This window comes from Misgurnus anguillicaudatus, chromosome 16 (genome assembly GCF_027580225.2).
Source record: "Misgurnus anguillicaudatus chromosome 16, ASM2758022v2, whole genome shotgun sequence".
NCBI lineage: Eukaryota > Metazoa > Chordata > Actinopteri > Cypriniformes > Cobitidae > Misgurnus > Misgurnus anguillicaudatus.
In genome coordinates this window covers 3,321,163-3,443,058 of record NC_073352.2, presented here as the reverse complement: position 1 = coordinate 3,443,058, position 121,896 = coordinate 3,321,163, and the positions used below count along the sequence as shown (strand labels likewise).

At 39.3% G+C, this 121,896-nt stretch overlaps 5 protein-coding genes across 7 annotated transcripts; 1 reads left to right on the top strand and 4 right to left on the bottom strand.

Annotated features, from left to right (window-relative positions):
• Positions 1-1,327: 1,327 nt before the first annotated feature.
• On the bottom strand, positions 1,328-23,441 carry LOC129422465 (SLAIN motif-containing protein-like). 2 transcript variants are annotated; one of them, XM_073854016.1, is made up of 9 exons: positions 23,270-23,441; positions 21,885-22,474; positions 17,031-17,167; positions 15,302-15,424; positions 8,273-8,413; positions 6,817-7,105; positions 6,039-6,181; positions 2,216-2,510; positions 1,328-2,119 (listed from the first exon to the last, which is right to left on the bottom strand). In XM_073854016.1, the coding sequence occupies exons 2-9, from the start codon at positions 22,463-22,465 to the stop codon at positions 2,056-2,058; spliced, it is 1,773 nt and encodes a 590-aa protein (XP_073710117.1). In that variant the 5' UTR covers positions 22,466-22,474; positions 23,270-23,441; the 3' UTR covers positions 1,328-2,055. The 2 variants fall into 2 exon arrangements, with proteins under 2 accessions (XP_073710117.1, XP_073710116.1); XM_073854015.1 differs by having other exon boundaries at positions 1,328-2,122; positions 23,270-23,439.
• Positions 23,442-29,453: 6,012 nt separating this feature from the next.
• tmsb1 (thymosin beta 1) lies at positions 29,454-32,208 on the bottom strand. The gene is made up of 3 exons (XM_055177513.2): positions 32,067-32,208; positions 30,723-30,835; positions 29,454-29,831 (listed from the first exon to the last, which is right to left on the bottom strand). Exons 2-3 carry the CDS (start codon positions 30,823-30,825, stop codon positions 29,791-29,793), a joined length of 144 nt encoding a protein of 47 aa, XP_055033488.1. The 5' UTR covers positions 30,826-30,835; positions 32,067-32,208; the 3' UTR covers positions 29,454-29,790.
• A 1,670-nt stretch (positions 32,209-33,878) lies between these two features.
• Positions 33,879-39,269, bottom strand: LOC129421916 (solute carrier family 25 member 53). Its single transcript, XM_055177509.2, has 2 exons — positions 37,609-39,269; positions 33,879-35,049 (listed from the first exon to the last, which is right to left on the bottom strand). Exon 2 carries the CDS (start codon positions 35,036-35,038, stop codon positions 34,160-34,162), a length of 879 nt encoding a protein of 292 aa, XP_055033484.2. The 5' UTR covers positions 35,039-35,049; positions 37,609-39,269; the 3' UTR covers positions 33,879-34,159.
• A 137-nt stretch (positions 39,270-39,406) lies between these two features.
• Positions 39,407-43,028, bottom strand: prps1b (phosphoribosyl pyrophosphate synthetase 1B). The gene is made up of 7 exons (XM_073854014.1): positions 42,706-43,028; positions 41,380-41,564; positions 41,104-41,202; positions 40,851-40,975; positions 40,577-40,750; positions 40,324-40,483; positions 39,407-40,024 (listed from the first exon to the last, which is right to left on the bottom strand). Exons 1-7 carry the CDS (start codon positions 42,824-42,826, stop codon positions 39,932-39,934), a joined length of 957 nt encoding a protein of 318 aa, XP_073710115.1. The 5' UTR covers positions 42,827-43,028; the 3' UTR covers positions 39,407-39,931.
• Positions 43,029-44,517: 1,489 nt separating this feature from the next.
• On the top strand, positions 44,518-47,171 carry kctd12b (potassium channel tetramerisation domain containing 12b). 2 transcript variants are annotated; one of them, XM_055177511.2, is made up of 2 exons: positions 44,518-44,835; positions 44,941-47,171. In XM_055177511.2, exon 2 carries the CDS (start codon positions 45,016-45,018, stop codon positions 45,871-45,873), a length of 858 nt encoding a protein of 285 aa, XP_055033486.1. In that variant the 5' UTR covers positions 44,518-44,835; positions 44,941-45,015; the 3' UTR covers positions 45,874-47,171. The 2 variants fall into 2 exon arrangements, with proteins under 2 accessions (XP_055033486.1, XP_055033485.1); XM_055177510.2 differs by having other exon boundaries at positions 44,936-47,171.
• Positions 47,172-121,896: the final 74,725 nt, after the last annotated feature.

Genomic DNA, 121,896 nt, shown 5'->3' with positions numbered 1-121,896 from the left:
AACTATAATAAGCCCTTTACTTCTCAGCCAAGGGAGACTCATCATTTTGGCTAAGAACTGAGCCATGAATTAAGAATGGTACAAAAACATCCTTCAAGAGCAACTTTTCCCAACCAATGGTGACGAACAATGCCTTTTCCAGCATGATGGAGCACCTTGCCATAAATCAGGAGTGGGGAACCCTGGGTCCTGGAGGGCCACTGTCCTGCACAGTTTAGTTCCAACCCTAATCAAACACACTTGAATTTAATTTCCAAGTAATCCTGAAGACTTGAATTTGATTTTTCAGGTGTGCTTAATTAGGATTGGAAATAACTCTGCAGGACAGTGGCCCTCCAGGACTGGGTTCCCCACCCCTGCCATAAAACAAAAGTCATAACTGGTGGCTTGGGGAACAAAACATACAAATTTTGGGTCCATGGCCTGGAAACTCGCCAGACCTTAATCCCATTGAGAACTTGTGGTCAAGTCTCAGGGTGCGTGTGGACAAACAAAAACCACAAATTCAGAAAAACTCCAAGCATTGATTGTGCAAGAATGGACTGCCAACAGTGTGATTAAAAGTTGATTGACTGCATGCCAGGGTGAATTGCAGAGGTCTTGAAATAGAAATAGGGTCACCATTGCAAATATTGACTCATAATGTAATTGTCAATTAAAGCCGTTGATACTTACAGGGTTCCCACACCTTAGTTAACTTCAAATTCAAGGACCTTTTAAGGACTTTCCAGTTCCAATACTCTCAAATTCATGGATTAAATGGACACATTTCAAGTGAGAGCAAGGTTACATTGTTTTACCTTTTAAGATATATTGTTACAGTTCCCTTTCGAGGGAACTCGCGCTGCGTCACTGTGGTGACACTTTGGGGACGCCTCCAGGGGTAAGTGCATCTGAATGTTTATATTAAATTCAACCAATGGTGAGGCTTAATGACAAAGACAGGGTGACACGGGAGCCAGGAAGTATATCGCTATCTGAAATATTGCCAAAGACAGTGTTACAAGGAAATGCAGATAAAATGTGATTGGATGGGCTGTTATAAATATCTGCTCGAGTAAAAATAAAAACATCTCTCCACTGCACTGTTTAATAATTACTCTTCATTTTGCATCATATATGCTAATGCATGTTTATCTCACTTTAGAGCAAATGACCCAGGCAACAGTAAATACACGTTACAGGTTTGCATTGTCACCACTTGATGTTCAGTGCAAAATCTGGATCATGAAGTTGGAAAGGTGGAGTTCATTATGTACAAAAATACAGCATCTGGCCTTTAATGTTGCTGCAAAGCAAAGTAGTCTAGCTGAAATGAACAACAATGGCACTTCAATTTAGTTTATTGCTGAAATGGATTTATTACAGTTTGTGATTTTCTGAGGCACTCTGCTCATCATTGCATACTCAGATATTTTTAGGTTTTACTGGCTTAGTGCATCTTTTTACATCTGGACAATACAGGCATCCATATTAAAATTCAGAGTTCTCTATGGAGTGAAAGTGTAGCAACTTAAACCTGAGAGACAGTGTTGCAGTAGTTATGCACCTTGGCACACCATGACCTCAATTTCAGTTGTTTTTTTCTTCTTTCACGTTTGAGGTCGGAGAAAACATTACTCAAGATATTGCTCTGTTATGTCTAGAAAATTTCCTTCTTGCCAGAATATAGCTACACCATCGAATTAAGAGTTTTAAAAACTTCCACATATAAATCATATTTCCTTCATTTCTAAAATTAGGCAAACATGCAAAATCAATATCAGATTGCTCCACAGTCTAGGAATTAAATTCCACACATCGTTTCACACAGATTAACATATTACAGGACACATTTCGTATTCAAGTAGCTTCCCCAGGTTTCATGAAAATAAAGCATATTGACATTTTATAAACAAGCAACATATTACAACATCAGTGTTTGTTGCCAGATCTCATCATCACTCTCGAGGCTTAGAGATGATTCACACAAGCATAACAACTCTTTGTTTTAAAGCCTCTGTGTAGATTTTCTGCACCATATCTGTGAAGACGACACAAGTGTCTCTCGGGGCTTCAGTAACAACCATCTTTCCACGATTCATCAGTGAGAGCACCTGGTTTGGTCATTCCCAATGATCTGCTGTGGGTAGAAAGTAACATAAGCTCAATTCCTAGCAGATGATCGCTACAGCAGTGTATTTTGGTGATGAATGTAAGTAAGTATTTGTGGTACCTTCTGGATGTCTGAGGAATTCTTCCTCTGGAGGAAGGTGATGCTGGTGCTGTGCCTCTCCCTGGTGTTTGCCTGGCCACCCCAGCACTCCTGCTGCCCGAGTACGCTGCTCCGTTCGAGGGACCGGGTGACTGTACTCTTCTCATACCTGATAAGGATCCTCCCTGGGCACTCGCTGGCCCTCTGGCTGGTTGTCGTGATGCTGCCATAGAGCCCACAGGACCGAGAGCTTTCATGGGTGTCCGCAGTGAGAGTGGAGACTGGCCATCGCCTCTCGGTCGTGAGGAGGATACACCTAGAAGACCCATTAATCACGTTACATAAATTACGACACATAAGATGTGTCATGAATACAAAAGGTATGTCATTTATAGTGCTTTTACCAAGAGTGCCACACTTGTCCTGAAAAGTGAAGGCAAAACATTTTGATTGCCCCCTGGTGGCTGCCTGCAGTATAGGTCATAAACCCCACCCTCTCCATGTGAACCACACTTGTTTCTGTTATGAGAGTTATTTCTTATGCTGATGCACTGTGTTTAAGTGTTTGGTTTTTTGTAACAAGTTTGGTTTAAGTTAGTTATTGGATGCTATTAAAGGGGTGTGACGACTTGATTTGTGATTGAGTCACATGGGAAAATGGGCCCTTGATATTGCGGCTCCACCTCATGATCACTACTGCACAGACTCTGGCTTCAAATGACGTCATTGGCGCTTAGCCAACATTTTTGAGCTATTTTGGCTTCTTCTTTGTAATGAATGTCTATGGAGTCTATGGCTTTCACCAAGTCAAGATTTTACAGAAATCTGCAGTAATCTGGTCATCAAGCAATAAGCTGGCATACAAACAAAGAAATCACGGACAGGGTCGCCATAACCAAGAAAGTTGGATAGTGTCTGATGACCTCACCTCCTGGTTACTTTCCCTGGCAATGTTTATTCTTGTGAAAACCCTGGACAACCAGTTACTATCAAAAACAACAGAGACTGAGAGATATGATCTCAAGTGAGCAAGAATGTCCTCAGTAAAGACCAACATAGATGAAAAATACTAGCAACCTTATTTAAACATGACAACGTTAAATGCTCTGAATGAGATTCTCTGCTTGCTTTCATTAGCCGTGCTTCAACTACCGGGCCACAAGCGACCATGGTGGTGCGCGCCAGGGCCAAACACGTTTCCATAGACAGATCCGGGGAATGTAGTAAACCTTATACTTGCTATACTGTAGGTGCATTTACAAAATATATAGACGGTTTCAGCAGTAACAACATAAACAAGCGGCTGCCGTGGTCCACGCGTAACTTCCGGTAAACTCCGCTAAGAATAAATAACAACAAAGTCCTTTAAACGTAGTTTATTTATATAACAAGCAAAAAAACAACACATAGATTACCTAGGAAACCAAAACATTTTTATTTTCGACGAGGTATTTGTTCAAGAGATCAGTTTAGCAACTAGTCAGACCATTAAAAAAACGAAACCGGAAGTAAAGTTCGGATCCCGACGCGTATCGCATCAGCGACCGTGCGTCGGATGAAACCGTCTATTGACAACTTCACAGATGTGTTGCTTTATCAGTTTTACAGAAACACGACGCTTTCAGTTTGTCATCCAGGGAGTTCATGCATTGTATGTGAGAGATGCCATAGAAGCTGATGTTAGAGGAGAAGATGAGATGAATAAAACAAAGATGATGACGAAAGAAGCTGGAAGCTGATCCACGGATGTTGAAATCAGAAGTCTTAAAGGGATAGTTCACCCAAAAATGTATATAATTGGCTTTTTTTAGTCGAACATAATTGGAGTTGAACACGCTCGTGCCATTAAAGCCCCAGCTCGCACTATCGAAGCGCAAATTATGCTCTTTCTGCTTATTTTTACGAGTTTACATCGCTCCAGTACTGCTTTTTACTAAGACATTCATCTGCATTTTCCCCATTCACAATTAAAACATAATTTTCATTAAACCCTATTTTCGAAAAAATGCTAAATAATTTTAGCAGTGGACTACACTTACCTCTAATAAAAAAACAACAACGTTTTTCAATATTTTACCATGTTCTTACCTTAACTTTGACAAATTAATACATACCTATCTTTATTCAATGCGTATCTTTGTACAGCGCGTTATGAATGTGTTAGCATTTAGCCTAGCCCCATTCATTCCTTAGGATCCAAACAGGGATGAATTTAGAAGCCACCAAACACTTTCATGTTTTCCCAATTTAAAGACTGTCACACGAGTAGTTACACGGGTAAGTATGGTGGCACAAAATAAAACGTTGCGATTTTCTAAGCCAGTGTTCTTCACTCCCAGCCCTGGAGAGCCGGTGTCCTGCAGAGTTTAACTCCAACCTTAATCAAACACACCTGAGCAAGCTAATCAATGTCTTCATGATCACTAGAAGATCACAGGTAGGTGTGTTTGATTAAGGTTGGAGCTAAACTCTGCAGGACACCGGCTCTCCAGGATTGGGAGTGAAGAACACTGTTCTAAGCGGATAAAAATGAGAATTATATTGTATGGCGGAAGAGCACTTAGTTTGCAGCACTTCCACCTCGGCGTGCAGTAACATCATCAATCTGATTACTCCCCCTCTCACTCAAACTTGCGTCAATATTACTACGCCCGTGCACGCAATGAAAAAAGATAGGTATGTTTTATAGGGCTGAAACGATTCATCGAGTTACTCGATTTACTCCATTACAAAAATTCCTTGAGGCAAAAATTCTGCCTCGAAGCCTCGTTAAATTCCTATGACGCGCACTACACGCGCCGAGATCTGATTCACACAGACCGTTGTTCAATGTTCAGGAAGCACACCATAGCGCGTGATACATTTTGAATTTAGTTGGCGCGATGGTGGAGAGTAAAGCTGTCCATAAACAGCATAGAATGTCTAAAGTTTGGGATCATTACATTACATTCAGCATCTGAACAGAAAACATCCACTGCTGGTTTCACCAAGCGTCGCTGAAACAAGGTAACGTAGCCTATTGATGTTCCCTGATATTAATTCCATACTGTATTTGTAGCGATGTCGTTATGCGGTTTGACTAGATATGATGTTTAGCTTTGATGTTTTTAAGTAGTAAACTTATTCACGTTCAATTGCAAGACAGTATAGCCTAAAAAAGAACCCCTTCACTCACACACGCATGCACGCACGCACGCACCCACCCACCCTCGTCTCTCTCACGTGGCAATGCATCACATATGCTTAAACTTTTATGTTGACACTCAACAATAATTTCAGCATGCATTCACTGTATACACTGGGACGTGAAGTTTTGACGCAATTTTTCAAACAGATGCTTCACCTAAAATGTCAGGACTAGATTACAGCATGAAACCTCGTGTGCATATTAATAAATTAAATTGCTTTTTTTTTTTAAATAAAACCCAAATGCTTGAGCATTTTACAGCCACATCATTTTCGTTAAGCATTATTTATTTTGTTTGTTTAAAAACGCACACAAAAATGATCCGATTAATCGATCGATTAAAAGCTAGATTAATCGATTACAAAAAGAATCAATAGCTGCAGCCCTAGTAAAATATTGAAAAACTGTGGCGTTTTCCTTTAAATCCGAGTTGAAATCAACAAACTGCACGTTACTGCAGTCTTGTTAAATCTGTTTAGGTGTCACGTGTCAACAGATGACAATTATGGTATGTAATCTGATTGTGCTATGTTTGTGTTTTTACCTAAACTAATTGCATGGGAATATGGGATTTTTGGCAATGATGCTTTTGATAGAGTGGGTTTGACATGTACTAGGATCCAGGGTGAAGGTGAGGCAGTGGGGTGGGGTACAAACCTGTGGGGGAGAGGGGCAGACGGGATGTGCGGTTGACTGAGCTCTGTAAGTTAGCCTCCATGCTGCGGCTGTTTCTTACGGCCTCCAGAGAGCGCAGGCTGGTGCGCGGGGTCAGGTTAGGCATGCTGTGTCTTAGTTCTTCTGAAAACCACACACACACGTCCTCTCCATTTACAAAATGCTAGGTCGCTGAATTCTTTTTACAAACTTTTCTCACAACCAGTAAACACCAATAAACTGTTCAATCAACATGCAACAAAATACGGCATGCACCTGCTGTCATCAATAAAGAGATTCTAGATTAGGGCTGTGCAAAAACATTGATACAGCTAACTATCGTGATAGTTAGATGTATCGATAGTGTATCGATATTTAGTCAATCGATACTATCGATACTATCAAATTCCTCTGTGTGCATCAAAAGACCTCCTCCGCCACTGCTGTAGTTTGTCACTGTCCAGTTGTCTGCCATTTACGGCCATTCGGCCAACGTCTTAGAAGTTAGAGGGAGTGAGAAAATGGCAGAAAATTTAAAAACAGAGTATAGCAATGTATCGCAACATATTGTATTGTATCGTGACACATCGCATCATGGCACATATATCGTGATATGTATCGTATCGGGAGGACCTTGCCAATACCCAGCCCTATTCTAGATCAGCTGCTACTCCACCCTATGATGGATAAGTGATCAGTTTTAATGTGCTTGTACCAATATCCTAAAAGAACCAGCTCTGGGCCAGCTCCAAGGCTGAGTGAATGTGTTATCATGTCTTCTTCACTCTTGGCACCTTGGCCCTGCAGGGACCTTCGGGACATGCGTGGACGTGGGGCGGCCAGGCGACTGTACTCAGCCAGCGTGTTGGGAGACAGGCAACGTGGAGAGCTGTGGGGAGAGGGGGAATAACGCTGGAGGTGCTGCGGCAGGGAACAGCATTCATCCTCCTCATCCTCCTGACTGTAGGTGTCAAACTCCTGATCGCTGTAAGTGCCTCGTCGCAGAGACTGCAGAGAGGCCGAGGAGCTGCGGCGGGAGGCTGAGGTAGAGGCGTAGTCCTGCCGTAGACCTTCACACAAACACGGATGAGTTACTCTAGTCATGTGCAAAATAGGTGTCATTTAACATTTGTCATTAAACAAATAAAGCCCGATTATAGTCGTGCGTAGGCTATACGTAGCCTGTGCGTAGCTCTGCGTAGCCTGACGTGCACCTTGCAAAAATTTTAACAGCGCGTCAGCTCTACGCGGACCGCAAGCGCTGTGATTGGTCCACCAGAACCCCTCCTGTCAGGTAAAAAAAAATTTCCGTTTGTGACGGTGAAAACAAAGATGAGCCAAGTTGAGGAGTGATTTAACTCAAACTGCATCAAAAGTCGTTGTTTATTTACTTCCATCATTGCTGGTCTTCTCAAGTTATACACAACAAGTTGCTATTTCTACTTCATTTGTGGGTTAACTTGCTAAGCTGCTGCTTTGACGTTCGCGCTGCTACTGTGGTTACACGCGTGGTTACTGCCTACCAGCGGTCTGCACGTGTGTTTGCACGTCGATGTGGACGACGACGCAGAAGTATAAATAAAAAACCCGACACGGATCCTACGCCGTCGCGGATACGCCGTAGGACCTACGCACAACTATAACAAGCCCTTAACATGTTTAATGCAATTAACCATGTGACCTGACGGTACATGAATTCAAAAAAAGGATACACCTGACATTCTTGATCTTTCAGATCTTTCAATCTGTATGCATGTGCGTATATTTAATATAATATATCTTCCTTCAGCCGAACAGAATCACAGACATAAACATTAATCCTAGCATACAGCCTGGATGTCAGCTAAGGAAAATTGTTTTTAGAATTAAGGCAAATTATGAAATTAAAAAATTAAGGTTATGATGCCATTAAGATTATACACATGTAAAAAGTATGCCTACAGAAAATCCATATTGTATGTCAGGTCAAACAATGAAATTATTATGCGCTCTCACCCCAAATACTCCATTACATTCAATGGCTAAGTAATTATTACAAATGAACAGTTAATCTCCAAAGGCATTTTGTACATTACTGAGCAGGATTATAACCACTGACACAACAATGAATCACTGTTTGCTTCTGCTGCAGTAGACGTGTTCATATACAAATACAAGCACCTTCACACACACGCAACATTCATTTGCTTCTGTGTTGTAGTATAAACAGAGTCAGGGTTGGATTTGTGTTCACTTACTTTCTTCTTGAAGACGGGCCATGATCTGAACATCAGTCAGGTCCTGAAGCTTGTAGCCCATGGAGATGGAGTCATCAGATGTGCTTAATTCACTGTCTATAGAAGATTGTGAGCTGAGAGCTGATTGGGCACCCATGTAACCTTTGAACAATAAAAAAAAAGAAAATCGATTTTAGTTGTATTCAAATACACCAAACACCAGTTAACCTGCCCTCTGCATGTATCATACATTTTAATATCGTAATAAAAATGATTCTGGGTCAGTGACGTGATGGCTACATTTTCTGTTCCGATTGTATTTTTTAGTGTAAAATGTGTTTAAATACATAAAAAAAGATACCATATATGTAGTACTTCCACCAGGTATGTACTATTATTTCTTAATTACATATTACTTAAAGGAATAGTCAATTTTCTTAAAAGAAAAATCCAGATAATTTACTCACCACCATGTCATCCAAAATGTTGATGTCTTTCTTTGTTCAGTCCAGAAGAAATTATGTTTTTGAGGAAAACATTCCAGGATTTTTCTCATTTTAGTGGACTTTAATGGACACCAACGCTTAACACTTGACTCAACACGTGGCAGTTTTTTTTTCAACGGAGTATCAAAGGACTCTAAACGATCCCAAACGAGGCATAAGGGTCTTATCTAGAAAACGATTGTTATTTTTGACAAGAAAAATAACAAATATACACTTTTAAAGCACAACTTCTCGTCATGTAGATCCGGTCATGATGCGCCAGCTGACCCCACGCAATACGTCATGACGTCAAGAGGTCACAGAGGACGAAGACGAAACTCCGCCACAGTGTTTACAAGTGTGTTGAGAAAGAGGACCGTTCCGGCGTTGTTGTATGTTGAATGATACTAATTAATGTCTTTGTGTCAGTTTATTGTTTAAAATGGTCCGCAAATGTGCGTTTTATATATGTAACACGTGACCTCCCTACGCCACTACACATTTACGTTAGGTCGCGCTGGACCGGACCTAGACGAAAAGTTGTGGTTTAAAAGAGCATATTTTTTATTTTTCTTGCCAAAATAACAATCGTTTCGCTAGATAAGACCCTTATGCCTCGTTTGGGATCATTTATAGTCCTTTGAAACTCTGTTGAAAAAAACTGTTACGTGTTAAGTGTTAAGTGTTGGTGTCCATTAAAATGAGAAAAATCCTGCAATGTTTTACTCAAAAAACATAATTTCTTCTCGACTGAACAAAGAAAGACATCGACGTTTTCTTTTAAGGAAATGGAATATTCCTTCAACTCTTTCCATGCCAACGTTTTTTTTTTTTTAATTGCCGGCCCCAGCATTTTTGATTTTCACAAAATTAACGCCTCCAAGAAAATGTTCTTCTTTAAATATATAAATGTATTACATGAAAGACGTGATTACGCATTATGTAAGGTCACGCTGGCACGTCACACGGCTTGTTTGAGACGAGAAGTTGTGGTTTAAAAGTGCATATTTGTATTTTTCTTCGCCAAAATGACGATTATTTCACTAGATAAGACCCTTATGCCTTGTTAGGGATCGTTTATTCCTTGTTCACACTGTCAGTCCATATGCGATTTTGGTGCTGCTATCCGATTGACAAAAACAGACTGTTCCAAAATTTGCGCTGGGGTTGCGTTTACGTGACAGCTAGGGCTAGGCGATATACATCGGGGGATTCCATGGCCGCGGGAAGTGGGGGTGCTGCGGGTGCTGCAGCACCCCCTGTTGGCGAGAGGGAGAATTTTTTTTTTAAGTAAAAATCTTTTGCACAATTTATATATTACTTATGAATATTTTAGGAAATTCTTTTTGACACACGTAGGTAATTACGTGTATTTTGGATTTTAATTTCATTAGGCCTACTGTCTGTGCCTACCCATCTCCGTGGCCTCATCCGAGCGCACTTTCTCCGCCTTGCATCTTTTGAGGACATGGGTACGCAGCACCATGACCCAGAAAAGACTCACACTCCTTTCGCTGATGTATTCCCACACATAAATTCTGAACTCTCTGGGGATTCGTCCCCTAGCTCACGAGAGACTTTGGACTGTATTATACAACCGGCGCAATGCGCGACGCGAGTGTCTTTTGCTTGAGTAAAGAGCGCGTTGATAAAATGCGCATACAGTATTAACGGGATGACAACCTGGGTTTGCTAATTATGCTACCCGAGACGCAGCAGCACAAAAACGCCTTTTAATATGAAAAATTAAAGGATTAAAATGTAAAAGATTATTATTGGGTCATTAGACATAAATGATGACCGATTAGAGGGCGTAAAGAGCTGCTTAATCTGTAGCTAAGTAAATAAATGTTTTGCTTTAAACAAATGCATCTATTTTTAAATGTTTTTAAAATGCTACCCCACGGATTTATTGTAATGACTCTGTACCTGTGGATATGGTGAGATGAGAACGTTTGGAAATTCTTTATATCTTGTTTGTAACAAATTTTTAGAGTACAAACCTTATATAAAGCCTAATATATTCTAAAAATGTAATTATACACCATATATTTCTTAATAAAAGTATAGGCTACAATATCAGAACTCAACCCATTATTATTTTTGTTCAATTTATTAATTATTTATAAGTTTAAAAAAGAATAGTACTATTTAGTAAAAAAAAAGAACCTTATAAAAATATACTGTATGTTACTGTGAGAATATTTTACCACTGTTAATCGACGTGTGATCCTAACTTAAAAACGAAAGTAAAATATTCGTCGGCATGGCAGGCGCGGACTATTTAAAAAACTATTATAAAGCAGTTGAATGTTGCGTTACAGTATGTTCTAGTGAGAAAAATATTCCCGAGCAGCTTTCAGCCATGATCACTTTGAGAACTTTTCTTGCAAGCAAGTGGAAAACGTATTTTGAAAAACAACACGTTATAAATATGTGCTGCGCGCTTTCCTCTCAATAACATAAACACACAACAAATATGACAGCGGGGTAAAAAAATAGAAAGAAAGCATCTCTGATCACAGTGATGTTGTTAGCTCTGTAATTCAGTACTATAAGTCACACCACGTTTATTGCTACACTTTATACAATATAGCCTATTGCTTTTAAGCAACAAATAGCCTATCATAACTTTCTATAAGCCTACTGTTTAATTGAGACATTAATTTAAGAAATGCATTAAAAGCAGAAAGACGTGTAGGCTGCGGAAATAGTGGGTTCACTTCAATCCACCCCACACCCGACGTTCTTGCTTCTTATTTATTAAATCGAGGCAATTGTTTGATTAAACATTGATTAATATTAAGATACAATTTATACAAAACGAAATTCACTTTTAAAAAAGTCTTTCTACAAAACAAACCTATGCAGGGATAGCAAAATCGCTAGCCCGACGTCCCGTGGCTATGGCGAATTCCTGTCGGGCTACAAAAATGTATCTGCGCCCTGCCCGTCGGGCGGAGGAAAAATATTGTAATGTGTTTGCATTCTCTCAGATTTAGTTAAGTAAATATATTGTATGTAATTCGGCGTCATCTTGTCAGTCATTACTATCTTCACTAACAAGTGAAACTGCCAGGAAATGAAGTGAAAGCATAATTAAACCTATTATTCCTTTCGTGTTCACATCTCATATGCGCACTCCTCGGATCCGCTCTTCACAAGTAGGCTACCCGCTTGCTCTTGTGCTCATCAAAAAGTATATTAAATGTTTCTTTATTTGTCATTTCGTTTAACCCCAGAGTCTAACATCATTAATTCCCCTTTTCTTTCTTTCTTTCTTTAGTAAGTTAACTTAAATGTGAGAACGAAAATATATTTTTAGTTATTTGCATGAAGAGAATATGATGTTAGATAGAAGCTTAATTTTAAGCATTTAGTGGCCTAATTTATTTGTAATAAACACTTTAATAGGCTATTTAAAAAAGTATTAAGTTTATTGAGTTCATTTATATTTCTAGTCACTGTGTGCAGGTTCTTTTTTTGTAGGCTATGACCTATGACAGCCCAATAACTTTTTTTACCAAAAAGGCTTAATTAATGGCACGTTGCATGACAATTTAAAGTATCAATAATGTCAAAAATGTGACGTGCAGTTTGTGTGTGTGTATGCTGTTTAAATTAGGGTTCTCACCAATACGCTTGTGATTCGTGAAGTTTTGACGAATTTTATAGACTTGTTATAGTTTCTTATTCAAAACTGACACACCCCGACTTAATCCATGCCCACCCATATGTCACGTTCTGCATCCGCCACTGCCGCATGGACATTGAAAATTAGTTAATACTATATGTTGTTATAATATAATATGTTGTAAGTTAATATATGTATGTATATCTGAAGTTGTAACGAAAGTAATTCCCCCTGGGATTATTAAAAGTATTTCTGCTTCTGATTAATAGCGCATATATTCATCTGAGAACTGATGATGTCTGTGTGTTTCAGACCCTGGCTGTGTGCACTGAAGTGTATATGACAATAAAGTAATGAAACTCAATGTATTTATTTTTAAAATGTATTTTAAATAGGCCTATAGGCTCATGGGTTTTTTGTTAAAAAAAATTCAAGCATCCCCTGTTTAAAATGACTTCCAGCGGCCCTGGGGGATTCTCATGCATGTTTCATCAGTCAAGCCGGTTCTTTGATTAGAAGTAAACCGCCATCAGCTGCGTTCAAATGGAGCGGCATGCACTACATAAAGCCGCAGTTCGCTGACAATCGGGGCAAATTCGCATTACGTATCCGAGGACGTATCGCCTGCGATAATCAATGCGAAATGGCCCAGCTTGTCAGTGAACTACGGATCTTTGTAGTAAATGCAGCTCCATCTGAAAGCAGCTGATGGCGATTTACTACTAATCAAAGAACCGGCTTTACTGATGAAACATGCATGAGAATCCCCTGATATATATCGCCTAGCCCTAGTGACAGCATGACGTAACCAAAAAGTTACACAAATGCGATCAGACAGAGCGGTTTGAAATGGATTTCCGGAAATGCGGTTTAAACTGGATTTCAAACCACCTCTGGATGTAGCCTGAAACGAATTAGAAAAAATGGATTTCATGCGGTTTTTGGCCATTCACATGTTTTAAATTAGCCTGGGTGCCAGCCCATCTTAGCCCCGCCCACAAGATTTTGTAAACGGGAAGATGGGTCTGGGGTTTCTCCGTTGAGGAGCTACTATTTTAGGACAAATGCTGGTCGAACCAATCAAATTGTCAGGGCGGGCTTTATATGATGATGGACAGATAATCAACAGTAACGTAATGAACCACGTCACCAAAGAGCGCGTGTGTTGAATGGCTGCCGCTGTAGAGTTCAGATGTGTGGATTCTGACATTGAGTCTGTTCTAAAATATATCGACAGAGCATTGATTTTAAAAGAGGAACAGAGAAACGCGAGCAGGGCATTTGTTGATGTCCTATTCGGCAAAAGTTGGTCGCAACTGAAAAGGCTAACGTTATCACGGCGATGCAACTCAGCGTGCACGACGAGATGGATATAATAGCGGTCGTTGCCAGCTTCTTTTCGGAAGCCCGGAATCGTGGTTGCTGAATAAGGTGGAGGGACATGCTATCGTCGTGGATGAAGTTCACCTAACGTACAAATGGTAAGAGATAGTCTTACTCTATGACTTAGTAAATACTTCATGTTGTGATATAAACGAAATGTTGTAAACCTAATAGGTGTTGATGTACATTCGCTAACTCAGTATAATCACAATGTTAGTGTCATAGCGAAATAACTAGCAGTTCGGTCAGGCTGCAAAGACGTAATTTCAACATACGTTACACACTCGGTTGCTCTGATTGGTCGTAGGTCTATCCAATTGAGTGCAGAGGCATTTTTCGGTTGAGACACGCCTCATAATTATAGCTCAATGGAGCGGTATCAGACTCAAATTCTGACTAAAATTGAGTATGGCAACGTCAGGCTAGTTTTAAATGTGATTCGATTTCAATCAGTTATGCCCCAAAATCAGATACGGACTGACAGTGTGAACAAGGTATTTGCGCCCTTTGAAGCTCTGTTGAAAGTGCAATTATAAACTGCATTTAAACTGTAAACTGTTGAGGTCCAATAAAGTCAATTAAAATAAGTAAATTATTGATATTTTTTATGAAAGTGGAATACACAGGTTATATATAAAAACTTACTTTCAGCAATGGTGAGATCTTGCCAGATCCTTACGCTATACATGACGATCTGTGGATTGTCAAAAAATGGCCAGCAATTGAATGGCCTGATGTATATAACTAAGTCAGATGTATACTAGAGAAAGGATTAGAGCGTACAAATCCCTTGATGCATACAACTACGTGCTATGTGGTCATGTGCCCTTCTTATGTCTTGAAGCCATAACCTCTGCCGTTTTTTTTTTTGCCAAAAGCATGCTTTTCCCCTAGGTATGTTAAACATCAGCACCGGCTCCACGCAACAACTCCTTGGCATTTTGACTTACAGACACGGCTACTAGCCTACAACACAAGACACGTGTCTTTATTCTGCCTCTCGGTTGCGTGAAAAATTAGGATGTGTATCATTATGGATTTGTGCATTCTGTCTTAACTGGCCTGGGAGGGTTACGCCCCCTGCAGCCACAGCTGGAAAAAATCCTTGAGGAAACATTGATGAACTATAGCTAAGGTGCAGCTCAAGGATTAATGCGGTCACTTTTGCCCCACAGAAATTATGATCATTGATGAGTCCAACCCCAAATTATTCTGTAAAGGAAATCTTGTAAGTAAGAGTTCAAGACCCAGTATGAGATTTAATAAAATGTACTGTGATCAGGAGGTTTATTAAACAGCAGAACTCATGCAAAACATTTATTAATGACCCATCTGATTTGTTAAAAACACAAACACACTTCTGAAACAGTGAGCGCTGAGTTAGACAGAAATATTTGCAGAGACACCTCATGCATGACACCTGATCTTATTCAGCAGCACTGTTAAGCACACACAGCTGTGGCCACACCTGAGCATGTTTGGGTGTGTGTGCGTGCTGTGGGAAGGTTGAAGGCTTGTAAACAGACATGTATAGGGTTAATGTCATACCTGAGCTGCCAGAGGTTAGTAGTGTTTTGTTAGTTGATTTGAGGTACCCAGCAGAAGTAGCAGCTGAGACGCCAGCATCAGGAGTTTGAGATGGGCTGCTGTACACGTTCTTCCATCGCGAGGCTATGGGTGCACAAAGAAAAATCATTTAGAAACCATAAACCAATTATGTCATGTCTCAATACGAATATATCAATGCATACATATTAATATATCAAAATATGGTTTAAATAAGTTTATTAATGCTGTATCGAGTATTTCAGATAAACCCACTGCTCTCTAATGAACTGTGACTGGTCACTTTCATGTCAACCTGATTTGTATTCTGTCAATAAGTTGATGATTCTTGGTGGTTCTTGGCCTGTATACACTGTAAACTCCACCAGATACTGAACTCTAGTTATATTTAATTATTAGTTGGTTCTAATGTCACCTGATTAAATACTGTGATAATGACATGACTTAAGGACCATTCACACTTCAATGATAACCATAACATTACCTAACAAGAACTACCTTAGCATCCACACCACCAGACGATAACAATAACTTCGTTAATTCGTTTGGACGCCGCAGTACTCATGCAGCTCATTTACTTTTAATGGCATAAACTAATGTAGATTTCTTTGAACCTCCTAAGACCCGAGTTTTGTTTTATCTTTATTTCAGATTTCTTCCAACTATTTTGGGGTTATGAATATAATAACCAAATAATGTGTAATTGTCCATGTTTGTGTAAAACAGGTTCAGGTTACACACAATTAAGTATTATGGTGCAAACAACAAAAACATCTGATCTCCACGTATGTAGACATCCAGGTCTAAGGAGGTTAATAAAAACTTTTGCAATTGTCAATGAACATTCTTTTCTTGTTGCATTTACAGCGGCTATAACAAGCCGATGTCCTCAGCACACTGCGTTTCACGTATCTCTAAACAGTGGGTCTCATTCAGTAATACTTGCATATGTTTTTTGTTTTTATATGTACATTTGAACTTCTCAAAAAATTTTCCACCGATTTTACAACACTTACATACGCACATGAATTTGTTCCTAGACTCGTTTTTTGAATTTGCATAATATACGCTGAAAACCAGCTCCATATAAGGGCTTTCCGTAGCACAGAAAATATCATCGAAACAAAAGAAACAAAATTTTCAACAAAATTGCCTCGATTACCCTTAGAAGACCTTTAGTACACGATGTAACTACAGTAGAATCAAGTTTTAAATAGGAAAAATATTAAAACTCTTTGGTTATTTTTTAGCACGATGCTAATGGATTGTGCTAAGCTATGCTACAAGTGCTAGCGCCAGACCTGGAGATCAGCTGAATGGATTCCAAAACGGTAAAAATCAAATGTTTAACTCTAGGGGACCTGGAAAATGAGCATATTTACAAAAAAATTGGAGTGTCCCTTTAAAGCTATTTGAAAGAGTAACATCTTTTAAAATATGTAACTATTGGAGGATTGTAACTTAATCAGCGCTGTAGAAAAACAATGACATGAAATGACTAAAAAACAACTTGCATGACTGCATTCAACTTGAACAGATAAAAAAGTGCAACTGCTCTGTTATCATTCTGATAATAGCTTTAAAAAAGGACCCGAAATTCTGTGCAGGGACTCAAGAAAGTTGGCAGCTAGTATTTTACTTCTAAAATACATGAATAGTTTAAGTCACTGTTAACATGAACCATAATACAATTTTTTAAAAGTCGTCATACTTTGGTCTAGTCGGTTGATTAGAGTCCGACAGGCGACTTCAGTCTCTGGACTGGGGTGATCGAGAACCTTCCTGCACCATTTCAGCGGGGACTCAGGTCCCTGTTCTGCTACCTGCTTCTTCGGTGACACATACAACCTACAGAGAGACAAGACACATTTAACACCTGTATTTACACAACATATCAGTAATGCAATATCTTAAAGGAATATTCCAATTTCTTAAAAGAAAAATCCAGATAATTTACTCACCACCATGTCATCCAAAATGTTGATGTCTTTCTTTGTTCAGTTGAGAAGAAATGTTGTTTTTTGAGGAAAACATTGCAGGATTTTTCTCATTTTAATGGACACCAACACTTACCACTTAACTCAACACATAACAGTTTTTTTAAACTGAGTTTGGAAGGTCTATAAACGGTCCCAAACGGGGCATGATGGTCTTGTCTGGCGAAACGATTGTCATTTTTGACAGGAAAAATAACAAATATACACTTTTGAAGCACAACTTCTCGTCTAGATCCGGTCCAGCGCGACCTAACGTAAATGCGTAGTGACGTAGGGAGGTCACGTGTTACATATATAAAACGCACATTTGCGGACCATTTTAAACAATAAACTGCCACAAAGACATTAATTAGTATCAGTTGACATACAACAATGTAGGAACGGTCCTCTTTCAACACACTTGTAAACACTGGGGCGGAGTTTCGCGTTCGTCTTCTGTGACCTCTTGATGTGATGACGTATTGGGTGGGGTCACGCTGGTGCATCACGACCGGATCTAGACGAGAAATTGTGCTTTAAAAGTGTATATTTGTTATTTTTATTGTCAAAAATGACAATCGTTTTGCTAGATAAGACCCTTATGCCTCGTTTGGGATCGTTTATAGTCATTTAAAACTCCGTTGAAAAAAAACGTTAAGTGTTGAGTTAAGTATTAAATGTTGGGCTCTATTAAAGTCCATTAAAATGAGAAAAATCCTGGAATGTTTTCCTCCAAAAACATAATTTCTTCTCGACTGAACAAAAAAAAGACATCAACATTTTGGATGACATGATGGTGAGTAAATTATCTGGATTTTTCTTTTAAGAAAATGGACTATTCCTTTAAGTGTATGGTTCCTCAACTCTATACATAAAAATAATGATGGACTCAGTCTTTAAATTTAAGTCTTATGTGTTAACCTTTCATGTGAGAAATGGTCATCATCTTCTCCATCAGGATGCTACACTAGCACTTTTTTTGTTTTTCTGCATGATTGTTACTCTAAAGTCAACACACAGAAAAATCAAACAGTATTTTATGTGGGACAGACAGCAATCACTGAAACAGATCCCTGAAGTACAGCATTTGTTTAGCATCCTTTTAAAGACTTCAAAAGCATCCTTGTCAATAAACGCTGCTCTGCACAGAGAATATAACATTATAAAAGTGATACTTGTCAAAACTTATGTTTATTTACAGTAAAGCTGCTTTGCAACAATGCAAAATAATGAAAAGCACTATAGAAAAATTAATATGGCTGTGATCCTGTTTAAAATCCTGTCTTCAAAGTCTGTGCTGTTGACTCATTTGAATGGTTTGTCAACAGTCCAACCTTCTGTCAACATAAATTCTCCTTTACATCTAAGAGTGTGCCAAATTGCAAAAATAATAACCGTTTCCAAACTAGGGATGTGCGCTGCCACTCATTTAGCAGCTGTTTACTAGTAAGCCAACTAGTCTAAAAAGATAACAGTCCATAAAACCTGCATGTTTAACATGTTTCATGTATAAATACAATTCATTAATTTAATAATAAACAGCCATCCCATCATTACTCCTGTTAAATAAATGTTATAATTGCACTTGTGTTATGACTGTTTAACATGTTCTGATGTGCCAGCACCAAACTTAATGTGATAATTTTCCGCCTTGGTATTATCTATGCAGACTCAATGAAGCCTTCCCTCTCCACATAACTGACAACAGCAAGAAAACATGCTACCAATAAGATAATAAAAAAATATAAATGTTCATCAATGCAACACTGTCATGAGATGGCTTGTTTGATTTCCGCAATGTGGAAAATGAGGACGCAATCGCGGAATCCAGGCAGTAAAACAAATAGTTATAGTTATGTATTAGGGTTGTGCCGATAGACAGTACTATCAACCATAGTCAGACATATGGCCGATAACAGGCCTTAATGATGATAGTTGGCATGTTTGCCCATTGTAGTTTTAAATTATTATTATTATTATTATTCCATCATAGTTTCACATTAACATGCGCATTGTGTACTTTTCCTCACATGGGACGGCTTGTGGGCTTCGCTTTGTGCAACAGAGCTTGTAACGTGCATGGCTCTGACATTTCCTTGCACTAGAGAGGTTGTTAGGCGCACAGAGGTTTAAAACTAGCCAATTTGTTGTTCCCGCTCCCTGGTACGCAGGAAATTTCAGAGCACCTGGGCTTTAATTACACGCTTGGATTAATGCCATCAGTTTTAAGAAGATGGTCATGATGGTGTTTTTGTTCACCAAACAAGTAAAAAATTAACTCTCTCACTATAGCCCTTTTCACACAGCCTCTACAGAAAATACAAGGACAATACATCCGGGATTTGTCTGGGATCGTTTGATTTTTGGTTCATTCACACTGCCAATGATTTTCCGGAATCTGTGTGTGCGTTAACAGTAGTGATAAACCAATATATCGGCCGGCCGATATATCGGTCCGATTTTTGCGAGCTTTATGTGTATCGGCTGATATGTGGCTGCTGCCGATAGTTTTTTCCGGGATTATTTACAGACAGAGTGCTGGAAGCTGCAAGCAATTGCAGGTCATGTGATGAAAAACAACCAACCTTTCCATGACAACATCGAAAGCTCGGCCTAACAGCTGATCATAGCTGGACAAAGCGGGTTTTTATTTATCATCTCTATATATTTGTAGTAGTAAAGTGCTAGAAATCATTATCCTTTGCTGATAGTTCCTCGTCATTGTGGAGAGCGCAGTTCGTGGTTCCATAGGACCTTCACCTGTTTTTACTATTTGTTAAATATTTTTTTTTTTTTTAAGTTCAATAAATGTTACTTTTTTAAATTGAGACTTGTAACATTTGGCATCATCATTGTGTAATTTTTATGATGTAAATTGAGTGAGCAAAAGCAGTATCGGCTCAAGAAAATCGGCAGCCTGTATCGGTCGCCGGCTAAGGCTGATGAAACAAAAATCGGTATCGGCAAAAAAAAAAATCTATATCGGTCGATCCATAGATCACAGTTAAGTTGACTAGTTTTGCACATCCCTATTCCATACACCTCTCCCTAACCTTTCAAACACAACCCCAAATTTATACCATTGGTTGATGTGTTGTGTCAGGCTGCTCCAGTTACAAGGTGCTAAATGTAAAAAAACAACAACAACAACAACGTATTAATTGCTTATTATTGCCAACAATTGATTTTGAACTGAGAAATTATAGTATCGGAACAACACTAGTATAAATCATAGCTGTATGTTCAAAATCAACAGAGTATTTCGAGGTTTTTTGCACTGATAAGAAAAAATTGTGGCGTACCGCCCGCCCATGATGATGTTGACCCCTGGGTGTAATTTTATCTCTCAATGTGATGTCAGTGAATCACATTCAGTTTCGGTATTGGCCGATGTTCGCTCATGTCACTATAGAGCGTGATAGTTACAGGTTGCAGTTCACTTACTGTCCACCGGTGTCACTGAAACCAAGGGTTTCTGAATTCTACATAGTGAGGAACCGTGTGTTGACTACTATAAAAAATTAAGTAATTATTATTTATAAAAATAATGAAAATAAAAATAATATCAACTAGCATGCAGACTCAACCTACAAATGGCTTAGTGTATATATATATATATCACCTTTAAATAATGGATTTTATTAAAATCTCAAATTCTGATTTAGTCACAAATCAGATCGCAACAATCCTCTTTTCTGCCATCCTAACTAGAATGTGCTGTATCACATGAAGCACAAATCCACCGAAAGCTGCTTAGCACCCCACAGAAGACACGACCCCAACACTTCTGGTAAACTTTACTACCCTCATCATACACCACACATGATCAGTGTAATAACAGCCCAACATCAACCCAATGCTAGATTTATTGGTGTATTATGCTGAAAATTAAAACTGCAGCCCTCTGTTTTGTAAATTTTGTATTTTTCAATTGAATCCGAGTAAGAAAATGTCCACTGTAAAGAAGTAAATGTTAAGCAAAAATCCTCTGAAGTCATTGAAATCCTCACATTTGTTTGATGCTCTGTGTGTAAATACGAAAGAGTCCTGTAGCCTCCTGTCTCTTTCAATCAGTGTTACATTCACTGATGCACACACAAACCACTATTACACATTCAGAGCAACAAAACATCTCAATAACTTCACTTTAATGCCTTTCTGAACGTCATCACTTAGTTTTCAAAGAAGCTTTATAAGCAGGGCATTAAGTTCATCTTACAATATGCCAGTAGTAACACTTCTTTCAGATCTAATGTTATTATTATTGCAGTAAGTTACCTCCACTACAGTAGCCTAAAATAAACTTATTTGGTTATAGGTCATTATATTAAACAACAAAGCCTTTGCAAATGAAATGGCAAAGTTGTTTCAGAGGAAGATCAAGCTATTCTGTTTTGACATGGACATCCACAGAACAATTAAATAATACAACAGATCGAAAGTCAAAAACACATTATATAATGGACAACGTGTGCTATAAAAGTCAACAGACTCCATTTTTAGTTTCTGTATTTTGGCAGTACTTTATAGCCTAATATACATGGGTAAAGCTGTAACATGTATGTATGTATGAAGATGTTTAAACCCACCAACAATCTTCATCCTCCACCTCAGCACACATCTCTAAATCCAGGACATCCAATTCATCCAGGGCAGTCTGGTCCATAGCCGCATTACTTTCTCCTGGCGTCTCTGAATCACAGCTATCCGGAAACGGACTCGCAGCAAACTGTCCCGGTGTTTGGTTGGACCCAGAAGCACAGGGGAGACTCAAGAACCCATCTCGCTCATCATTATCCTCTGATCTGGTGGTTTCAGGCAATGGAGACATCTCCCCACTGCCATCACTGCCTGCCGGAGGCGACAGCTCAAAGTTCCCAGAGTCCTCGGCTCGGGGAAAAGAGTCCGTGACCTCCGTCTGGAGGTGGTTGATGTTATTTCCCGCCGTGAGATTGCTGTTGCCGGTGCTGCTAAGCACCAGTTTGTTGCCTCTGTTTCGCAGGGCTTGATTCTGAACCTCCAGGCGTCGCACCAGCTCCTGTAGTTTACGGACCTCCTCTAACTCCACCCCGGTCAGGTTCTGATCAAATCCAGGCTCAGAGCTTGACATCACCTCATCTGTACCATTATCTGCTGGATGAATCACACTTCCACCATCGGGAACAACCATTCTCCGACACTGTGGATGTTCAAACAGAGGGATTAATATTAATTGCAAAATACACATTGGGAAAAATCACTGGAAAATAGATCAGGCCTACAACAACATAGCTTACTGCATTTCTCAAAACCAGTTTGATAGGTTTATAATTTATTTCAATCCTCTTCTGTCTTGACAATATGTTGTTTCACCGTGTGTGCTCCTTTTTTAATTTATTCATCATTTTGTTTCATACACTTAATTCACGTGTTTGCAGTCTGAAACAATAACATAAATACCATAAAAAAAACTTTGGTTTGGTTTAATTTCTGTTTCATGCTAATACCTTTCATACAACTTTAACTATTTGTTTTATTATCTGCTGTCGTCTTCTTGTCAATTAATGTTATTGTAGTGATGCTCAGGAAGTTCAAGCTTAGTTAGTTTTGATCGGGTTGTTTAAAGTTGTTTGAAGGTCAAACGTGCTGTTAAGAGTACAAGTCTGATATAAATGAAATGGATAAATAAAATGTCCCTAACAATAACAACGGCACACGAGTTAGCCAAACAAATCCGCAAACAAGTGATCTTTATCTAACTAACAGTTAGCTATAACGCGCCAAATGAATAAACTTTCAAAACGACCTATTTTCCCTGTACATATTATTAGCAATGAACGTGAGATTGCTGTATTTGATACAACAATAATGATCCAGTATCGATTACATTAACATTAGGCTAACACCTGTATGTTTCTTTGTAGTAGTAGCATGCATGTAAACCCGACCTGCTGCTTTCGTTGAGCTTGTAACTGTGATGTTTTAATCAACATACCTCTCTTTCCGCCACAGATCATCCAAACAACAGATTTCAAATAAAAATAGATTAAATAAAATAAATAGTTTAGTAAATGGAGGCTGCTCTACTCCATTCACTCTGCCGTAGAGCTAGTTAGCTCGTCGTTTGCCTTGCCTTCGACCTGTTGATTGACAGCGATTGAACCAATCAGATAAGAAGTCCCGCCCATTGCAGTAAGGAAGAACCACAATTGAAGATTAAGCGCCGCCTGCTGGCTGTTGGTTGTACGTCAGCATTCAGTTCAATGACTCTGACCAGAAGATGGCAGCACACACACACACAACTTGACCAGCTTATAGTTGCATTACTAGATGTAAACCAGAACAACATACGACTTTACTGAACACTGCGTTAAATAAGGTAAGGTAAACTTTATAACTACTACTTAAAAAAAAGTAGTTGACTGTATGCAATAGTATGTGAAATAGTAAACATATCAATAAACATTTTAAAGTGTAGTAAAGCACATTCTTGTCGGCTGTGATTATGGGCATAACAATGGCTGTTTTCCATTGTTATTCTTATTCTATGTTAAAACGTTATAAAATGTCAAGCACACTGCCATATTACCCCACACAGTGTGCTCTCATTGCATAGCCTACTAGAAATGTTGTAGGCGTGGCTGTTGCACAATTCATAAGGCCTGGGACAAATTCCCCTTTAATCCATGCCAAAGGCTGTACGCCACACAATACAGTTTAACAAAATAGTAAGAAAATATTATATTATGCCATTCTGCACACTATTAGTTTTAGTTTATCAATATTACATATTGAAATTTATTTTAACTGAAATACTTTTTAACTTTTACTGAAGACGTTTGAAGTGTGTTACCACTTAAATCAAAAAGCAAGGCCTGCTGCAGGATATCCACTATAAAATTAGAAATAATGTCCAAGCCGCACCCTTAACAGCTTCCTAATTACACTTCTGGCTATTCATTACACACACAGAGAGAGAAAGAGCCAGAAAGAGAGAGAGAGAGAGAGAGAGAGAGAGAGAGAGAGAGAGAGAGAGAGAGAGAGAGAGAGATTTTAATGCATCATTTACAACCATACAAGCATTTGTGCTGCATGTTATCACTGTGCATAAAGAACATGACACATTATATGTTTAATTCTAAATTGTTAAAAAAATAAAGCTAATGTTTAAATAAAAGAGTAATGCTTTGTTTTTGTTAACTAATCGTAGAACACAGTTCTTATTTAGTTCTGATAAATGTTCCAGCAAACATTAGCAGATGTCATGTGGTATGATTTTGCAATCATTTTCACTCTTCTGTGCCATTATAGCAGTTTTTTATATTTTGAATTTTTATTATGTCTACTTTGTATTAATGTATAATAATGTAATTATAATAAAACAATATGATAAAATACTAATGTCATAATATAGGCCTACAGTGTTTGTGGAAAATCACAGATGTCGATGAGCAGTAAATGGGCGGCCACTAACATGTGGTGGCAAGCTTGTAAAATCTGGAGGTTTCCAAACTAAAAAAAAGAAAAACATTAAATAAACAACGATATAACATATAAAAATGAGAAAAATTAAAATGGTGAATGAAGCGTGACGGTTATCAAAGTTAAAAATAAATAAAACTAAAAAGATTTTAAAAAGTTTAGCAATAGTGTAGTATTACATGAGCAAGTATGCCATCAAACAAGTTTCTCTTAGAAGTTGTACACAAAATGTGAGTGATTAGAGGTGTGTGTTTGTTTGTGTGTCTGTCTGTATGCATGCATGTGTGTGTGTGTGTGTGTGTGTGTGTGTGTGTGTGTGTGTGTGTGTGTGTGTGTGTGTGTGTGTGTGTGTGTGTGTGTGTGTGTGTGGTGACATCATACGTAGCCGATAAAAAGTGAACTTTGTGTGCATGGGTGTGTCGGAGTGCCTACTATACTAACAGTCTAAAACAACTTGATAGTGTCAGGATTAAAATCTGGTTCATGTCTTAAAGTCATGGAAGAGTTCTTGCGCTGCAGTTTTTCAAAATTCATATATCTTATTTTTGTAATGCATGTTATTAGTTGTGGTTGGTAATGCAAGTATCAGTATTGTTCAGTATTGATTAAAGTGATAACACAAACCCACAGTAACTCGTCTCTCACAATGTAGACCTTAAATGAATCAAATGTACTTTAACTTTCGTAGTGACCAAACCTTTGCCTTGCGCAACATAATAAAGGTGAAAACGTCCCATAGACTTAGATTGAAGGACCATAACAAATGTATACCATCTTACATTGCATGCTATATATTTGTGATGTTCTGTATGTGTATTTGACTTTGTCTTAAATGTTAATGTGAAGTAAAGTATGAAACCGATTTGATTACAGTAACAAAATATTGTATCTCATATATACAGTATGTTGTCGTATAAAGAGCCTTACGCAAATACACACATAAACATCTGCCCACAGGTTGTATTTTCTTCTTAATACCTGATAGCTATATCTGATCAGTCTACACCAGCACACAAGTATGCACCCTTGACATGACCATGCATGTCCAAATGCAATAAAACACATTCTTGTTTAGAACCTAAATTCTTGTGGTAAATAGTCGTATAGTTATTTTTCACTTTCAGTGCGCTCCTTATCTCTGTGAATTAATAATATGCATTCATACAGCACATGTCTGTGGAATCAATATGTTGTTCATACTGCTGACGTATGGAATGTGCATCAATGCGGTTTGTTATCTTTCTTCTGCGTGCATAAACATGTTGCTATCTATACAGATAAAACAAAACACTACAGGTATTCAGCCTTTTTTGTTACATATACATTTTGCATATATTTATTTTTCAAACTTCAAATATACTAGTTAAAATAATACAGTTATCATGTGTCAGTGTACTCCACCACACCTTTTGGCACGTCTTTACACAACTGTAAGTGAGGATGAAATGTAAGTTTGGGAGTAAAGGTGTGGTACAGACTCAGATAAGGGTAGTTAATCGACATACTTTTGTGAAGTTAACATGTTCTGTGTTGTGACTGGATATATAATATTTAAAACTATTTTAAACAGCATTGAGCTAATTGTTTATAATCCCTTAAAGGACCTAACATGAACACCCTTATATATAATCATAGAAATGTATACAATTTTTGATTAATTGATTAAAAAGAATACATTTATATAGAAACGCTGTAAACATTAAACAACAGCTATTTAAAACCACATGATTTATGTCATTCCATTCATGTAAACTCTTGCTGGAGCATCACAGAGACATTTTTCTGTTTTCGTTGTGGTTCATCTGGCAGGTAAACTTTTCTTCTGAAAGCTCAGAGTTTGTGCATATAAAGAAATAGTTTCATTAACATTGCTATAGCACTGACCTATATCATGCTTTTATATTTTGAAGAGAATTTGGTTTTTTAAAGTACAAACAAATAATAGTAAAAGAAATTACAATGAAAAAATACTTTACTTCAGTTCACCTAACATGACCTCTTAAGCTACATGCTTAAGATATACTTATATTACTTTACATTTAAGCATTTAGTAGCCACTTTTGTAGTGCATTCAATATTTTATAAATTTGCACGTGTCTTGGGAAATGATCCTATGGCCAGATACTCTAGCTGAAGATGAATTCATTGTGTGTTTGTTTATGTGTTCATTCTTAACACCATTCCAGCATCTACGGCTATATTCATGGCAGGAACAGGTTAAACCATGCAAAAGTTGATCCACACACAGGTTTGAGCAATTTGGCATCTCCAATTTAACTAATCTGCATGTTTTTGGCCTCTGGGAGGAAACCAGAGTAACCGCAGTAAACCCACACTGACACAAGGAGAACATGCAAAATCCACCTAGCCGGGGCTCAAATCAGGGACCTTTTTACTGCAAGACAACCGTGCTACTCACTGAACCACATATATATTTAGTATAGATGTTGTTTGTGATTTTAAAATACATACACATAATTTGCATAAGTACGCTACATGTGCAAGAAAATACTACACAATAACTTATATCACTGTAAAAAAAATTGCTGTAATTTTGCAGCTGGTTGCCAGTAACTTACTGTAGAAGATAAAGTCTAAAAATGTTTCATATTCATTTAACTTTGAACAAAATGTTGCCAGTAAATAACATAAATGTAAAATCTTCGGTAAGTTACTGGCAGCTAGTTGCCAGTAACACCCAGTAATACTGTAATTTCTACAGAATTTTTTTACAGTGATATATATATATGGTGATGTCAGTGAGTGTGGTACCTGTAACGCTACAGTAACGCCCTTTTTTCTGTTAATGTATACAGTGCTCTGGGTGGTTGCCAGAACAATGCAATGTGGTTGCATAAGTCCAATCGCCAAAAAAATTATAGCACACCCTTAAACAGCCGAGGAATCATTTTTGTCCATGGCAGAAAACACTGTGCGGGTTACATGCCAACGTTTAACAGGGTTTGGTTTGTTCAAGTCACTAACCATAATCAATAGGAATGAGGTTTGCCTTTGCAAACAAGCAACTCTCTATGGAAAGGTTTAATGAAGTAGAAAAGGTCAGCATTATAAAGACTGCACTCCATGAAAAATATAAAACAAAGACTTTATATATCTGATCATTACAGAATTGAGACATGGTGCAATCTGCCTGAAATGTATAAACATTACAGTAAGGAATTCTTTGGGAATGCTTCTCTTTGGCAGAGACTAAAACAGTCCAAAAACCACAGCAAGAGGAATAATGTGCTGCAATTCACACACATTACACATTGTACAACACTGAAATGTGATTGGAAGTTACTGTGCAACATAAGCCCATGAATATATGCTTTTATCCTCATTTGCAAGCTGCTTTGAATAAAGTGTCTGCTAAACAAATAAATGCTTATGTTAGACTGTTGGTTGTTTTTAGATATGAACACACGAATGTTTGGTGTCAAATGTAAAAGATGAAACCCATTCCTTCTAGTGTACGTCCAGTTTTGGGTGTAACTAGTTATTAAATAATTAGTTACTGTATTTTAATTACTTTTCCTTGAAAAGGTAAAATACGGGATTACTCTTATTTTTCCTGTAATTCAATTACAGTTACTTTAAATACTGGACTGAAGAATACAATAGTGGATTTAATATCAACATTTAGGGGTGGTTTCCCAGACAGGGATTAGCTGACTAGGCCTTTAATTAGGAAATATAACACGCCTTACTAAAAACATTTTGAGGCAAAACAAAGGGCACTGATGTATTTTAAGTTGTTTTCAGTTTGGACAGCTCGTACATTTATTTTAGTCTAGGACTAGTCTAATCCCTGTCAGGAAAACTGCCCTTTAAAGTCTAAGGTTAAAATGCATGTTTTTTATGTATCCTTCTCGCTTTGAATACTTTGGAAAGTTAATAAAAATAATGGTAACACTATAGTGTAGTTTACAATTCTCACTAGTTGGTTATTGGCATTATTATTACAGATATATTGGCTGTTTATTAGTACTTTAAAAGCACATATTAATGCTTGATTCTGCAAAACCTTACTTTACATTCTTAATCCACCCAGTTCTAGCAATAGGCCTACTTAAACTTAACAACTACTTTACTAAGTATAAACAAGCAGTAATTAGGAGTATATTAAAAAGTAGTTAATAGTTAGTGAGAATTGGACCTTAAATTGTGTGACCAGAATAATTTATTTACTTCCTTATAAATCATATTTACTTTTCGAGCCATTTCAAGCATATCTTTGTATCATTTAACAAGTAATTAGTAATACGTAATTAAACACATTTTGGAGATAGTAATGCATACAGTAATCTAATTACACAATTAAAGTATTAGTAACTAATTACTTTTTTTAGTAACTTACCCAACACTGTATATGTAATCTAATCATTTTTACAAAACCAAAACATATTTATGTATTTCCTTTTTCTATGAAATGTTCCCATTGTTAAAGGCAGGGTACATGATTTCTGAAAGCCAATGTTAACATTTGAAACAAACACACCCCTACCCCAATAGAATCTGGACCTTCTTTTGATAGACCCGCCCCACACATACGCACCCCAGGCAATGATGTCCGTTAGTAGACACGCCCCTTACTGCTAATTGGCTACAAGTGTGTTTTGATGGTCCAAAGTGTTTTTCAAAAATCGTACACTCTGCTTTTAATGTGTACAACAGCAGTACTAAATTCACTGGAATACATTTTAAAACTTTATTATTATTTATAAAACAAAACTATCATCTTACATGTTATTTATAAGATTAACCGGTCACGAATAATAGCAGATTCAGATGACACGAGTTGCATTGACAGTCATGATATGTTGATGACAGAAGGCTGCAAAAACATCAGTCACCTCTCAAAATAACATGATAAAAGACTGAAAATATCCACAGCTGCAATTAAAACACGATTATACAGTTTTCATCTTGTACAGTAAAAAATAACAATGATTTTAGTATGATTTCATATGCAGAAGTAGAGGGTCCAAGGGGGGCGGGACAGGAAGTGAGAGGAGTGGTGACAGGTTAGATTCATTTTCCCGCCTGTACAGCTTTTTTCTCTTGCTCAATATCTGTGAAAAGAGGAATCGTGAATTACAACAATGAACAATGTGAATCAATTTGACTAAAGGTTAAGAAATACATATTTCTGTATAATGTTGTGTCATGTTTCACTGCTCATACTAAGCAACAAGACATATAACTCTCATCTGTCAAAAACGTTGCATAACTGTATCTTAAACATGACATGTTGTAACTGGCTGTCATGTCGCATGGAAGTTTCACATTTAGTAGGCAAATAGTTTGGTTAAGACACAGTACAGCAGAGACACAATGAACATAGCTTGAACTTACTATCATCATAATCTATGTGCATTCATAAAAAAAAAAGTACATTCCCTGGAAAGGAAACTGTACATGCAAATTGATGGTGAATTATTTGCACTGACCATGAAAGCAACATGCTTTAGGCATTAAATAAAAACATTGTGGAAATATGTCCAAGATGGTTTACTGTGTTGTCTGATTACTGTAGCACACAGAGATGTTAAAGAGAAACCAAATGCATAAATCTACAGCTTTAATAGTGAGGAGATATGTGATCATATTATTCATTATTAAAAACTTAACTTAAAAACTTAACTAAACTAGCAGCAAAATGAAAAGTCTCAAATCAATCTATCATAAGCTGTTTGGAAATCTTGTGTAACAATGTTGCAGTAGGGTTTGAATCTGTCAGGAGCCACACCTTTATGGGTTTAACTGTGGTTTTTTTTTTTGTTGATAGGCCACAGGTGAAACAAAGGCAGAGGCGGTCTGTTTTTTTTTTCTTCGTGTTATCTTGAGAATTGTGCAGTGTGTGTGTCTCTCTGTGTGTGTGTGTGTCAGATCAGCACAAGACTGTGCAAATCCAAACTACATGTACTGAAACAATGAAACATGAAGCTGCCAAACTCGCTTACCCTCTTTGGTTGGCAGAGTGTTTTTCTCTGCTGTATTCGTCTTTTTCAGGCATTTCTTGTCAAAATGCTTCACTTCCTCTTTAACAGGGTTTTTGTCACTCATTTTGGCGAGTCTGTGTGAATTAGAGTAATTCAATACCAAAATATTCATGAGTATTTTGTGAGCAGATATAACTGACAAGGTATATAACTGTGTCTCATTGTCAAACCACATTTTTAACAAAAGCAGAAGTTTTCAACTACCCATTTCCTCCAAGTTTTAAGTTTCCCTCACTTTGTATGAACATGCAGGTGGACCCCACCCTCCTCTAAGGTGCACATTAAAAACCAGGTTACACAGGTCCTTATTCCAACAAACAACATTAAATATCACCAACCTACCATTAAATGCTTTTACTTCACAAAGCTGCGTATTTTGCAGTTGTGGTTTTTAAGGAGATTTTTATTTGAACTTTTTTTAACGAACTGAGGCCTAACTTTTGTGCATAAGATAACAACACAATACTGGCAGTATTACAGAAAGATCTGCACAACAAGAGGAAGTAACATTACAAAATGAATCTATGCAATGATCTGCCAAGATATTTGGACACCCTCTGTTCTTTTTTATGGTGCGAAATGAATCCTCTATAAAAAGTGTTTTGTCAAGAACCTCAATGTTCAAATCTTTTGATAGTGCATTAATATTTAACCTTTTCCTTCTGTGTCAAATGATAATAAATGATTATTACATGTAATAAACAGAAAGACAATACAAATCTTAAGAAGTGACCAGGCCTTGAACTGTTAAAGACTTAAAGCCTGATAAGGTGTATAGCTCACACATTTTTTTACACACACATACAATTTACTAAAACATAAAACTGCATTAGAAACTACACCGTTAAACTAAGCATGCATATATTCACGTGTTCACCACACCCAGTATGAATATCTCAGACGACTGTGTGAAATTCCTGATATGTTTTAATAACGGAAAGGTTCAGTTTGATATTATTGTGTAGTGCTGTTTATAATGAACAGGCACCCTGCCCGAAGCAAAGATAAACATCTATGTTCCTCTCAAGCGCGCGGCGCACGCGCACACTCAGGTAATGCGCATTATTAACATATGCTGCAAAGCCTTGACATTTGCAGGTGTTCATTTTTTAACATTAAAATATACATCAAATAGAGTTTACATGAATGTTACAATCGCATTGGTTTACAATCGTGCGTTTTACCTGCACACTTTAAAGAGACATCTATACTGCATAACAATCTCTGGAGAAATACATAAAAGATATGCTACAGCATTTCTCTGATGAAACAAATATTTAATTCTTTGTACTTTTAGTGACTTACCTAGAGCTGTCCTCAAAAATATTTACCACAGTAAATGTCGTTGACAGAACCTATGTGCGTGCTGAAGGTGGGCAGTTGGTTTAAATAGCAATCACGCCTCCGTTTCACAACAGCGCTGTGGTAATCCGCGCGATCTGATTGGCCCAATTTCTCACTTCTGAATTATGATTGGATTGACCTGTAGCGGTTCTGCATTCTGGTTGGTTGGATAGACAGTCAGCAATTCTGATTGGTAATCCCGATGTGAAGTTTGTGCGAATGACTAATACCAGTAGCAATGTGAAATAAATTAAGGGCGAACAACGAACGAACTCGTAACGAGGAGAAGAGCAAGGCTTTGCGACTGAGGGACTTCGTGCTGAAGTGCAGAGGGTGAGTGGACTCTGGCTAGAGGGGATATATAACTACTGACTAACCTCGCGGGATGTTGTGTTTAGGTTTAGGATGAAAAACAGCGGTTCGGGGGAGATAAATGTGTCAGCAGCGCCATCTTCCGGCGATCAACCTTCAGTTGCTGTATTTTAAGGAAGGCGATCAGACATGAATACCTTTGCGGTCATGATCCCACTGGATAAATTGACATTGTGCAAATAAACAAAAAGTGTATCAAATAGTATTTTCTCTGATGTATGAAGGATTGTTGTTTAGTCCCATTTGGGATTAGCTACAAACTATTATTTAAAATATCATTACAATTACTTAAGAATAGTTTGGGCAAAGCAATATAGCTTCAATTAAATCTAATTGTTGACCATTACGTAAAATGTATTTTATATTTAATTTATAAAAAGTTTCAGGTGTGAAAAAAAGATTGACAGGTTCTAGTTGTTTAAAGAACACCTATTTTCCGAGTTACAATTTTACACATCCTTTGGGGTGTGTGTGTGTGTGTGTGTGTGTTATTACATGTTAACGATATGCAAAGGTACAAACCCCAAAGTAAATGATGACGCAAGTTGGTCTCCAACTTAAATCTTTTTTTCTTGGACTACAACAAACACACGGATTGTAGGCAACAGTTTACTTCCTGGGCCGGACGGTCATTATCATAACTCCACCCGCTTCTGAGTCACAGCCTGTAATCTATGTTTTCATATTTAAAGTACTGAGTAAACCATGATTCAAACACAAGTTGTGTGCAGTGCAGAGTAGCGCTTGTTGTTTCTGCAAACACAAACGCAGACATGGTTTTAATGTTTTAATATCCTTAGCTTACCAATCTGTTACGTTCTGCTCCAGCCGCGCTGGTAAAGTTGATCGATCAGCTTGGTCATCTGCATTTTGTGTATCAGCTTCGGCTCGTATTGATACAGTAGTAAAGATGATATTATCTCCTGTCAGTATTGCATTGGGAGCTGATCTTATAAACATGTTAAGGAGCGTCACATTTCCGGCTGACATCAGAGGTTTTCAGCCCAATCACCACATACTGGTTAACTGGCCAATCGGGGACACATCGCTTTTCGGACAGTGGCGTGGCCAGGACTGGCAGGGGCCAGCAGTTACTCTGGGGTGGCACATAAAATCTGTAACATTCCACCTTAAAATACCTTTTTTAAGTATTATAGGTGCGTTAATCACAATGACGATTAACAAGAATTTGCTACAATACTTTAATTTGAATTAAAATGAATTGAAATTCACATACAATTTATAGTCATAATTCAACCTCATGTTTTTTACTTTGATCAATTTTAAACTTTTTGATATTGACTTTATATCCAGAATTTATATCTCCCATTGCTGTAAAAACTGAGACTGTAGTGTTTCTTTTCCATTTTAAAGGCTTTGACACAAAGACAGTCGGATAGATTTCCTGTAATACTTAAATGGTTTATTTCGCATTTCAGTTCAACACTATGCAAGGTCAGAATTCTTTCATTCTTAAATAAAAAACGTATATACATCATGTTTACTACATTGTGTGCGTAACATTAATAAATATTTTAGCAGATTGTGACAATAGGCCTACATCATTGCACAACTTCAATGTTTGGTCTCTTAGGTTTGTGCAAAACAATGTTAATATAAACCTGAGATTTTGGTTATTAAGGAAATCACTGATTTCTCGCTGACTGCATCACTACGGTTTATCATCTTGAGTGTCTTTTCAACTGGTCATATATGGCAGTAGTGATGCCCCAGGTAATGCAGGAGCGAAAGATGACCAAGCCACCTCCACGATAGAGAAGAACCAGGCTACGGTTACGGGCTGCCCAAAGCCGCCGCCAACTGCGTTTTACTCCTCTGTCTGCTTCTACTTGAGCTTGCATGTTGGCCACCAGCACAGAAAGAGGATACAGTGGTAGACTAATCATCATTGAATTTAACCCTCCTGATATAAAGGATGACGCTACAGGAGAAAAGCCATAATCCCTGAGTGCTTTAGACATTGGGTCCTTTAGGCCAAAATAGAGACTGTTTCCTAAGGCATTACGGACAAGTATAGGTAGGAATGCCGTGTAGTACCCTGATGCTAATGGTCTCGAACTTAACTTGAGCAATACACTTCTTATAGTAGGAAGGCTGCTGTCATTCCTGCTATTCTGCAGGAGGTTTTGCACACGTTCACAAGGAGTAAAGACAACGGCTTCCACCACACCCGCACCTAAACCAGCAATAGACGGCAGGAGATTTCGAAGAAGAGGAGGCTCGGCCCAAAAGGAGAGCTTCTGTAGGAAAGTGTCCTGGAGGCCAAACAGGAGCGTGCCATTGAGAGATCTCATCAGGAGGGGTGGAGCTACACCACGGTACAGTTTCAGCGGACCCTCTTTAAATAACTGGACCACGGCTTCACGTACTAAAGTGCTGTGCAGCTGTTGACGAAACACAGTCTTGTACAAAGGGAACGTGATGATGGTGGTCAAGGTGGAAATGAGGCTGGAGGTTCCTCCATGCAAGTAGCTGCGAAACCAGGCTGTAGAGTCGGTGGACTCTAAAACTGCCTGGTCGTCATTGGAATTGCCTCCCATAGCTTGTGTTGCTGGGGAAAGACAGGACCAAAGATGATACGTTATTTTGTTGTCATACATCAACCCTGTATTACAAAATTATAGTGTCATAATTTTGTGAGTCTTTTCCGTGACACTCACTGACATGTTTTTCCGCCTTTTTGTGTAAACATGTCACGTATTTCTGTCACTGTCAGGTATTTGTTACTTAACTGTTTTGTCCTATTTTCAAACCATTGATGCTTCGGTTTAGGGTTAGATTTGGTGTTTGCGTTCGGATGTCACTTTAAGTACTGTTTTCAACCTTTTTTTCATGATTTATTTTTAATATTTTATGATTTTTAAACCATTGTCACCTTGCATTAGGGTAAGGGTTGGGTTTGGGTAAGGATGTCATTTAATGTAAATCTAACCCTAATCCGAAGCGATAATTGTAAGAATGTTGTGATACTGGGTTGCATACATACAACTACTGCATACAAGTACAATACAATAGACGTTTACTGCTATGTACACCAAATTGCATATGTATATTCATAAATACATACAGTAAAATACATATCTTACTAAATGTTTTAAGAATGATTAAAAACAGCACTGGCCAAAAAGACAATAGCGCGACCATCAAAACAATATGGTGAATAAGTCACATTAATTTAGTGCTGCACAATTAATCGCATCGCAATCGCGATGTCAGCCTGTGCGATTATATGACAGCAAAAAGTTGCAATTATATTAAATAAATAAATGTGTGGACTTGTTAACACAAACTTTCTGATAACAGTTTGATGATTTTCCTTGCTGTTTAAAAAAAGAAAGAAAAATGAACAAAAAAGGCAGTGCACGTGTGGCATGCATGTGTGTGGTGTGCGTCGTCAATTATACCAGAGCGAAGATGGATGCAGAGGAGATTGACAGTGATCTGGTAGCTAAAAAAAACTCTATGTCTGTTGTATGGCAGTATTTTGGATTTAGGATTACTGACACTGAGCAGTTGCTACATCACGTGGCAATACGAAAACATTTCTAGTTTTACAAATACAAATTTTAGCTAAACTGTGTGTGGATTTTCCTTAAAACCCATCAAGTTGACTCGTGATACCATTTAGTATAATCGCAATTAACACTTCAACATTTATATGTACACAAAAACAGATTCACGATTGCACATCGCAATTTTAGCATCAATAACCGCAATGGGAAAAATTACCCAAATCGTGCAGCCCTACATTAATTTACTACTGTCCGTATAAAGTGTCTAGTATTAATACTGTTATAACATATTAATGTCATGGCATTGAATCCTGAAATTTATGCTCTCAAATATTCTTCTACATAAAACATTTTGAAGTATATAAAACAGAAAATATGTATATATTATAAGAAATTATCTAATTTATCTGATGATTTTATATGACGCTTTTGGTTGAACTCGCTGCTATGGCCCACTTTATTGTTAGGGAACTGTAAAAAAAAACTAGAATACAAATGGATTAAACTACTTAATTTAGTGAGTATACCATGATTGACAACATGTATTACTGTATCAACCATCACTCACATTTATAGATAAACTTTATTCAAAGCTATTCATTTACTTATTTTGCATAAAACAGCACTATAAGATTTCATGATTCTTCTAACTTTTCTTTATAATTATTAACCCTCCAGTGACTTTACAGACAGGGTAGGGATCTGGATTTTTTTAAGTAAAAATATGTTTTTTAAAATGTTTTAACTGCTTTCATGAAGTGTCACCAATAGTATGCCAAATGTAACAATTGAGTCTCATCTACTTCATTATATTTAAAGAATAAGGATGTTTGGTCTTACATAGGTGATTCATTATGTCACTGGTTTTACTGTGCTTTTATCTGACACATAAAATGTGACATGATAATTTTACATTCATTAAATTCGGCTACACTCAAGAGTTAAGATTTAAAGGATTGCATCATCACGTGTTTAAAACAGTTTTTTATGTTTTCATACCAAATACATTGTTGCGCAAATGAATAAACATAATTCAATCCCACTTTAAACAAACCTAATTAAAATAACTAAAACATTATCTCAATGTTTGTTGTTGACTGTGCTGTAAAAAAAAGAAATATTATTTTATAAAACCTTTAATATTGCCAAAATGTAACCACATATAGCAAGGTAACATTGATTAAATGTTGATAATCCAATAGAAACACAATTTTAGTTGAGGTTTTACTGCTGGTCTGCTATCTGGGACACCAGTGGCAAAAAAAAGGTACATGCGGTATTTAAATAAACGAAACAAAATAGATTTTAAAAAGCATTACGCTATGTATGATATTCATAAAGTCAAATGCTAATCTAATATTAACATTGTGGTCCAAGTTAATTTAATAAGTACATTTTAAGACATTGCACATTTAAGGCTACATGAATTTCTTATGTAAATGTAAAATTAAACATTATTTATATTTAACTGCAGCCCCTAAATGTGCATCAATATTACGCTATGAAATGACGCGTTTACTCATAAATAAACTACATTTAAGCAAACTTAAGCACGCACACGTGTTATAATTACACAGAAACAACAAAGACAATTCTACCTTTAATCGGAGATTTTCACAGATGTGCAGCGATTTCAATCAAATACACCGGCGATGATTTATAGAGAATAAACAATCTTTATATTGAAGCTCTCTTCAGCAGATCAATCGTGATTGAGAAATGAATTAAACGATTGGATGTAAATGAACAGTGTCCGTTATTCGCTGTGAGCGCCACTCCTCAATAGTGTCTATGCCGTGACGTCACATTCTTGCGTGATTTTATTTCCTGATTGAATTAACACGTAATATAACAACACAACTGTCAGAATTTAAATGTTGTTCCCCCACACACCCCACATTTACCTATTTGATATATATTTCTTTATTGTTATATTCGGATGATTAATGAAGCAATGATACAGTTCATTTATCTTGCATTTACTAAGTTGAGATTGAGTTGTGACATTTTCCCTTGACTATGCACAAAAGCTACGACCAGACTTCCCTGTTCTAATCTCCCATTCCTCTTTTTACACAATACAACTGTCTAAGCATTATTATTTATGTATCCGTATCCAGATGCTCTTGCGATGGGACCAATCATGTGATTGTTCTCCAGACATGTTTGCTCAATAGCTGCCCACATGATTCTTCTAGACATTATCAAATGTTTATCAGGTGACCAGTGCTTCCTTTCTGTACACTATATAAGCTGAAGCCTGTCTAATAAACTTCGGTCTATGTTTGAACTGCATCTCGGTGTCAGTGTCTTTCATGGCCCCTGATATATATCAGAACTCTCTGCTGCTCACCTCAGACCTCGTCTCTTTACTACAGATTCAACGAAAACTTCATACCTCTAGACCTGCGTAGAATTAGATTCTAACAACAACAAAAAGAAAAATGACACCAAAACACACTACAGTTTATAGTTTGTTAGTACATCTAGAATTTAACATTACCGTTTAATAAATGTAGCTTATAATTCACTGCTAAGTTTATGACAGTTAGTAACCATTATATGAACGCGTAATCCTGGAATTGTTTTATTATGCGAGTTGAGCTCAAAAACACAACAGGTTTTAGTAATATATTAACATCACAGAAGCAATGTCCAAAGCATGCCTTTAAATAAAATGTTTAATTGTAGGAATGTGTATTTAAAGTAATTTTAATGAAAACAAACTTTCCTAAGAGATTAAAACAGACATTAAAGGTGGGGTGCATGATCTCTGAAAGCCAATGTTGATATTTGAAATCACCTAAACAATCACGCCCCTACCCCAATAAAATCTGGACCTTCATTTGATAGAGCCGCCCCACACATACACAACCCAGGGGCACATTCAAGTTCAAAACGGTATGCAATGTTTTGCTACGGTTTCCAGGTTGAACGACATGTTTCCTGGAAACGGTGTGCGCTGATGTGCAACCGGATTTGAGATACGTTTTTTTCCTTGTTTGGTCAGGTGGGTGTGTCAGAATCAGCAGCAACATGTAAATAAATGATTGGGTACTAAAGAGACAGCTCGCACAATGGGTCCAAGTTGGAATGTTCGCTTTTATTCTGGACGGCAAGTGCAGCGTATTTTTAACACATATTCATAATAATTTCATCAGCCTCCAGAAACATTTAAAAAGAACACAAAGAATGACCTTCTCAGCTATCGTAGTTGCAACTCTTGCGTCATCAGAACAGGGTATTCAACACATGTTGGTTAGTAGACACGCCCCTTACTGCTGATTGGCTACAAGTGTTTTGGTAGTCCGCCCGACTCCCTTTTCCAAAGTGTTTTCAAAAATCACGCACCCCACCTGCTGTAATTAACATAAGCACTATCAAGATGTAACAATGTAAGAAAGAAAGTACTTTTTATTTATAGAAACGTTCATATAAAGAGTTCTTAAAAACATCCTTGGAAAATGAACATGGATCCTTTAATGGTTTTGGTAAGCAAGCACAAGCTGCAGAGATCAAGCTATAATCTAATCCTAGCAAACAAACCTCTAAACTGATTTACACAATCTGTAATAAGGCTGTCAAAATGACCTGTTCACCGCTTATTTTCAAAATGTGATTTTGCCTGATTCAGCACAGAAGTTTATATCAGTGAATACAAACAAATAAATTACAATGTGACACGTTTTTAAACTAGCTAACCTAAAATCTAGCTTATAGTCACAGATTGTAACAGCAGTTTATACAAAATATAGACTGAAAAACAAAAACTCAATATTGCATGTCTTGCTCTCAGTGGAAAAATCTCAGTCTTTCTAAAATCCTAAACTACGGAAATGTATCTGTAAAGGCTGATATCTTCGGTCAGGCCTCTTTGGGTAAGATGAATGAAGTTAGGCATTGGCCAGAAGTGGTGAAATGTTACAAAGGAACATGGCTGAAAAGATAGGACACAGATTCGCCGTTATGGGTCCTGCGAATGGCCTCGGCGAGGATCATGGAAATGTCAATAACCTGTAGATCAGTGAATAACATACTTATTATACATGTCCTTAAAAGTAATTATTAGTCAGCACACCGAAAACTTGATCTATGAGAAATAATAATTTTGAGAAACGTTGACCATTACATGGCACTTTTGCAATAGACAGACTGATGGACAGACAGATTGGTTAAATATCACATACCAAGTGTATTCTGCAAATAATATTAAATAAGAACAACCAATATTTTACCCATTTAAAACAAATAAAAAAATTACTTTATTGGCCTTTAAGTGTTGACGTGAATCAGATGGTTTTGACTGGACAAACCTGTATTTTTGGACAGTGTTTTATCTTCTCCTCTTGAGGAATTGTATTGGTCACAACTACAGCCTCAAAAGAAGCATTGTTGATGCGTGAACTGGCTGGACCAGAGAAGATACCATGGGTAAGGATGGCATAAACTTTGGTGGCACCTGCCGATACAAGCCTTAATAAAAAATAAAAAGAAACTAGTGTAAGAAACTCTCAAAACGCCAAGATCACTGAAGATGATTTGATGTAAACGAATGCAAAATCTCACTTTTCAGCTGCATGGCAGACGGTACCGCATGTATCTGCCATGTCATCAACCAATATGGCCACCCGATCCTTCACATCTCCAACCAAAACCATACGATCCACCTCATTGGCTTTTTTCCTTTCTTTGTGAATGAGGGCAAAGTCAACATTTAGCCTGTCTGCAATAGAGGTCACCCTGCCAATGGAAAAATACACGAATCAAGTGAAAGTTACAGCACGTGTAGGTCAGCAGGTACAAATACACAGAGCATAACTAATCACATAAACAAACAGACCTCTTGGCTCCTCCAGCGTCTGGTGAAACTATAGTGCAATTCTTCCATTCTGGAATATTTTCTTTAATCCACTGTAACACTGCAGGCTCTGCATATAAATTGTCCACGGGAATGTCAAAGAAACCCTAAAACAACAAAAAAGGAGCCCCAAATCTTTAGATCTTAATGTAACATTTCTATTCATAATTTCTATTAATTGCAAAGAAATGTTGATGGATTCTCACTCAACATTAGATAGTGCTATAATGCCCACCTGTATTTGGGATGCATGGAGATCCATTGTTATGATGTGGTCAGCACCAGAGACTGAAAGCATATTTGCAACCAGCTTGGCAGAGATGGGTGCCCGACTCTACACAAAACAACAAACAAGTGTTTACTTGATTGATAATAACAGTCGTGGTTGTCCATTAAAGTTCGACCTTCTTTTCCAAAATCAAATCATTTTTTCTAAGAGGTAAACAATAGCACACTTTTACACCCCTCCGTTGACAGCTTAAAACGAAAGAATGCATAGCCTTCGACCCACCTTATCCTTTTTATCTTGTCTTGCGTAAGGGAAGCATGGGATGACTGCTGTGACTCGGCAGGCAGATGCGATCTTGCAGGCGTTGATCATAATCAAAAGCTCCATTAAATTGTCATTAATTTCGCCACAGCCGCTCTGGACAATGTAGACATCCTCCCCACGTACACTCTCTCCAATCTCCACACTGGAAAGGACAGAACAACAACTTGTGACACATCTGCTTCTACTACAACAAATGAAACGCATAAGAGAGCGTGTACACCAAAGCGTTGAAACGTGGCTAAAAACGGCAGGCGGATACTATGCTGCTGGCGTTTTTGAAAAGCGTGGCGCTTCCATTGGAAACTATTGAAAACATACACCGGCCGTAGGCGAAAACACGTTGGTGTGCACACTTACCACACTTCCCATCAAAATACCATAGTTACTGCATTTATTGTCCCCACTTTTCACAACTGTTGTGTCTTGGTACTAGACCTTTACATTATATTTATGCATTTTGCAGATGCTTTAAACAACTTACAGTAACAGTACATTACAAAGTATACATTTTTATCAGTTCGACTTCATACCCATGAACCCTTTTGTGCCACTAATGCAATGCTCTACAATGGAGACTCATTCATAAAAACTGACTGTATAGTTCTTAGATTGGGTTAAAGATAATTTTACAGTACTAACTTCAGTTTACTCTGATTACCATGGTATTTGGTCAAATCACTCTTTAAAAACAGTAATAAAAAATCAAATTTGAGAGCCGATACATCCCAATGCAGTGACACGATGTTTGCCTGTCAAACAGCTCTTGAAAGAGTAAATAACGTCTCCACGATAACATCATCTGATTAAAAGTGTCAACACTACATTACCTTAAAAATATACAAAAGTTAAAGTCCAGCCCGTTTAAACATACAAATAAAATAGCAATTAAAAACAACTTATTAAAAAGTGTATTGTGTACGTTTTATTCTATGTTGCATTGTTTCAAAGCATCCTTACATGAAAGATAAACTAAACTTAATTATGAAATATTAAATTATATACTACATGCTATGATTATATAGCAAACAGAGATGACAATAAAGGATTCAGATATAATAAAAATAATGTTACACAATAAAACCAATAAAAAATGTACACCGAAAGCGCGCACTAGTCGTGTTGCGCACATTGCGGCGCTCAGCATTCTGGGATTTGTAATCTGCTAAATCCCACGTGGAGCACTGGCGGACAACAGATGAACTACAACTCCCAGCGGTACATGATGCAAAGCACTTTAGCATGTGAATGTCACACTTTCACATCATTTTCAGAAATTACTCACACATGTCTCTTGGTTGCTAAACTTTTTGGTCACCACTTTGCCCAACTCCAAGCCAAGGCGGTCGGCGATTTTCTGAGACAGATCCTGATGGGAGCTTCCGCTGAATATCTTAATATTAGGCATCTTCTTTTCGCTTCCACCCGCCTCGAGAGAAAGAAAACCCGAAGGTGCACGAGATAAAACAACGTTTGCTCGCAAACGAAAAACAATTATGCACTTTGGTGTATCTGCGAGAAACCGATGTTGGTATTACCGGAAAAATAAGTCGCCACTAACTCTCCGCCATAGCTGCTCATGTGCGTTACGCATGTGATGATGTCACACATCCGCCTTTGCGTGCTGGCGTCATAGACCATGTCGTTTGTTCCCGACCCGACAGCCCCTGCTGGTAGATGCTGGCACTACACACTATTATGATAAAATATAACCTCAGTAGTAAATTAGTCAAGAACATTTATCGTAAAGTCGTGTATAATTGTAATTTAAACAGCAGAGTGTTAAGACAAATAGGAAGGTAAAAAGATAATTCAATGTCAAACAGGATTTAAATGTTAGGCCAGCATAACTTTATATTGTGTCATACCACTCAGTTGATTGGATTATGTGAAATTATTATGTGAAATGAATTACCCCCTGTTCACAGAAACAGCACTGTTTACAGATTTTTATCTCACATGACCCAGATAAAATGGAATAGCAATTGAGCAAATATTTGAACACGCTGCTTGCTAGTCTATTTGTCTACCTCATTATTTTCATTAACCCGAACAGAACCAGACACTGAACACAACCACAGAGCCAGTTGATATAAAACAATACAATCTTTATTTATAACCATACAAAGTAGATTTCTTGTGATGTCTTCATAGAATGGCAACAACTTATCACAATGCCATTATTTTCCCTTGTTAAGATAAAACTTTCTTAAATCAGAGGTTGAATCAATGAAATAGCTGCAGTTATCAGTGTACTTTCACAATGTAACACTGTAACATTCTTTGCTGAGCAAACACATTTGAACTATTTTTCAGTAAGTAAAGTTCATTAAATACAAAGAGATCCCATTTAAAGGGTGATTTTTTACAACAGTAAAAATAACAGCCCAAAATAACCAAGTAAGACTTAAAAGGACATCCATTTCTGTAAAAAAACAAACAAAAAAACTGCTACAATGGCATTTTTACTTGCAATGGAGTGGTTGTTTGTTTATTTTGTTAGATGTCACACTTATGCATATGTGTCATGTGAAAGTCTATGGTCATTTACTGCTGTGTGTTTACCATCATTTCTCAAAATATCTTCTTTTGTGTTCATCAGAAAAAAAGAAAATCATACAGGTTTAGAACAACATGAGGATGAGTAAATGATGCCATAATTTTTATTTTAACGTGAACTATCCCTTTAAGCAGTGAATGAAACATAACTTTGTCAGAGTCTTTGACCACTAGATGTCAGTGTTGAATTGTATTATAATATTGCGTTGCACACTTGAGGCAAATCTGCCATTTGTACTTTCTTCACAAGAAATAAACTAAACGTATTTATTCTAATCTCTTTGATGATTCATATTGTATTGTTTTACCATAATGAAATTGTGCATTGCAATTATAGAGCAAACAGTAATATTTTAATGTTAATATAAATGCAAATAATGTGATGCCACATTACCACACCATTAAAAAGGAACAACAACAAAGGACAAGTAAATAAATATAAGAAACATACATATGGTAACCGAAAGTAAGAGAAGGTCATAAATGCATTATTGAGGACGTCAGACGTGAGGGGGCGGGGCTAGCGCACGTGAATATTATGGTCCAGTTGCTGCGTGCGCTCAGTGCGGGATGAGAGCACGGAGAGAAATGGATCCTAAATCTTTTTATTTACACGCATTTCTTCCCATCACCTTTATAGACATTTTATCATGACAACACGCTATATTTTCACGCACACTCAGGCTGTGTAGGTGCGCTATTTCAACAGTGTTTGTTCAGTGGCTGTAAGATTTACGATTGGTGTCGGTAAATGGGATTTTCTCGATGTTTGGAAAGACAGATTATGGACAAGGACAAATGAAATCGGACATAATCTAAAAACCAGGCGTAATTGCTTAATGACAGTATTTCACGTTGGTAAGCAAGACCCTTTTTCCTCAATCACATTGTATTTTTCCTAAAGGACTATTGACATTGTTTTTTTTTTATTTTTAATTTCCCTGGATGTTTTTGACAGTACAGTACTGAGAGATAAACTAGTGTAAAAATACACTAAAGTCCTTGAAGCTTGTCAAAAACTTGTCGGTCTTCTCCACTATGGCTTTGCCGGACAATACTAGTGGTGTTCCTGTCGAGGAAATGTCTTTTCCGGAAATTATTGAGCTAAATGTTGGTGGCCAGGTGTATATAACTCGCTACTCTACATTAACAAGTGTTCCAGACTCCCTCCTGTGGAAGATGTTCAGTCAAAAGAGCACGAAGAGTTTGGCCCGCGACACCAAGGGTCGCTTTTTCGTCGACAGAGATGGCTTCCTGTTCCGTTACATTCTGGACTACATGCGAGATCAGCAGCTCGTCCTTCCCGACCATTTCCCAGAGCGAGGACGACTGCAGAGAGAGGCGGAGTTCTTTAACCTCCCTGAACTTGTCAAAATCTTGGCCCCAAAGATCAGTAAACAGAACTCTCTGGGTGACGAAGGTTGCCAGAGTGACCCGGAAGAGTCGTCACCATGTGTTGAAATCGCCCGCAATCTGGCCTCGCTGGGGGCATCCGCGGCCGCCTGCTCCAGCATGGCATCAGTAGGAGGCGATGGCAAGCGCTCCGGATTCATCACAATTGGCTACAGGGGCTCTTACACGCTTGGTCGCGATAGTCAAGCGGACGCCAAGTTCCGGCGAGTGGCGCGGATTATGGTGTGTGGGAAAACCTCCCTCGCTAAAGAGGTTTTTGGGGAAACGCTGAACGAGAGCCGTGACCCCGATCGACCACCAGAGCGCTACACATCCCGCTACTACCTAAAGTTTACTTTCTTGGAGCAGGCTTTCGACAGGTTAGCCGATGCAGGCTTTCATATGGTGGCCTGCAACTCCACTGGGACGTGCGCCTTTGCCCACGAGCAGACTGACGACAAAATCTGGACCAGCTACACCGAATATGTATTCTACCGTGAGTGACCTCAAACCTGTGCTCCAGTGTCTCCTCCCTGCCTCCCAGACCAGACACCATCACCTTCAGTACTAGATCACAATCCCCAACCTTCATCCAGACTTTTCCTCAACTGAGCCCTTAATGCTTCCTACCTGCCGTGCTTTCTTTCCATCAAACAAATCTCACTTTCCTCTTACCAAATATTTGCCTTTCCTCTGATAGACATGTATCATACTGCCTTTTCAGCTTTTGGGAAGCACAGAATTGTACCGTTGATCTTCATATACGTTGAAAAGTTGGAAAAATCATAGCACATAAGCCATTTAAAAGGGCTTGGAATAGTAAATACTTTCATTTTTCTGTCTACCAAATAGCAGGAGATATTTTGAGGCTTTTAAGCTGTTGGTCATCCCTGATGACAAATAGATATGTAATAGCTTTTTATTTTGGATTATTATTTGGTTGTGTAATCTATTAATGGGGCCAAAGAAGTGGTTAAGCACTGGGTATTAAAATGGATCGAAACCGTAACATCCTAGTGGGCTTGTGAAACGTAATGATCAAGTAATAGAGTAACTTAAATGATCAATTAAACTTAATTATCAAGTTACATATATTACAATAACTGGTTTAGTTTTCTTATTAGTTTTGGCATAATGTTTATTGCGTTGTTGAAAGGATTGCAAAGATTTTAAACAATTAGCAGTTAATTGCACATAATTAAACAATATTAAAATAGCAGAAATTGCAAAGCTAGTGATAGATTGGTGAATTGGTGTGTATTGACTGTGGGTTCTTTTGCCGGTGTTTATTTTTTGTTTCCAGTTACAATATTGTAGTTTATTAAAATTGTCTTTAAGGAATTACAGTAAGTGTATCATTTATATGCATGTTATTTAAGTGACATTTTCTGTGAATGATGCACATACTTTTTTATGTATGTCATTTACTAAATGTTATTCTTCATACTATACGAGGCCATTGTTTGTGTGGCTTTTTGACAGTGGTACTTTACAAATTTGAGAGCTTTAAATCAAATATTTTCACATTCATTATGACCTCAGGCTACAGTTGCCATACACTGTAACACCGGCACAAAATTAAGATGTCCTGCAGTAGACTTTGGTGTAAAATATTAACCACTAATTCATTTGTTGTTTCATTTGTACGATGGCACATGTGCAGGCATCTGTAAATCATTTAATTCCTCTGAGATCTCAATTTACCGATTGTCTTTCGAAGCTCATGCGTAAGCTTTGTTTATAGTGAAATGCTTACCTCAAAGTGTCTTTATGGAAGCATGAATAAAAAACATTGGTTGGTACTTTGTCCTAAATCTCATAAAAAATGACTGTTTTAGATGTGTTTATAGATTATGATATACCCAATACTGTATAAAAACTAGGTATCTATCCACAGATATATTGGCCTATAACTAGTTTTGTCAGATAAACACGTCATTTCCCCACTATCAGACATTGGCAGATTGTTTAAAAATAGCCGGTGGTGGATCAAGGGCAGATTGAAGACCACACTTCTAGGATTTCACGACATTATCTGAAACAAGGAGTAAAAAGCAAAACTATCAATATTGGCAGACGTCATTCTAATTAATTAAATATCAGTATAGGCACAGAAATTTTGTATTTTTGTCAGACCACAATTTAATACTTCACATACTGTGAAAATCAGCATGGTAGCTGCCTTTCCACTGTACGTGATAAATGACGGCCACTAAACCAGAAGGACAGTTGGAAAGGAGCTGTGTGGGACGCCAGTCATCTGCGGGTGCGTAACTTTCGGATCAAATTTGAGCTTTGGATGCATAAAAAAAAATTAACTTAAAGACTTTGCACGTGACACGCCAACTAGAAAGTGATGTATGTAATTTCAGTATGTTCCAATCAAAACACTGTAAGAAAATTATTAATAATTTTTTTGTTTAACTTTATCACTTGAATCCTTTAAAAATGATTGATTAATGATAAGTAAATAATGAAGTATAAATACATTTGTAAATTGAAGGTTCTTCCTCTGAAATGAGTCTCTTTCCCAGACGGATTTACGATTAAACTGAAATTTTATTACGACTGCAACTAGGGGGCGAACTCTGACAGTCGCATTCGAATGTAGTGTACAATGGACAGGCAGTTTAGCTTATATATCTTTAAAATATTAAAAAAAGAAAACATAAAGTGCAAATTTAGTCATTAGGAGATGGCTATAGATGGTTTCATCAGACGCACATGCGCTCCTTCCGGTCTCTCTTTGTTTAATGGTCTGACTAGTGGCAAAACTGAAATCTGGAACAAATTGAAAATAAATATTTTGGTTTCCTAAAGATGAGGGAAGACAGTGATCATGGATTGCCGCTATTTGTTGGGAGGTTTGGCAGCCGATCTGTAGTTAAGATTGGATACATTATAATACACATTTTACAGAATAATGTTAGCTAAGTGTCGTTTTTTATACGCTTTAGCTATGATTTGAACTAAGGTAATTTACGTGTTGCTTATTTTGATTGTTTTTAGAAATAAACTACTCTAAAAGGACTCTGTTGTTATTGATTCTTAGCGGAGTTTACCGGAAGTTACGTTTGTTCCAGGAAAGCTGTTTGTTTATGTTGTACATGCTGAAACCGTCTATATGTTATAAATACTTGCTGTGTAATGTAACAATTTATGAAAGTTAAACATCATAAATTAAAGAAGTTTAAGAGCTCTGCTTATACCACGTTTACCACAAACATTATCTCTGGTGCCTATTTTTAAGACATTTGATAGGTTAGATGTAGAATTTACAGAAAAATAATCAACACCCATAGAAAATTTCTCAGCCAATCAAAATAAAGCATTCAACAGGCCTGTGGCATAAATAATAATAATAGGTAAAAGTAAAAAATATATAAAAGATACAAAGTTTGGCTCGCATCATATTTATATTTTTAAAATCTGGCCCTTGAAGAAAAGTAGTTGAAGACCTCTGCTATTTAGCCAAATTTGAGTGGTACCCATGCCCATGTTTTATCATCTAGTGGAAAGCCTTCCTAGAAGATTGAAAGCGAGAGATTAATGCCTTGCTATTGAAATTAAATGCTTAACATCACACAAAAGCATCAAGCGTCATTAACTAACTGACATTGCTTTATGGGTCCTGGCTTGCTGTGCCAATTCATCCCAAGAGCAAGGAGTTCAGGTCTGGGCCATTTCTATCTGTTCACAAGGCCACCGTCATTTTGAAATTCATGCAACAAAACCGTTGTATTAAAGGGTTTTTGTAGGTTTTATAGTTTTGGACAAATAGTGTAAAATATTAAACTGGTTATTATGTAAACACAATCAGCTGCTGTTTGTTAGTAGCCTTCTGAGGTTAAATTACACAGAATTGATAATAAATTAATGTATTTTATAAAATGGCATAAAACTGGGGCTCCCCGTCATCATCCACAGTTTGAGAACAACTGGCTTATTGAGTTTTTATAAATGCTAGCAATGTTTGATATTAATATCTGTCCGACCCGTGAAAGTTAAAGAGAAATATTAAATAAGATTATTATATTTCCGTTCCCCAAACTCACTACTGCACAGTCAGAGTTTCTTTATCATCCTTTCTCCTTTTCCTAACTTCTTTCATGTAGCTTATGAATTTTGTCTCTATAGAGACTTAAAAGTATGAGCAAGGCCAGAATGAAAACTAGGACAAACCTATAACCAGCTTACGCAAAGCAGATTACTCAACCAGCCTGCGTGTTGCTGTGTGTGTCTAATCGATCTATTTAAGATTGACAAAACACATTATTCCTCCAGTTAAGAACCAGAGACCAACATATGTGAATGTCTTTTTCAGCTTGGTAAACATCGAGATCATGCATTTGTCTGAAACATCAAGACAGCCTTGGGTGATATTCAAAGTGAAATTCAATAAGAGAAGGTGAAGCAGACAGGGCTGTGGACTGTTACATAGAAAAATGGCAACACAGAGTTTACTGTAAGGTTTGTACGTAGGCTGTATTCAACTGAATGAAGTAAATGACACCGACTGAATTCGATTAACTGCCGAATTGAAAGACAATGACTTCAAAGAACTCTTTACAGTAAAACAGTAGCTGATATGCTGGCAGCTGATGGAGGTGCGTGTGATCTGACATCAGGTCAGTTTCTGATCTTTCTGTCATCTCACTGAAAAAGTCAAATGTCGTAGAAAAGAAAAACACTCAAATAAAGTCCCACTCTACATTTGTTTTCTCATTTTGTAAATTTGTGATTTTTACAGTTTTTTTTTTTTTAATGTATGATTTTCAATAAAATGGGTTGTAGATGTCAGTTGCATTTATGCATTTGGCAAACACTTATCCGAAGCAACTTATAGTGCGTTATACATACTTTATGTATACATTTGTGTTTTATCATGTGTGATTTCTGCGCATGACCTTTAAACTGCCAGCAGACTGCTCCACCAGTTCAGCTACAAGAACCTGTGTTTTTTATTTCACAGTGAGTGCGTTTACATGCACAGTCTTACGCTGATTATGCTTAATAAACAGATAATGTGTTGGGTCATGTAAACGCGTTTAACGGTTTTCTTTTATCAGAGAAAGCCCATAAATGGCATAACCAAAAACCAATCTGCACAGGTAGTTTTTATGTTCATTATCCTGATTTCGCATTGCATGTAAACACCTTAACCGGCAGTTTTGTTAATGTGCACGTGTGTCCGCGTGTAAACGATAAACGTCACATGCGGACGTAAGCGCGAATTAAGTCTGCGCTCGACTCATACAGTTGGCAGAGAAACTGCAAAAACAAAAGCTTGTGTTACATGTATAGGTTCTGCAGACATAGCTTAAGACAGATTTCCCGTCGGCTTTTTGAATGACTAGCAGTGACGTCACTGTCTGCGAAAACCTGACAAATCTCCAAATTCCATGTAAATGCAGTTTTCAGCTTAGCATGTTTATAGGTTTGCATGTAAACAGGTTTCTATAGACGGTTTTATCAGACGCACGTGCGTTGTCACGGTTAACCGTCTGGTCTGAACTTTACTTCCGGTTTCAGTTTTTTAAAGGTCTGACTAGTTGCTAAACTAAACTCTTGAACAGATACCTCGTGGAAAATAACAAATGTTTTGGTTTCCTAGGTAATTTACGTGTTGTTTATTTAGCTTGTTATATAAATAAACTACTTTAAAAGGACTTTGTTGTTATTTATTGTTAGCAGAGTTTACCGGAAGTTACATGTTGACTACGAAAGCCGCTTGTTTATGTTGTTACTGCTGAAACCGTCTATAATAAACAGATTTTTGATATTTAAATCATGGGTCTGTTGAACCCTTTATTCTGATTGGTTGAGGAATGTTCCATGGGTGTTGATTATTTTTCTGTAAACCACACACCTAACCTTTAAAATGTCTTAAAATAACCACCAGAGTGATGTTTCTGGTAACCGTGGTATAAGAGGAATAATTGACTCCAGTCCTTTGAATTATTTGAAAATAATGCACACCCTTAAGGCGCAGTGCCGCGCCGTTCTAAAAAAATCGGACACATTGTTTTCTATGAGTATACGCACACCGACGCCACCAGGTGGCGCCTGTCCACGCCGCCCAGCTTTGACTCCCCGTCACACAGCGCCACTCACATAGTTTAACATTAAATAACATCATATTTGTCCCAAATCATTAACGACTAACATTGGCTGCTAACGTATATTTTGCATTTTGAAGTAGATGCTATCTGACGAAGCTCGCGCTATTTAATGTGCACTTCTGGTTTGCGATACCTCCGAGTTGTCCTAGACGTGACTCGACACGGCGCGGCGCTAAGCTGGGTGCCCGGTGTGCGATCCCCTTTAGTGTAACTCCACTTTGCATCGTGCCGCATTACCACCTTGGGTGTGCATTATTTTCTAATAATTCAACAGCCAGTGAATGCATGTAAACGCACTCATTGACTATAAGTGTGTTTCTACAACAGCTAAATTGCTTTTGCAGCTATAGCAAGCTTAATGGGTCGGTTGTAGCTGTGTTTATTCACATCTGAATTGTTGCATTATGTGTTCTGATGTTATTTATGGTGTCTGGGCAATGCTGTTTAGCAGCGGTTCAGTCATTCAACACATCCCATGAACTCCTGCGAGAGGCTGTTAAAGGTGTTCAGCTCCTGCAGTGTGCAGGGAAATATGCAGCTTTACTAATGAAAAGAGACAGTGAGGGACACATCTTGAAACTTATCTGCTGAATGAGAGGAAAACATCCCCAAAGTAAAGAATAGTTCTTCTTGTTATATCCGCTTTGTTTTTGTGATGGCATCGGCTGATCAGCATCGCCGTCATGTTATTTCCTTGTGGCTATAGAGTCATATTTACAGCTTGTGTGTATGTTCAGATAAAGCAAAACAACATTACTGCAAATGTAAGATTTCATGAAAGAGCAGAGGATGCCAAGCATTGAACCCAGCAGGTACCCCAGATTAGTTATTGTAGATACTAGACCTGAAGTATGTACAGTGCACAGCATAAATGAGTACACCCCCATTGAAAATAATGATTTTTCTGCATTTGCTAGTAAATATGAGACCAATTTCCTTTCTTTTTTTATTAAACATTTATTTTTATTAGCAAAAGAGTGAAAGTCACTGACCATCTTTAGGATTCAAAAAATAACACATTTAAATCAAATGAGGTGTTGCAAAAATGAGTACACCCCGATGAATATGTTAGCAAAAAAATTAAATAAAGTGTAATTAACAGGAATTCATTAGAAAATTATGAATATAATTAATCAACACACCAGTGGCCACAGGATTACTGGCAATTGAGGGTGGCATTTAAAAGAGAAAATCCACTCCCATGTACTGGTGATAGAATAGCATCAAATGGTAAAGAAATGTCTCAAGACATGAGAAATAAAATCATTTCTTTGCATAAACTGGTCAAGGTTTCAGGATAATTATTAAAGCATTGGTAATAAGTTTGAATACTGTAGCGGAAGGGATCCAAAAATTAAAAAAAGATGGACTTGTGGGAAGCTCTCTGTGATGTCCAGGACTGAAGTTAACACCTCGTCAAGAGCGTTTTGTGATGATTGATGTTGAAAAAAATCATCATGCAAGTTCAGCACAGTTGGCTAAATCATTAGAAAGTCAATCTGTGGTGTTTCCTGTGACATACAGTGCAAAGCATGCATGGCTGTCATCCACAGAGAAATCCACTGGTAAAGACAATGCACAAAAAGCCTTTTACTAGAGCTCATATTGAGAAAGGTAAAGACTATTGAGGTGTTCCAAACTGTATGGTGTGGCAAAGTTGAGGAGTACAATGAAAATGCATGGTACCAAAAGTACAGCATGGTGGTGACAGTGCTCTTCTGTGGGCTTGCATGAGTGCTGCAGGTGTCAGAGAGTTGAATTTTATAGATGGCATCATGACAACACAGATGTACTGTGAAATACTTACAAAGAAGATGCTACCATCACTCCGTGCCGTTGGTCACCGGGCAATCTTTTAACATGATTGTGACCCAAAACAAACATCTAAGGTCACTAATTAGAAGAAGCACAGGGTAAAAGTGAGTCAGGTTGAGGTATGGGGAATTCTGAAAAGACAAGCAGAACGTCATTTTCCATCCAGGATCCAGGATCTGAAAGAGGTCATTATTCAAGAATTGAGAATAAAAGATGGAACTGTATGTTTTCAACTTCTTTATTCAATGTCTAAAAGAATTAGTTCTGTTTAAAAAAAATAGAGGCCATACAAAATATTAGATTGCTTTTTAAAGAATTTTTGTAGGGTGTACTCATTTTTGCATTACCTTATTTGATTTAAATGTGTTTTTTTCGTACCCTTAAGATGGTAAGTGACATTCACTCTTATGCTAGGAAACATAAATGTTTAATAAAACTAGTGTGTAAAAATACAGCAAATTGGTCTCATATTTACTAACAAATGGAGAAAAATCTTAATGGGGGTGTACTCATTTATGCTGTGCACTGTAAGTTGAGGTGTGCAAGTTAAAAATAATAAGTAATGTCAATTAAAGCAAATGTTTGTTTTTTTTGTTATGGTGAATAAAATAATGGGCAACACAGTGGTTTAGTGATTGGCATTATTGTCTCACAACAAGAGGGTGCATGGGTTGTGCCTGGCTAGCCAGGGAGCTTTTCTATTTGTTTGCATGTTGTCCCTGTTAGCATTGATGTACTTTGGGTAAGTCAGGTTCATCCCACAGTCTAAAAACATGCATTAGAGTAACTAAATTGTGGATGTGCGTCTGTAAATGTGTGCATGTGCATGTACAGTAAGTGCCCTGCGATGGACTGACCATCTTGTACCCTGCCTGTGGCCCAAGATCCTGGGATAGGCTCAGGCTTTGTCCACACGAAGCCGGTGCATTCCCTATCCGATTATTTTTTTTCCTTGTTCTAAAAAAATAATCCATAAACACGAAACCACTGAAACCGACTGAAAGCGGTGTAGTATATATGCCGGACCAGTATGGGGCGCTGTAATTCTGCCACAGATATACACTATACACGGAGAAGAAGACTTTGAGCATGCGCATAACCAACGTATGGTGTTGTCCATTATCGCTTGTTGCTCACCACAATTGCATAGAAGCAATAGATTATGCTGTAATAAAGCTAGTAGGCTTTAGTAGCTTCTGTAGCACGAACACAATCACGTAGTCCGCCGTTATTGTTGTTGCTGTTACGTGTGACACTTCCAACACGTAATGTGATGCCGTTTTCGCTTCACAAAATATACGGATTGGCTGTACACACGAAATCGCAAGGGTGTCGATTTCAGATTTATCCACTTTAGGACCCGGTTTCAAAAAATAGCGGTTTCACTCTCTCAAAACGCCAGATCCGTGTGGACGAAACGGCAATATGATAACAAATTATACGTACACGGTGATATGCTTCTCCGTGTAGACAGCCCCTCAATCTTCCCCTGACCTTTTATAGTATACGTTGCTTTGGAAAAAGCATGAATGTATGGATTGAAATGACTTGATACTAATGTTGCAGTGCCCTGACTATTATGGTGACTGAATTATTAGTGTGAAACCTTAACCCTGTACATTTTTAACATCTGTTTAATTACAAAACATCCTTTGATTTATCATTCTGGAATTGTTAAAAAAGTTTTTGCACTGTTTAGAAATCCAATCATTTTAGATAAACATCCCACTAAAATGTATTAATAGTTGAGGAAACACTCATGCATTAAAGGGTTAACTTAAGACTGAGACGTGCGTAATGCTTTAAGAGTTGTACAGGCAACTGTTACTGCAGCCCTGCAAATGATTGAGGTACTTTGGGAGAAAGTTCAAAGCGAAATAAAAGACAAATATTGACACAGTGGGATTAATTAAAGCGCACGTCTACATTGTTCAGAAATAAACACTTGAGGGAAAGCAGACAAGCAGTGCACAGAAATATTATCAACACAGAAGTAGCCTTTGTTCCCGGTTATTTTTACTTACACCATCCTTCTAAAAACCCAGACGTCTAAACTGTACGTCTCAGTCTTAATAAATATGCATTGAGGAGATGAGAACATTGCCCCCGGAGAGGAGATACAAATATTGATTTAAATCCGGAGCTCTGCAGTTTGCCCTCTGATGGAGATGCGACTGCATCTTAAAGCTATTATTTGTCGTAACCATAGAGATGATATGCCTTTTTTATAAAGCGTCTCACTGCCCACTCAGGTCCACGTCACAGACTCATATAACCAGCACTCAAGAGATGAAGAGTCAGGTTTTAGTTTCTTGTTTCCCTCATGATTTAGTTCATTATGACTGTTATTAGTTCTTGTTTTTCCTTAGGTTCTAATTAATCCCTCATCTGTTTCCATAGTTACAGATTGTGTTCTCATTACTTATAATGGTTTTGGATTAGATTTACCTGTGATTGGTTAGTTCTCTGTATAAATATATAAAGCAGAATTAGACTTATTAAAATTGTGAGGAATACCTTGTTAAACTTGGTTGCTGTTTCACGAACATAATTGTGATTATTATTTCTCACATTCACACGCACACACGCGCGCGCGCGCACGCACGCACGCACACATACACACACACACACACACACACACACACACATACACACACACCGAGTAATGAGAGTCTTGTTCTTATCACACATTGTTGTTCCTCATAGCAGTAAAAATGTGCCAAGGCAACAGATGGAGTGCCTGAAGGAAAGATACTTTAAACTGCTTTTAGATTTGATCAGAGCAACATTGAATCTCAGATTTTCTCTTTGGGTAAATCGTCCATTTTCACATTAAATAATAAAGGGAAAACATACACTCAAAATTACTCAGTGGTGGACCGTCAGGGCCTGCAAGGTCTTCTCTGCTGGCCACTATCAGAAAGAGGTGTTAGACTCATAGATTTGCAACATTTAATGCAAGTTCAGGTGCTATTTTGGGTCAACCTCTGGCACAGCTTCAAAGCTGAAACTTATCAAATCCTATCAGAGGTCCAGGATATCACTGAGACACACTGGTGGATTGCTGTCATCAGTATTAAACATGTAACCCCTCGCAAACAGAGCCCCCCTACATAACAAATCTCAATTTAACCCCTGCCTATTGTCATTGCAGCGAAGAGAATGGGTCTCCAAAAGTATTTTTTCCACTGCGACATCTCCACTACAGTGTTTTGCATTAACAAAGGCAGATCCAACTTCTTTATATTAATACCATTCCTCAGACATTTAATCTGATCCTGCAATCAGTTCATAATTAAAGCAGTTCATATCCCAGGTTTCAAGAACCTAATCACTTCCTCTCCTGTTTTGGCCCTTTAGATATTCAAAACATTGGCTCATCATGCATTCGTTCCTTAAATGCAAATCACACAAGCTGGTAATGTTGTTGTTGCTGACACTATATGCTTCAATATTAAACACAGATCAGTTGATCAATATTTGTACTTAACCCTCTTCAGCTGCCAGTTTCCTTATTTTTAGCTAATTGTACTTTACAAATCCACTCTCCCTCAGATCCCCACGTTGTTGATGACAAAAATATCCCTGTCTCCAGGCAGTGGTTCCAAAAACACCTTGAATCAATATTAATTAGATCCAGCATCCCAGCAGATCATTACTCCAGCCATTCTTTCCATATAGGTGCTTCATCTTGAGCTGCACCTGAACTCCAAATTAAATCTTTGGGCTGTTGGTCTTTAAACGCCATCCAAACCCACATTTAATCAAATCAACCCCATATTAGACAAGCATATCAGCTGCTCATCCAATAACCTCACCAAGTCACTTCGCACCCGTTGTGTATTAATCAATAAATCCTCTCTGCACTCTCATCAGCATCCAGTTAAACTGGAGAGCAGAGATTTCGTCCCGCTCGCACCACCCCAGTAGTGAATTACCCCTGCTCCTACAAAAGCCCCCGCGCAACGTCCATGAACTCCGGGAGGAGCCAATATAATAACATATAGAGGAAGAAGAGAATTGCTGACAGGTTCTGAAGATATATGACAGTCATTCTCCCTGCATGAGATAGCTGTCTGTGATGCAATGACCTCTTATACTGCTTTCTGTATAATATAGAAAATTATCAAAAACTACAAAACTATAAATAAATGAAAATACTGAATGTCTTTACTGGTAAGTTAAATGTTTGTGGCCCTATATTATGAGAGGTGTAATAATGTGCAGAAAAATTTAATTTGTATAATTATAATGCTACGCAGCAGTCTCACATAAAAACAAAATGGAAAAAGAAAACTGTTGTTGCTTTGTGAACAGTAATGAGCAAAGTTTAACTATAACTGCAAATAAGCCATTGGCTAAAAGCCTGCATGTATTGCATCTGCTACTTGAAATTGTAGCAATGTTATTCTGCATTCTCCGTATTAAACAAACAAATATATAAATCTCTTTGTCAAAGGCTTGAAAAAATCCCAACCCAGCCACACGGACTAGTGGGTTGGGAAGAAAGCTTCTTGAGGCGCAATATTTGATTTTAAATTCATAACAAACACAAGATTTGACGTCTACAGTCGCTGATGAGAGCTGGGATCAAGATTGCTGGATAAAGGGATAAATTTGGATCTTTTCCTCACAATCGTATACATTTGAAAGATGTAGATTACAGCGAATGAATAAATATAACTTTTTTTGTGAATTTATGTTGTGTGTTGGTGTAATTATTGTTGCAGCGGAGAAGACTGCATAGGAGAAAACGCCTTTTGTGTGTCATGGCAAACAAAATAAATATTGCAAAATGGTTAAATGATTAGAGAAATGTTATTCATTTTAAGGTTTGTAGTCTTGTTTAATATTGTGTAATTCTCTGAAAGTCATGAACATTGGGTCAATGAGTAAACTGGCTTAAAGAAATAAGTCAGAAAATTCAACTGAAAACTCGTTAATATGAGTAAGAAACGCCTATACCCACGATTGTTTTTGAATTTATGGATAAGAATACATAGACATTTGTACATCTGTAAATCTATTAATACATATAATAACTAGTGCTGGGAAAAGATTAATCGCGATTACATATATATATATATATATATATATATATATATTCTAACATTCTCAAATGTATGTATGTATGTGTGTTGAATGTGGTTACTTTTATTTTGTATGTGATTAATCTTTGCCCAGCACTAAGTATTAGTCATGTAAACATGTCGATATGATACGTTTCAGTGTGTATTAAAACATAATTGAATGTACGTGTGGTGCAACCATGTAAAAATACACACATATTCTCATGAGATCACGTTAAAAATACACAGCACATCAATGAAATTACTGCCAAAAATACTGCCATAATGTGGACATATCTTACAATTGAATTATTTAATATATCATTGTTGTTGTTTTATTTTTGTTTTCTTAAATGTTTGTTTGTTTATTTGCTTTCTGCTTTCTGCAACTCTTATAAGTAATTTTAACTAACTTATTTACCTTGACTAGAGGTGAGTTGTTATAACTTAAAAAACATAGTTGAAATAAGTCAACTTCATTTTATAAGTTGTAGGAATTCATGTCTTGTCAAGATAAATAATAGCAAAAAAAAAATAAATTACAGAGCCATTATAGTCAATATAATTATGAAGAAGGTGGGAGATGCTTATTGCTTTTATTGAGACAACTGGTCAGGAATTTTCTACCAATGTTCACCCACACCAATTCAGACTCTCTTATGACTTTAAAGAGTGATGCTTTAAATGTTCACACATTGAACGAAGGCAGTGGCTCTATATTTATAATCCATTAAGGGATTTATAAGAGATGCTTATGAGAGACACATTTAATGTCATTCAGCTCTGACAAATTCTCCCATGAAATCTCACAGAAAACACATTCTTTGAGTATTTATTTCTGTGCACACACATTCAAATATGAATGGATAGCATCCAGGAGGCCAGCTTTATTGATGTGTTCATGAGACAGAGGTCTTTCTAGTCATTATGTAAGCAGGATTCAGTGCCCGTGGCTGAATGTGCGAGAGCTTTAACACAAATGAAAGCCAGAGGCATTTTTTCAACAGCAAACACATCCAGCATTCCTCGCACTTTTCACTGAAAACAAACATTTGGAGCAGGAAACAGATTTGGCAGCATTACCCCAGAGAGCTCTTCCATGTAATTCCCAACCCGCTCCATATCTTTTCTAAATAAACACCACGCAGCCAGGATCAGCTGTTTTACATCGTCCTTACATGACAGGAATTTATGAAGTAACTTGACCCAAAAACATCTAAACACATAACAAAATAAACAACTTAATGTTGCACAACACCATTTTAAAACATTTACTGGAAAGGAAATGTAGCTCAAACACACTTTAAAAACGAAATTACCACATGATTTACTCACCATAAAGCCTTCTGAGATACATATGCCCATCATCTTTCAGACAAACACAATTTCAATTATTTTAGAAAATGTTCTGGGGTTCACAACTTTTTTAGCCCAAAGAAAGTGCATCCATCATTTACAGAAGTAATCCACACGGCTCCAGGAGGGTAGATAAAGGCTTTCTGAGAGTAATCAATGGGATTTTGTAAGAAAAATATCCATATTTAAAACTTTATAAACTATAATAACTATGTCCAATGCACATTATGCGTAGTATGATGCGCAAGATCCGGTGAGAAAAGACTCTCTCGCGAAAACCGTTGTGAGTTAGCTACAGATTACGCCTGTCACGATAGCTACTTTTCATTATTTGGTTAATTGCCCCAGAAATAATGACGATAGTTGATAGTATTGTCTTTTAAGACCATTTTATGTTACTGATTATATGACAATAAAATAAAATAATAACATCCTTTCTAAGAACACAACTTTGATTTTTAAGAATATTAAGATAAAAAATATAAAAAATATTAATATGAAATTGGAATGTAAGAAAAAACATAATATTCTAAATATTTAAAACATAAATAAATAATATAGCTGCAAGCAGCGTATAACGGGGTTCAAGCGATTTAGGGTCTTTACACCCAGTATGAATTATATAAACCAACCAGCATGTCTCTATGATGTCGTTTGGCGGCTTGTAAGTTTGAATCATATAAACAAGCCACAATTTCTTTATTTTATTCAAATTTGAAGATATAACTCTTCGAGATTGCATCATAACTTGTCATAAATATGTCTTATCATTTTATGAAAATTATCATCATTGGAAATATTATTTTAATTGTATACATTCTTTAAACATCATCAAAGGATCAGGATATACAGTATTAATGCATTTGGCAGACGCTTCTATCCAAAGCGACTTACCCTTAAAGGGATAGTTCACTGAACATTTTTTCATGACGAAAATGAAAGCCAACGATTCCAGTGATTTAAAGTTTGACATTTCGACTCGAATTGTGGGAGTTATGAGCATCAACTCGTTTGCCATTGCTGTAGTGCCAACTATGATCAGTCAGTCATTTTTTTGCATGTGACCCCAGAATATGCCCATGTATTTATGTTGATGTCATTTTATGTAAATCTAACCCTAAACTGAAGCGACAATGGTAAGAAAATAGCACAAAACAGTTGAGTAACTAATAGGTGATAATCACACAAAAACAGGAATTCAGGTTTTTGTGTGAAATTTCTGATAATATCTAAAAAAAAAAATAATAAAAAAATGATGTGACTATATAATGAAATTTCATGAGACTGGGCTGTCCTTTGCTGTACTTCATGAACACAAAACCTATGAGACATTTCTCAAAATATCCTTTATTTGTGTTTTACAGATGAAAGAGTTTTACACAGGTTTTAAACAACATGCAGGTTAAAAATACTGAGTGAATTTTTATTTTTGGGTGAACTATCCATTAAAGTATTGAAATATTTTTTCTAAGCAGAAAGGGGTATAATATGATTGGATATTCTCTGTGAAGTCACATTGACCATTGTGTTTCATGTTAAAAAGACAGGTTAGATCAGGCCAGCCGCTGTTTTTGGACACTGCATGGTTTAAGTCTACTGGTTTGGTGTTGGTTCTGCTCAAATGTTTACCAAAAAACTGTTGTTGATTAGTTTGTTTATGAGGGCCTGAGAGCAGTAGTCAAGATTTAATACTCTAAGGAATTACAAAGCTCTTTAAGATTGAACTGAGATCGTGGCTCTGATATAATGTGCAAATATTTTGAACTATGTATCCATAACGTAAAAATGTGTTTATAAAGCAAAACATTTGTTATGTCTTATAAGGAAGTATAAACATTTGATGAGGATGAATATTCAAAATTAATTGTTTTCTGTTTTCTGTTGACAGGAAGCAAAGCATCTGTGCCGCCCTGCGCAAATAATCAAGCTACTGACAGTGCACTGGAGGAACCAGTAAATAACCCACATACAACTTCCATTAATAGCCAGGATGACAGTAACTTTCCCCTGGATCAAGAAAATGGATATCTACCAGACCCCCTTCCACCTGCATCCACACCTGTAAACAGTCCCGAACTGCCTCTGCCTCCAGAGCTGAGCACCCCTCCACCGTCCATCATCAGCCCCGCACGGCCCACCACCCTGCCTCTCAAAATGATACCCCGACCAACCAACACCACCACAGTCTCTACCACCGCATCCATTACAAGAGAGAACGGAGGGCCGCTGAGCAGGGACCCTGAAGAAGACGAGAAAAAGCTGATGGAGGAAGAGCTGAAGAAATGCATTGAGGATTTTAGGAAGATACGCATTCCCAAACTCTTCCCTGATCGCAAAAGACACTGGCAGAGTGATCTGCTCAAAAAATACAATGCATAAGGTTTTTAATGTAAGGCTTCATTACTGTAACGAGGAAGACTTTTAAAAGCGACACAACGTCAAAAGCACTTAACTATATCTCAGATCAGACACAAATTAACTCAAAATCTAGTGAGCAAAATCATTCTTGCTTGTATCCATCCATAACACAAAATGAAGATTTGTATGACACACAGTTGCTGCACACATATCCTTTAAATTGAAGATGTGAAACAACTTTTAGCTCTTCTTAAATACAGTGTTTATTCATTTAGGTGTGTGGTAGGTATACTCAGAATGTGATCTTTGCAAATATCTAATGCAGTGGTCTCCAACATGGTGCCCACACAGAGTCTGTGAGATGCCTGCCAAAGCACCATCTATTAATAGCCTCAATTCAAATATTTATTTATTACATATTTTTATATTTTTACACAGTGATAAAATACATATAAACAAATAAAATAAAACCAGCAAGTAAAACAAAGAAGTTTTAAGTAGACTATATCAAGAGTAGCTCTCCAGATTGTTTTATCTATTGTGCCCTTGCTCACAAAAAGGTTGGAGACCCCTTTTCTAGTGAGTAGTGAACACACACACACACACACACACACACACACACACACACACGCACACGGATCAGTAGTCAGTCATTCAGTGCCCAATAGCAACTGGAGAAAAGATGGCTTGCTCAAGAGCACCTCAGTCATTCACTTCCTGCCAGCAATGAGAATCAAACCAGCAACCTTCAGGTTACAAGTCTGACTCTCTAACCATTAGGTCACTGCCAACTGTTTAAAAATTAATCTTTCCTCACTTATGAGCCACAAGTGATGTAAGAGCAATGCAACTGAAATATGAATAACCTGTGTATTCATTGTTCTTTAATAGCCATGTAGCTTTTTACTGAAGTTTAGCACCTTGTTTTTATAGCATTCATACCACATAGTTCCTCACTCCGCTCAACCCCCTCATGGGTCAAATATGAGATTTTATTTCAGTAAACATACTGTATTACCATTTGCACGCTGCACCACTGTAGTTGTTGCTGTGTGTCAGTATTGCAATGCTTGGATATATCAGAAAAATGAACAAAAACTGTCACTTGGGAAGGTATGCTTTAAAAAAGTTAGATCCTCAATATTGGTACCAAATGTATACTGCCCTACAAAGGCTAAGTGCAGTAACTACGAAAACACTGAAACAGAGAAAAATGCCCTTAAAGTTTTTACACCAGCCAGTCAAACATGTTATTGCAATTTTGGCACACACGTTTCTATGAAATGGAGACTTTGTCACAAGACAAAACAGATCTCATAAAGCCCATTTCAACCCTTAACTCAATTTTGACCAAATGCGTAGTTACTGCACTTTGGCTTTGTAGGGCAGTCTACATATCTGTACTCAGTGACAGCTTTTGTGCCATTTTTTGTGTGTGTCATGTAAATGATTTCTACTTTGTTTAGAGGGATAACTGGTATAAATGCACTGGTTTAGTTTTCAATTCATTGATTTATTAAGTTCATTTTTTAAAGTCACAAAGTCAAATCAATAAATATGGGAATTTCTGAAGGTAATGATTTGATTTCTTTGTAGTATGAAAGTATAGATGAAAACAAATAGTACCTGATGATTTGTACAAAGGTAAGTGAAACAAACACGCTTTAGGAATTTTAAATGTGCCTTGATCAATTTGTGCATGAACAAAGTCAATTTTTTGCCATTGTCAGCTTTTGTTCAAACTCTTTAAAAGTCTGACAATAGTGCAAAAAGTCTTAAGAAAGTTCTTATACAAAATCTGATGAATAGGAACGATTTAAGGGGGTGAAAAGGCCAAGCCAGGTCTTTTGGCTTAAGACAGTGATTTGGCTTAATAAATTATGCTAGTATATGTTTATATCCTGTGTTTATGCATTACATCAGGTTCGCTTGACTAAACAATATAAGCAGTGTATTTTGCTTTGTGTATCATCATGTCTCAAATGATTGACAACTGTGGTTAAAACAGCCAGACAGTAAGTAGATGAGTGCACTTACGGGTTAGACTGAGCTTGAGCCCATAGGCCCCTTCCAGTAGAGGGCCACACACTTGTGTTACTTTGATTTGTTTAGTAACATGAAAGTCATTCTACTTTTAATTTAAAGCTGATTGATTAGACTAGCATTGTTAACTAATCCCAGACTCACACAGACTGTGAAATCTGGTTGCAGCACACACGCATAAGATGAATCTTGTCAGATATATTCTCTTATACCACTGGTCTGTTGAATGCTGTATTCTGATTGGCTGAGAAATTTTCTGTGGGTATGCATTAATTTCTGATAACAGCACACCTTACTTGTCAAATGTCTTAAACATAGGCACCAGAACAATGTTTGTGGTAACCGTGGTATAAGAGGAATAATTGACTCCGGTCCCGCAGTGTAACGGCACGATTTTCTTATCATTCAATGGCCTGTCGTCAATTATTCCTTACTTAATTCTTAAACATGCTCACACTACAAGATTTGAAAATTATGATGCATTTAAAAAATACAGGATTATTAAAGGGGACACATCATGCAATCTGACTTTTTTCATGTTTAAGTGCTATAATTGGTTCCTCAGTGCTTGTACCCACCTAGAAAAAGTGAAAAAGATCAACCCAGTAACTTAGTTTTGGTAAACCATTCTCTGCAAGCATGTGAAAAAATAGGTAATTGAACTTAACAACTTAACAGCACCACACAATGAAATGGAAGTAAACGTATAGAGATATATTATTATTATTTTAATGTTTACATTCATTAGCTAGTTCAATAGCAGCTTTCTGCTCTCACCTGGTGTGTTTAAAACCGAAGCGATTTCTCCTCAGCTCTTGTTTTTCTGCCAATGATGGTGATATGTTATCACGGATACGTTATTCAAGCAGTGATGTTGTTTCCTCACCTTAACAAGCTGTTTCTATACCTCTGCTATTCACCGGACCATACAGCAGCTTTTTTCGCTGGTGTTTTAAAAGGTCTGTCATTCAGCTCTGTCTCTCATTGGCTTTTTTAAAAGTAATGATGTAATCATCCGCCAAACATGTTTGATATGATCAGGACTGCCCCGATTTGCTGGCGAGCTAGAGGTGTAAGATTTGATTTTTAAATGTTTAAAGTTTAAAGCTGAACTTCAGAACCAATCGAGGTCCATGACCCAATGTTCACTCTGATTCTCGGGAGGGAAAAATCTGAGTAAATTCAGCACGATTATCCTGTAGTGTGAGTCCTTTATCAGTAATTAAGGATAGTGGCTTACAGTGTATACCACTGTTCAACTAAATGAATATAACATGGCTAGGGATGCCAACTGTCCCGGATTAGCCGGGACGTCCCGTATTTTAAACCTAATTTATTTGTCCCGTCTGGGACGTCCTGCGTCCCGTTTTTTGACTGCTCGCTTGATCTAACCAGTGACTGATACAACAAGCTTCAACTTCATGTGGTGCCACAACGACAGGCAGATAACATCAAAATCCTGCGAGAGGGATTTGAGAAATCCTACAGAAGCCACTTTCGAAATGCTCTTGCGGTACTTTGATGTCATCCACTGTCAGTCCTTGCGGTGCCACAAGCAGCAGCAGTGCTGATCAGGACACATTTTATCCAATCACGGTTATACCTGCTGTAAATATACAAACTATTAATAAACCTAACATGTATGTTCCCAGGGCATAAGAGTTATACATTAATATTTAATTAGGAGATTAGCTATTATTTTGACAAATGGCTTAAATACACTGTATACAAAACCATATACGCACTGCTGTGACAGGCCACATTTTGTCCCGTATTTCAGAGTGAGAAAGTTGGCAACCCTAAACATGGCAAAGATGAATGCACATTTATATATTGATTCAATAGATTTATAGCATTTTGAAGAAAAAAACTGTCATGGATTTATTGTATTTTGAGGAAAAAATTTTGTTTTTATAATAAATCTTTGAAAACCAAGTTATGGATTAGAATTTTCTATGTCTTTATAAGCTAAAGATGCTATGTGAAAGGTTGTAATAGAAAACATTGTTTTTCATCTTGTCACTTTCTTGGTATAGAAAACACGTTTTTAACAAAATTTGTCAAAATGGATTTATTGCGTTTTGGAACCAAACTCTTCATATATACCTCTAAACCAAGAAAACAAAATAATTGTTAAACTTTGCACAGTACTGCACATAAGGGAGTACATGAGCTGGTAAAAGCGTCTATGAATGATGTCAATATATCTGTTTGGAGAGCAGCACAGCAATGTAGTACTGAGTCTGCAGGAACATTTCAGACCGCAATTGTGCCATTAATCCAAATGCAGCATTGATGGATTTTTAAACATAGCCAATTCACACTTGTTTGTCTCTTGCTACCTGCTGACTGCATCAATAATGCATCAAAGCAGCGTACAAACACCCGCCAAGTGTCCATGTGTCAGTTCTCAAAATAAACTCACAACCAGAGCAGAGTTGTATTAAATATCAAATCAGATTAATATAAAGCTTCATAGCATTTATGGTACAAACACATCTGGCTTGCTTACATCTCTCACATCTATTACAATACATATATTTTCATTTTATTGCTGTGACAATTAACATATTACATTATATTACTTTGCATTACATTATATTTTGAATGAAACAATTTAACCAAATATTAAAATTTACGTTGTCACACACTCAGAAGAATAATTTAAGGATCTTTACGGCCCTCTTTTCTATACCCCAGCAGTTCATTAAAAAACTCATTAAAGGGGAGGTTTAATGAAATTTCATGCATTCTGACTTTAACTGACACAGTTAAAGAGTTGTAATCTTCATGCTAAACAAATACAAAGTGTCAAAATCAGTTGAGCTTGTGATGAAGTATTTCTGGGCCTCCTTTTTCTACAAGTTTCTTTTCAAACATGGGTAGACGTTACTTATCATATTCATTTTATGGCCACACATCAGTCAGCTTAAGAGTGAGAATGACAAGGACCTAGAAGTCACAGGCATTAATTCACGACAGCTATGTTTTTATATCAAGACTAAACAATTACACGAAAGAAGAAGTGTGTTTTTGGATGCAAGGAGAAGAAAGCCGTATTCAGCTTTCCAAGTAAGCCAGCCTTATGAAAACAATGAATAGAGTTTGTTTAGCACTGGATTTCGTTGAAATGTCCAAACCGGGTCATGAGCTGCAGCGATGAGTAAGACTTTTGTGTTAGGATGGAAATTAAAGCGTAAGTGCATATAATGTAAACAACACAAACATATAGTGAATCATAAGTTATCTGGAGCGAGTGGGTTTGTGTGTTGTGTGTTGCTTGCTCGTGACTCACTCCTTCCGCGGCATGCCCCGGGGTGGTGGGAGGAGCGGTTGGGGTCGTGTTTTTCCGGAAACATTTGCTAGAGGGTAATCTGTCTTTTATAAATCTGATAAAATTAAAGACTCTTTGGAGATATGAAGGATGTAATACTACTCTATAGTATAATTGAAATAATGAAATTACTCTATGGGACAGTTTCCCGGACAGGGTTTATCTCCAGACCAAAATGCATGTTTGAGCTGCCTTAATTTAAAAACACCTTGTACTGACATATGTTAACAAATATCACTGCCATTGTTTTGACTTAAGATGCACCCCAGTATTGTTTTTTGTAAGATTTGTTTGTAAAAACTGCTTTAATGTCCTAATATAAATAAACCTAGTCCTGGAGTAATCTAAACCCTGTCCCTAAATATTTACATATATTTTATAGAATGTTACAGTTCAAAGAATTTATATGTAATAATATTTTACAATAATATGTAGGCTAAATATTTTTTGTCTTTATTGTATTTTGTTGTATTGTACTGTAATTAAACTTGAAAATGAGATCAAGCTAAATTTGTTTATATTACTGTATACTATATAGATTATTCCTTATTGTTTACATGTGAAGTATGAGTTTAGCATCTACTGTCAGATTTATCTGCCAATCAAATTGTTTCATTTAAACCATTTGTAGGTTTAAACTTTTTCACCTAGTTTTATTGGCGTGACTGTTGCCTTCTAGCTGGTATAACACAGTTACTAATTAAGTGATGTACGGTTTGGAGAGTAAAAAAAGAGTAAAAATCACTTTTTGAGACTACAATATTTATAATGCATTAATAATAATGATACGAAAGCTGAGAGATCTTTTTATGCGATATTTAAAATTCAAAACAAACTTTAGAAACAAATCAGGGCTGACCAACATCATTGGCATCTAAGTAACTTTATCACTGAATATGTACCTCTTCACTTTATCATGTAAATACTGGTTGTTTAAACTGCAAATCCAGTCCTCTACCAATGAAGCACAACAACAACAGCTAGTCAGCTTTTTCATGAAATGCTTTTTCATTTGGGAATTTGGCAAACAAATATGCGTTTGATCTCTCTGGGGCAGTTTTCCTGGACATGGTTTAGATTAATACTTAGATTAATTAAGTATTAGCTCAAACATGCATTTTAGTCTGAGACTAGGATAAGACCTGTCCTGGAAACCGGCCCGCTATGTTTTTATAATCTGTCCACACAGTCATCTCTCTCCTACAGTTCATCTAACACATTGCTGACAAAAGGCCGATAAATGTGACTGAGTGCTGAAGTGATGCTGCTATCTGACTGAAAGTCTAGGATTTTACCTCAGTTCAGTCAGTCGAGAATAACACTTCATCAATACTCTTACTGTGCTACACTGTGGATTTTCTTTTTTGTAGCTTCAAAACTTTGTGTTACAATAAAACTGTGGCACACCTAGACCTGTGCTGTGTTTATCCACCATCTACACCACAGCTCAGCAACCTTAGACATGTGGACAAGTAAACAACAGAGATACTGCTCTTATTTTATTTTATATATTTTTTAAATTTCAAATAGGTTAAAACCCTCTGATACTCAACATGGACTTAGCTTACCTGCAAAAACGGCAAAAGTTTACTTTGGTTGATTGTCACTGCGGCATTCAATCGATAAATAAAATTTAACTTCAGGAGGAACCTTTCATGTGCTGCTGAGAATCCACCTGCGGCTGAACATCAATAAGACAAAGCAGCTGATAAAGAATTCAGGTGTCCCACGAGACCTAAAGGGCCACATAAATAACAGACCAGACTGCACTATAGATTCAGTGCACATTCTGCTACATGATGTGAAAAGTCTCCAGGCTTTCAATATAGGTAGAAGAAATGTCCAACAGTCTGCAGTGGCAAATTGGCTTTTTAATTAACTACTAAAGGAAACACATCAGCACATTTGCTTCATTATAAGTCAGACATGTCCTAATGATTCATAAACTGACTGTTCAGTCCAGCTTGCCAACTGGTTTATCTGATTCTTTACAAAGAACCGGACGTTACGCAAATCAGACATCTCTACAGAATGCCTATGATATATCAATGACTCTGACTGGTTTCTAGACAAATTTCTTTTTCACATCAGACATTCAGACTGCATTTAAATATTCCAAGCTAAGCACTGTTTAAGAAAATAATCTGATTTTACAAATATCAAAATGTTTAAATTGTAACTAAATTTAACTAGACTCCAAGCACGTGTGAACACTGTGCAGGCCTATTCTGTACCAGAGCTCCCGACTCTCTGCAGGCAATCCATCTTTCTGTCTGTCTATAGCAGACGCAGCAGAATTCATACTGCAGTGTCAAACTTTGCCAGAGCTGAAATTCAATACAGGCTTGTTTACATAATGTATAATATTTACTAAAATACCTGCTGAGTATATAGGTTTCAATGAACTTTACACAAATATGGTACAAAATTGGGTCCCAAAACCACATACAGCGGTGAAAATAAGTATTTGACACATCAGCATTTTTATCAGTAAGGGGATTTCTAAGTGGGCTATTGACACAAAATTTCCACCAGATGTAGCCATCAAGCCAAATATTGAATTTATACAAAGAAATCAGAACATTTAAGTTTACAAGTTGAGTCATAATAAATAAAGTGAAATGACACAGGGAATAAGTGCTGAACACATGAAGAAAACAAGGTGCAAAATGGCATAGAAAGCCAGGAGATCACCTGAAATTTGTCAGTATTCAGAGAGAAACCTGCCCCTATTAGTACTAATTGATATCAGCTGCTTTAGTCCTAATTGATGGCCTTTAAAGGCTTCTCATTACCCACACAGGAAAGAACTTATGATGGGTAAAAGCAAAGAACTCTCTCAAGATCTTTGTAATCTTATCGTTGAAAAGCATTTTGATAGGAAAGGTTATATGCACATTTCCAGAATGTTCCTTTGAGCACTGTGGGGGCCATTATCCAGAAATGGAAATAGCATCACTTTACCATAAACCAGCCACAATCAGGTGCTCCACGTAAGATCCGTGTCCGAGGAGTCCAAAGAATAATCAGGAGAACCAAGAACCACTCGGGAAGAACTTCAGGAAGACCTTGCATCAGCAGGTACTGTTGTTTCAAAGAAAACTATAAGCAATGCACTGAACCGCCATGGCATCCATGCACGCTTACCACACAAGACTCCTTTGCTGAACAAAAAGCATGTTAAGGCTCGGTTAAAGTTTTCGAAAGAGCATTTGGAGAAGCCTGTGGATTATTGACAGACTATAGTATGGTCAGATAAAGGCAAAATTGAACTTTTTGGCAGTCATTCTACACATCATGTTTCAAGAAGAAATGGCACTGCCCATCACCCCAAGAACACCATACCAACAGTTAAGTTTGGGGGTGGAAGCATCATGGTTTGGGGCTGCTTTTCAGCAAGGGGTACTGGCAGAAGGCATATTATTGAAGGCAGGATGAATGGACAAATAAACCAGGACATTCTGGATAAAAATCTGCTGCCATCTACCAGAAAGTTGAAAATGAAAAGAGGGTGGACATTTTAGCAAGACAATGATCCCAAACACAAGGCCAAGGAAACAATGAAGTGGTAAGTCAATCACCTGACCTAAATAGAAAATCTATGGAGAGAACTGAAGATCAAAGTCTATAAAAGAGGCCCAAGGAACCTTCAAGATTTAAAGACCATTTGTGTGGAAGAATGGGCCAGAATCACTCCTGAACAATGCAGAAGACTGATCTCTCCATACAAGAGGCATCTAGAAACTGTAATCACCAACAAAGACTTTTCTACATAAGTATTAAATAAAGTGTGTTCAATACTTATTCCCTGTGTCATTTCACTTTATTTATTATGACTCAACTTGTATACTTAAATGTTCTGATTTCTTTGTATGAATTCAATGTTTGGCTTGATGGCTACATCTAGTGGAAATTTTGTGTTAATAGCCCACTTAGAAATCCCCTTACTGATAAAAATGCTGATGTGTCAAATACTTATTGTCCCTGCTGTATATATATATATATTTTGATTTTGATTGCCTTTATTGTCATTGCATATAGCAACGAAATTTCAGTTTACACTTCCCCATAGTGGTAACACAAAGTAACAAGACAACACTAAGACATAAATAAGTGCATTATAAGAAATTATAACATCAAAAAAAGTTGTGAGTTCAGGTATTTAATAGCCGTTGGGTAAAAACTATTCAAAAGTCTAGAAGTACGACTCTTGAAGGATCTGTAACGCCTTCCAGAAGGCAACAAAGTAAAGTGGTAGTGACCTGGATGGAAACAGTCCCGGATTATGTTTTTTGCCCGCTGCAGGCATCTGGTGTGATATATGTCAGTGAGTGATGGAAGCTGTATTTGGATCATGTTTTGTGCTGATTTCCTAATTCTGTCCAGTGCCTTTTTGTCAGCAGTGGTGCAGCTGCTAAACCACACCAGAATATCATGTGTGATTATACTTTGGACAGAACAGTTGTAAAATGATAAAAGCAACTTCTGGGAGAGGTTAATTTTATTAAATGACCTGAGAAAGTACAGTCGCTGCTGAGCTTTCTTCACAAGGGCTGTGATGTTGGTTGCCCAGGTCATGTCCTCCGAGATGTATGTCCCTAGGAATTAAAAATCCTTAACCCTCTCCACAGTGTCTCCATTAATGTTAACAGATACAGGGTCGGTTCTCTTCCTGCGAAAGTCTACCACCACCTTTTTGGTCTTAGAGACTTTGAGAGACAGGTTGTTATTGAAACACCAGGTGGAAAGTTTTTGGATTTCATCCCTGTAGGCGAACTCATCATTGTTGTGAATAATTCTAATAACAGTGGTATCATCCGCAAACTTGATAAAGGTGTTACTTTCATGAACTGGTGTGCAGTCGTGAGTGTACAGGATGTAGAGTAAGAGACTCAACACACAACCCTGGGGAGCTCCAGTGCTGAGTGTGAGAACAGAAGAAAGGTGGGAACCCAGATGAACTGACTGGGGACGATCTGTAAAAAAGTCAAAAATCCATCTGCAGATATTTCTACTGATGCCCAGTCCATATAACTTGGACACCAGTCTTCCAGGGATAATGCAATTGAAAGCGGAGCTAAAATCCACAAACAGCAGTCTTGCATAGGTGCCAGGATGTTCAAGGTGGGTCAGCACACAGTGCAGGGCTGTGTTGATGGCATCCGCTGTTGACCTGTTTGCTTTGTAGGCAAACTGATGTTGGTCCAGTGTGGGTGAGAGGGAAGCTTTTATGTGAGGTAGCAACATGATCAAGATGGCGGCGCGGGTGACTGCAGCGGCTTTGATCTTCCCTATGTGGTCTATTTATTTGTTTTGTGTTCATTTGGTTTGTTTATTTCTGCGTCTATGAACACCCGGAAATATAATCGACAGGAACTTTTAAAGACGGGGACATCGTATGGAGAATTACATGTAAGCAAAATTTACAGCTTTGAACACTTACCACCAGAGATCGTGCGACCAGCGGGGAGTCTGTGGATTATTATCCCGGGAGACAAACGCAGGAGGCGGCGCAAAGAACGACGGCAGAAGCGAGGTTGCAGAGCCGGGATTAGGGTCCAGCTAAGGAGGGCACCACATAGGCCAGCGCTACCCAGCCTACTTATGTCCAACGCGAGATCGCTATGCAACAAGATGGATGAGCTGGCAATGAGCATTGAGGCAAACAGATACGCTAAAGATTGCTCGTTGGTAGTGATCACCGAGACGTGGCTGCACTCTGGGATTCCGGATGAAGCTATTATGCTAGCCGGCCGTACAGCACACCGGGCTGATAGAACTGCCAACTCCCGGAAGAGCAAAGGAGGAGGATTCTGTATTTATTCTAACAACAGCTGGAGTTGCGATGCCACAGTGATTGAAAGACACTGCTCACCAGACCTGGAGTTTGTCACTTTGAGATGCCGGCCCTTCTATCTGCCGCGTGAGTTTACGGTTGTCTTTATAACAGCTGTTTATATCCCACCTAGTGCTAATGCTAGTGTAGCTATAGACATCTTGCAAACTAGTGTTAATACGCTGCAGTCTGCCCATCCAGATGGGATTTTTATTGTGGCAGGGGACTTTAATCATGTTAACTTGCGTACTGCCCTTCCTAAATTTTACCAGCATGTCACATGTTCAACCAGAGGTGCTAAAACTCTGGACCACGTTTACAGTAATATCAGAGGGGCATACAAGGTCTCACCTCTACCCCATTTAGGGCAGTCTGACCATCTGACTCTCTTTCTCACACCAGCGTACAGAGCTGTGTTTAAAAGATCTGTGCACACAGTGAAATTAACAAAACTATGGCCTGCTACTGCGATTCCACAACTGCAAGACTGTTTTGAACGCACTGACTGGGCACTTTTCTCACAGCAGAGTCTTGAGGATTATACCTGTACGGTTCTACATTACATTAAGACCTGCATTGACAATGTCACTGTTGAGAGACAGGTGAAATGTTATCAAAACAACAAACCTTGGATGAACAAGGAGGTCAAGTTGCTGCTGAAAAACCGTGATAAAGCCTCCAGGTCTAGGGATATGGAACTATATAGCACTGCCAGATCCAACCTAAAGACAGGTATTAAGGAAGCAAAAACGGCCTACAGGAGGAAGGTAGAGGGGCACTTTAACGAGGGGGATCCTAGGCGTGTTTGGCAGGGAATCCAACGCCTCACAAACTTTAAGGTTTCAAAAGACCCAAGCCCGAGTACCAGCAGCAATCTGCCAGAGGAGCTTAATCTTTTCTTTGCGCGCTTTGAGGTGAATGAGACCAGGACTGAGTCAACATTGACCACACCAACAACAGTCCTGCCCACAGATGCCCTGACACTCTGTTTGAGTGTAGAAGAGGTCAGGAGGGCATTCCTTGGTGTGAATCCCAGAAAGGCTGCTATATATATAACTCATCTGTTGGCGTTTGTAACTCTGTGTCGGTGTGCGTACTGTGCTACAGGGGCACTGTTTCTCCTGCTGTCCATGGCGCATTGCATGCAGTAGTCACTGTTATTTAAAGATAAGAAGGAGGAATGGGAGAAAGAACAGTAGGTGCTGATACAGGAAGATAGAGAAGAGGTAAAGGACTTTTTCGACAAATGTCAGGATGTGAGTACTTCACTAAAGCCACATAAATACCACAAAAAACCTATGGACTATATTGTAAGGGCTAAAGGATTAATGAACTCTTTCCCTGCCATTGTCGAGTAATTAAGAGAAAACGCTTCCCTGCCAATGACGATTTTTTTCCGGCAATCCGTATTTCCGCTATTATCCACCAGGTTGCACTCTTACCCAAGCTTATAAGACCCGGAAGTATCCCTTTAGGCCAAACGGTTCTAACTCTGTGTACGTTTTGAGGATCGCTCTGAATCTGATCTCTATTAAAATCCTTCACAAAAATACAATTATCTCAGCTCTTTGCCCAAAATTTGGTATTTTTGAAGAAACCTACCCATATTTCAGAGGTGATAAAAAGAGAACAAAAAAGGTAGGATTAATTTTTTTTAATTGGGACAAATAATGGACAATATTGCTTTGTAGTAAATTTGTGTAGTATTTGAATTTTAATAAAAAAGGGGACCCCCATTTATATTTTTGTGCTTTATAAGGGGTCCCTCAAGGCTTATAGGAGGTTCGGGAAACACCCCCCTTCAGTTTACTGGCCCTAAGGACGATCTAAAAACAAGCCAATTAGAGCTCAGCCTCAAGTCAAATGCTTTTAACAAGTTTACTGACCTACCTACACACTCATTTGGGTGGCACCCCAGACATATATGACACACACACAACAAACTCAGTTTTGATTCAAAAAATGTAATAAATGATAATATCACTAACAGTGAAATAGTACAACTAAATGATTTTATTTTGTATTCATTTGCACCAGAGTCGTATAATAGAGAGTTACAACACTCACATAGACGTCCGTTGGAAGAATGGAATGCAGAAGTAACAGCATGTCATGACGCATAGTTCCAAACGCAGCACTGAAGCCCATTTATTTCAATGGCACCTGCTGGTAAATCGATGAAATTACTGTTTCTCTTTACATTTTAGGACATTTCATGAATATTGTCAACAGTGATATTTTATGAACTGTCATGATCGATTTAAATAAAAGAGAGAACCCAAACGCAGACACGATGTACCAAAATAAACTATGATTTATTAAATACAAAACAGAAACACCCACGTGGGGGTAAAACAGATAAATAAACACGGAAGGTAAACACGAAACAGGAACAAAACACTGGAACCAAATAAACATGGAATACGGAGTCAGAAACACGGGATACATGAACACTCTGACTAAACAACTGTAGACAATGAACGCGCACACCACATTATAAAGGGCATTATAAAGACAGCACATCAATGGGGAACAGGTGAACATAATTAATCACTTAAGACACGAGTACATAAGGGAGTAGGGTAAAAGTGACAAGACACTGGGAACACGTGTTACACATACATGATGTGAAAACACACGTATTCCCACATAAACACAATGCTGCCATGATGTTGCTCTCTAACACCGACCTGAACCTATACTAAGGTCTGGCAAGATCATGACAGCCACAAGACACCGGGAACATGTGGAAACCACACACACAATGTGATTCCACATGTCCCCACACAGAACATAATACTATCACGGTCCTGCCAGATGCACTCAGACCTACATCTAACACAGATGTCTGACAGGACCGTGACAGTACCCCCCTCTATAAAGGCGGATTCCAGACGACAAATAAACATTAAACACGAGGAACAAGAGACTGAACAACAGACAACACCCAAGAAATAACAATAACAAACATCAATGGAAGACAAACATAAGTAATAAACGGGTTGGGGTGATTTAACAGAAACAGTACATGATGAAGGGGTGGTGGGGCAAAAACAGGGGGAACAAAAAGTCCAGGGTGCCGAAAATGAGTCTCACGACTCTGCTGAAAAGCAGAGGGGTGACGCGGTCCGGATTGCGCAGCTGGCTGCGCAGGGGGCTGCGCCGGCGGGTGACGTGTCTCCGGCTGCGCCGGCGGGTGACGTGTCTCCGGCTGCGCCGGCTCCGAAGCTCTCTTCGTCCTCTTCTTCCTCCGTTTAGAGGCAGGGAGGTCAGGACGGAGACTGGCCGCGGAGTTAATCTCCCGCACCGGGGGAACGAGAGCAGGCTTCCCCAGCTTGATCGCCCCCGTAAGGATACCCCCTAGCTTAGGTGCGGGTGAAAGGGGTCGGGCAGTCTCAGCTGGGCTCTGTCGTTGAGCGAGGCAGTCTACCAAATCCCAGTAGGACAGCTGGAGTAAACTACCTCGCTCCTGAATCGGTGGAGGGTCATCCATTCCCGCCACCAGATAAGCGCTGGCTAAGAACTCCGGGTAGCATCCCTTCCTCTTCTCGACCGCCCGGGCGTAGTCATTAAGGGGAAGCCCCTTCTGCGGTGGGAAGGGACTACTGCCGGAGAGAGTCTGGCTGGCGATCGAGGACCACCATTCCGGGTCCGACACACACTGCATGCTATGTCCGCTGGGTTCAATTTGGCGCGTTCATTCTGTCATGATCGGTTTAAATAAAAGAGAGAACCCAAACGCAGACACGATGTACCAAAATAAACTATGATTTATTAAATACAAAACAGAAACACCCACGTGGGGGTAAAACAGATAAATAAACACGGAAGGTAAACACGAAATAGGAACAAAACACTGGAACCAAATAAACATGGAATACGGAGTCAGAAACACGGGATACATGAACACTCTGACTAAACAACTGTAGACAATGAACGCGCACACCACAGAGGACACGAGGGCATTATAAAGACAGCACATCAATGGGGAACAGGTGAACATAATTAATCACTTAAGACACGAGTACATAAGGGAGTAGGGTAAAAGTGACAAGACACTGGGAACACGTGTTACACATACATGATGTGAAAACACACGTATTCCCACATAAACACAATGCTGCCATGATGTTGCTCTCTAACACTGACCTGAACCTATACTAAGGTCTGGCAAGATCATGACAGCCACAAGACACCGGGAACATGTGGAAACCACACACACACAATGTGATTCCACATGTCCCCACACAGAACATAATACTATCACGGTCCTGCCAGATGCACTCAGACCTACATCTAACACAGATGTCTGACAGGACCGTGACATGAACTGCTGTAGTAGGTAATGATTATCGTTAATAATAACTAGTTAAATTCTTATATTTTAATTAATTGTGTATAATGTGTAAATAATTTAGATTTAAAATGGTTTAATATTTTATTACTGGTGGCCATCTACTTTAATATATACTTATCATATCTTTTTTTATCTATTACGAGTAACACTAGGGGGCAACAGCGAGAAGCTAAATGCCTCATAAGAAAGTCACACTGCTTCACAATGCTGCTATATGTTTCCCGGGTCTCGTCACTTTTTCCCCAATCCCTTACTTGTAATGATTTCCAGGTGTATGTAATTTATTTTGTCCCTGTTTAAGAGTCCTTGTGTGTGTTGTTCAGTACGGGTTCGCCTGTGTTACTATGTTGTTTCATGCCAGTCGGTGTTGCCAGTGTGTTCCAGTTTAAGTTAAGTGTAGTATGTTCTAGTTAAAGTTTAGTGTTTGTTTATTTGTTAAGTTTAGTGTAGTTCTGTGTTTATTAGCGTTTGTTCTGTTTATTTGCCCCCTTTTGGGTTTTTTGTTTCTGTTATTTAATAAATTCCTGTTTTCTGTATATTTCACTTTTTTGTAACATTTTAAAGTAGTTGTCCTTAGTGATGGGGAAATGAAGCTTCGAATGAAGCACCGATACCTCTCTTACTGTTTCGAACCATGATTCGAAGCCTCAACGAGGGTGTCGAAAACAGCGCCATCTTTTGGTTAATAAAACATATAGCAGTTGCTTCTGGAAAAAGCTCCGTCAATGAAGCAACAAGCTGATGAAATTCAGATGAATATTAATATTATGTGTACAAATAAAGCTTAGACAACATGTCTGTGAATGGTCAATATAATACATTTATTTACTGATTAAAGTGTGGCAATAAATTCCAGTATGAGTTAATATTCATATGATTCAATACTGTATTGTACAGAATAATGTTCACATGCATATAATAACAGACGCGCACACAAGTATAAATAAAGACAATATTATATATACAGTATTATGTGGGACCAAAATGTGAATAAGGCAAATAACTCATAAAAAACCTCTAGGGTTCGAACCTTCTGACACGCAAAGCGAAGCGCGCACGTGACTAAGCAGAAAGTGAAGCTTCGTTTGTCATTGGTCACGTGATTTCAACGTTAACAACACAAGCTTCGAATCAAAGCTTCATCTGGCACGCCCACTTTTGCTCGACACAAGCTCAGAAGCCTCGCTTTAAATGTAACATCACTAGTTGTCCTCTCTGGCCAACTTTAAGGGCAATGTCACTTTATTATGCCCAAGGGGCAATTTAGATTACAGCATGCAGTAACACATATACACATTAAACAACAATAAATAAACAAATAAACATGGCCACAGTACAACACTATTTAAAGAATGCTGTTAACAATGGGAATAACAGCCGGGCTAAATGACTACAACATTAAGGGGGCGGCGTCCCTATTGACCAGCTGGTACTGAAATAGACCTTATGGGGCGGTTTCCCGGACAGGGATTAGACTAATCCTAGACTAAAATAAATGTAAGAGGTGACCAAACTGACAAAAACTTGCTCTGACATACTTTAAAATACACCAGTGCCCTTTGTTTTGCCTCAAAATGCCCGCTAGTAATGTTTTTAATAAGGCATGTTTGTTAAAACTAGTTATATTTCCTAATTAAACTAAGGCCTAGTCCTGGTTTAAGCTAATCCCTGTCCGGAAAATCACCCCTATATGTTTGAGCCTGTATCAGACGAAGATACAGATTTTGAGGAATAAACAATTGTTTGGAAATTGTCAATTGACGTTTCTGAGTCGTAAGTTTATTTGTATTTTTCAGTATGAACCTTCAAAACGTAACGTAGCTGTGTCCCAATTCAAAGGCTACGACCTTCTAAGGATGCAACCTTAAATGGCGAGCATTTGTGGTGGCAGCCTCAGAAGTTTGCGAAGAGAACTGAAATGACAGTCTAGCCTTCGGAAGACTCATAAATTATGTCACCTGCTGCACACGCCCACCGCGCCTGTGTCAGCAGGACACAGCGAAGTTTCTGAATTATTAAAATAAATATGGAATCAGAAAATTTTGGGGGCGTACATACGTACTTAACGACACTCAACAGTCTTATGTTGAGATTTTTTGTTTAACAAAAGGTTCTTCAGATTATAAAAAGATAAAAACGAAATGGTTCTTTAAAGAAACTTTGACTAAATGGTTCTTTGAGGAACCCAAAATGGTTCTTCTATGCCATCGCTGTGAAGATCTTTTCAAGTTTTATTTTTCAGAGTGTTCTGTATGAAAGAAAGATGGTCATAGGCCTGGAATGACTTGAGGGTGCTTGACAGAAGTGGTTTTGGGTGAACTATTTCTTTAGGCTATTAATCAGAATTGGTTAGCTATCTTGGGACCAACTTTTAAATATTGATAAATGTCTGTTTACCACACTTAACTTGTAACCATACATTAAACTTTAGTGAAAGGTTTGAATGTATTTGTAAATGTTAAAATAATTAAAATTAGATACTAATAAAATGTAGGTAAAATGTATAAAGACTATATCAAAATTATGACTTTGTTTTGGACTGGTGGTGTTTAAATCAAATATGTGTGTAAAATCTAAACTCCTGTAATCCTGTTAAATGATTTATTTGTTTTAGCATACCACATAACAGAGCGCGGTTGTAGTCAACCAAACACTTTAAACCTGTATGGTAAGACTAAATATTTCTGTTATGCTTTTCATTTCTAACAGTACATGATTTTAATAAACTGTTTTGGGTAGGTTTGGGTTTAGGGTAAAGTTTGGGGTAGGGTTAGGGTGGTAACATCATTAAAATGGTTAAAGGGATATTACACAGCAATCTTTGTGGTTGCACTTTATTTTACAGTACGTGTACTTACCTTGTACATATATGGTAAATAAGTTGTTCTTACCGACAAATGTGTGGTACTTACTTTTAGGTATCTACATGGTAATTAATTGGTATCATTACTGTACTTACCAGTGGTACAGACTTGGTAGTTATTATGTAACTCTAGGTAAGTACTGGGTAATAAAATATACATACTTATAGTGCAGGTATACTGTAACTAACAAGAAACATTACTGTACTTATAAATAAATGTACAATATAAGTATTTAGTATTTACAGGCAAGGTAGGGTAAATTACAGATATTTATAGTTTACATTTATGATAACTAATATCAAACACTTCTGTACTTACAAATTGTATATACATGATAAGTGTGTGGTACCTGTAGGCCAGTGTAAGTTAATGACCGGCACATATGGTGTATGTATACTGTAACTAACGAGAAACACTACTGTACTTACAAATTGTATATACACGATAAGTGTGTGGTACCTGCAGGCAAGTGTAAGTTATACTTATACCATACGTATAGGATAACTAAGAACAAACAATACTAATGTGCCATTTTGGTTCTCAGACTCAGTATCTTTGTCCTTTAACCAAGCATTAAATAACTGTATGCATTAACTACTGGGTACATTCACTAGTACGTCCATGGTAACTGCATGGAAACAGGACTGTAAAATAAAGTGTTGCTTTTTACACAGTTATTACATAGGACCTATTAATTATTCTGAAACAATACCTGTTGAGAGGAAAAGAAAGTTAGTTTTTTTACTGAAAAGAGATAGAGATGTGGTCAATATTTATGTCAAGAAGGGAAGGGTTTTTTATTGTTTTTAAATGTTGCAAGAGATGTGGCTGATCGGATTACAAAAGGAAGGTTCTTATTTACCTATATATTTAATATACTTAATGCCATTTAATTACATTTACATGAGCTATATTGGTCTCCCAAATAACCGATTGGTTGCTGCCCCCTTCAGAATATAAATGCCCCCCTATAAGTACTGTCCTGGTGCCAGGCCTGCGTCTCATATTCTTGACAATAGGTGCGCAATCCTGTTGGGTGTTTTCCTATTATATATCATTAAAGAATAATTCCGGTATTTAACAGTTTGAGTCTCATTTCTGGTTTGTTTTGGATAAACTACAGTGATGATGGACACTAAAATTTTGACAATGGGTCATGTCTTGACTTTTTGACTTGTTTAGAAGTGTCTCTTGACTGCTTCAGAATGGAAGTCAAGGGCCATGCACAAACATGTCATTAAAACAACACGTTGGGCCCTATTTTAACGATCTGAAACGCAAGTGCGAAGTGCAAAGCGCAAGTGACTTTGTGGGCGGATCTTGGGCGCTGTTGCTATTTTCCCGATGTGAGAAATAACTCTTGCTCCAGGCGCAAATCAATAAGGGGTTGGTCTGAAGTAGGTTCATTATTCATAGGTGTGGTTTGGGCGTAACGTCAAATAAACCAATCAGAACGCTATCCAACATTCCCTTTAAACGCAAGGGCGCAAGTTCCATGGCGGGTTGCTATTACTATGACGATTTTACCAGGCGCACGCCAGGAGCGGTTCACAGCCGAGGAGACCCACGTTCTTGTAAGAGCAGTCAAAGACAAAGAAGTTGTTTTGTATGGGGATAGAAGAAACACGCCCAAATCAGCGTCGGTTAAACAGGTGTAAGAGGAAATAGCCATCAGCTGGCATCCCCATCGTTGCGCCAAGCGCTACAATGATGTCAGGAGACGGGGGAATCCCAAGCTTGCCAGCATTTTATTGTAACAATTTATGATTTGCAAAAATAACTGTTGCATCTGTGTAGATTAGATAAGCAAAGTGTGTGTGCGTTGTGCACGCTATACATTATGGTCAAGCATGCGCCCTTAAAATAGCATAATGAACCACGTGCAACGCGCCACTGACTTTAGACTAGTTTTTTTTGGTTAGTAGCGCAATTGTTTTTTGAAACTGCAAAATAGCATCAGTGATAGATTGCACCGGAACACGCCTCCTTTTTTGCGCTGAACCGCCCAGGGAGCGCAAGTTCATTCCCTAGTTTGCCGACGTGCGTCTGTGGAGGGAAAAACCAGCTATGCGCCGGTGCAAAATACGAATGATACATGCATCACTGACAAAGTCAATTGCGCTGGGTGCAAGATAGGGCCCTATATGTTCATTTTCAAAACTGTGCTACTCACCGAGTGGTTCGTGGTGTCCATCCAAAATTTCAGTGTCCATCACTGTAGTTCATCCAAAACAAACCAGAAATGAGACTCAAAGTGTTAAATACTGGAATTATCCTTTAAGGTTGCTATATCCCATTCCAAATCTATCTGACTTAAATTACTTGTTCATATCTATTCATTTTCTTATCTCTTGTAACACCCACTCTTTTGTTTTAAATTAGTGCCTTCCTTTTGTTTCATTGTGCCACTGCAGCTGCCATTGTTGCATTATTTCACTCCACACTATTCTCTCTCTCTCTCTCTCTCTCTCTCTCTCTCTCTCTCTCTCACTCTCTCTCTCTAATTTGGATAACTTTATTAATTGCAACATTTTCCTTTTTGGTTAGTTTGTCTGCTCTTTTGTTGCCTGGGGATATCTGAATGAGCAACATGAATGTAATATTACTCCTCTGCCTGATTGCTGCTGTATAAATAAATAAGATCATAAAGCAGGCCCTGGTGATTTCTACCTTTCCCTGTTTTAATATAGATATAGAGATATCAAATAAATATCAAATAAACTTTTTGTCTTCAATCCACTCTACTGCTTCCAAGATGTCAAACAACTCATACAGCATACACAGTTAAAGAGTCAGAAATTATTTTTAAGCACAGTAACTCCTAGTTTCGTCTAGCGAGACAAAAGGTCTGGGAACCATGGCAGCTTTAAATGGACCGGCAAAGAGGCCATATGACTGACACGTAAAGCAACCAATCATGTTTAGTTTTGTACTGCGTCCAGTTTTTGGGCTTGGAAATGTCGGCAAAATAACAGACCAGTGTGCAACCATCATTCATGGACTTCTCTAAAGTTTATAACAACAATAGAAAACATGTTAAAATACCTTGTATACTTTTCAACATTCGATCTTGATGAAGCATATTGTCACCGATGTCAATATGAAAGCTTCTTCTTCGATCAGGCAGCTTTGTGTCGTTTCAAGGCGGGCCGTTAAAGATTGTGACAAACACGTCTTTCAGAAATCTTGTATAATTTAACCATTTAGAGGATGACTTCCAAATCCAGAAAAGTGTTTCTGTAATGAGAGCAAAGTACTCACATACCTCATATGGGTAATATACTATTGCCGCAATAGTTAGCCTGTCTGGAACCGAGCTGACTTAAACCACTATAATGTATGACACTTGCATTACATGCGAATGGCCCCTACGCTAATAGAACTCTGTTTTGTCTCCCTGTCTCGTCCTCGACCCCGAGGATAATGAGACAAACAGACCCAGTTCCTGTTGCTGTGAAGGTAATCGCACCACTGATCTACTGGCTGTCCTTCAACGTGATGACCAGTTGATGCCCGACCAACGACCACCGGCTAAACCAGTTTAATCCACTTACCCGCCTCCTATCCCTACCGTATCTATATATATATATAAATATATATTAATTCCTCCCAAGAGTTTTTGTCCTTCTAGGAGTTTTTCCCATTGGGTTTTTTCCTAGAGGGTTTTTTCGTCCCAGGGAGAGTCAGCCAACTTTGGCTAAACTTAGCACTTTACTGTATACGTTACATTATTAATATGCTCACTTGTATGGTTTAACCTTAGCCGCTATCTCTACTTCTTATATTATCTATTGATTTTCTGTGTTCTCCTCTACATCTTCTCATGTAAAGCTGCTTTGCAACAATTAACACTTGTGAAAAGCGCTATATAAATAAAATTGAATTGAATTGAATTAATGATGCACCGTGAGGCTGAGAATCCATTTGAAGGATTTTATTATCTCTTGTAGTCTAACAAAACAGGGTCAACACCAGTAGATACAACAAAGTGGGCAAGGCAATACTTTTGGTCATAAAACAGGCAATAAGTCAGGGCAGGCAGCAACCAATCGTAAATAAGAGATAAACAGATCAAAACAAAATGGGGAAACTCAGACCGGATAAACGTTCAGAACTGACAGCCGTAGCAAATCAAGACTTTGCAAAGAGTTCAAGTTAATGGGCAGCTAAAATAGGCAGTTTGTGATTGGCTGCAGGTTTCAATGTAATAAGTCCCGATATGTGGGTTTATGGGAAATGCAGTCCAAAACAATAATACTCAGGAGATGGTTCCCTCTGGTGGCGATTGGAGTTCATGACAGTTTCATATGCATCAGATGTTCAGCCAACGCTCCATGGGCGTGACATCTGAGGCTTAGATTAGTTCAATTTTAGGTTTAATTGTCTGGTCCAAACCCGAGTTCGATTGCTCCCCCTCTCTCTTTCACTGCTGGTCTCTGATCACATTAAAACAAGACTCGACTATTGTAATTCTGTTTTTACCTGTCTAAACAAATCTGCTCTGAACAAACTGCAAATTGTTCAAAATTCTGCAGCTAGACTTTTAAGGTGCCCCTCGAAGGTCTCATATCACCCCAGTCTTGTCAACACTCGTGTCCTATTTAATTTATGTTTCTTACATTTTGCATTGACCCTAAATGTTTTTTATTCTGCCCTGTAAATCTGGCAAGATGTCTTTGCATCCCGGTGTTGCAACGAGTGCACCTTAAAGGAGAGCACATCCATCGTGGTCGGTTTTTAAAGGAGAGACGCTAAATAAACTGTCTTCGGAAAATTATTTTGATAAATAAGCTATGCCTGTTAAATAGTTTAAAGTTAATTTCACTTAGCACTAACGTTACAGGCTATTTTTTCCTTTTCATATTTAGCTAATAATGAGTGAAAGACGTCATATTTCATTTTTTTTCTGTGACATTTTTCCCTATTCTGTTTACAGTACAATGTTAAAATAATTTTCATATTGACACGTCAACAAGCCAGACCTGTATTCATACCTTAGGTGTGTGTGTGTCATAACCGAATAAATAATAATAAAAAAGAAATAAAGTTGGACTCTATGTGATTCTGCCATCTTGTCCTTTGTTTAATCTAGTCTTGTGGCAGGATCATGACAGACCCATGTTTTGTGTGGGATAACGTGGTCTAGTAAAAACAATACTAAGACCACGTGATCCCACACAAAACATGGGTCTGTTCCCTGTGTCTTGTCACTTTTACCCCGCTGTCACGGTGATCCGTGTCATGTTTTGTTTGTGTCTCCGATTACGTCACCTGGACAATTCACGGACTGATTCATCACACCTGTTCCCTGTTAAGTGTTGTGTATTTATACTGCTGTCTGTTTCTCACCTGTCGCCGGATCATTGTCACCGTTCCTGTTGTTCTCTGTATTGGATGTTCCTGTGTTGCTGTTTTACTCCTCGTGTTTTATTTCTGTTCGTTTTATATTAAATGTTATTTATTTCATGTGAACCCTGCGAGTGCGTCCTGATTCTTGTTCCCAGTCGTGACACCCGCTCCCTTGTCACCCTTTTTATTGTTTACCCATGTCACCTGTTGTTCTCTTTAGTTCTCCCCTATTTAAGGTCCTTGTGTTTGTTGCTCTGTGCTTGTTCATTTGTTTACCTACCTGTGAATATATTCTGTCAAGTTGAGTCAAGTCTAGTTCATTGTATATTTAGTGTTTGTTCAAGTTCATTGTTAAGTGTGATCCTGTTTAGTGTTAAAGTGTAGTCTTGTGTCTTGTACAGTTTAGTGTTCATTAAGTTATCCTGTTTATGTTGTTTTGCCCCCTCGTGGGTTTTGCTTTCTGTTTTCATTATATAATAAAAGTCTTTTCGTTAGTACCTGCTGTCTGCATTTGGGTTCTGTGCTACCACTTCACACCACACCATAACTAGAGTTGTTCCGATTCCGATACCAGTATCGGAAATGCGGCCGATACCACAAAAAATTCTGGCATCAGAATCGGCGAGTACTTGAACCCATGTACCGATCCGATACCATTTTCTTACTAAACCTAGTTATGCCCGTTATAGCTAACGCTGCAAAGCGAAACTCATTTCTTCTTCGCTGCTCTGAATGCAAACACCAGGAAGTTACCTCATGCGTGACGCAACCACTGTTTACTTAGAGCGGCAAAGAAATGAAAGCATGCAGCCGTATGTCCGCTGTTTGTTAGTATTTTAGACTAATAAAACAAAACATCGACATGTCTCAACGGAATCCGCACCCGCAGATTTTGGCGGAGTACTCAACGGAGTTAATGCCCGTGATTGACAAGCACACACATACCCCACGCTTGAGCGCGTTTGTGAGTGACCAGTACTGTCATTGACAACAAGTACACATACATAGCCTCGCGCGTTTGTAAGCAGCATTAATAAGTACATAAACCCTGCGTGTGCTGTTTGCTGTGATTGTTTTTAATGATAAGAGCATGAACCGTTTGATATTTGAGATGAAATAAAACTTACCACTGAGTTTTACCACAGATCTTACTTGTCTCTGTCGTCTATGTGACGCGACAGTCAGCACAGCACATCCATAATTTCAAATCCGTTTACAAGACGAATGCTCTTGTTATGTTTAATATAAAGTTTACATTGCGTTGTAAAAATGATGAAATTATCTTCATACGTGATTAATTCATCATGAGAACGTTTACACAAGCTTTTTTATTCTGCTATAATATATATTAACAATAATATATGTCCTTTTATATAGGCTACAAACTATAATTCTATCTTGACATGCACATTATCTGGTTCATGTTGGTCCAGTTTAATTAAGAGGACTCATTGGTTTGGTGTATTCATTTTAATTGTAAGCCTTTAAAAAGTAATTATTTTAGATGCAATTTTGTAATATTTAATAGCTTAAATTCTCTAATTTTTTCTAAAAACATTTAAAATCATCCCACAGAATTCCACAGATTTTTCCAATTATTCTAAAACTAAAATACCCTTTCAGTGTACAGTGTTAGATTTGTGGCTCGTTTTCTCTTAGGAAAAATAAATATTACTGTCAAATGTCTTTCAGATAATAAAAATACACTAGTTCACTGTAAGTATTTGTTCATGTTTTATACAGGAATAAGTCTGAAGCACACCATAAAACCGTTATATCCATTCATACAGGACTAGTAGTATGTATAGCTGTATATTTTACAGATATACACCCAGGTATCGAACCGGTACTCGGTATCGGCCGATACCCTGAGCCCAGGTATCGGAATCGGTATCGGGAAGAGAAAAATGGTATCGGAACATCTCTAACCATAACAGAACAAACAAGCCAATAAGAGAACCCAGTAGACAGCATGGACAAGGCCCAGCGTGCGCACCAGGGGCCTCATTTATAAAGCGTTTTTACGCACAGATTTGATCTTAGACCATGCGTACGCTCAAATCCACTCCAACGCTCGTCTTTGACGTGGAAAAGTACTTACCTCCACGTCAGGTTCCGACTTGACGTACGCACGTTTCCTTGTGGCAGTATTGCAGGTAGGTATATTCGAAACTTTACAGCGTCAGCATCATCTGTATTAGAGCTTATTGGGCCAAAAAAGAAAACATAACCGAAGCCCCTACACATTGTGTCCGAATCTGACCCGACCGACAATTTAACTGTAATTATAAGCCCGATAGCAATTTAAACCCGACAATGTTTTAATAGTGCGTCGACGTTCTCAACTAATTCAGAATTGTTTGAACTACAGAAATCTGTTCAGAATTATCTTAAAGAACTAATGCAACAAGGACGAAGCATGCAAACCGCACTGTTGGTTTATTCAGAATAGGAACATAATAAAAAAACATGCAACAATGATGCAGAAAATGAACAAGAATTAAAGGCATACTACTCCAAAATAATTTAACAAGGTTTTAGAATATATTTTAAACAAAATATGTTGGCCTATTTTATATTTTAAAATGTATGGCAATTTCGATGCAAAAATGTGTCCATAGGTTCAGGAAACGATTTTCTAGTTCGTCATCTGTTCAAAAAATATAAAATAAATATAGCAAAATTGTTTCGCGGTGTTTAATGCATATGTAAATGTTACAGAACGTGCTTATTAAATTAACCCTTTAACTGCCAGCTCAACCAAACGGTTGAGCACATTTTGAGTCCCTATATTTTATTGAGAGAAGTACCCAACTTAACTCAAGCTGATTGAGCCATCTCTACTATTTGTGTAAGATATGTTTTGCCAAAAAAATCCACTAGATACCAATGTATCAATCAACAGCACTTGTCACAAGACATCTTGTTATGTGGATTTTAGAAATAAAAAAATCACTTCTGTTATATGAACTGTTCTTGTTGAAATTTTGCAAGGAAACCATATTTTTTTGACATATTACACTGTAAGAGCCCTAACTTTACAAAATTATGTTACTTGGTGCCATGAAAAAACTTTCGTATGTTTTGAATAATTTTTCAAAAACATGCTCAACCAAACGGTTGATTTGTCACTTAATGGTAAAAGTAAAAAAGCTAGGGTAATGTTTTCAGATCATCCATTTCTGCAGTCAGAGTGAACTATTTGCTATGAAATATACATTTCTGATCATTCACAGCTATGAATATGACACAGCTATTGTTATTTCTTATTTAATATATTGAGATCATTTCTTAAGTATGTATTTTTGCCACTTCTGGATATTTTTTTGAAATAACTATAATGAATTCATATAATTAATCTATGGAAATCATTATTACTCATAAATTAATCAATAATTACTTCTTAAATGATGTTTTAAATTGTTTGAAGGATTGTTTGCAACGTTGGCTTACTCTACACAGCATTGCTGGTTTACAAATAAATGTTAAAGGGGCCATGCCACATGACTTTTTTAAGATGTCAAATAAATCCTTGGTGTCCCCAGAGCACATATGTGATGTTTTAGCTCAAAATATCATATAAATAATTTATTATAGCATGTTAAAATTGCCACTTTGCAGGTATAAGCAAAAATGTGCAGTTTTGGGTGTGTCCTTTAAAATGCAAATGAGCGGATGAAGTGCAAACAACGATCACAATGATGGTGGTTTGTTGAAATTGAAACTTAGTTGTGCTGTGAATTATTTTCTCTGTCTCTCCCTCTCTGGATTAAAACACTGGAAATGGCAGTGCTGTGGTTGGAAAGTGCAAATTAAGGGGTGGTATTATTATAATAAGGGCTCCTTCTGACATCACAAGGGGAGCCACATTTCAATTACCTGTTTTTTCACATGCTTACAGAGAATGGTTTACCAAAACTAAGTTACTGGATTGATCTTTCTCACATTTGCTAGGTTGATAGAAGCACTGGGGACCCAATCATAGCACTTAAACATGGAAAATCTCAGATTTTCATGCCGTGACCCCTTTAATTTATCTAAAAAAAAGACAAAAAACATTATTTTGCACTACCAAACTTGACAGTGTGTTTCTTAAATCATAAAATACTAATATGCCATTGTATTACTATCTTTGGCATTCTTTTATTTTAGGTTTTAAATGCAGAAAGTCCTTATTTTTTGTTAATTTTGGTCATTTTTATTGCAAAAAACATGAAAACATGTCATGTCCTGTGTTAAAATGAAAACCTGAAATATTTTAATATGTTATACTTCAATAAATAAGGAAGATTTAATATACAAAACCATTTTATTTGGATTATGTTTGTAAAAAATTAGTATTATAGTTCATATTTTCTAATTTCCATAGTATGTGTTTGAATTCCTTTAAGTGACATATCAACCGTTTGGTAGAGGCCGATTTTTAAAAAATTATGGGATGTGTTGAAAAAAAATACATTGATTGTGTTAAGTGGTGACATAAGGAGATCAGAAATGCAAACAAAAAATTTTTCAAATGCCTTTTTCTTGGTGTGGCAGTTAAAGGGTTAAAGTAAAAAACGAATTCAATGATTAAAAGGACGTGAAAGGAACTACATTTTAAAGCATCGATGTAGCCTACAATAAGGGACATGCGACATTTAAGATGGGTATTTAAAAAATTCATATAAATTATTTCCATGTATCGGACTTAATGTTAAACATCTGTAATTCCAAATTAATCCATATGGAATATATTCAGACAGTTTATGATACGATCTTTGAATTTTAAAGTCGAAAAATCTCTTATTTTTACACCGCCGTGCAGGCATGGCAAACTGAAACAAAACATTTAAGACACAAATATTACGTTTAAGTGTAAAAAAATATATTTAAATGGGTAACACTTTACAATAAGGTTAATTAGTTAACTACATTAGTTAACATTAGCTAATAATGAACTGCACTTATACAGCATTTATTAATCTTTGTTAATGTTAATTTCAACCATTACTAATACTTTAAAATCTTGTTAACGTTAGTTAATGCACTGTGAAGGCGAATTCAATCGTTTTAACATGGACAAAACCTTTATTTCTATTAAGTAACATTAACAAAGATGAATAAATGCTGTCAGAAATGTATTTCTAATGGTTGTTCATGTTAGTTAATACATTAATGTTAACTAATGAACCTTATTGTAAAGTAAAATAAAACACGTGAATTGAGTGATGTCAATAAAGTTTCCATGTTATAATTTAGAAATATTAAAAACTTAAGCAATCAACAACAAAGATGTTTTTTGACCACTGCCATTGTAGCAGTCAGAGAATTTGGCCTTTGATAATTTAATATTTATATGCTAATTAATTAAATTAGGGGTGTTTAGAAGGTGGAGTTCTAAGAGCATTCGCCTGCGCACAATTTTAAGATAATTTGTGATTTATAAACTGCACATCTGTAAAAGAGGGGTACGCACGTTTTTTTTGTGCGTACGCTCCTTTTCTCTGAATCACACGTAAGATCATTTCAGAAATGGTCTTAGATGAAATGTAGGATAGTTCCTACGTCGCATTTTTATAAATGAGGCCCCAGGTGCACATTTTGTTCAGCCTCCGCAAGAAGGAGGCCGATGTATGGACCTTTGCCAGCGATTTTATCCATGCAGCAAGGGGCTCCGGGTTCAATGAGGCAGAACTTATGACAATTTTCTGCAGTTGCCTCAAGGAGCCCCTCGAACCGAAGGAGCGGAGGATGATGAGGTACCTGGGTTTCGAGGACATGGTGCGGTATATCAGTAACCGTCTGGAAGCCGCTCCTTAAGGGAGGGTTCTGTCATGATTCTGCCATCTTGTCCTTTGTTTAATCTAGTCTTGTGGCAGGATCATGACAGGCCCATGTTTTGTGTGGGATCACGTGGTCTTAGTATTGGTTTTACTAGACCACCTGTTCCCTGTGTCTTGTCACTTTTACCCTTCTCCCTTGTCATCCTTTTTATTGTTTAACCCATGTCACCTGTTGTCCTCATTAGTTCTCCCCTATTTAAGGCCCTTGTGTTTGTTGCTCTGTGCTTGTTCATTTGTTTACCTACCTGTGAATATATTCTGTCAAGTTGAGTCAAGTCTAGTTCATTTCATATTTAGTGTTTGGTCAAGTTTATTGTTAAGTGTGATCCTGTTTAGTGTTAAAGTGTAGTCTTGTGTCTTGTACAGTTTAGTGTTCATTAAGTTATCCTGTTAATGTTGTTTTGCCCCCTCGTGGGTTTTGCTTTCTGTTTCCATTATATAATAAAAGTCTTTCTTTTCGTTAGTACCTGCCGTCTGCATTTGGGTTCTGTGCTACCACTTCACACAACACCATAACACTGTAAGCGAATGCGACTTAGAGGAGAGTATGATTGCTCTGTCATATTTCCACCCTTATTAAAATGGATGTAATCTGTTACCGCACTTAATGTTTAAAATGATTTAATTGGTGGACAGGTGGACAGGACAGGATTTCAAAAGGAAACATAAAAACATTGAGAATATAACATAAATTGTTTAAAGTCTGACTTTATTGAACTTATGAACTTTATTTCTATCTTTTATTATTATTTTTATTCTGGTCTGACACACGGCGAGTGCAAGATAATGTAATATTTCATTTCATTTGACGTAAACTAAAAAAATATACACTGCTCATATAGACAAATGATAAATGATCGTAGACTGTAAAAAAATGATACACCAAACTATGTGTCAGCATACTGTTGGCTTGCAATCTTTTAAATGTGGTCCATTAGAGGCGAAGCTTTGCAGCAGTACTAATTTTGTGTTCAGAAATATATTTCGGTGTCAGTGGCATGCAGCGTTTAACATTAAATGCTGCTTCATGTCGAAAACTTTAAGAACTTGACAGCACCCTGCGGACTCTTAAGGCTGGGGTATACCTTTTTTCCGGGTCCGGCTCGTGCGCACGCGTCCGGCAGCTTTTCGAGTATACTCCCCGCGGCTACACGCGGATGGCCGTGTTCAACACTATACGCAATACAAATGATTTCTTATTCAAATTATTAGTCTAACTGATTTGGCGACATTTACAGTACATTAAAACATTAAGATAGGTGAAGAAAAGTAACTGATCCACCATTGCAAACACAGTTTAGAACAAACAACAAGACAACAAAGAACAGGAATCAAACAAACATGCTCCAGGGCTTTCTATTCTTGGAAGAAGTAAAAGTTAAAGAAGAAAAACGATAGTGTGTGTGCAAATGCTGTCTATTTCCTTTGTATAATTGTTTATAGTGGAGTGCCCTGTCTAAATATTTTCATGCGCATGCGCTGTCGTACGCGGACTGTACGCACACTGTTCGCGCGGTCTCAAATTTTGGGCTGCACGCGGACGGTCCCTCTTGATGACGAAAATGACGTCATGCGGACGGCGCGCATACGTGGACGTCCCTAGTATACTTTCGGCTTTATTCTGCCTGACAGAAATAATCCAGAACGTGGTTGGGCCAATCAGATGAAAGGGGCGTTTTAGCGCCGACCACTGCTGTAAATGAAATATAGAAACCATGAACTGATTTGTATACCACAAATAAAAAATGAAAAATGGAGCCATAATCTAGTTTTTCGTTTGTTAAATTAAACGGAAAAACAAACACGAGCCATAGGATATCAAATGACCAAAAGATACACGGACCCATAGGGATGATGCTATAATAATATGAATGAATATATGAAGGGTTCAAATGCAAAAGCTGCTTTTTCGAAGTCATAACAGCTACTGCGCATGTGCACATCCCCAGAGAATCTTTTCGATTAATGATTAGTTCTTTTAATTGGAAGGTGGGACTTTTGTCGCCAGAGTGGCCATATTTAGTGTCGCATTGTCCCCTATTCATTGGGTGTTTCTCAAACATGAGGACGCATCCTAGAAAGGCTGCATATCACAGCTGCATGCTTAATTTGAAGGATGCTTCGAGGGCAGCCTTCGTTTCGTGTCCTTCATTTGTCCTCTTTTGAAGGATGCATTAAGTGTATACTTTGTGACCTCAAATCATCCACAAATCTTTGCACACATTACAAAAATATTGCGAGAATCAACTCGGCACTTTGCCCAATTTCATTCTAAAATACAAGCCAAAAATGGTAGCACAGAGTCGGCAGGCGGCAGAGAGCTTACACAATTTCATTCTGACATATAAGGCAAAAACATGTTTTTAGAGATTATAGACCTATTCGCATGTGATTAGTATTACTTGATGAACTCTAGTGATCTGTTATAATTGCGGAGGTTGTCTGTAATCTTGATCCTGTGCAAATCATCCATGTCTGTAATTTGTAAATTAAAAATTCCCCCGCATATTTTCCTGAACACAAGGTCCTGTGATAGTATTAGTCCCATGCGAATCGCATCTCTGTAATTTGGCCAGGATTTGGCGGAATCATAATTTTTCAAAGCTGTGCTCTTTTTTATTTAATTTTTCCTCTTTTTCTGCACTTTTTTATGCATGTTCTGCAAACATACAGGCATCCATCCGCTTCTTATGCCTTTCCATGTGAAACTTAAGGGTTTTGTTATAAACTCACCTAAAGGATTATTAGGAACACCTGTTCAATTTCTTATTAATGCAATCATCTAATCAACCCATCACATGGCAGTTGTTTCAATGCATTTAGGGGTGTGGTCCTGGTCAAGACAATCTCCTGAACTCCAAACTAAATGTCAGAATGGGAAAAAAAGGTGATTAAGCAATTTTGAGCGTGGCATGGTTGTTGGTGCCAGACGGGCCGGTCTGAGTATTTCACAATCTGCTCAGTTACTGGGATTTTCATGCACAACCATTTCTAGGGTTTACAAAGTGTTGCGACCCCTTGGATTTATTAATCAAAAGACGCAGAGAGTTTCAAACGGGTCTCGGTTTATTTCCTCTCAACGAACACCATGCACCATAAGCACCATGAACACCGTGAAAACTACAACAAAACAGCAGAAATACAAAGTGTTTCTATGTAGTGTCACAAATAATTAGCACAAAAATCATGTTCACATATTAATCATGTTTACACCAAATGTAAATCATTTTAACTAATAACCAATATAGAATGAACAATGTTTTTAAGCTATTATGACAAATAAAATAACACATGCTTCTTTTAAATTAAATACAATATATTACAAATGTTTACAGAAAGAATATATTGCTTTTATCAAGATAACACGTGCAATGAACTCACAAACAAATTAACTTCATGACATTCTCTTTTTCCACAAACAAAATCTCTTCTGATAATAATACACACTCCACATTTTTGAGTTTCATACCTCATTCCGCTCTTCAAGGGCACTAATTAAAGAGTTCTGCCATCAGCTAGCATGCTCTCTAGCTTGACACGCACACACCCTCAAAGTTCAAGGCTCATTCTTCCGACGATGCATCAGCACCACATTGCGAAGAGTGTAACAGGAAGTTTAGAACCGTAAAACATCAGAAGAAGAAGAAGACGCGCTTTTCAAAATAAAAGCAGAACAGACCACAAGGTGGCACTGTAGAACTACAATGTCTTGTTAACACATAAATATAACACTGTGTAGTAGAGTATTAACGCAATTTATAAGACATTTACATTCCCACCAAATCCTAGTACAATGAATGAACAAATACACAAATAGTAAAAGAATTGTACAGGATTTCTTGACTCTAAGAAATAAATAGCTTGAAGTTAAGCTATCAGAGGTGTCGTATATGTGTGTATCATCATGCATAATAAAGCAGTGTGTGTAGTGTTGTCAATCGCTTTCTTGTAATCAGTTCTCAAGGAGGAGCACCAATTTTTTGATTGGTCTCTCAATAACTGAGGGCTTGGAAGGAGGATCTTGTTTTTTATGAGCTTGCACTTTAACTCGACGAACTAAGCCATCACTACTTTGAACAGTCTCAATCACTCGTCCAAGTTGCCAATAGTTTCTTGGGAGGTTATCATCCTTAATAATGACAATATCATTCACCTTGAGGTTGCGTTGAGGTGAGTGCCATTTCTGTCTCAAGGATATGTTCAACAGATATTCCCGTTTCCAGCGGCTCCAAAACTGTTCAATAAGATACTGAACTCTTCTCCACCTCTTTGTCGCATACAGGTCCTCCTTGACAAATACTCCAGGGGGAGGAAGAGCCACTTTAGATTTCATCATAATGAGGTGATTCGGTGTTATAGGCTCCAGTGCCTGTGGATCATTGATTCCATCCACTGTTAACGGGCGACTGTTAACAATAGCCATGGCCTCGTATAGCAGTGTTCTGAGGGAGGCATCATCAAGTCGACCTGAGCACTGTGCAAAGGTGGCATTCAGCACATTTCTAACAGTTCTGATCTGACGTTTCCTGACGCCGCCTGCATGACTGTCAGAGGGAGCATTGAAAACAAATTTGCACTGCTTCTCAGTCAAGAAGATTTCCAGTAGCTTAGTGTCACATTTTTTAAGTGCTTCTTTGAGCTCGTTTCTGGCGCCAACAAAATTAGAGCCTTGATCACAGTGTAGTTGTTGAACAGCTCCTCTCAGGCTGATGAAGCATCTCAATGAGTTGATGAATGAGTCTGTTGACAAATCCTCGAGCATTCAAATATGAACTGCTCTAGAGTACAGACATGTGAAAATCAGGCCGTATATTCTGTACTGCTTGCGATCTTTTGTTACAATGAATGGACCGAAACAGTCCATGCCGCTTTATGTGAAAGGTGCCGAGGCTTCGGCGCGTTCTTTGGGAAGTTCGGCCATTTGCTGTCTCTCTGTCGGCTGTCTCAGCTTCCTGCAAAACACACAAGTGTGTATCAGCTTAGCCACCAACTTGCTCCCACCAATTACCCAGAATCCATTGGCCCGAAGCTCCAATAACGTCTGGCTTCAACCCTGATGGCATATTTTAGCATGGAAATGGGACACAATCAACTTGGTGATGTGGCTGTTATTTGCTAAGATGACTGGGTGCTTCACTTTGTGACAGAGCGATGACTGTTTCAATCTCCCACCGACACAGAGGAGTCCTTCAGACCAGATGGGGTTGAGACGGAAGAGAGAGCTTGAGTTTGGAAGTTCTCTTTTACCTTGAAGCATCTTTATCTCCTTAGGGAAGGCTTGCTGCTGTACGATCTTAATCACTACATCTGCAGCCTTTTCACGCTCCTTAACAGTCACATACTCACAGTGTTGTTTCGGTTTAGAGCCCAGCCTCTTGATTCTTGAAACCACTGTAAGAATTGTTGCCAGAAGGAAAACTTACTCAAACGCCTGAGGATGTCATTGTAGTCTTCGGCTTCTGTTGCAAGCACCTGAATTGTTTTGACTTCAGGATCGCCAATGAGTAATTCTGATGGAGTGCTGGGTGTTAGATGTAATTCATGCTCCCAGAGAAACTTCGGTCCTCGCAACCAGTTTGTTGAATGAATGTCTGAAGCACGAAGACCTCGGGAAGCATGATCGGCCGGGGTTTCTGCAGTGTCCACATAGCGCCACTGACTGGGATCACTGTTATCCCTTATCAGTTGAACACGGTTCGCAACAAATATGTGGAACCTACGGGCATCATTGTTAATGTACCCAAGCACGACTTGTGAATCTGTCCAGAAAACCTCTTCATCAATTTTTATGTCAAGCTCACCCTTTAACATGACACTGATTTTTGTAGAAACCACCGCTGCCGCAAGTTCTAATCTCGGGATACTTGTGACTTTTGAGGGTGCAACCCTTGCTTTCGCTAACACGAGACTGCAATGGACTTTGTTCCTGTCATTTTGGTACCTGAGGTAAGAACATACACCGTATCCCACGCAGCTGGCATACGAAAAATGGTGCAGCTCTACTCTGACAATGTTATGAAAGTCATATGGGTGATAACATCTTGGGATTGAAACCTCTTTCAACTTGTGAAGACCATTTATCCACTCCTCCCACCGTGACCTCATATCTTCTGGTAGTGGATCATCCCATCCGATGCCTCTGTGACACAGCTCTTAAAGTATGCGCTTTCCAGTTAGGCTGAATGGAGCGAAAAATCCAAGTGGGTCATAAAGCGAGGCAATGACAGAAAGGCAACCACGCCGGGTTGATGGCTGATCTTTCAAGCTGCTGTTAAAGCTGAAAGTGTCGGTTTTAATCGACCATTGAATGCCAAGTGCACGCTCCGATAGGGTTGAATCTAGTCCTAGAGGTTCGATGGTTGCTGCTCTTTCTGAGGGATCTAAGCAGGTGAGGGCTGCTTCCTCGTTTGAATTGAATTTGTGAAGGTGTAGGCCTCCTCTTTTGCACAACTCCTGCGCCTCAGTGATCAGTTTCTTGGCCTCCTCGACTGATGGGACGCTGACTAGCCCGTCATCAACATAAACGTTTTTCTCGACAAATGTTGACGCCAGTGGGTAGGTAGCTTTGTGTTGCCGCACCAGATGCTTCAAGCCGAAATTGGCACATCCTGGCGACGAGGCGGCTCCAAAGAGATTAACCGTCATCCTGTATTCCTGTTGTTCCTTCTCTAAATCTCCACCTTTCCACCAGAGGAATTTCAGATAATTCCGGGATTCTGGAGTGACAGAGAATTGATAAAACATTCTTTCAATATCACAGATGATCGCTACGGCCTCCTTCCTGAAGCGGCAAAGAACTCCTACCAGAGGATTGATAAGGTCAGGCCCAGTCAGTAGAGTGTCCTTTAGAGAAACACCATGGAATTTGGCTGAACAGTCGAATACGACTCTCAGCTTGTCTGGTTTCCTTGGGTGATAGATGCCGTGATGCGGAAGGTACCACTCCGTCTCTCCCTCAGATGTTGTAGCGGCAGGCTCTGCTTCACCCTTGTTAATCGTTTCTTCCATGAATGTTTTGTATTGATTATAGTATTGCTCATTGGTCTTTAATTTCTTCTTAAGGCACTGCAGGCGAACTGTGGCTAGCCTCTTGTTGTTGGGTAGGTATGGTGGATTGTTGCCCTTGAAAGGGAGGGGCATCTCATAATGTCGTTCTTTCTTCTGTGCGATATTCTAACTGAGGAACTGTATGAAATGAACATCATTCTGGGACACATATTTATCTTCATAAGTTCTCTCAGTGAAGTCTGTGAGCCGATGCACAAAGCCCTGACTTCCTTGTCTGTCTAAGTGGGGGTTTGATGAGCCTATGATACTCCATCCTAATTCTGATCTCTGAGCAAACGGTTGATTTTTGTCACCAATGATGACCTCAAGAGGAGCTAGTGCTGATGGACAGTCATATCCTTTCAGCACCTTGTTGAATCAATGCCACATAGAATTAAACGACTTGTTTTACGGCAACGGTGTCACACACATTAGGCTTGTTCGACTTCGTGTGGCGCTCAAAGAACTGACAGACGAACGACGACAAAGTGCCGCTAGAGCGAAACAAAATTAAACTTCCTTTGATCTTTTTTATCATTCTCTTTGTACTTTGACGTCATCCGGCTGTCGGTTCTTGCAGTGCCGCATGAAGTTGAACAAGCCTATAAACAACAACTGCACGCGCAAATTTAAGACGTGATGCTCAACGATGGAAAAGTTAAGAAAGCTTGTTCGGAAGAGAGTAGGAAAAGAGAATCTGACCGTGTTAGGAACCGGACAAGAGTTCCATTCGGTCAGGCTTTTACTCGTTGGCATGAGCTGAAAGACAGCACTGGATGCAACAGGGATGGTGATCTGGCGATCTTGTTAATGGACTAGTAAGTAAATCTCTTATTTGTAAACTTGTTTGCAGTCTATGTTGTATGTTGTTGCGCTTGCTTGTAGTATGTCATGCAATTATCATGACAACAGTTGTCAATATCTCACATAATTATCAGGACATAAATAAGCCTAGAGGTTGTAAAAAGTGTAAACATGCACAATTTGCAAACTATTATGATAAATAGCAATAATCATGTATAGTGACATTATAATGGCCAATGGGGTAATCACATAAATCACAGTAGGTCCCCAGATAATACTAATCCCGTGTGAATAGTAATAAAGACATTTATGGTATCCTCTGTTTTGTTGTAACTTATGCACATAATAGTGAACTGCTAATGTTGTAAAGAACTGGATAACTATAAAACTGGATAAAACTGTTGATACATGATTCTCATTCAATGTACTGCAATAATGAAAAGTTGTAATACATTTTGTGTTTATACATTGCATTATTAAACTTTTTGCTTTAAAGTTTTCATGCCATGACCACAGGGACGGGAACCGTTATGACGTTGCCATAAAAACTTAAGACCGTCTCATTCTAGCTTTTAATGTTGAGGGCTCTAACCTCGAAGACTCAGAAGGACTGTCTAGGAAGAACGCAGCCTCCATAGGATGCAACCTTTCTTTAAGAAACTCCCATAGTTATAGCAGTACACGTGTTATATTCAATATCCTTGGTTTACCCCAACATATATATATATAAATATATATATATATATATATATATATATATATATATATATATATATATATATATATATATATATATATATATATATATATATATTAGGGATGCACCGAATCCAGATTTTTTAGGTTCGGCCGAATCCCGAATCCACCGTTTAAGATTCGGCCGAATCCGAAACCGAATACCGAATCCTACTCGCATCCTTATTCCAACACAGTAAAACACATTAATGAAGTAAAAAACGTCCACAGCAGTGTATTTTTCATTTTATTTAATTTTAACTGTACATTATGCCAGGATGACAAGTTGGAAAAACTATTTTGACAATTACCATAAGCCTATGCATAATGAAAGCGATGCGTTGCTACACGCTCGTTTTTCCAATAAGCAAGCAGCTCCGCGCTGAAAACTATATTTAACTTTGAGTGAGAAGCTCCGCTCGTCAATGTCAGTCTTCACACGGCCGTCCAATTACAGTGGAGGAGGGGCAGGACATTACCACAGCAACCAACCGGCTCACAGCTGAAGCATCACTGCTACCAAGCGCTCGGCTGAAAAACAGCTGGCATTTTGGGGTCCTCAAGGCGTTTTCAGCCGTGTTTAAAAGTTTTGGTGTGTCCAGCTGACCGAAAGAAAAAGCTCATCTCCACGTCAGCACCCGATGTGTGTAATCAACGGCTGCGTGACGTCGACCAGCGTAGCGCAAGCCTAGGGTTCGGTTCGGTGGAAAAAAAATCTAGGATTCGGCCGAACCCGAACCCCGCCAAAAAGCCCAGTATTCGGCCGACTCCGAAACCGAATCATGGAGTCGGTGCATCCCTAATATATATATATATATATATATATATATATATATATATATATATATATATATATATATATATATATATATATATATATATATATACTGTTTGTGTATCTTGCATATGTCTCCTGATAGACAAACCAATATGTGTGGAAAAACTTTAGAGGAAACTTTTTGTATCAAAATATATACTTTTGTGTCAGCAGATGAGTGAATAATTTTGACTCTTGTCTTAAGTGTTTTTAAAAGCATGTGTCAAGCCCTTATTATTGTCTCCATCATTGTTTGTCAGGATCTTGTCCTTTAGTGGGCAGACTGTATCAATAATTCAGTCGCTCTCAGTGAGAAAGAAGCTGCATGTGGTTCTCAGCAGGGCTTTGAACAGAAGGTCAAGCTCTCAATGAGGTATTAATTAAATTCACCCCCCTGCCCACTCACAAACATCCACAGCATTCATTAACCCTCAGAGCCCAGCTGTGCTGTTACCTCAATAACCTTAACAACAGTACCATGACAAATAGCGCGTGCACACACACACACACACACACACACACACACACACACACACACACACACACACACACACACACACACACACACACACAGACATACAGACAGGTAAGTTAATGCACCTTACATTGTATCGGCTTTTAAACATTTCAATTTGATCAATAAATTCGCTTATAAAGTAGTAAATTAATCTGCCTTTAGGTCTTTACACACCGGGACGTTTTTCGTGCGCGTTTATCGTCGACGTTTAACGTGACGTTTTTCTGCTTTCACACCCAAACGATTTTTACTGGCGCTGAACCGAGTGAGGTGCAAATTCACTCCTTGGACGTTAGATGGCGCCTGTACAAAACAGATATATGCCGGTTCACAGGGTGGCGCTGCGAGACGTTATGCGTCTGTTCTGACACTCACTTGTCACACAGAAGAAGAGAGCCACTCGCGTGTAGTCACCATTCATAAATATACGATTTTTGGTTAACGGGCAAACAAACAAACATGGCTCTTGAATATATATATAATCTTTGTAGAAACAATATCTCCGTGAACTTGAATACATTTTTAAATGAAATCTATTTGATTCGATTATTTTATCATCAGTTAATATATCAGCATCTCCACATAAAATTAACTATTTTTGATAACTCGTTATATCAAAATTAAAACTCTTTCACAAAATATAAGGTAATGGGTGATCCGATGTGTGTACTTTTAACAAATCTTTTACAAGCACTTTCTCTGTTAACAATTTTCTCAAATTTCCTGCCAAATGTATTGTATTTTGTGATTTGGCTAAAGATTTAAGATCATTTTAACCAATATACTCGTTTTATAGAGGGTGGGTGGGTAGAACAAGGAACCACCATTTTTGTTGTGCCCAAAATGTTATTACTCCTGCAAATTGGTAAGTGTTGCCTATAAATATAATGATGCAATAATTAGGTATGTAGTTATTACAATAAGAGGTCAACAATACTGATGTACAAATATATGCATAGTGCCAAAATGTCACGTTATTTACAAATCGTTTTTTTAATCAAACATTTATCTTTGTGAATTAACTGCAGTTTGAAATAACAACCAGAGACATGACAGTAAAATCAAATAAAACAGGATTCAGAAATGTTGGTCCACTCCAGAAAAGTCACAATGAATGTAGTGCAACTGAACGGTAGTGCAAATCAACATTTAGAAATTAGACATTTTCAAATGTATTTCTTAAATGTATAAACACTTAAAATACATAAGTATAATGGTATATAATAAACATTAATTTGTGTGAACAAGAACTGGCAGAGCTGTAGAGCAAATAAGTCACAATGATAGAAGTCTAAGTGAACTGTAGTGCAAATAAACATATGAAATGTACATGTTCAACATTTCTTGAATGTATAAACATTAAAAAAATAACTAAATAAAATGGTATATAATAAACATCTATAGGTGTGACCCAAAACTGGCAGAGGGCTACTTCTGTGCTCTTCTTTCTCTCTTCTGTGCTTCGCTTTCAATTTTTTCCCTTTAGCATCTTTTGATAAGAGGTACATCTCCAGAGGTTCGTCTCGGACTGTTTTCTATTGTTTAGATTTGACCTTGTCACGGCTGGTGCTGGATGATCCTGAAGACGTGCTTGCTGGGGCCTCCTCACTTTTGCTCACATCATTTTTAGCAGAAATATTGCTGTGAACACTGTAAAGATAAATGTAGTTTTCATCAGAAACAATCTTTCACACTGAGGGCCACGATATCCATGAGGTCAATATTTGATTACAAATGTAATTTAGATTCATGGTACTTTATCTGGCTGAACAAATGCAGCAGATGTTACCTATACACAGAACACAAATTAACCTCCTAAAACTCCACCTTTGGTTTGGCTTGCATTTAAGATTTCTCCAAGCTATTTGGGGTTAGGAAGAAGCAATTAATATAATAACCAAATATTTTTCTTTGAACATGAAGCAGTGTAATTGTCCACGTTTGTGTACAACAGGTTCCAGTTACACACAATGAAGTATATGGTGCAAACAACAAAACATGTGATATCACGGTGTACAGGGAACATGCCATGGTATGAAGTGTTCAATGTCAGTGCATTACATATCGTAATGTAATGCAACAATAATAGTTCCCTTTCAGTCGGTCACTACGACGTCACGTCGTGACCGACGAATTGGGAACCGCTTCGCGGGTGACCTATCTACTTCGAGAACTATCAAAAACGCCAATGAACTTGGCATGCAGGTATTTGCATAATGCCGGCGCCGCCCCGCCAGGTGCGTATATAAGGCACAGGTGCATAATACCAAATCAGCTTTATTGCTTCGAAGCCGGCAGACATCTGCTCTCGAGAAGCTGTTACTGATCTTCGTAGATCCTGTGCTGTGTGGGAAAAGAATATCTCAGCTTGCTGAAGTTGGTTGGGCAAAGACACCTCAGTGGAGGCTCGCAGTGTTTTTTCCACCCTTTCTCTCTCTCTCTGTCTCTTTAATTTAGGACTTGAGTTCGAGTGAGTGCGTTTGCCTCTCCCTGTGTGTTTCACCAGCTCGCACAAAAGAGTGATTTCCCTAAAAGAGCAGCACGTTTGAGCTTTGTGTCTTTTTAAAGACAGCCACTCATTCGTGTCACGGTCGGGGTCGTCTTTTTAAAGATGGATTTCCGTCCGTGCTCCGTTTCTGGATGCGGTGTGTTTATCGCCCCCCAGGATGGCCACAAGCGTTGTCTCTCGTGTCTGGGGCTCCAGCACGCAGAGGCAGCGTTGCGTGATAGTTCATGCCCCGTCTGCGAGGGCATGACTATAGCGGATTTGCGGAGACGGGTGTCGTTCCTCCGGCAACGGCCCCCGCCTTCCCAGTCTGGTGCTGCTAAGGGCGCAGCTACCAGATTGGCGAAGGATGACCTCCGTATAACGGTGCTGGGTCGGTCTGCTGGTTCGTCCAGTAGCTCCCAGCGCCCTGATCCGTTGCCAGCGGAGGTCCCGATGGAGACGAGTGGCCCGTGTTCTACGGTGTCCTCGCGCTCTGTCGAGCCTCCACCTGACGCGATATCCACCGTAACGTCGGAGGGGGGGTTGTCAGCCTCAGACGTCGATCCGGATCCGCTCCCGCCTTCGGGCCAGGTTGCGGCTTCTGCGTTCGACCCTGAGATGGCAGCCATGCTCGCTCGGGCGGCGGAGGCGGTCGGCTTGGAGTGGACTAAACCTCCCCCACCTGAACCGTCCCGCCTCGATGATTGGTTCTTCGGGGGTGCCAGGGCTTCTCAGTCCTCGCCCCCGGTGCCTTTCTTCCCCGAGGTGCATGAAGAGCTGACGCGGTCGTGGAAAACCCCGTTTTCCGCCCGGAACCGGCCGTATCAGCCTTCACCTCTCACCTCTCTCGAGGGTGGAGATGCCAAGGGGTACACTGGTATCCCGTCAGTGGAGCGCCCGGTCGCGATGCAGTTGTGTCCGGCCGGTGTCGCTTCCTCCTGGCGGGACCAGCCTACTCTCCCCTCACGGGCCTGTAAGCAGTCTTCGGCGCTGTCCGGTGCTGCTTACAAGGCTTGTGGGGAGGCAGCCTCTGCCCTGCATGCCATGGCATTGCTGCAGGTTCATCAGGCTAAGGCTCTGAGGGATCTGCACGCGGGAGGTCACGACTCGGCGGAGTTCTCTGAACTACGTGCGGCTACGGATCTGGCGCTTCGTGCGACCAAGGTCACCGCACGCGCCGTCGGGCGTGCGATGACTACCCTGGTAGTCCAGGAACGCCATCTCTGGCTGTGTCTGGCGGACATGAAGGACGCTGATAAAACACGGCTCCTGAAAGCTCCGGTTTCCCAGACCGGCCTGTTCGGCGAGACGGTCGAGGAGTTTGCCCAGCAATTCTCCGCGGCCAAGAAGCAGACTGAGGCCATCGCTCAGATCATGCCACGTCGGAAGCGTCCTGCGCCTGCCCCATCCACGTCGGCGCCTCAGCCTGCTCCTCGCCGAGGGCGTCCTGCGGCGGCCGCCTCCGTTCCTCCCCGGGGCTCTTCTAAGAAGCGAGGAACCGGTCGTCAGCAGCCCGCCCCGCCCGCTCAGCCCGCTACAAAGGGTGGTAAAAGAAGATCAAAGCGGCCCTGAGACGGGCGACCTAGAGATGGAGGGGATCGCTCTTCGGGAGATGGTGAAGGCACCACTCCCCCCACCGGAGGAGGGCCGGTTGGGGAATCTTTTGTTTCATTTTTCTGTTCCGCCGACTTTTCAGTCGGCACCCACAAATCCACAAAAAGAGCGAATTCCACTTCCATCTCTAGGTCTTCAGATGAGCTCCGGAGATACGAGAGGGCTCATAACCCCCCCTCGTTCTCCGACTCATCAGAGGAGAACGAGAGCGACGCACGGGCTCATAACCCCACCGCGCTCTCAGCCGGTAGGAGACAGCTACGGGCTCATAACCCATCGTCTCCCTCCTCCTTCGCCAGAGGGTGCATCGAGTGGTGTGAGGTGTCTTCAGCAGAGCCTCCCTTACTCAACCACCCAGCAACGGACTCAGGTGAGTGTTATTACACACAACACTGCTGTCGGTGCGGCCGTTACGCACACACCGGCGATCACCTCCGTTGCGCCCGCCGCGGGTACACCGATCGTGCCTTTGGTCCCTCTCGCACGGTATCTGGGGGCGTGGGAACAGCTTCCCAGCCCGTCGCGTTGGCTTTTACGCACGATTCGTCTTGGCTATGCGATCCAATTTGCCCGGCGTCCCCCCAAATTCTCCGGCGTTCGTTTCACTACGGTGAGAGCTGCCGATGCGCACGTCCTCCGTGCGGAGATCGCTGTCTTATTGGCGAAAGACGCGATTCAGCCGGTCCCTCCAGCCGAGATGAGGTCGGGGTTTTACAGCCCTTACTTTATTGTACCCAAGAAAAGCGGCGGCTTGCGACCGATCCTGGACCTGCGTTCGCTGAACCGTGCACTTCACAGAATGCCGTTCAAAATGCTGACGCCCAAACGCATATTTCCATGCATTCGTCCAAACGATTGGTTCGCATCTATCGACCTGAAGGACGCGTACTTTCACGTATCGATTCTCCCCCGACACAGGCCGTTTCTCCGCTTTGCGTTCGAGGGGCGAGCATACCAGTACAAAGTCCTCCCATTCGGGCTCTCTCTGTCGCCCCGTGTATTCACCAAAGTAGTGGAGGGGGCTTTAAAACCCCTGAGAGAGAGAGGTGTGCGCATTCTCGCGTATCTGGACGATTGGCTAATAATAGCTCAAACACGTCAGACGCTGTGCGATCACAGAGATTTAACTTTAAAACACCTCGCTCGGTTGGGTCTTCGGGTCAACTGGGAAAAGAGCAAGCTTTGCCCCGTGCAGAGAATCTCTTTTCTCGGTATGGAACTGGACTCGATCGATTTGACAGCTCGTCTAACAGAAGCGCGTGTACAGTCGATTCTGACTTGCCTGAATACATTCAAGAGCAAGAGCGCGGTCCCGCTGAAACAATTTCAGAAGCTTTTGGGGCATATGGCAGCAGCCGCAGCTGTAACTCCGCTCGGACTGCTTCATATGCGACCGCTTCAGCGTTGGCTTCACGATCGAGTCCCGAGGAGAGCGTGGTTGCACGGCATTCACCGTGTTATCATTACACCTGCGTGTCGTCGCACTTTCACTCCGTGGTCAGACCGTGCGTTTCTCCGAGCCGGTGTGCCTCTGAGACAGGTCTCCAGGCACGCGATAGTATGCACAGATGCGTCAGACACGGGGTGGGGGGCCACATACGATGGGCTTGCGGCTTCGGGGGTCTGGACGACACCCCAGCTGCATTGGCACATAAACTGCCGGGAAATGTGGGCTGTATATCTTGCGCTCGTCCGTTTCAGCAACGAGTTACGGGGCAAAGATGTATTAGTTCGTACAGACAACACTGCGACCGTGGCGTACATCAATCGTCAAGGCGGTTTACGCTCGCGTCACCTGTCGCATCTCGCCCGTCACCTCCTCACTTGGAGTCAGAAGAATTTGAGGTCTCTTCGTGCCATTTACATCCCGGGCACGCTCAATGTAGAGGCGGATGCGCTCTCTCGGGCTGCGCGTCCCGGCGAATGGCGACTCCACCCCATTGCGGTTCAGCAAATTTGGAGACGTTTCGGCAAAGCGCAGATAGATCTGTTTGCTTCCCCAGAGACGACCCATTGTCGCCTGTTCTATTCACTAGCCGACGACTCGCTCGGCGTGGATGCATTGGCACACAGCTGGCCGCGAAACTTGCGCAAATACGCGTTCCCTCCGGTGAGCCTCATTGCGCAAACCTTATGCAAAATCCGGGAGGACGAGGAGAGCGTGCTGTTGGTGGCACCGTATTGGACAACCAGGAGCTGGTTTCCAGAACTCTCTCTCCTCGCGACAGCCCCTCCGTGGAAGATTCCCCTGAGGAAGGACCTTCTTTCTCAACAAGAGGGCACATTATGGCACCCGCGCCCCGACCTGTGGAACCTCCATGTGTGGTCTCTGGACGGGGCACGGAGGATATGAGTGATTTACCGCAAGAGGTATCTAACACTATTGCTGCTGCGCGAGCGCCGTCTACGAGACAGGCTTACGCGCTTAAATGGAACCTGTTTGTCGACTGGTGTTCTTCCCGAAGTGAAAACCCCCGAGAATGCCCGATTAGTGTTGTGCTTTTATATCTCCAGCGTCGCTTGGAGAATAGGCTGTCACCATCCACTATTAAAGTCGATATCGCTGCGATATCAGCTCACCATTCACCCGTAAACGGTAGAACAGTGGGTCAGCACGACCTAGTCATTAGATTTCTCAGAGGCGCTCGAAGACTGAATCCTTCGCGTCCCCCCTCTATTCCTCCTTGGGACCTGTCCTTGGTGCTGAAATCACTCCAGGAAGCCCCATTCGAGCCTCTGCATAGTGTGAGTGTTAAGTTTCTTACAATGAAAACTTTAACTCTCCTTGCTTTGGCTTCTGTTAAGAGGATAGGGGATATTCATGCATTTTCGGTCGATGAATCGTGCCTTCAGTTCGGGCCGGCTGCATCCAGCGTAACACTGAGACCCCGGCCCGGCTTTGTGCCCAAAGTTCCCACCACTCCTTTTAAAGATCAAGTGGTGAATCTCCAAGCACTGCCTTTGGAGGAGGCAGAACCAGCCATGGCTTTGTTATGTCCTGTTCGTGCACTACGTGTGTATATAGACAGAACGCAAAGTTTTAGGACCTCAGATCAGCTCTTTGTTTGTTACGGTGGTCAGCAGAAAGGAAAAGCTGTCACCAAGCAGAGGATGTCCCATTGGATTGTGGATACTATAGCCCTTGCATATCAAAAGCAGAATGTGCCTTGTCCATTTAATTTACGTGCCCACTCTACTCGCAGTGTGGCATCATCTTGGGCACTGGCTCGCGGTTCCTCGCTAACAGATATTTGTAGAGCTGCAGGCTGGGCGACACCTAATACGTTCACAAGATTCTATAGTGTTCGTGTCGAACCGGTTTCCACTCGGGTTCTTTCTACTAACTAGTTAAGAATGCCGAGGGTCGGCTCGTGTGTCGGCTTGGAGCCTCTATTTTGGTGCTGCACATTTGCACCATTATGGAAGGCCATCGGGGCAAAAACGTCTAAAAAACTGTTTTTGCCTCTCCTCCACCGCCCTGATAGCTGGTGTTGCGGAGCATCCGCTGTCAACCTATCACTGATGTATTCTCTGTAAACCTGTGTAGGCTAGGCATCCACATTTGTCCCCTACGTGGGGTTCATTTGTGTGTATAGTCCGTGGGGTTCTAATCCTCCACGTTTTTCCTTAGCAGAGCCTGCTCTGCATCTCTCAACATACCATGTATTGTTCAGAGACTTTATTTGAGCAACCTGTCGGTTGTTTCATATATTTTTATGTCATCCATTTAACCTTCTTAGGGGATGGCTTCCGCAGTGTTCTAGCTCCGCTCAGTTTAGACGCTTCTCCCAGTTCGCTGCTTCACTATCGTGGGTTAAGGAACAGGTAGTGACCGGCCTTCTGCATTTCGCCTTAGGTTCCGCCCCTTATGTGGAGGGCGGAGGGCTTTTGCAGGCACTGGAAGGGTTCAGCTGCAGTGGCGTTTTGGTAGGGATTCCCAATTCGTCGGCCACGACGTGACGTCGTAGTGACCGACTGAAAGGGAACGTCTCGGTTACGTATGTAACCCTCGTTCCCTGAAGGAAGGGAACGGAGACGTCACGTCCCGTCGCCACAGTTTGCTGTTCCATTGCTGTTCAGGCCGGGCACTGTTGCTCGGCTTCTCAGCAATAATATAGCTGATTTGGTATTATGCACCTGTGCCTTATATACGCACCTGGCGGGGCGGCGCCGGCATTATGCAAATACCTGCATGCCAAGTTCATTGGCGTTTTTGATAGTTCTCGAAGTAGATAGGTCACCCGCGAAGCGGTTCCCAATTCGTCGGTCACGACGTGACGTCTCCGTTCCCTTCCTTCAGGGAACGAGGGTTACATACGTAACCGAGACGTTTTTATTACTTGCACAGTTATAATGTAGATTTGCACTACTGGTCTGTTCAATACACTACTGGACTGTCTATTTCATACTCCCTGTTCATTTGCACTGCTGGACTACATGAATTGCATCGTTTGCACCCCTGTGTACTGAATATTAGAATAACTATTCACAATAACTTAAGCCATTGCACTCTTAACTGACTAGTTACAATCCAAATTCATTCATGCACTACTTAAATATTAATTTCACTACTGTTCTGTTTAGTTTATTATGTACATATCCATTTGTACATTTCTGTATATTATGTTCATAGTACCACCCATACATAGTACTGTTTACATCGTATTACATAATCCTGCACCTATGCAATTATTATTGATATCCTGCACTTTTTATACTGCTTTTGCACCTAAACTGCATTTCGTTGCCTTGTACTTGTGTAATGACAATAAAGTTTAATCTAATCATATAGCCCACACAGCTATGTATTGTAATGTTCTAATGTATATCACGTTACCTTCGAAATTCAGTCGATGACGTGAGGAACTCTGACACCTTCATAAACCTCCACAGCCTCGATGCATCTTCTTTGTGTGTTTACCTGTTCCACGTGCTCCGCAAGACCATTTTGTTCTTGAGCGCCACCAAGTCGTGCTTTACTGGAACTTCAGCAGCGCCAGGCACGTGAACAAAAGGCACGTGAACAAAAGCGTCAAACCAAAAAAACGCGTCCGAGGCGTTTTTCTGAAAATGACGCTTTTGCGCGTCGCGCTTTTCGCGTGGGTGTGCGCACTCACATTGGCGCTCGTTCTTGAGTCACGAGACGTTAAACGTCGACGATAAACGCGCCCGAAAAACGTCCCGGTGTGTAAATACCTTTTCTCTAGAGGCTCCTTGCTATTAACTCTTTCAGCGCCAGCGTTTTTCATGATTTTCACCAAAGTTTAATGCCTTCCAGAAAATGTCAAATATATAAACATACAATATACCAAATGAAAGAACAGATCCTCTGCTTTCAAACAAAAAAAACCGTTTCATCCTACCTTGAGTAGGTTTCTGCAAAAACACCACATTTTGAGCAAAAAGCAGAGATAATTCCATTTTTGTGACGGACTTCTCATAGAGATCCCATTCAGAGCGATCTTTAAAACAGACACGGACATGCAGCAGCTTGCCAGAGGGCAATACTTCCGGGTTTAAAAAGTTGCGGAAGGGCGCCACCTAGTGGATAATAGCGGTATTGCGGAAAGACGGAAATACTCGTCATTGGCTGGGAAGCGTTTTCTCTAGATTGACGAGATATCTCTTCAATGGCGGGGAAAGAGTTAAACAGAAAAATCTTACTAATGCTCTTACAAGCATCTAGTTTGATTCTCTGTTGAGATTCTATATGTCTGTGCAGTTGCTGTGGTCTCCTAATGCATTGGAAGAATTCTTTCCTGAGCACAGAAACCACAAAAACAGCACAGTCTGGATTAACATCTTCTTAACTGAAGCAATGACCAGCCTGCTTGTATTGACTATAACCAAGATGCCAGATTCACAAAGGGAGCTTTGACAATCTTGTTACTGAACAAAATATTATTACAGTTTTCCCGAACTAGTTACTTGCGTTACATTCGCCAGTAGCACCTTCACCACACAAGGCACACAACACAGAGAACAAAAGGGAAGGGGAGGAGGGCGTGAATGGAACAGTGATTGGTCTAAGTTTGGCACGAGGTAACATTTACCATCACCCCACACTGGCTATTCTACTTGTTGCTCTTTACATATCTATAGTTCTACATTGTGATTTTCTATCCTGTCTGAGCATTGGTTATCCAGATTTGGTGATCCTGAAAAGTTCCTATCTAGATCAGACCGATCCAATCAGATGTTGCTTTGAAAAACTGTATCAAAAGTAAGATGGATTACGTGATCATGGATCGCAAAAAAAGGATTACTAAATCCAGATAAATTTTTTCCGGATTAAACCTTTTGAAAAACCGGGCCCTGGAGATTCAGGCATCCAATCTACTTTGCGTTGGCTTACACAGACTGGGCGGGGATTGTGCACCGACTGGACTTGAGTAAGCTCCACTGGAGTTGCTCTTCGCTGTTTTAACGGCGTGTTTGAATACATCTCCCATAGCGTCAGCGGACGCAATGTCGAGTGACCACTCTTGAAAGGGAACGTCTCAGTTACTATCGTAACCTCAGTTCCCTGAGAGACGGGAACGAGACATTGCGTAAGCCGCCGTGCCACTGCTCAGATCAGCTCTGTTCGTTCAGTCAAAAGAATCTGAGTATTTTGCCGCCTAAACAGGCTATATAGCAGCGGAAGTCCCGCCCCTATATGCTGTCATGGTTGGCATTGGCCAGTACACTGGCGTTGTTCAATAAAAGCTTCAGAGAAACCGGAAGAGGGAGGAGTTTCCCGTAGCGTCAGCGGACGCAATGTCTCGTTCCCGTCTCTCAGGGAACCGAGGTTACGATAGTAACCGAGACGTTTTACAGGCATTTTGCCATTTTTTATAACGCATTGCATTGTGGGTGCAATAACCCCTGCTGCACTCTTTCACTTTTGCCACTCTATCGCCATCTCTCTTTGAAACTCTTTGCAGTTATTTTCTAAGTTATTTTCTAAACATGGATGATAAATTTCAAACTTCTAAACTGTTGTCAGAACAAGATACAAGTGCTCAACTACTTTACCATTCACATACGTTGTTTAGTAGAAGATATTATTTTTCCACCAATTTTATTACATTAAATCAACAGTTTGTGTTTGTTTTAGAATCATTTGAAGTCACCATTATCGCGATTACTGTTTCCTTTAGTTAGGCATTGTCCCTTGACTCTTACTGAACTGATTCCTCTCTTTCAGCAATTGCAACAGTGTTTTATTAAGACTGCTTGCTGGCTGGTGAAGGAAAAAATTTTGCACATTATTCAAAAGTAGTGATGGGAGAAACAAAGCTTTTCGAAGCTTTGAATCAATTGGACCAATTGCTTTGTAAAATGATTCAGGTTTTCGAAGCGTTTGAAACATCATACACGCTGGTGACACCTGCTGGTCAAAATAGTGTAAAAGCAGCAAGATCTGTCCAAACTGGTCCAAACATTTTACACTTTTTACAAAATAACAGCAAGATTGTTCTAAAAAATTTTTAGAAAAATAAATTATTTAATTTAATTAAGACATAATTAAAAGTGTATTTAATGTGTTTTTAGTTTTATTTATGGCAAACAAATCATTAAAACAAACTCCCTTTTAATTATGTCACGAACTGGTATGGGAGTGAGGAAGTGAGGACGCAAGTGCAGAGTTCTGGTTGAATAAATAACATTTAATAAATAAACAAAACGAGAAACAAAACACGAGGAGTAAAAACAACAGGCAAGTAAGTAACACAGGAACATCAAACGTGGAACAAGAACAGACATGAGAGTAACGATAATGAGCAAACATAAGACAGAGGTATATATACACACAGACTAAATGACAAACAGGTGTGATGAGGCAGGTAATTAATCAATTAATGTCCAGGTGATAACAATCGGAACAGAGACAAGACATGACACGGATTAACCGTGACATTACCCCCCCCTTAAGGAGTGGCTCCCAGACACTCCAACATAAACAACCAAAAGTCTGGGAGGGAGGATCTGGGGGAGGGACGGAGGGCTTGGAGACCAAGATGAAGCCGGCAGGACGGGCGCTGGAATGAAGCCGGCAGGGCAGGAAGCCAGGGCGAACCCGGCAGTGCAGGGAGCCGGAATGAAGCTGGCAGGGCAGGAAGCCGGGGCGAACCCGGCAGTGCAGGGAGCCGGGATGAAGCCGGCAGGGCAGGAAGCCAGAAAAACCAGAGCAGCCATCTCGGGGACCGACCCAGATGACTCGACCCTCCTGGGAACCGACGAGGAACCGATCAACCCGGGAGTCGACTCTCACCATCTCAGGAAAACGGGCTCATGCACTGTAGCGACCACCCCGGGGAAATAATCGGGCGTGGCGTCCGTTGAGAACCCTGAATTGAGTGTCACAAGTCGGGGCTGGCCCTAGTATAAACAAGCCACGCCCCTTCTTAAGTTCCACCTCGAGGAGGTCCCCAAAGCCAACCCAATGACCAAACAACACAAGTGCACGTAAGTATAAAAATAGAACTTTATTTAATTTAATTAAAAATAGAAGTGGGGGAAATAGGAAGGGGGGGAAACTTTAAAACTAATGCACTGGTTCTGTCCTCCAGGTGGGCCGTGAACGGAAGAGACAGGGGGCGGGGGAAAGAGCGGACAGGGCCATGTGTCCGGGACTCTACAGGGGATGTGGCTCAGGCTCCTCCGCATTGGTTTATGATCCCGTGGCGCCCTCCTCTTCCTCCTGGAGGCAGAATGAAAGTGGCAAGATAAGTGCTGGGTCAATGGACTCTTATGTGGACGTACCCTTTGCCCAAACGGCAATGTAGCCCTCCGGTATGTAATGCTGGGGGCTGACTTCGTGGATGGTCCTCCAATCACGTGTGTGTCTCTCCTCTTTCTTACAGACTACCACCCAGAACACAGAGGATCGGTGACTCACTGCTGGTGGCGCTCCCTCGCCTTCCCAACTTGGAATGGTGCACAGTAAGTATGGTACAAGTAGAGTCTGACCGTTCGCTCTCTCTCTCCACAGGCTGCTGGTGGGGACACAGAGGATAGATTATTTATATGACTGAATTCTCGCTCACCTCTCCAGCTTGGGATGGCATACAGTAAGTACGGTACAGGTAAGGTTTCACTTTCTCTCCACAGGCTGCTGGCTGGGACGCAGAAGATCGGTTATCTCTACAACTGAATTCTCTCTCACCTCTCCAGCTTGGGACGGCGTACAGTAAGTACGGTATAGGTAAGGTTTCACTTTCTCTCTCTCCACAGGCTGCTGGCTGGGACACAGAAGATCGGTTATCTCTACAACTGAATTCTCTCTCACCTCTCCAGCTTGGGACGGCGTACAGTAAGTACGGTACAGGTAAGGTTTCACTTTCTCTCTCTCCTCAGGCTGCTGGCTGGGACGCAGAAGATCGGTTATCTCTACAACTGAATTCTCTCTCACCTCTCCAGCTTGGGACGGCGTACAGTAAGTACGGTACAGGTAAGGTTTCACTTTCTCTCTCTCCACAGGTTGCTGGCTGGGACACAGAAGATCGGTTATCTCTACAACTGAATTCTCTCTCACCTCTCCAGCTTGGGACGGCGTACAGTAAGTACGGTACAGGTAAGGTTTCACTTTCTCTCTCTCCACAGGCTGCTGGCAGGGACACACAAGATCGGTTACTTATACAACTGGATTTTCCCTCACCTCTCCAGCTTGGGACGGCGTACAGTAAGTACGGTGCAGGTAAGGTTTCACTTTTTCTCTTTCTCCACAGGCTGCTAGCTGGGGCACAGAAGAGCAGTTATCTACACAGCTGAATTTTCTCTCACCTCTCCAACGTGAGACGGCGTACAATAAGTACAGTGCAGGTAAGGTTTCCACTTCCTCTTTTCTCTTCGCAGGCTAAACACTCGGGGTTAATAGACAGTCAATTCGAATTCATGCATTTCATTTGGGGATTGTGAAATGGTGGACTTACAGTGACCGTATTCCCACAACTCAAACGATGCCTCGAGACCGTATGGTAATTTTGGGCATCGGGAAACAAAACCTCCCAGCGACTGCTGCTACTGCGAGGGGGCAATCCTACACTGCCGAGCGCTGCCCTCTCTTCTCCGTTTCCTCGTCTATAGAGCACTGAACAGGGGCGCCCCTTTGAAGAGGCTTCGGGACAGGTGGGATCGCACTCCGCCTCCCTCCGCAGACAGTAAAATGTTATGCAGTATAGGTGTACTAATAAGCATTAATTCTTCGTTGTACTCACACAGTCTCCGGTGGTCACTCTTCGCCACCACTCACAGACAACCCAGATCCAAAAGATGACCACTGACTATCACCACGGTAAGTATTCACATCAGGGGCTCGCCCACAGCATATGCCAAGAAAAATATAACAACTGGTACCGGCAGCCTTTTCGTTCTCCCACGACGAAAGGGGTGGAGGCGGGGTTTTTCTGACAATACACACACAGCAAAGACACTGCATCACTTCAAAGTGAATTTTTCACAACAATACAGACTCACCCACCGCACTCAAGTGAACACTTAGGACGCCCCGTCTTCCTCCACTTCACCGGATCCCGCTAGGCGTTGTTAGCACAGCCCAGTCAACGTCCACGTCGCTGTAGCAGCCAAAACTCGTCCTCTTCCGGCTCTCCCACCACACTGCTCCGTAGCAGGGCCGTCAGCTACACAATGAGTTAATGTACAACGTGTCCGCAATCAATATTGCATACTCACAGGCACCATATGATCTTCTCCGATGCTCTCCCCTTCGATACACACGCACAGGCCAGTATTTTCAACTTCATACGGCGAGGCGTTTCCTTCCTATGGCAATGTTTACACAATGAACGCAATAGCTTCAAGTATCTTCAAATAACAACCACTCACGCTAACTCTGAATCCTCTTTCTGTTCTGTTTCAGTTCCCAGCGTTTTCCGGTCGTCTCCCAGCCACTACGGTTTTGCTTCGTCCCACACAGCCACGCCAGCTTCAGCCTGAAAGGATACCAGCCACAACAAGCGCACAACAACAGCACCAAAAACAAACACCCAACTGTGTTTTTAGATGATCCTTTATACTGCCGTCTTCGTTGTTTCCTCCAATCGCCAGCGGCTAAGGTTAATCAGACGCACCTGTGTCGAATCAGCTGATTTTTGTTTCGCGGCGTCTACCGGAAGTTCCGGTGTTCCTATTCTCCCGTCTGGGCGGAAACACTTCCGGGCGGAACCAAACTCTCCTATTTTTGGTTCCGCCCCTGGAAAGATCGTCACCGTGTGACATGAGCATGGTGGTGGACCTCCCAGGAACCGTACCAGACGACTCCAACAGCAGGGGAACCAACTGATTCGACCCTCGCAGGAACAGGCTCGTGTGTCGCGGCAACCACCCCGGGAAATGAATCGGGCGTGATGACCGCTAGCTTGAGCCTGTCCTGGAGTTCTGAGTGATCCCTCTAGGTCAGTTCCAAGGGACATTGGGGTTTTGAAGCTTGCGAGGCCTGATGTCCAGTACTCCCCCTCAAAAAAATATATGGGGAAGCACTCCTCCGCGAACTCGCTGCGTCCTTTGATGGCTGGATCATTCTGTCACGAACTGGTACGGGAGTGAGGAAGTGAGGATGCAAGTGCAGAGTTCTGGTTGAATAAATAACATTTAATAAATAAACAAAACAAGAAACAAAACACGAGGAGTAAAAACAACAGGCAAGTAAGTAACACAGGAACATCAAACGTGGAACAAGAACAGACATGAGAGTAACGACAATGATCCAACAGTGAGCAAACAGAAGACAGAGGTATATATACACACAGACTAAATGACAAACAGGTGTTATGAGGCAGGTAATTAATCAATGAATGTCCAGGTGATAACAATCGGAACAGAGACAAGACATGACACGGATTAACCGTGACAAATTATGCACACTTTTGTCAATAAATCTGTCTATAAACAAAAAGTAGACAAATGGTAGTGTTACTGTTTATTAGTGATCAACTCCCCCTAGTGGTGAATCGTCGGATTTTCAAAACGTTTCATTATGACGTAATGAAGCCTGGTTTGCTAAAATCACATGACTGGCCAGTTTGAAACAAGCTCCGAACCAATGATTCGAATCAAAAGATTTGTAAATGTTTCAAAGCCTCGTGAAGCGTGCTTCAAAATCACCCATCACTACTGTGCTGTGGTTGGATAGTGCAGTTTAATGGGCCGGTATTATTATAATAAGATGTCCTTATGACATCATAAGTAGAGCCAAATTTCAATTATCTAATTTTTCATGTATTTGCAGAGAATGGTTTACCAAAACTAAGTTACTGGGTTGCTCTTTTTAACATTTTCTAGGTTGGTTGATAGAAGCACTGGGAACCCAATTATAGCACTTAAAACAAGATCAAGATTTAGCTTCTAGACCAAAGAATTCCAGAGTTTTAGTAATTTGAAGGTGCATATCCCATTTTCACCTCCCACACACACACACACACTCAAAGGGGCAGTTAAAGGGTTAAACATGGAAAAAGTCAGATTTTCATGTCAGGGCCCCTTTAAACATGAAATGAGAAAAGAAGAATAAAGCATATAAAAGAGATACTCTATAAATGACACTGTGTTGAATAAGACTGCTGTAATGCGTTTTGTTTTTGTTTGTTTGTATGTTTCTATAGTTTACCTATTTCCTTACAGTTTTTTCCTATTGCTAACACACTAAAATGACATGAACAGCACAACTATTTAAACTGACACACAGAGAGCAACACCTCTTCTCAAGTCTCCAAAAGTCTAAACACATTTTCTGCTTTACACACATTTTACAATTCACAATGGCACTTTTTAAATGCACTGAACACGGTTCTCTGGACAAGACACAACAATCTGACATAAAGTCACATGTTTGCCTTTTCAAAACACTACCATTCAAAATGACACTACACGAGCTAAATGGCCAATAAATGTGCCACCTGCCCAAACACCTGAATGGTTAATTGTTAACACTTCAATCAGGATGTAAGCAGTAAAAAAGACCACAGGAATGTCATTGGCCACAGAACCATTATAGATGTTCCTGGCTAACGTGGTGGGAACATCACAATGTGTGCTGCCATTTCCAATATGGATGGTGTCCTCCACCGTCATGCCAACCTTGATACAACACAGCCCATATTCTCACATTTCTAGAAAGACTCCACAACATTCTCATACCATCAGAGTGTATAAATGATGTAGACCAAAGAAACCGGTATGTTGTAGTATGGCACAACGTGAGCTTTTATTGTGTAGCTCCAGTCCAAAACTGGTTTGCTGACTACCAAACATTTATCATGCAATACCTCCCACCATACTTGCCATTTTTGAACCCCATAGAAGAGTTATATAGAAGGTATTTGACCACCAGCCCTTTGTGCGCATGCCTCTTTTGCAGGCTGTGGAAGAGACATATGATGAGAATGATGTTGGTGCAATTTAGGGATGGATAAGGTGCTCAAGGCGCTTCTTCTCTCGATGTCTGGCAAGGAAATATATTGCCTGTGATGTGGACGAGGCGTTATGACTTGTTTGGTGAAAAATAAAAAAAATTCAACAGCATGTGTGTGTATCTGCAAATATTTTTGTGCATGTAAACAATCTAATACATATTTTAGTATTATGGCAAACCATACTAAAGAAAAGTGCACTTTTCATTATTCCCAACTGTGTGTAGTTGGTTAGACAAAAATCTGGTAATATGAATGAAGTGTGTTCCAATTTGTGTCAAAGTTTTGATAATGTTATATGTAGTTTAGGTTGGAGTGCTTCATTTTGCAGGATATGGTATTTTGCTATTTGGGTGTGTGGTTTTGTAAATTGTGTTAAGTTTTTTTATAAAACCAGACTAGTTTGCAAAATTGTGTGTTAGCAATTGGAAAAAACTGTAAAGCCACTTTCTATTTTGTGTAGCTCAACAATCTTTTGCTGACAGTATTTGGTTTTACCCATTGTGATAAATGAATTTGTTACTTTATATTTATTCTCCTGTGTAACTGGAAGTTATGACTGTTGGGCAACATCATGTTTCTAGTCACCTTGATGTGCTTAGAAAATGTTTATATCAATGGGAATATACTTCAGAAATATTTACTGATCAAAATTTCTGGGGAGGGGGGGGGGGTAATTGTGTTCAGTGTGTATTAGAAAAAAAAATTATTTCTTAGTGTAATTCCCCCCACACTTTTCCCACAATTGTTTAACATCATATTTGTAATATATCAATTCTAAGCAAATAATTGTACATTTGAGAGTTGTATGTTCTTTGAACAATGCTGATTTCCCATCATGCTTTTGACCAGTGAACCCATTGTTTTTAAAGTTATTGAAAAAATAGAGTTGCATAGAGAATTCCCATAGGGAAATGTGCTGTCATAAATAATCAATTTGAGCAAATAATTTTATTTTTGAGAGTTGTAATATGTTCTTTGGAGTACAATGCTGATTTCCCATCATGTTTTTGAGCAGTGACCATACTGTTTCTAAAGCTATAGGAAAAAATAGAGTTGCATACAGAATTCCTACAGAAAACTGTGTTATCATAAATTGGACATATTACAGTTTTTTCCAATTGCTAACACACAATTTTGCAAACTAGTCTGGTTTTATCAAAAAACTTAACACAATTTACAAAACCACACACCCAAATAGCAAAATACAACATATATCCTACAAAATGAAGCACTCCAACCTAAACTACATATAACATTATCAAAATCAAACTTTGACACAAATTGGAACACACTTCATTCATATTACCAGATTTTTGTCTAACCAACTACACACAGTTGAGCATAATGAAAAGTGCACTTTTCTTTAGTATGCTTTGCCATAATACTAAAATATGTATTAGATTGTTCACATGCACAAAAATATTTGCAGATACACACACATGCTGTTAATTGTTTTTTTTCCACAAACAAGTCATAACGCCTCGTCCACATCACAGGCAATATATTCCCTTGCCAGACATTGAGGGAAGAAGCGCCTTGAGCGCCTTATCCATCCCTAAATTGCACCAACATCAATCTCATCATATGTCTCTTCCATAGCCTGCAAAAGAGGCATGCGCACAAAGGGCTGGTGGTCATATACCTTCCATATAACTCTTCTATGGGGTTCAAAAATGGCAAGTATGGTGGGAGGTATTGCACGATAAATGTTTGGTAGTCAGCAAACCAGTTTTGGACTGGAGCTACACAATGAAAGCTCACGTTGTGCCATACTACAACATACCGGTTTCTTTGGTCTACATCATTTATACACTCTGATGGTATGAGAATGTTGTGGAATCTTTCTAGAAATGTGAGAATATGGGCTGTGTTGTATCAAGGTTGGCATGACGGTGGAGGACACCATCCATTTTGGAGATGGCAGCACACATTGTGATGTTCCCACCATGTTAGCCAGGAACATCTATAATGGCTCTGTGGCCAATGACGTACCTGTGGTCTTTTCTAGTGCTTACATCCTGATTGAAGTGTTAACAATTAACCATTCAGGTGTTTGGGCAGGTGGCACATATATTGGCCATTTAGCTCGTGTAGTGTCATTTTGAATGGTAGTATTTTGAAAAGGCAAACATGTGACATTATGTCAGATTGTTGTGTCTTGTGCAGAGAACCGTGTTCAGTGCATTTAAAAAGTGCCATTGTAAATTGCAAAATGTGTGTAAAGCAGAAAATGTGTTTAGACTTTTGGAGACTTGAGAAGAGGTGTTGCTCTCTGTGTGTCAGTTTAAATAGTTGTGCTGTTTATGTCATTTTAGTGTGTTAGCAATTGGAAAAAACTGTAAGCAAATAATTATACACATTTTCCAACTTGCTTTGGAGGAGTAGGTGCCTCCTTCTCATATAATCAAATCATAAATTAATGCACAACACAACAATTAATACTGTGAGAGTTTAATGTAATAAATAAATAAATCTCATACAACAGGAAAATAAAAAAGATAGTATACCCTGTCATTCAACATTTAATGAAGAACACTGTTATGTTTTATTATAATGATCACATCCAGGGCAGGACTTAACAGGGTGGAGGCCCCTGGGCTTGAATAAATTTTGGGCCCTACACTATCAGAACAAAAGGTACAAAAGCTGTCACTGGGACGGTACCCTTTAAATGGGTCCTAATATTTACCATTTAGGTACAGATATAGGTACATTTGTACCCATTATATGCACTCTTTAGGTACAAAAGTGTACTATTTGAA

Excerpts from the sequence above, each read along its gene's own strand:
- LOC129422465 (XM_073854015.1), bottom strand. The coding sequence starts at position 22,465 with ATGGTTGTTCCCGATGGTGGAAGTGTGATTCATCCAGCAGATAATGGT. Across the intron at positions 15,425-17,030 it reads AATCAACCGACTAGACCAAA|CCTCGCGATGGAAGAACGTG; the intron begins GTATGACGACTT and ends GTGCACCCATAG. Across the intron at positions 8,414-15,301 it reads ACTAACCTCTGGCAGCTCAG|GTTACATGGGTGCCCAATCA; the intron begins GTATGACATTAA and ends TATTGTTCAAAG.
- tmsb1 (XM_055177513.2), bottom strand. The coding sequence starts at position 30,825 with ATGAGTGACAAAAACCCTGTTAAAGAGGAAGTGAAGCATTTTGACAAG. Across the intron at positions 29,832-30,722 it reads CACTCTGCCAACCAAAGAGG|ATATTGAGCAAGAGAAAAAA; the intron begins GTAAGCGAGTTT and ends CTCTTTTCACAG.
- prps1b (XM_073854014.1), bottom strand. The coding sequence starts at position 42,826 with ATGCCTAATATTAAGATATTCAGCGGAAGCTCCCATCAGGATCTGTCT. Across the intron at positions 40,751-40,850 it reads GACGCTGGAGGAGCCAAGAG|GGTGACCTCTATTGCAGACA; the intron begins GTCTGTTTGTTT and ends TTCCATTGGCAG. Across the intron at positions 40,025-40,323 it reads AACACTGTCCAAAAATACAG|GTTATTGACATTTCCATGAT; the intron begins GTTTGTCCAGTC and ends ACTGATCTACAG.
- LOC129421916 (XM_055177509.2), bottom strand. The coding sequence starts at position 35,038 with ATGGGAGGCAATTCCAATGACGACCAGGCAGTTTTAGAGTCCACCGAC.
- kctd12b (XM_055177511.2), top strand. The coding sequence starts at position 45,016 with ATGGCTTTGCCGGACAATACTAGTGGTGTTCCTGTCGAGGAAATGTCT.